At 39.1% G+C, this 138,704-nt stretch overlaps 1 protein-coding gene across 1 annotated transcript; it reads left to right on the top strand.

Annotated features, from left to right (window-relative positions):
- Window positions 1–39,001: 39,001 nt before the first annotated feature.
- LOC109915296 (cadherin-23-like) lies at window positions 39,002–102,023 on the top strand. The gene is made up of 29 exons (XM_048609959.1): window positions 39,002–39,115; window positions 40,337–40,446; window positions 40,548–40,693; window positions 41,478–41,666; window positions 44,103–44,191; window positions 53,790–53,912; window positions 57,922–58,037; window positions 58,248–58,393; window positions 59,004–59,189; window positions 59,913–60,001; window positions 60,296–60,418; window positions 62,404–62,519; window positions 63,996–64,141; window positions 65,756–65,941; window positions 68,051–68,142; window positions 71,731–71,844; window positions 72,720–72,832; window positions 75,374–75,519; window positions 77,921–78,101; window positions 81,538–81,694; window positions 83,642–83,747; window positions 83,855–84,070; window positions 84,970–85,115; window positions 88,909–89,050; window positions 92,513–92,757; window positions 93,842–93,972; window positions 99,911–99,980; window positions 101,750–101,780; window positions 101,914–102,023. The coding sequence occupies exons 1-29, from the start codon at window positions 39,002–39,004 to the stop codon at window positions 101,976–101,978; spliced, it is 3,834 nt and encodes a 1,277-aa protein (XP_048465916.1). The 3' UTR covers window positions 101,979–102,023.
- The last annotated feature ends 36,681 nt before the right edge of the window (window positions 102,024–138,704 follow it).

Below are 138,704 nucleotides of genomic sequence, written 5' to 3'. Positions count from 1 at the left end.
GGAGCTGGTGAAGGGGGCAGCCGGTGGTGTGGAGAGGAGCTGGTGAAAGGGCACTCAAGTAATAAGCAAGCAGCCCAGCCCTGGACACAAACGTGGGAATTAATCTAGAGCACTAATCATTCCTGATGCCCACCTGTAAAAGAACTGGTGTGGGCAGATTATGAATGTGACTCAACACTCCAAAAGCAGTATCTATGTATTTTAATCCACATTGTAGAACTTCATTAGCTTTTGCAATGAAATCTGTCCGACTTTTCTAATACACAACATGTGTATTTTTATATTTATTAATATAAAAGTGCCAGCCATTGTATTTTTTTACACTGACTATCACTTTCTATTTATTTAAAACAGTAGTGGTTGCACCTTTTACAGCTGCTTGTGTATTCTTTTTAAATTTATTTTAACAGTATACTATTCTCCCAAGCTCCACATCTGGTACACTTACTCTGTTTGCTATTAATACAATTGGTGACATTTCTACAATACGTTCATTGGATTATGAAGCTGTTGATCAGGTATGACTATGATAAGCTGTTCACTTATTCAGCACATTATATGTAAGGGTGTCCCAGTTTGCTGGACAGCCATAATTTGCATGGTTACAAGGGCTAATTCTGAAATGAGCATGAAAACAGAAAGGAAGATTAATTTCAGCAGTATCATACTTTTTAAAATCAATTACAGATCATCTGCGGGCAGATGGGATTAATTTAGAATAGCATTTAATAGCATTAATTTAGAAGGGCCTGTTCCTGTGCTGCACTGCTGTATGTTCTATGTCCTAGTTGTTCAGGTTTCTATACATCCACTCTTCTTCCCAAGATAAGTTCTTCAGCAGAGATTTAATTAGACAAAATGCTTACTCACTGAAATGAAACAGTTATAATAGTTTTATCTGGTAATGAAAATGCAATTGTATTTTGTCCCTGTGTAGCTCTCGCGGTATCATGCAGTGGTTTCTGTTGCTGACTCAGGAGGAAATACCTGTACTGGCATTGTAACTATCCACATCACTGATGTCAATGATGAAACTCCAGTGATAAGGTTCGTTATTGAGCTTTTTTATACACAGTTTCAACTATTACCATGTTTAAGAAAAAGAATTCGCTTTGTTACTGCATATGTATATGTTCTGAGATTCAGCCATTCTGAATTCAAATGTATATGTACCCTCAGTAATTATAGAATATTTCTTTTTAATATGTTTTTTGTAAAAAAGAATCTGATCAGACATGTCACACTCACATGATTTATTTGTAGCTTTGTCTCTCTGGTTTTAAAATTTAGCCTTGGTTAAAATATAGGCAAGAGACTATGGATAGTAATCGAGGATACAACCAAGCTTAAAGAATAAGAGGGAAAAAGGAAGTGGATCAAGAGAACAATAATGAGGATACATCAAACCTCATTCTGAAACTCTATAGTTTTGTAGACTCAGGGATGTATGGAGTTCTCAGGTGTAGCAAACAATGAATGAAAAAGAATTTGATATAATGAGTTTTATGTTTAGTAAGGGTGCTTAGGGGAAGACATACAAGTATGAGAATGCATTCTAAGTTTCAGACAATAAGAGAAGAAAGCACATTACACCCTAATATAACAACTCACGATTGTGATAACAAGGTGTGGAGCTAGAGGAACACAGCAGGACAGGCAGCATTAGAGGAGCAGGAAAGCTGATGTTTCGGGTCTGGACCCTTCTTCAGAAACGAGGGAGGGGAAGGGGGTCTGAAGTAAATAGAGAGGGGGGGACGGTGATAGAAGGTGGATAGTGGAGCAGATAGGTGGGAGAGAAGACGGACAGGTCAAGGAGGTGGGGATGAAGCTAGTGAAGGGAAGTGTAGGTAAGAAGTTGGGATGGGGGTTGGTCACTGAGGATGGAGGGGCGGATAGGTGGGAGGGAAGACGGATAGGTCAGAAAAGTCAGCTTTCCTGCTCCTCTGAAGCTGCCTGGCCTGCTGTGTTCCTCCAGCTCCACACCTTGTTATCCCAGACTCCAGCATCGGCATTTCCTACTATCCCTCATGATTATTGTGACTGTGGAAAGTAATTAGAAACATTCTTGTTCTGTGTAATTGGCTTCAGATTCGGGTAAACGTTGCGAATTATAGTCTCATTTTGGATCACATATCCTTTTTCCTGAATCGTAGAACAACACTCAACAATAACATAATGAAATATCCCAAAGTGCTCAGAAGATGTTATTAATTAAAGTACAGTATTACATTAAGGAAATAGCAGGTCAAATGATTAAAAGTTTCGTTCTCAGTCTTTGAACAATTATAATTGGGAATGATAGAGGTCAGAAGTAGAGGAGTGCAGGTACTGCAGAGGGTTATATGCTGGAGGAGATTACAGAGAAAGGAAGAAGAAAGGCATTGGAGGGATTTGAAAAGAAGGATGAGAATTTCTAAGTCAATATATCACGTGAGAGCCAATTTGGGTGATCAACTGCAAGGAGAGTAGGGGAATAGGGCCTACTGTTCAGTTAAGGCATCGCAGCAGAGCTTTGGATCACCTCAAATTTAAAAAGCATAGTATGTAAATGCGCCAATACCAGAACACATAAGAAGTGGCAAATAGGTTATGAGCAACAGATAGACTGCAATTCATGCCATTTCACATAATAATACTTTGCTACTTGGATTGAGCTGTACTTTCATTCTGCATTTCTGCAGTTTATTATATTTAAAAGTTTTATTAAACATACATTTGTTCAAAACAACTGAAAAGTTAGACCAAGATCAAAAGATACCATATTGCAACTTAACAATGAATTATTTTCTAGTTTATGCCCTTCGAGCGCAGTCTCAGTGGATGAAGAAGTAAATGTTGGCACAAATGTCGCATTTTTATCAGCCTTTGACAATGACAGCACTGACACTTTGACTTTCTCATTTGCAATCCCTGTATCTAATTTTGAAATTCATCAAGGTAAGGAGATTAACATCTCTTCTTGTAATCATTTCTGAATAAGTATTTGAAATGCTATTTCCTTTTTTTGCTCTATTTTACTTCTTCTTTTCTACCAATGATTTGTTGATATTGCTATATGCATTATATAATGAAAGATCAGAGTATGAATGTGCTGAGAACAGATAAAATAAAATGACCAACTGACTGTCCCAAGCCAAAATTGGGAGGCAGAAACCCTATTCTAATTATTCATGGTGACTCACTTCCTTTCAAAATACATCTTATGCCAAGGACACTGCAGCAACAGTTGTATCCTGTCTGGAATTTAAAATAAAAGCTACTATTAAAAAATTAAACATAAGCAAGGCATTCTCTTGCATTAATATATTAAGGAGAGTAAATTGAGAACATTAACACTTTTAGTAGAATGGTAAAAATGAACTTAAGTTAATTATATTGTCGTGATTCCACTGTAGGTTGCTTTCAATTTAAACAAAAACACTTCAGTAAAGTAATATCTTATTAGAAGCATAGTTCAATATGAAAAAGAAACACATTTTGTTAGTTTACTGGGGAGATCTTTTTGATACTTTACATCCAAAATAACTGGTATAAAGCACTATTACGAATACAACAGTGACAAAGCAATTTCTACCAGAGGAGGGAAGGTAGCTGAGTTTGTAAACTATTCTGAAAACAAATTAAGACAGAGAGAATAAAAAAGGTATGGAGTGACAGATCCCATTTATTTGCTGAGAAGTTCTTTTTAGTAATTCATGTGATCTGGGTTTTGTTGGCAAGGCCTGTATTCATTGTCCATTCCTAATTGTCCTTGAAAATATGGTGGTGTGTTGCTTTCTTGAATCACAGCATCCCTTTGGTGAAGGTACGCTCATTAGGGAGTGAGTTCCAGGATTTTGGCCCAGCGACAGGGAAGAAATGGTGATATAGTTCCAAGACAGGATTATGAGTGGCTAGGAGAGGAACTTGCAAATGGTGATGTTCCCATGTATCTGCTTACTTTGTACTTCTAAATGGTAGTCGTTGTAAGTCAAGAAGGTGCTGCCTAAGGAGTCTTGGTGATTGCATCACACAGATGGTACACACTGCCACTATTGAACATCAGTGTTGAAGGGAGTGAATGTTTGTGGATGTGGTGAAAATCAAGCAAGTTGCTTTGTCCTGTCTGGTGTCAAGTTTCTTGCGTGGTTTTGGAGTAGCACCCATCCTGATAAGTGGGGAGTATTTCATCACACTCCTGACATGTGCCTTGTCGATGGTGGACAGGCTTTGGGAAGTCAGGAGGTGAGTTATTCATCGCAAGGTTCTTAACCTGTGACTTGGTCCTGCAGCCACAGTATTTATGTGGCTAGTCTGTGGCAATCTGTGATCGATGGTAACCCTAGGATGTTGAAACTGGGGAATTCAGCAATGGTAATGCCATTGAATGTCAAGGGAAATGGTTAGATTCTGCCTTGTTAGACATAGTCATTATCTGACACTTGTTTGTTGCGAACGTTACTTGCCAATTTCCGGAGATAACAGTGTGGAGCTGGAGGAACACAGCAGGCCAGGCAGCATCAGAAGAGCAGGAAAGTTGACATTTCAGATCAGGACCCTTCTTCCCAACCCGAAAAATCAGCTTTCCTGTTCCTCTGATGCTGCCTGGCCTGCTGTGTTCCTCCAGCTCCACACTGCGTTATCTCTGACTCCAGCATTGGCAGTTCTTACTATCTCTGCCACTTTCCAAATCCTTGTACATTCGGACATCGCCCTCTTCAGTATCTGAGGAGTTGAAATGATTTGAACATTATGAAATCATCAGCGAACATCCCCACTTTTGACCTTAGAATGGAGGGAAGGTCACTAATGAAACAGTTGAAGATGGTTGGGTCCATGACGCTACCCTGAAGAACTCCTGAAGCTGATATGACTGACCTCCAACAACCCTGATTCCCATTGACTGTAAATTTACCCCAGTTCATTGATGACATACTCAGTTAAACACTATGTTGATGTCAATGGCAGTCACTCTCGCCTCATCACTGGAGGTCAGCCCTTTTGTCCATGTTTGAATGAAGGCTGTAATGAGGTCAGGGACTAAGTGACCCTACTGAAACTCAAATCGATCAGCATCAATGCACAGGTTATTGCTAAGCAACTGATGCTTAATAGCACTATTGATGACTTCTTTCTTTACTGATGATTGAGAGTAGACTGATGGGCCCGTAATTCACCGGGCTGGATTTATCCTGCTTCTTCTCTACAGGACATTCCTGGGCAATTTTCCACATTGGAAGAGCTTGGATAGGATACGGCAAGTTCAGGAGCACCAGCATACAGTAATCTTTCTGGAATGCTGTCAAGGCTCACAGTGTGTGCAATATTCAGTGCCTTCAGCCATTTCTTGATATCATATGGAATGAATCAAATTGGGTGAAGCCTGGTATCTATGATGCTGGAGACCTCAGGAAGAGGCTGACATGGATCATCCACTTGGCACTTATTTTTACTGTGAATGCTTCAACTTTAGTTTTTGCACCAATATTGTGGTCTCCCCCATCATTGAGGATGAAGATATTTGTGAAGTTTTCCCTCCAGTGAGTTGTTGAACTGCTCATCCCATTCATGACTGGATGTGGCAGGGCTGCAGAGCTTAGATCTGATCTGTTGGTTCTGGAATCACTTAGCTCTGTCTGTCTCTCGCTACTTCTGTTCGACATGCAAGTCCTGTGTTGTAGTTTTACAAAATTGACACCTCATTTTTAGGTATGCCTGGTGCTTTTCCTGGCATGTCCTCCTGCACTCTCCATTGAACCAGGATTGATCTTTTGATAATGAAAGAGCTGGGATTACACTGGGCCATGAGGTTGCAGATCATGTTTGAGTACAATTCTGTTGCTGCTGATAGGCCACAGCGCCTCAATGATGTCCAGACTTGAGTTGCCAGATCTGTTCAAAATCTTTCTACTTCGCATGGTGATCTGCCATAAAACACAACACAGGGAATCCTCAACGTGAAGATGGGATTTTGTTGGTGATCTCTCCTACCTAAACTGTTATGGACATGTGCATTTGGGGCAAGCACACTGTTGAAGATGAGATCAAGTCTGTTTCTCCCTCTAAATGGTTCTTTCAGTCCCTGTTGCAGACCCAGCTCTGTCCTTTAGGACCAAACCAATTTGGCCAGTAGTGGTGTTGCCAAGACACTCTTGGTGAAGTAAGGCTAATAGTTGGGACCTGAGGGGCAACCCTTCCATACAGAGAGGGTGCACGTATGGAATGAGCTGCCGGAGGAAGTGGTACAGGAGAGTACAATTACAACATTTAAAAGACATTTGAGAAAAAGTACATGAATGGGAAAGATTTCAAGGGATATGGTCCAAATGCAGGCAACTGGGCTTAGTTAAGTCTGGGATACCTGGTCAGCATGGATGAGTTTGACCAAAGGTCTGTTTCTGTGCTGTATAGCGCTCTGACCCTATGACTAGCACAGGTTAAAAGACAAAGGTTCTAGAAAGGCTATACAATTGGAATTCTGTAAATTAATTGCCTTCTGTATCTTCCACTGATTTTTCGTCAGCTTTATCCAGAGTCACTGCAGCCTTAACAATAACATTTCAGTGAAGATAAGACTGAAGTGATGACAAACATGAAGGATCACTGCACTTGAAACGTTAATGCAGTCTTTTTTCTCTCCCTTGTTGCCAGACCTGTTGAGTTTCTCCAGACTTCCTGTTTTTGTGTTATGGCAAGCCATTTTCATGTTGCATGTTAAACTTCAGCAGTTTCATAATCTATTTTATTTGAGAAGTATTAAAACTCTAACCTTTCCCAAAGGAAGTGCTGCTTTTTCAGTATGAAGCAGCATTGGCGCAATAGATATGGTCACAGTGGAACTTATTAACATTTCCAACAATCTAACCAAATGCAACATGAAAGTGCAAGAAACTAATTTCACAAAATATGTAGAGCTACTAGACCAAAATAACTTTAATAAACAGTCAATGTAAAAATAAAATGCATATTTTACTAAAGTCAGAAATATCATAAAGAAATTTTTTAATGAACAATATGAGCCAACTTATTTTTCACTTTCAGTTGGAAATGATGCATGGATTGTTACCAATTCCACACTGGATTATGACACGGCTGGTTTTACGGACTACCAACTAAATATTGTTGTCACTGACATGGCATCTCATACCACTACCTGTAACCTGACTGTGTCTTTAAAACCTGTAAATGAAGCTCCTGTTTGTGATCCTCTGCTTGTAGCTGGTGAGTGCCACTCAATTGTGACAAATGGAGTAACAATCAATACATTGACCAACAGTGTGTTATATGCCAGAGTAAATTTGTCTCTTTCGGACATTTTTGGCTCATATCTATGGTGTATCTACTATACAGTGGAAGGGCAAGTCTCAATTGCTCTAAGATGCTGTTGAGTGAAGAGGCGAATCCTGACACAAATATATGCTTTTTTATATTCATCCATATAGGCATTGCTAGCTGGGCCAGCATTTATTGACCCTCCCTAGGTTCCTTTGAGACGGTGGTGTTTAGCTGCTCTCTTGAACCACTGCAGTCCTTTTGATGTAGTTAGACCAACTATGCTGTTATAGAGGGGGTTCAAGGATTTTGATTCAGTGACACTAAAGGAACAGCAATATATTTTCAAGTCAGGATGGTGAGTTGTTTGAAAGCGAACTTGTAGATAGAGGTGTTCCCATATATCTGCTGCCCTTGTCCTTCGAGATGAAAGTGGTCAAGGATTTCAAACATACTGTTTAACGAGCCTTAAGGAAATTCTGCATTGCATTTTATAGATGGTACACATTGCTATTATTGAGTATTGGTGGTGGAGGGTGTGAACGTTTGTGGATGTGGTGCCAATCAAGCGGGCTGCTTTCTCCTGAATGGTGTCAAGGTTTTTGAGTGTTGATGAAGCTGCACCCATCCAGGCAAGTGGGGAATATTCCATTACGCTCCTGACTTGTGCCTTGTAGATGATGGACAGGCTTTGGGAAATCTGGAGGGGAGTTACTTGCTGGAGGATTCCTAGTCTCTGATCTGTTCCTGTAGCCATTGTGTTTATATGGATAGTCCAGTTCAGCTTGCCCTACACATCATCCATTTTAAAACCAGGTGAAGCTGGTAGCTGTGTTCATTCCGTAATGAATATTTGACAAATAGATACTACAGCTTCATCTTCATTCAAAGTGATCTGATCTTTACGAAGGCACAATGGTTTCTTGAAGGTAGGGCCTTGCCAGGTATTGGAGTTAAGTTTGCAACATTTAATTTGTTTTTAATTGTTTGAGATAGCTGCATCCATTATAATATCTAGATATTTTTGGGAATTCTATAATCAGCCATATGACAGAATTTTAACCGACTGCCTGTGGTTAAAAATATGAAACCTAGCAAAATCCCACATACTTGTGCCTCTTTTTAGTTTAAGGATGCTTATTTTAGGGATGCTTAAGTAGACTGTTTCTGAAAGTTGTGCCAGTGATTATAATTTTTGAATGAATAGGTTTTCTGCAGATTCTGGGAATCATTTCAATGTAATGGTTGTGGGGCCAATTTCAAATGCTTTGGGAAAACTGGAAATGGAAGGGAAGTAGGAGATAGCAGATCCAGCAGGGTACATGCATGTGTGTTGTGGTTTCTGGATCAAGAAGAACAGGAGGTCTTCTCCCGATCTCCCCAAAACCTCGGGGAACTTTTCTTCCAATCTCTCCTGCCCTGCATAACCTTTAAACCCATCTATATTATCTCTCTCAGCTTTGATCTTTCCTGTCTTCTCTCCTCACTTCCACCATCCAAAGCCTCCGGCTCCCACCAACCCTGAACATTTCTAGTTTCCAGGGACTGTTGCTGGTCGTCCTTGGTTACAGCCTGCTGTCACCTTTAGCAACCAGAGCTGACCAGCGTTTAGAAATAAACACAGCTTTACTGCCTCACAACTAAAACTTGGCTTCTCAAACCAATTCTCACAGAAGTCATCGCCTTTTGATTTTGAGAAAAATGTACTTAGGCCATAAAATTGTTTGTGCTCAGTCATTGAAGCAGATGCAACACATTGACTTGTTTCATAATGATTTTTAAAAATTCTTTCCTGGAACTTGTGCTTTGCTGACAAGGAATTTGTTATCTAAATATAGGTAATCTCAATGTCAATGGTAAAGTGACAATTTCCACACATTACTGAAATACTTCATCACTGGTCCATCTCAAACATAAACTATTGTATGGCCATTAATACCCTCATTTGTACATTAATACAGTATAATAATCATATTTCCTTTGGTACAGGACCATCTGTCACCGTTCTGGAGACTATTGCTAGTGGTACCTTTGTCTATAAATTAACTGCATCTGATCCTGACGGAAATACTTTACAAGTAAGTCATTACCAATGAATCAGCATTTCTGGCTTGGCTAAGCTTAAGGCGTGTAATCAAAGTTTTCACTTCACGTTAACTACTTTAGCCCTTGTGACAATTGCTTGTAAATGTAGGGAATTGCAGGATAGTGACAGGTGGTCCAATAATTACAGAGCATCCAGCCTCTGTGCTGCTTGTAGCCATGGTGATAATATGATTGATCCGATTTCCAGTCCGGCTATGGAGACTCCCAAAATGTTGGGGATTTGGTAGTTAGCACAGCTGCTTGCTCCTCCTCTTTTTGGAGATATCTATTGTCTGCACTCTTATCCTTTTCTCCGTTCTAAAAGGTCTTCCCTTTACTCTAAGGCTGTGTCCTTGGGTCCTACTCTCTCCTACCAATGGAAACATCTTCCCAACATCCACTCTGTCCAGCAGTATTTTGTCAGTTTCAATTAGATCCCCCCTCACCTTTCTAAACTCCATCAAGTATAGACACAGAGTCCTCAAACGTTCTTCATATTTTAAGCTTTTCATTCCTGGGACCATTCTCATTAACCTCCTCTGAACCAGCTCCAGGGCCAGTACATCTTTCCTGGGATATGGGGTCCAAAACTGCACACAATACTCCAAATGTGGTCTGACCAGAGCCTTATAGAGACTCAGAAGTACATCCCTGTTTTTATATTCAAGTCCTCCCAAAATAAATGCCAAAGTTGCATTTGCCTTCCTAACTACTGACTCAGTCAGCAAGTTTACCTTGAGAGAATCTTGGACTAGAACTCCCAAGTCTCTTTGCACTTCAGACTTCTGAATTTTCTCCCCATTTAGAAAATAGTCCATGTTTCTATTCTTCTTACCAAAGTGCATGACCTCACATTTTCCCACGTTGTACTCCATCTGCCACTTCTTTGCCCACTCTCCTAACCTGTCCAAATCCTTCTGCAGCCTCTCCACCTCCTCAACACTACTTGTCCCTCCACCTATCTTTGTATCATCTGCAAAAGTAGCCAGAATGCCCTCAGTTCCTTCATCCAGATCATTTTTCCTTCTCTCATTCTCAGTTTTAGGTTCTGAAATCTAATTTCACTTGATTCATAGAGTCAGATTTTGACTAAGTATCTCACCATTGTTGGTATAAAAGCGTTTAGACAATATTTAGCAATGTATTAAGTTATCAAAACAAGGACAACAAAAATTACACTTAGACAGGAATACTGACCTTCAGTTGGCTGGAGTGCTTCACTATTTTGTTTTCTTATTTCTGCACACACAACTGTTGAAAAGTAAGCCTTTTTACCCCTTTCCAAACGACAACCTATAACAAGATCAGAGATATTTATGAACTGTGATTGGTTTAGGCATTGCATGAACAGATTCTTAATTGGATAGGTGATGTATGCACAGTGAATGAACAGTTCATGGTCAGTCTTTGATTGGCTAGGGCATGCATGCCCAATTTCTGATTCCTTTACTTTTAAAGAAAACAATCTATTAAACATAACTTGCCATTACCTACTGCTTGATCTTTTAAGAGAACATTCACTGGCAGTGTTGTATTAATTCATTGCATTTTTACCTGTCATTTCATAAAATTTTAAAGCTTACCACTGGGATAAATAAACATTTTATGATACCTTCTTTGTCTATTTGTTCAGATTATAGGTTGTATACTATCTTGTCTGACCTCACTGTCTCAGTTTGGAATTTACATTTCATCAAATATAAATGTTTCTTTTCTAAATTACTACAAATTAAAACAAAGCTGACATATAGCACAGTTCTTAAATTTTCTATAGTCCTCCTTTCCCACTGTAACAAAATTCTAGCCTCCCTTTATTGATGATGCCAGAGAATTTTGGTAAAGATTCAATGAATCAGGAGAATGTGAGCTCATTCAACCTTGAGGGTTGAAATTAATTGAAATGTAGCTGTGTGAAATCCCATGGTGCAATTCTTTGTCAAACGAGGCTAAGCAGAGTCACATGATATTAAAGAAGTAAAGTCTACTTCGGTAACAGTGAGGCAGAATAAAGTCAGGTTAATCAACAAATATATTTTAATTGTGTGACCATATGTAAACTAATCATGAAGCATCCATCTCTGACTAATCCCAAACTATCACCAATCCCATTTCTCCACAGTTCCCTATCCTCCACACTATCTTGACCTTATCTGCTTCTTTCTTCCTCTTCTCTCCCCTTTCACCTCCAATTTTCTTTAACTTTCAGTTTTTCTTCTGTAATGTCGCCTTGTCTCTAGTCTCTTATTACTCTCTCAGCAACTCCTCTGAATTTGTTCTGCTCTCCTAACGTTGTCCCATCTCCAGTTATTTCCCATGCACTAATCTTGTCGGATCTAAACAATGCACAAGGTTATGCATTCTCTATACAACAGCAGCTACAGTAGATCATCACTTCTGAATTTCTTACTTGAGATTTGGTAGGCAACTCACAGTTAAATACATCCAGTTCTAAATCTGGAATAAACTTTAATTTGTGCTCCTTCTGTTTGCTTGCAACAAGTAAAAATTGCAACTGATAAGTTTACCTCACCAAAAGAATTAAATATTAGCTGATGGAAATATAACTTCCTGTTTTTTCTTCCAAGTATTCTTTTCTGCCGAGCTCCTCCACCAATACCACCACACGATTTAACCTGGGCAATTCGGGTCAAATTACCACAGCATCTGCTTTGGATTTTGAAACTGGCGACATGGTATGAAATATAATTTTTATTACTGAATATTGAAAATATCTTCCGCACAGATACTTTATTCCATTCAATGTACAGACCTGTGACATAGATCTCCTTAATTGATTTAATCCTGAGTTTGGTGCTTTGCCTTCAGCTTTTCTACGCTGTGGTATCTATTAATGACACTGGATCTCCAAGCCTCGCTTGCACAGGCACAGTAACTATCACAATTACTGATGTAAATGATGAAGTTCCCATTATCAGGTACATTAAACATTATTACCATGTTGACAAGATCAGTTCTTGTTTGCACTGATGGTTCTTTGATTTGCTAAATAAGAATATATCTCATGTTTTCAGCCCCTGTCCATCAAGTACCTTAACCCCTTATGAAGAAGTGGCTGCTGGGACAACACTGATCACTTTATCTGCCTCAGATGGTGATAGCAACGATAGCCTGACCTTCAGCTTTGCAGTAAATGAGCCTTCTTTTCAAATGACTCAAGGTAGGTCTTATAATTGTTGTACTGAGTATAAAGAGCAATGAACCATTTATCCAGGAATCAATTGTAAATGTAAGTGTTCCACTGATGAACATTCGTGGCTGCGCTGGAGAGTCTTTGATCGTTTATTCTGATAACATCCTAGGAAGATTTAACATAATGAATTAGAATTAAAGAAAGAGATTAAATTTTCACAAGCTTAAAGTGAGTTTATTCCAAATATCTGGGAACCAAAAGACAAGTTGAAAAACAAAATGTGTACAAACATAAAATATTTAAAATTAATGTAATGTTGTTTTGGAAAATCACCCTACATTTGTGAAGGAGAAAATTTGAATCAATGATGAAAAAATGAAAACAACATGTCAACTGATGCAACATGAAAGCATATCTCTAGTTAGTAACACGTTGGGATACTGGTGATGTTATAGAGGCATTTGAGAAGATTAAAGCAAAGTGCTGATTGACAAATAGTAGTTTCCTTATAGGCTCTGGCAATGAAGAGTGGACTATTTATATTATTCTGCGGGTTGGAGATGAAGAATTAAATGTATTTAACATAAGGGAATTCATTGAAGAAAACAACAGAAATCTAGCCAAATGTCTATGATTCAGCTCCCATCTCCAGCTAAAATAAAATCTTTAGATCCATCATTATGAATTTCTAGCCCTCAGACAGGAATTAGTTGAGCTTATTGGTAACTTCATATCAAGACTGAAAATTACATGCAGAAAATTCGAGTTTAAGGCTAAGAATCCAAGTTAGTTGTTCTCTATGAGGTACAGAAAGTGTAAATCTGAAAGGACAAGTTTATGATTTCACAAGCTGTAAACAGATCCAGAAGATATGAAACCACATGCAGATAGACGACAATGTTGACTATCCAACAGTTAGCCTTTAGTGAAGGCAACAGGCTCGATGCAGTGAAACAGCGCCAATGGAATATACACCTTGCAGAGAGAAAGATATGCAGGATCTGTGAACGGTGACATGAATTCATAGATTGAAGGAAATGTCTCACATATAGTCAAACTGCAAAACTTATGAAAAGGCCAATCATTGGGAAAACATATGCATAAGCATGGAAGAAGGTTGTTGATGAGTTTCCAGAGATAGGTCAATAGAGTGAATGGTGGAAAATAAATCATAACCTGAAAGATGCTCATGACTTTGAATAGGCATAGGAGCCATACAAATGCATGGAAGATCTGGATACAACAGTTTATAGAAAAGAAATTTACGCAACTTTTCTAAGCAGAAGAAGGTAAGAAATAAGCCATAATGATAAATCCGAAGGAGATGGTTGATACTAGAGCACAGAGTAACAACATCCCACTCAGACTGTACTAGAAGATCTTCCCTGAAAATTTAGAAGAAAATGGTTATCCAGGGAAAGGTGTTCTAAAACTGAAGGATTTCATGCCGACAGTATATAGGAACCGAGATTGAACAAATAAGAACAATCTAAATCAGGGGAACACAAAGGAAAAAAAGGTAACTACATGTTCCACATCACTGAAACAGATGATGTTGCTATATTGAGCTTGAATACTTGTGAAGAGCTGCAGATTCTTTCAGTAAACCAAGAGGTGAAGAAGGCAGTACTAAAGATTAAACAGAATACACCCATTGAGAAGCACCTTCCAAACAGATGCAAAAAAGATTTGATGCAAATCCACTGGTTTGATGAAACAGTTAGATGCTTTGAAGATTGTGTATTATATCAACATTAACCCAGTGATGAAATCAATCCTGCATCCGCCAAGTAAAGTCTCAATAGATCAAAAAAGAAAGATTGAAAAAGATCTCCAAGAGATGGAAGAAGCTAGGGTATTGCAGAGTCACAAAGCCTCAAAGCCTACACATTGGGCAAATTCAATCACAGTGAGAGAGAATCCAAACAGACAGCCAAGAATTTGCCTGAATCCCAAAGATCTAAACCAAGTCAGAAAGCAGGGTCATTACCCTATTTCAACACTGGAAGAGATCACACCAGCACTGGCAGGGGACAAAGGTTTTCAGCAAATCTGTTACTTGCAATGGCTAGTAGAATGTAACATTAGATGATGAATCTTCATTGTTGATATCGTTCAACACGCTCTGAATGATTCAAATTCCTACATCTACCTTTTGGCCTTTAAGTGATCCAGGATGCAGTCCAACAGAAAAAAGTACAAGTCATAAAGGGGATGCATAGCAGCAATCAGAAAAGCAGGTGATTTCTAGATGCAAGATGTAGATGGAAAAGATCATGACAGCCAATTACAGGAAATCTTGGTGGAAACATCTACAATAAGAATCTGAGATCAAGTCAAATACTGACAATTGCATTATGAAAGTGATGAAGTGCAAGTTGTTCGGAATAGTATACGCACTTGACAGAGTTCTGAAAGAATTGTGGCTATTTCTAGGATGGACGCTTGGATACAAAAAAATAGAGACATTCCTTGACTCCTTTTATACAAAAAGTATCAGGACACAAAGCAAACATGCAGGAGCTTTGAGAAAAGATCTACAGTACCAATCATTAGAGTTATATGACAGGAATTTCAAAAACTAAAAATGATAACCTACAAGGCCACAAGTCTGTCACACTACTGTTATGACAGCTACCTGTTTAATGATTTTTGTGGACTTGAGTTTGAAGGATTGTGGAGATACAAGGGCCTTTTTAAGAGGGCGATTGAAGAACTTTGTTTTTAAACAAGGCATTTCTTCAAAACCTCATGGTTTCAGGCAATTGTTCATCTTTGTTGTTTGACTATATTTTAGGAAAATCATCTGACGTTTTAATGATTGAATTTTGTGGCTGTTCTGTTTGAATAGTGTTTTGCAGTGTGGAGATGGTTTTTTTGATTTCAGTTAGGGAAACTTGCTGAAAGAAAGTAACTGCTCAGTTTGTGTTTCCTGTTTCAGGAGCACCTTTGTGGTGAATGCAGCCCAAAACCTGATTATTTTCTTAAAGACTTCTTGATATGTTTCATGAGCAAACTGCATCTGCCAAGATTCTAGGGACAACGGACTTTGTTGGTAATGTCCATCTACACAAGCCAGGATGCCAGACTGATTGTTACCTGAACATTGCACACCTTGTCTTTTTTAGCCTTTTAGCATTGAAGTGCAGAAGCATCCCATAAGTGGATTGGAGAAGTGCCATGAGGGTTCATAGAGGCTTGCACACGTCAGAGGCCAATGTCCTTGAACATGGGGTGTGTGCAGTTAGTGTCCCTGGTGGGTGCCTTGAGATATTGGTGACTGGTGCCCAACATGGAGACTCTTCAGAGCAAACAGTGAGCTGTACCTATTCTGATTTCCATGTCAAGTTTTCTTAACGTCAAGCTTGTTTAGTGAGTTTGATAAAATAGAAAGCTGAATATTAATGAGGCAATTCAGGGCATCAAAAAGGCATTTAACAAGTAATGATACCTCTTAATTGGCACCTCACTGCTTCCTAGCGAGAATCTTGTCATGCAGTTTCGTGAAAAAAGGTAGAGACACTCCCAGTGTTGAAACGTGCTTTGTCAGACTACTTGCCAGATTCTGCCACAAATCTCACCATAGCATGTTAGTCAGAACCTGTAAGATCCTGCCTATGGTGTCTATAACTAATATATGCCAGGAATGAAACACGGGACAGAAAGAGGATATAATAGCTACTAAACACAGACCATGCAATGTTATGGGAGTTGATTTATTCACAAAATTAAGAACAGTGTCTCATAGTCACAAACAACTATTCAAAGTTCTTTTTATCTAGAAGATAAAAGACTTGAGAGCAACAACAATCGTTTCAACCGTATGAGTTCATTTGCCAAGCAAGAGTTTCCTGGAAGATTAATATGTGACAATGGAACCCAGTTTACATCCAGCAAATTTAAGGAATTCACTGAACAAGGCAGTTAAACTTCATCATCTCATCACTGCATCACCCTTGGAGACAAAGGTTTTTAGAATGACATGTCCAAATTGCCAAAAGAGTCCTTGTGAAATGCTCATGCCAAGGAAGACCCAAGCCTTGCCTTATTGTCACTCCAATTCATACCTCTCGAGGCTAACATGAAATCACCAGTTGAATGAAAACAAATATCAGACTATTATACCAATCAAAATGCATCTTCCAAGTGATTAGGAGAAATTGAGACAACAATTCACTGAAGACAGGAATGAAGAAGTGAGCACTTCAAACTTGCTAAATCACCACTTGAGCTGCTGTAAGAGCAATATGCACAGTTACAGATATCAATCATAGAAACCTGGATCTCAGCAAATTTTGTTGCTAAAGCTGAGGACCCAAAGTAATACATAATTAAGACAAAAACCAAGAAGGAAATGAGAAGAAACAATAGAGTCCACATCTAACCTACACATGAGCTGGAAAATAAGAAAAGACTATCGACAAAGCACAGGAAACATCAGTGTCCATGGTCATAACATTAACAACAGAAAGCATGCCTCCTGCAACACTAGGAGCAACACACATACATCACCTAATACAGCATGCCAAAACATCACTGAGAACAGTGAATACCAAATCTCCAAGATGGAAGACTAGTATCTTACCACACAAACAATTCCATGAATAATACCTTCAGAGGAGAATATAGAATATGTGCTAACAGGACTATAAACGGGATTCTGTTTATTTTGAAACAAAAGTTAATTGTTGACCTTTTTAATCTTAGAAAAGTAAATAACTGGAACAGTCTTAGTGAGAAGGAGTATTATGTTTTAAAGGAAGAAGGATATTATATATTGGTGAATAGTCTTTTAAGAGTGAGGAACTAATTAACCAGGTACCAAATGTCTGTGTATTTGTTTCCAATGGGCAACATTCATGGTTGCACTTGAGAGTCAGCTATTGTGTAATCCAATACCAGCTTTTGGTAGTCATCTACCAAGTATGGAAATTTACAATTTAACAAAGTGATCTAATCTTTCCGATTCAACTTACTGTCTGATATTTTTAACATTTGGAATTCAAAAGACAACAGAACACATAACAGTAGGAACACAATGTTCTCGTCTGCACTCTAATGTCTGCCTCAATAATTGGATTTGTGGTTCTGATGTTTTCTTATACTAATTTTTGGTATTTGTATGTATCCAATTTTTCTTTTTGTCTATCAAGATATGGTTTCTGTAAATCTAACTCATTATGAGAACTGTTTTAATTCCTGTGTTCTCATATGTTATTTCAGTGCCATATGAACTATTTTTGTGTTTTTTTTCCACTTTGATTTGCTTTTCTGTATTGCAATATATGTTATTAATGTCTTGTGATTATTTGTTTGCCACTACTTCGCCATTTTATGTGTTGGTTTCTGTTCTTTTGAACTGTTATGTGATGGTGAGTGATCCAGATTAATATGTTACATGCTGCACAACACAAACTTTAATGGGCAGCTCCATAGAAAAGCATATCTGGGCAATAGTAATGTAAAACGTGGAAGTTCAAGCTATGGAAGTCAGATGTGTTTGTTTTCATGAGAGAGATTCGTATATCCCAAGTAAGGAGCAATGCATTTCACTTTCATGTTTGAGATGTAAATAGTAAATAGCTAAATGGTTAATCACTAACTGTTGGTCTTGCTATTAATATATTGCAGTTAATGTTTAAAACGGATGTGAAAAAAATGTGGCATAATGCTGATTTTACTAATGCTTTTCCAAAGATAATGGTTGAGGATATTATGGAAGATATTACTACAGTTGTTCCTGTAGTTTTAGCCATTGCTTTTTTCAACTTGGGCGAGTATATGCAGAGCTGAAAGAAATGTATCGATATTTTATCTTTACTAAACACATCTGTTAATATGTAAAGAATTAACCATTAGACAGTCGGTTGTGATATACGTGATTGCACGAGAACTGAACTATCTCGTGTTAAAAGAAAATTGTACAATAGCAGCACCATTTAAACAAATGGGGCCAGAATCGTGTTATAGCCAAGGAAAGTTGGCATTCTACAATAGCGGTCTAAATTCTTTAGTCGCAATACAGCCAATTCGTGTTGAGGAAACACGTGTTATAGCAGAACCAACTGTAATTTTGATAGTGAAAATGGGTACTTCTTTGAATGGTATTTACATTCCTGGTCCATGGTAGACTTTACTCCTCCCACACTATCTATCCATTGCTCTTTAGTGCTCATTGATTAGATCTATTAGCTGTTTCAAACTACAAAATGATAATGTCCAGTGATAAAGTATTATTTGCTTGAGCCACATTTCAATTAAATAGACGACTGTTTTGTCTTTCAGTTGGAAACACTGCAATAATCAGCAATACGTTAACACTGGACTACGACAATGTGTCTGCTGCTACATTCTATACATTATATGTGGTAATTACAGACCTGGGAGGTAACCAAGCAATATGCAACCTGAATGTTTCATTGATTCCGGTCAATGAAGATCCGATATGTGATGCTGTATTTACAGCAGGGACAGGTGAAGATATTTCAATTATTAACCTTGTCCTAAATTGAATTGCAATTGCAAAAAAAAAAAATTCTTCTCTCGTAACAAATTCTTTTCACTCAATGTCACTCCTCATTCACCAATTGTCAAATTACAATGCAAGTAGATCTTTTCCATTGGTGTTGTGGTAATGTGGCAGCCATTTTTACACGTATCAGGTCAAAAAGAGTAAAGAATCTGCTCCTTTGGAGCAAATGCAGTTTCTTCCTTGGTATGTTGCTAAATAGGTAGAGTTCTATCCAATTAAAACTACGAGTCATCCTCAAGAGCAACTAGGAAAGGACAACATGCTGCCCTAGCTTGGAATGCCCACACCCTAAAATGACCTGTTGGTGGCTATGAGGAAGAGTCCTTATAGAAAGTAGTACCAGCAAACTAAGATTAAAAAAAATACAAATTAAACATTTCAGCAATGATTGGTAATCAAAAGGAACTTGAGTCACAGATATATTTGAAAGGCTGTCATATTAATGATCCAATCCAGTGCCATTTCATGGGAGTGCGCAATAACAAATTAAACATTAATGACTGTGTGTTCCTAGGAATCAGTATATCTGCAAACAAAAAGGCAGAGTGCCTGACAGAGCAGGTAATTGGTTTTTCAGCATGGTTCACAGGCCCAAAAGAGCAGGAGCTCTTCCCCTTGGGTTTCCAGCAAACCTGTTGGTTCAAACTCTCCTTCTCCCTTCACAGCTGCTCCAACCTCTGACAAACTATACCAGCCTCTTCACATCCATGTTAAGAGCCTGCTCTATCAGAACCAACTCTAGATCTTCACTAACTGCCAGCTGCTATTCCCTACAGTTCTCTGTAATGTGTGGCACAGGTGATCATGAACAGCAGTTGACCAGTCTTCAAAATCCACAGCAGCAAAATAATGCAGGTGCTAAATCTCTGAAGTAGAAACAAACTCTGAACCTGCCATGTATTTCTAGCACTTTTTGTTTTTACTTCAAAATGATGTACAGTTCTTCAGCTTCCCCAACAAAATTATGGATTTCATGATGCCATTAGTTCTTTAATTATTGAAAAGAAATACAATTATGCATCATATTTTCAACTTTCCATATTCACAACAATTGCAATACGATTACTTTTTATATGTCAGGATTAATGCCGACACCAAAGTGAAATACAGCACTTAAACTTCTGAAACTTCATTAATGTGTCTGAAATATGAACTAATTGATTTTCAATGCTATGGTACTCTATACACCAATAAAACGCTGTTTACATTAAACAAATTTTTCCTTTGGTACAGGACCATCTGTCACTATTCCGGAGACTGTTTCTATTGGTGCTTCTATCTATAAGTTAACTGCATCAGATCCTGATGGAAATACATTAGAAGTAAGTCTTTTTTTTCCATGAAACGGCATTTCTGACCTTGGTTACATTTAATACATGCAAGCAACATTTTCACCCTTAGTTAGAATAATTTTAGTCCTTATAACAATTGCATGTGTATGATGGGTTTTGCAGGGAATTGCAGAATATTGTCAAGTCACAGCTGAAACACTGATGAGATATCTAGGCCCCTGCCTTGTTCAAAGACACAGTGTTCACATAGTTGATCCAATTTACATTCTGGTTAATTGATTCCTAAACAGTTACTGGTGGAGTTTTGTCAATCAGAGGAGCCGAGTCCACTTTTTCTTTTGGAGTTGATGAACCTCTGTGCACTCTTCTTCCCAATCTTCCTTCTTCCCGCTCCTTTATGGATCCATTGCCAGTTCACTGTTTCCATGTTCTTTATTCTCCATCAGCTTCCTTCCCATTCCTCAGCTTAAACTTTTCATTTCATTCTTCATTCTCCTTCCCTCATTATCCCCTATCTCACTCACTGCACACCTCCTCACATCATCGCCTTCCTTCTTCCTGATTTAACTGTATTCACTTTCTTACTAACCACCTCATTCACACCATTCCTTTACTCATCTCCTTACTCTTTACCCCCTTCTCTCCCCTTCCTCTCTCCCACCTGGCTTCACCACTCTAACTCCTTTTACCTCACTCTCTCAGTTCTGACTTTTCCCAGTTACCACCCATACATAACCTTGCTAAAGTAAAACAGTGCATAAGGTCTTGGTTCTCCCTGTACATCAGTATATTAGCATCAGCATCACTTTGGAGATTATTATAAAGTATCCAAGTCAGGGACTCTGATATATGGATCAAATCTGAATCCAGAAGAAATGACATTCAAATTCCTTTTATTCCATTGCAACAAGTTATAATACAAACATGAAAAAAGTGAGGCTTATCTCAAGCATTGACTATTGGACTGACAATAATATAATATTTCTCTTTTTCTAAGTATTCTTTTCTGCCAAGCTCCTCCACCAATACCACCGCACTATTTAACCTGGACAACTTGGGTCTAATTACCACAGCATCTGCTTTGGATTTTGAAAATGGTCACATGGTATGAAATGTATTTTTATTATTGATTAATCAGAGTATCTTCAGCACAGATACCTTATTCCATTCAATGTACAGACCTGTGACATAGATCTCATTAATTGATTTAATCCTGAGTTTTGTTCTTTGCCTTTAGCTTTTCTATGCTGTGGTATCTATTAATGACACTGGATCTCCAAGCCTCTCTTGCACAGGCACAGTAACTATCACAATTACTGATGTAAGTGATGAAGTTCCCATCATCAGGTACGTTAAACATTATCACCGTGTTGACAAGTCAAAGCTAGTTCGCATTTGCACTGATGGTTCTTTGTTTAGTAAATAGGAATATTTTGTACCTTTTCAGCCCCTGTCCATCAAGTACCTTAACCCCTTCTGAAGAAATGGCTATTGGGACAACACTGATCACTTTATCTGCTTCAGATGGTGATAGCAATGATAGCCTGACTTTCAGCTTTGCAGTAAATGAGCCTTCTTTTCAAATTTCCCAAGGTAGGAACACCATAACCTATTGCAAATTACACAGGGCATTGTCACCACGAGATTTTGTGCTTTTGTGTTATTTTGGTGTCAATATTTTTCTCCATTTTCTTCCTGGACCATAGGTGTTTCCATTTATTATGATTTAATGCCCGTTTTCTTACATTCGTTTCTTTACTTGGATCTAAGAATACCACGTCCACTTAAACAAAAGCTTGAGGCTTATGTATCTACGCAATCTGCTTTTCTGTCAACTGGGTTGTGAAAATCTAGCTCAGGGTTTCTGTGGAGTATAAAATTGTAACATTCATTCAATGAAGTCTTAAGTTATAGGTTATTAAGATCAGCATAGAATGAGAAAAGCCATAAAATATCAGGTGAGCTCACTTAGCTGGAGAATGATGTCTGCATTCCTTGCTATAATGACAGTTTGGAGACAGATTGCAATTTTGTTTTAATCAACCTGCTCAGAGATCTTATTACGCTCCTCTGAAGCAGGTAGGACTTGGACCTGGACCTTCTGACTCAGAGATAAGTTCACCACCAATGCACCACAAAAGCTGCAATGTCTTGTTTTGAAAGCTAGAGTTAAACCTTGAGCATCTGCTAAAAAAAAATTATTTCATCAGATCAAAGATGAAATTGTGAATGAGGGATAATTAATAAAATGTTGATTTGGGGATAATCCAGAGCAGTCTATGTCACCATGGAGATGGGCGGATCTTAGTAAGGCTCTCCACATTCTATTTATCTTGGTATTTGCTGGCAGCTGATTTTAGTTATAGTTTGGTCCGAATGTGGTTTGCAGTTCACCGAGAGAAGTTAGAAAAATTAAATGACAATTAGACAGACTTATCCTATTAAAATCAGTATCACATTAGCTTCATTGTGTGAAAGGCATGTGATACTTAATCTCAGTCTGAATCTTGAAGAACAAATGCTGGAAGATTTCTTGGTTTGAATTAAGTGGAAGAATCTAAAGAATGCCTCTGTTGGTATTCACTTCAGTGGCAGATAATTTTGTGTAGTTACTGGGATCTAAAATTGCCATATAGAACTGTGTATATGTTTACTGTATGAAAAGTTTTAAACTGCACGAGTCTTTAAAAGGATAAGTGGAGTTGCGGTTCAGAAGGAGCAAGACCAGTTGGTATTCCAGGACAATCTTTTCCAGATACAGTTGAAGCAGTAAGAAGGGACACAAGCTGATTGGCTCAATGGAAGTGCTCCAAGCAGCAAATTGTTGTGAAAGTCTATTAACACCTTTTCTGGTTGATGGAGAATTGTAATTATCAATTATGAGTTAAAAGGAACTCATAATCAGGAGTAACAGGAAGGAAGAAACAGACAGACACAGGAAGGCAGCAGCAAACAGTACAAGCCTAGTGAGACAAAGAGAAAGAAAGATTGCAGGAAGTGCGGAGAGTATAGCCCCAGCAGTAAATGTGGCTGGGAATTCCAGCTGTTGAGGTGGACTGTAAAATTAAACATGATTTTTCTTAAAGTTGTAGAGAAGATTGTTAAGTGAAGATACCAAAGGAGCAGCCTGAGTGTCCAAGAAAAGCTAGAAATTCTGAAACTCATAGGAGAGATAGAGCAATGTGCATTGAACTTCTGCATTATCTCATACCTCAACTGACAGGATATTAAGTATAGATAACAAGGTGTGGAGCTGGATTAACACAGCAGGCCAAGCAGCATCAGAGGAGCAGGAAAGCTGACGTTTCGGGTCTGGACCCTTCTTCAGAAGTTTTTCTGATGCTGCCTGGCCTGCTGTATTCATCCAGCTCTACACCTTGTTATCTCAGATTCTCCAACATCTGCAGTTCCTACTATCTCTGAGGATATTAAGAAACTCTTTTTCTACTCTGTGATAATTTACCCTTTGAGTTAGTGAATTGCCCTTTTTACAAGAATGGCAATTCCCCTAAAATAATTCTTGAGTTTAATATTATACCCAAAAATAAATCCCAATAGTATCAGCGTGTCATATCGGAAAAAGAAACTAACTGGCAGAGTACCTTGGAGATTTTGGTAAAATAACGACAAGGATTGAGACCTTCACATTCAGGAGAAGGCAAATGAAATCTTTGTCTCTGAGAATAGCTGTAGAGAAGGACAATTCTCTAGGCTGCTGTGACTTATGAATAAAAAAATAGTCCCTGTAGACGTAAATATCATTGTATTTTCTGAGGACATTTTTGAGCCAAGTAGGAAGTAAACCTGATGCATCATATATACAGGATTAATCTGTATTGTTACCTTAATAATGTTTGTTGTTTTTTTTTGTATACAATAGTTTTTTTTGTTTAAAAAGTGAAATTTTGTTCTGTTGGCTGAAACGAGGTGCTACAATTTCATTTTTAAATATTTACAGTCACTAACTGGATTGTAACAAAAATGACATGGTTACCTCACAGATCTCTTTCAATGGGAACTCTGCGTACACCACAATATAACTTTCTTCAATTTGAGTTTTTTTTTAGTTTTCTTTATTTATTGTTTGTATGCACTGCTTTTTTATTGTATTTTTGTGTTTGTTAATGCACGTTAGTACCGAGGACAGCTGTTTGTCACTATTTTTATAATTTAATGTTCGGCTCTGTTACTTTGCTTACGAATGAGTAAGAGATGAAACCTGATTGATTGATTATGAGACGTTACACATTTCAAAGCAAAAACCTTTATCAGGGGGGACCACCTATGAACAATTACAGGCCATTAGAAGGGGAACTTCAACTGCTTTCCCCGGATTGGCAAGTGTGTTCACCTTGCCAACAAAAAACAGTACCTCTTTAATAAATAACATTGCATTTCTCTGTTAAGCTTTATTCTCCCCTGCACATTGTTCTGCACTGTTCATCGCTTCAGGCCATGGCTATCAGCAATTTCAAACCCTCATGCAGTACTGTCTGGCAAGGAAATATTGTACATCTGTGACATATTTAGTAAAAATAAATGTTTATTTTATCTTTCAGTCGGAAACACTGCAATAATCAGCAATACGTTAACACTGGACTACGACAATGTGTCTGCAGTTACATTCTATACATTAAATGTGGTCGTTACAGACCTGGGAGGTAACCAAGCAATATGCAACCTGAATGTTTCATTGATTCCGGTCAACGAAGATCCGGTATGTGATGCTGTATTTACAGCAGGGACAGGTGATGATATTTAGATTATGAATCTGTATTGAAGTATTTGCAATGGAATAGATTTCTCTTACTTTACAAATCCTATCAACTCCTGTTTTAATTCATGAGTCAGTTATCAATGCATTTTAATCTATCACTGGGGATGTGGTGATGTGGCAATTATTTTTGCACACAGCACCAGTAGGTAGAACGCAGTGAAAAATCTGCCACATTGGAATACATGGTATGTTTGTCGCAGTCATTGTGCTATGTTGATTTTTGCTCGAGTTCTAGCCAAATCAAGGCATTATTCACTCATGTTGAAAAGGCTGAGACATGAGAAAAATGTTGGCAATAGTTGAGGGTACATTTAGGAGTTAATTACCTTCTGCAATTATCTGCACTCAAAGGAACTCAGGTCTAAGGCCAGACTGCAAAATTCTCATGCTGGCTATCCAGCTGAGTGCCATTTTCCTGGGAACATGAAATAATAAATTTAATGATTGCCTGTCTGATGCCCTAGGGCTCAGAAAGACTGGCAGCCACCAGGAACGTGGAACAAGCAGCTAAGTCCATTTCCAGCATTGACTGACGGCGAAATATAGGCCGTGTCCACCAAGCCACAATTTGTTTTTCAGGGCAATCCCCTAGTGGTGCCAGCTGAAGCCATCTGCCGAGGCTCTCTCAAGCCAAAAGACCAACTTTCAAAAACGATGCATGCTCCTCTGCCTCCTCATCCAATACTTAGTTTTTCAAAGAGATTTTTATGGAGGTAGTCATTTACTAGTAACCAGGAATGAAAAAAAAGTAACAACATAAAAACTTTAGCTCTCAGTGAGTATATACACATTGGGATTCCTACAGATCCACGGTCTATAAAATTGGCCATATTGACAACTCATAGGGGCCCAGCTATTTGCACAAGCTGAAATAGGGCATATCAAAGCCATCTTGCAGGGTAATGGTTACCTGATCAGATCATTTCTCACTAAATATTGTGCGAACTCATGAACAGGAGTAACTAAGACATCTCATTAATCTAAACAACCAATGAAACTAACCATTCCCCACACTAGTAAGCAGTAACAAGACGAGTGACATTTACCACTAACATGATTGTTGCTGTCAAGCCAAAAAGACATTCTGCCTATCACACAAATGAAGAATGTGGGACGTGAAATTGTATGCTGGTATGATGTCAGGTACATAGGCCACACTTCCGAAACACTGGTAGATGAATTAAATAGAATATTATTTGAGTTCTTCACAATACCCAAACAGCCTGTGCTTGCAAGATTTGAAACGTGGCCAACAGTAGATGTGATTCCATATTTGGAGCATTATTTCTGTTAATAGTCCTGAATGAGCTAGGAATTATGCTGATGACCAATTTAAGATTGTCAGTTAAGTTTGCAGTGTGGCACAGTTGTGTACATTGAAGTTATACCTATTAATACGCAGGGTCCTGTTCGATGCAGAGGACAAGACACGTACACAAATTTTGCCTGTTTTAACTTAACAAAACAGGTAACAACCAATGTCTGGTTCATTTATCAGGGCAACACAAAGGACAATCATAGTCAACCTGTCTGGTTTAAATTTTAAATAAAATTTGGCAGTTAACTGTAAGTCATCAACAACGTTGTTCATACTCCATGGCAATGTCTCTATCAGAGTCTACTTGCCAACCAATCAGTGCTCTCTTCTCATACAATGGAAACCGTTTATTTTGTATTACATCGGTAATTCTTACAAATTGTTCCGATGAGTGAAAGATGAAAAGTTTCAACAGGTTGCAATTTTTCAGCAATACTTAAGCTCTATATTTGTGAAAGATTACATTGATGTGATGAGGGCAATTGTCACGCATCTAATATTTGCATTGAGATTAACACTTGTGTGAAAATCTCTGACTAAACCATTAAAATACTTAAACATTGGTATTTTTGAAACATGATCTAATTTACTACCATTGGCATTTATAGATCATTTTAATATATTTACATGAAACAGGACCATCTGTCACAATCGCAGAGAACATTGTTGTTGGTACTTCTGTTCATAAGTTAACTGCATCTGATCCTGATGGAGATACATTACAAGTAAGTTCTATTTTTCCAATGACAAGTTGTTTTTGATCTTGGTTGAGCTTAACACATGCAATCAAAGTTTTCAACCACAGTTATACATTTTAGTTCTTGTGATAATGGTAAGCATGTGATGGTTTTATGTAGAGATATCCAGATAGAGAGGTCAAAGGTGAAGCAGTGATCATATAGAATCAAACTACTGTCCATGTTTATATCTACAGTATTAATATGGTTCATTCAACAATGATCTGTTGAAAGGTGATTTGCAATTTAATGATGGAGTCTTGATTGTTGGTGCAGTTGATTGTAACATCTCCTTTTGGAGATGGCTGTTCTGTGCACATTTCTGACCTTTCCTTTCACCTTCCCTCTCCCATTTCCATTTCTAAAGGCCTCACTACTATCCCTAGTCATCTGCCTTCATTGTCCTTATTATTCCATCTCTATTTCTTCTCTAATGAGCATAATCACTTAACCTCTTTCCTTCATCCTCTTTCTCCGATTTCCCATTGTCCCTTTGATTTCTTCACAGCTCCCTAGCCTTGACTGCTTAGTTAGCTCACTTCCTTTTTTATGTAACTCTCCACCTTCACTTTGGCATTAGCTTCTATCAATCAGGTTTACTCCTCACCCACTGTGTCTGCCTTTACTCCCTGTCCATTCTCCAAACTTCCTTCTCTCTTTAACACCTCTCTCTCTTTCACAGATTTACTCTAACCCATTTGACTTCAACGAATTCTTTATATAGCAATCCAACAACTTAAATACTACAAACAATCTTCACTTTCCATGTGAAATAACACAAGGGACGATGTTGTAGATAGTTGATCTTTACTTTGGAATCCATTAAAAAAGATCTAGGTAGGGGACTCACCAAATAACAGGAATCAAATCTGGAATAGGGAAGAAACTGGAATTCCAACTCCTGGTTTTGAACTCAAAAATTCAGATTCAAATCGGGCAGAGAGTAGAATTTATCTAAACATCACCTTAAGAATTGATTATTGCCTGACGGAAATTCTTTTCTGTTTTAAGTATTCTTTTCTGCCAAGCTCCTCCACCAATACCACCGCACTATTTAACCTGGACAACTTGGGTCTAATTACCACAGCATCTGCTTTGGATTTTGAAAATGGTCACATGGTATGAAATGTATTTTTATTATTGATTAATCAGAGTATCTTCAGCACAGATACCTTATTCCATTCAATGTACAGACCTGTGACATAGATCTCATTAATTGATTTAATCCTGAGTTTTGTTCTTTGCCTTTAGCTTTTCTACGCTGTGATATCTATTAATGACACTGGATCTCCAAGCCTCGCTTGTACAGGCACAGTAACTATCACAATTACTGACATAAATGATGAAGTTCCTATCATTAGGTACGTTAAACATTATCACCGTGTTGACAAGTCAAGGCTAGTTCACATTTGCACTGATGGTTCTTTGTTTAGTAAATAGGAATATTTTGTACCTTTTCAGCCCCTGTCCATCAAGTACCTTAACCCCTTCTGAAGAAATGGCTGTTGGGACAACACTGATCACTTTATCTGCTTCAGATGGTGATAGCAACGATAGCCTGACGTTCAGCTTTGCAGTAAATGAGCCTTCCTTTCAAATTAATCAAGGTAGGAGCGCAATAAACTATTGCAAATCGTGCAGGACACTTGTAACACATTAAAATTTTGGATATCATTTTTGTGCCTTTTGTGTTAGTCTTCCTGGTTGCTACTTGTTAGTGGTTTTTTTGAGTCTGATGATCGTTTCTGTATTTGGATGTATGAATTCTCTTACATTAGATCACTATATACACAATTGAATATCTATGCCATGTCTCATTTTGGTTTTTATGTAATGCCGCTTATATCATGTGATTCAGTGCACCCGATGTTTATCAGTGTACAAAATGCATGAGGATGGCGCGTGAATTCACCCAGAAAATCCCCAGAATACCCGGAAAAATTCAATCACAGGTAGGGTCAGAGAAAATTTCTACAATGGGATGAACTGAACTGGGAAGAAGTTGTTCCTGCAATCACAGAGCCATTTCTTTACCACTTTTGCAATAAATGCAGGACCAACACAGCCTGTGACTGGAGGAACAGCAAGTGGGTAAGTAAGAAAGAAAGAGAAGGAAATGACTTGCTGACCAGTCCTTTCACTGTGGGGCCAATGTCGGGGATGTGTAGACTGAATAACTGTCTGTTAGGAATTCCATCTGCTAGGTCTGTTTGAGAGTGGGCATTTACCAGGGTGGGAAGGAGAAAGAGGAGTTAGAAAGAAGCAGTGAGGATTGGTGGGGGTGATGGTAGAAGAAACTGCAAGAGGGTTAAGGAGAAGAGAAGGCTGCAACGTAATAAATAAGGTAGAGGGAGGTTGGAAGTTGAGGAGCTTCAAGTGGAATGGTGGGAGGGGGGAGCAGAAAGAGACCGTAAAGTTGAGGTGCAGAGACTGCAAGTAAGGTAAGGGGAGAGAGAAACACTGAAAGAGGAAGACAGTGGGGCTGCAAGTTGGCATATAGGAGGCTACAAGTGTGCTGGTGAGAGAGGAGAGTGCTGCTTGACAGGAGGAGACTACAAAGGAGAGAGAACAGTTTTAAATGTGACAACAAAAGAATAATGAGAAAACGTCAGATCAGTGAGGCCATTAATTCACTTAAAATGATCGTGGAATCTCTAGTTCAAGTCTGCATGTGTTCAAAAGGTACTGTATGAAAACAAAAGTGATGTGGATTCTACAGTAATGAAGACTTTGTCAATTGTTAACTTTAAATCCGAGGTTGTAATCTGAGAGGCAGTAAAAATGGTAATAACTACCTGGTTAAAATATTAAAGCTTTATGAATATGAAATAGTAGCCAATTAGCTTCAACCTCACTGTGAAGGTATGTTTAAGTTGATTGCTCTTCTGTGCAGATGTATGTCATTTATTTTGAAAAAACAAAAGTTACTAACTTAGATAACAAGGTGTAGAGCTGGATGAACACAGCAGGCCAAGCAGCATCACAGGAGCAGGAAGGCTGACGTTTCGGGCCTAGACCCTTCATCAGAAATGAGGGAGGGGAAGGGGGTTCTGAAATAAATAGGGAGAGAGGGGGAGGCGGATAGAAGATGGATAGAGGTGAGGATAGGTGGAGAGGAAACAGACAGGTCAAAGGGGCGGGGATGGCGCCAGTAAAGGTGAGTGTAGGTGGGGAGGTAGGGAGGAGATAGGTCAGTCCAGGGAGGACGGACAGGTCAAGGGGGCGGGATGAGGTTAGTAGGTAGGAAATGGGGGTGTGGCTTGAGGTGGGAGGAGGGGATAGGTGGGAGGAAGAACAGGTTAGGGAGGCAGGGACGAGCTGGGCTGGTTTTGGGATGCGGTAGGGGGAGGGGAGATTTTGAAGCTTGTGAAATCCACATTGATACCATTGGGCTGCAGGGTTCCCAAGTGGAATATGAGTTGCTGTTCCTGCAACCTTCAGGTAGCATCGTTGTGGCACTGCAGGAGGCCCAGGATGGACATGTCATTTGAGGAATGTGAGGGGGAGTTGAAATGGTTCGCGACTGGGAGGTGCAGTTGTTTATTGCAAACTGAGTGTAGGTGTTCTGCAAAGCGGTCCCCAAGCCTCCGCTTGGTTTCCCCGATGTAGAGGAGGCCACAACGGGTACAGCAGATGCAGTATACCACATTAGCAGATGTGCAGGTGAACATCTGCTTGATGTGGAAAGTCCCTCGCCTGTTGAAATTTTCAATTTGAATAAGCATTGATATCCTGTGATTGTTTGGATGTGTTATTTTTTTCATTTGAAATGCTATGTTTTCTTTGAATTCAATGAGTAAGAAAGTAATACACATTAATCGTGTTGGCCTAAATGTTGTCCGTTGGAGGTTCCACACAGATACACATCCAGGCAATGGTGAATTAAAAAGAGAAACTTCAGTTGCCTGTATTGGTACTTAGATGTATCCACCTTGATAAGAGAGTTTGGTGTATCCTAATTGAAGGACGTTCTATTTTCTTTCATGGTAAAGGTATACCCGTACACCATCTGCTCCTCTCTGCTTTTAACTTATAGATCTAATGTATCAGCAGTTCCAACCACACATGATAATGTCCAGCAAGAAATTAATATTTGCCTGAACAACATTTGGTCAAAATAAATGTTTATTTTGTCTTTCAGTTGGAGACACTGCAATAATCAGCAATACGTTAACACTGGATTACGACAATGTGTCTGCAGTTACATTCTATACATTAAATGTGGTAATTACAGACCTGGGAGGTAACCAAGCAATATGCAACCTGAATGTTTCATTGATTCCGGTCAACGAAGGTCCAATATGTGATGCTGTATTTACAGCAGGGACAGGTGAAGATATTTAGATTATTAATCTTGATTCACATTACAATTAGTTAGATTTTTCTTGATTTAATAAATTCTGTCTATTCCTAGCTTTGTCTTTGTGTGTCACTTAACAGCACCTGTAAATCCACCATTTTGAGCGTGTGATGCTGTCACAGCCATTTTTGTACATGACACCAGCAGATACCAAATCAGCGGAAAATTGCTATACTGGAATAAGTGCAAACCGAAAGAACGGCGGATGCTGTAAATCAGAAACAAAAACAGAATTTGCTGGAAAAGCTCAGCAGGTCTGGTAGCATCTGCAAACTTTTTTTTATTCATTCATGGGATGAGGGTGTTGCTGGCTCAGCAGCATTTATTGCCCATCCCTAATTGCCCAGAGGGCAGTTCAGAGTCAACCACGTTGCTGTGGGTCTGGAGTCACATGTAGGCCAGACCAGGTAAGGATGACAGTTTCCTTCCCTAAAGGACATGAGTGAACCAGGTGAGTTTTTCCCCTGACTCTTGATCCTAGATATTTTATTGAATTCAAATTCCAAGTTCTGCCATGGCAGGAATTGAACCCAGGTCCCCAGAATGTTATCCAGGTCTCTAGATTAACAATCCAGCGATTATATCACTCGGCCATTGCCTTCCCTGAGGGTCTGAGGAAGAGTCACCTGACCTGAAACGTTATCTCTGATTTTTTCTTCACAGGTGCTGCCAGATCTGCAGAACTTTTCCAGCAACTTCTGTTTTGGAATAAATACAGTCGATATGTTGCAATTTTTACATTGTGTTAATGTATCTCTAAGGCCTTGTACAAATGGGAATATGAAATCAGTCATGTCCAACAGGCAGCATTGTTCGTAGAAAAGATGTCAGTATGTTACGGTGAGGTTTCAAATCAGGTTTACAGGAGGAGCAAGATCTTTTCCCTCAGGTTCTCAAGCATAACCTCTGCTAGAATCACTCCCTGTCCCCATGATCTCTCTGCTTTCACCTGAAAGCCCTCACTCCTGCCATCTCTTCCTGCCTCCTCACTTCCACGTAGACCAACACACTGTCCCCAGCAACTCTGATTTTATCAGCTTGACAGACAGCAACCCCAGAATTCCTAGTTTAGATCTGAACAACTTTTAAATTTTTAAATGTAATGCTTTTCTTCCTTCCCAATCCACTATATGACTTACCAAACAGCTTTCCAATGACAAAAGCAGTTCATTTGTTGTCAAGAAGGAATAGAATAGGGCACAAAGCCCTTCACTGTTTAATTATAAATCATTTATGGTATATATTGGTATTAAAATCAATGTGAATGTCAAATTCCCTATTTAATCTGTTGAAATACTTGATCATTTGTACGCCTGAAAAATCAACTAATTTATTTCTATTAATACCACCATTTATACTTTGACATAATACATTTTAGATTAACCACATCTCTTTTGGTGTAGGACCTTCTGTCACAATACCTGAAACTGCTGCTATCGGTACCTCTGTCTATAAGTTAACTGCATCGGATCCTGAAAGAAATGATTTACAAGTAAGTCCTTTCCAATTAGAAGGTGTTTTAATCTTGATTAAACTTAAGGCATTGCCATCAAAGCCTTCACTCTCATTTGGAATTACTTTAATCCTTGTGACTACAGTATGTGTACGATGGATTATGTGGGGAATTGTAAAATATTGAGAAATTGGAACTGAAACACTCATCATAATATAGCCAGGCACTTGTCCTGCTTGTATCAATAGTATTAACAGGGACAATCCAATTTATGTTCTAGTTAACGGAGATTCCCAAGATATTCATGGTGAGATCTTTTCCATCAGTGCAGCTGATTGTCTGTCCTTTTTTTAACAGAACTCCATTTTCAGCGCAGTGCTCTTCCTCACCTTTCCCCTTATATTTCTTCTGGTTCCCTTCCTCTCCCACACTGAACTTTCTCTATTCTCCCAGCAGAGGTCAAACCATTTCTTTTCAAACGTTCTTCTTCAGAGTTGCATAAGTGCTGCCTTTTGATTTATGGGGATTGCTTTTTTTGATTTTTCAGGGCTTCTTTCTCATTCTCACTAACACATTCGGGGCGGCATGGTGGCTCAGCGGTTAGCACTGCTGCCTCACAGTGCCAGGGACCCAGGTTCAATTCCACCCTCAGGTGACTGTCTGTGTGGAGTTTGCACATTCTCCCCATGTCTGTGTGGGTTTCCTCCGGGTGCTCTGGTTTCTTCCCACAGTCCAAAGATGTGCAGGCGAGGTGGATTGGCCATGCTAAATTGCCCATAGTGTTCAGGGATATGTAGCTTAGGTGGGTTATAGAGGGATGGATCTGGGTGGGATTCTCTGAGGGTCAGTGTGGTCTTGTTGGGCCAAAGGACCTGTTTCCACACTGTAGGGATTCTATGATACTTATTAGGTAATATAGTATTGAAGTAACAAACATAGTGTTTACATGTGGCTTATCTGGACTCAAGCAGAAGCAGAATTAGAATCCGAAGAATTTATCAGCATCCTCAGTTGTCATCCCTTCTACAAATGTGAGGCCATGACAGGCAAGGGAAGCATTAATTGCCCAGATGCCACAGTATTTAAATTGGCACAAGAAAATAGGCATAATTTGCCACAGAAGTTTATCAAAACAGTTGAAGTGCACTTCCTCACAAAAACTCACATCACGCAAGACATGTTAGCTGTGACTTCACTAATATGTTCCCACCACAAATGCACAAAGCGAAAACATTTTAACCAGATTCTCTTTTTACTAGATCTCAAATCTCGGTCTCCAATTTAAACATTACAATTGACACAGTGTTTGTTGCCACATTGTCTAGCACGTTCTTTCCCTCATCAAAGCTCTTGAACCTATGCAGCGTTAAGCTACAGATTCCATATTCATTTTGAAGGAATTCATCACCCTCGTGATTTCCAGGTTTCCTTGCTTCCAGTTAGGTGATGAGTCATTTACTGATAGGTTTAAAGCTGTTCTCTCTCTTTTGCCATCTTCTCTGACTGCTTCTTGCACTTGCAGTCTCCTTCTCCAGCCTCACCTGCAGTTGTAGCTTTCCTCTTTTTGTAACCCATGGAGTTAACAGCATATGATGTTAGCTAGACTACGTTATTAGTGACAATAGATTATAAAGAGTTAGGACCAGAGTGGAGAATGTTCTAATGAAGACCTGCTGAATCATGCTTCCATTAATTCCTAAAACTAAGCACAAAGGTTTGCACGACATGCATCCTGTACTTATTTGTCTAAGTCTTTCAAAACTTGGCCTGTGATATATCTACACTCTAAGTTAAGTGGTTGATGCTTACCTGCCCTCTGGGCAATCAGGGATGGGCAATAAATGCTGCCTAGCCAGTGATGCTCTCATCCCATGAATGAATAAAGAAAAAAAACTCTGCAGGTCCCATCCTTGCATTTGCTGCTTCCTGCTACCCCAGCTCTGCCCTTACAGTCATTTCTATCTTACTCTGCTGCTTTCTTCCTCTCTTCCTCTCTCCAGCAAACTCCAACTACCCTCCTACCCAGCTGCCTCCTCCTTTCACCTTCTTACCATAACACCCAGCAGACAGCACCTCCAAACCCATCGCACGGCAATCTCAGCAACATGCCCCCAGCAGCCAAACTACCTTCCAGCTACTCAAATCAGTAGCCGAGTGGTTCTCTCCTGTATCTGCTGCTGCTAAGGTCACTGCTTAGCCTATCAGCTGCAAATGAGTGAGATATAATCTGAGTTTGAAGGAGGAGCAGCTCCTCACTGAAGCTGTCTTTCCCTCTCTGTCTCTCTCATATGGGCTGACTTTTCTCTGGTTACCCTTGTGATATGATTTTCCTCAGCATTTTCAGGCCTTTTGGTGGTGAATTCATTCACTGACCCCTATATTTTGAGCTCTGCTTTCCAGTTAAATTTTTACCGTCCTTCCTTCATTCTCTTTGTTTCATTTCCCATTCTATTTCAAAAAAGGTGCTCCTTTTCTCCACCTTCCCTTTCTCATTCCCCTTTATTCTTCTGTTTTTCTCCTCTGCTAATTTCTTCTTTTTTCTAATCCTTCTCTGACCTTTCCTCATCTTTCCAAATCCTCTGCCTTTCCTTCCACCAACACATTTCCCATCTTCATTTCACTTCACTCATCTTTTCATGGAGTGCAGTTAGCTCATTTGGCTAGATGGTCAACAGATTAAAACCAACAGCATGGTGTTCAATCATGGATCTGACTCTGATGTTCAATGGGAGCCTAATTCCTTGTCATACTCTTGGCTCAAAACAAAATAATGGATCTTACCCTGTGGTTCTCTGAACATTTGAATTGCCTCTAGAGAACTGAATAGAAGCAACACAATTCTCCCTCTGGAGTTATCTTGCTGGGTTTAGACTTTCCAAATACACCAGCACAAGGGATGGTCTAGAGCAGACAGTTGATCTTCACTATGGAGTTTGTTAACGAAGATTGAGGTGGAGTCAATCACTGGACATTAAAATCGGAATCTGAATCTGGAAGAAATCTGAATTCCAATAGGTCGTGTTAGATCTAATAAACAAAAAGATTGAAATAGAACAAAGAGTGAAGTTTATCTAAATGCTTATCTCAATAATTGAACATTGGACTGACAGAAATATAACTTCCACTTTTCTTTCCCCCAAGTATTCTTTTCTACAGAGCTCCTCCACCAATACCACCGCACTATTTAACCTGGACAACTTGGGTCTAATTACCACAGCATCTACTTTGGATTTTGAAAATGGTCACATGGTATGAAATATAATTTTACTATTGATTAGTAAGAGCATCTTTAGCACAGATGCCTTCTTTTACTCAATGTACAGATCTGTGACATACATCTCATTAATTGATTTAATCCTGAGTTTTGTTCTTTGCCTTTAGCTTTTCTACGCTGTGATATCTATTAATGACACTGGATCTCCAAGCCTCGCTTGTACAGGCACAGTAACTATCACAATTACTGATATAAAGGATGAAGTTCCCATCATTAGGTACGTTAAACATTATGACCATGTTGACAAGATAGAAACAGTTCTCACTTGCACTGATGGTTCTTTCATTTACTAAATAGGAATCTATCTTATGTTTTCAGCCCCTGTCCATCAAGTACGTTAACCCCTTATGAAGAAATGGCTGCTGGGACAACACTGATCACTTTTTCTGCCTCAGATGACGATAGCAATGATAGCCTGACCTTCAGCTTTGCAGTAAATGAGCCTTCTTTTCAAATTAATCAAGGTAGGAACACTATTAACTATTGCAAATTACATAGGACATTTGGTACAATGAAATCTGGTGTATAATATTTCTCTCTGTGGTGTCAGTTTTCACGCTTTTTTTTGTCTGTTCACTGATGTTTCTTTGTTCAAAGTCATGTTTCTCATTTCTCTGATATTTGTGTGCTTGATTCTGTGAATATGATGTTTTCTTACTTCAAGTCTCATTGTTTTGTGCGTGGATAAAATCATTCTTACTATTGTTAGGATATGGCTCCTGTGGCCATATCTGTCTTTCTCTCCCTATGACCAGTGCTAATCAATCTGAGCTTTAGTGTTGTTTGATCTCTGCAATGAGTATGTGTCATACAGCTCAGATTTGTCAGTTTTTGCATTAGTTTTATGGTTTCTTGCAATGCTTTTTCTTCGTGCAACTCTTTTATTTGGTTAATGTATATTTGTATAATAAATTGTGGTAATTTGTGTGCCATTATTTTGCCATTTTACCTATTGATTAGTTTATTTTCTTGTAATGAGTTAGAGAGCTATCAAAATTAATTATAATGTGCATGTGTTGTACAAGGCAGACCTTTTCAGGAGCGTGCTCAGAGAAACATATCTGAGTCAGAGTGATGTAAAAGAAGCAATTCAGTCATTTGTTCTGAAGGGCAAATGTGGTTACCTTGACAACAGTGATCGTTGCAAACATTTTGACAAGCAGTTCATTTCTCTTTGATGGAAAACCTCATTCCCCCGACACAATCTGACCATTGCTTTCCATTGCTCATGACTTATTGACAGAATCTACCAGTAGTTTCAAATCCTCACACAATAATGTCCAATAATACCTGAAACTGATGCTTCTTTGTCTTTCAGTTGGAGATACTGCAATAATCACTAGTGCTTTCACACTGGACTATGACAATGGGTCTGTGGCCACATTCTATACATTAAATGTGGTAGCTACAGACTTGGGAGGGAACCAAGCAATATGCAACCTGAATGTTTCATTGATTCCCATCAATGAAGATCCAATATGTGATGCTGTATTTACAACAGGGACAGGTGAAGATATTTCCATTATTACTATTGAGAGATATTAAATAGTGATTGTAATTAATTAGATTTACATTCACTCATAAATTCTGTCTAATCCAGGTTTTGTTTCTCAAGAATCAATTATTGATTTAGAATGCATGCAAATCTATTCATTTCTTCCGTGCCATTCTTACATACAACAGAAAGAAGATAGAAATCTGTCACATTGAACTGCACTCATATTGTTGTAATTCTTGTGCTATGTCACTGCATAGCAGGAGTTCCCTGTCATAATGGGAACAAGAGTCTGATTGTGCATAAGAGAGAATGACCTTGAAAAAGATATTGCTGCCAGTATATTAGGAGAAGTTTACAACTTAAACATTTTCAGCAAATATCTGCACTCAAAAGAAAATCAAATCAAAGATACAGCTGAAAGACTCTTGTATCAATTATCCAGGCCAATGCAAATATATATGTTTAATTTAATGGCTGGTGTTCTAGTGTTGGGGCAGCATGGCAACTAAAGGGTAGCGCAAGGTGCCATTTTGAGAAAGGAGATAATACCATGTGGAGATGGAGGAGCAAATTGGGCCAGGCAGGATCAGAGGATCAGGAACGTTGACATTTCGGGTCGGGACCCTTCTTCAGAATGGGTCCTGATCAGAAACGTCAACTTTCCTGCTCCTCTGATGCTGCCTGGCCCGCTGTGCTCCTCCAGCTCCACACTGCGTTATCTCCAACTCTAGCATCGGTAGTTCTTACTATCTCATTTTGAGAAAGAAAGTGTTTTTCCAGTATTAAAGGTGCGGACCAAGAGAAAGCAGCAGTTCCTCCCTCCAGCCTGTCAAAAAAAATTGGCTGTTGTAATATTTCCACCACGCTGTCCTCTCCACAAACACTCCTCCTTCAAGGATCCTTACTTCTGAGCTCTGAGCTACACACTAACTGCACACCTTGAATTTCTCTCATTGCAAGTGCCATCCCTGAACCCAGCCCTCTGCTGTAGATATTTCTGAACAGCAGGCCACCCAAGTTCAAAACTAATACATTTCCCTCTGATCTACATGGTGGCTATTCATGAAGGCAGTCATCAAGAAATATTAAATCAGGCCACAAAATCTTCAATCCTCAATTATTATGGCAAATACTTTTTCCACTGGGATAAATGCTAGCAAGAAAGTGAAGACCTCTGTGAGGTTATTAAAATATTTCATCATTGAAAATCAGAAAAATAATCAATTTTACTGCTATTAACATATAACTTAAATATCAATATAACACTGTTTACATGAAGTGTATTTCGTTTGGTACAGGACCATCTGTTACTATTCCAGAGACCATTGCTATTGGTGCTTCTGTTTATAAGTTAACTGCATCTGATCCTGATGAAGATCCTTTACAGGTAAGTCTTTTCCTTTTAAATAAGTAGTGTTTCTGATCTTGAATAAGCTTAAGATATGCAAGTTAACTTTGGAACCCTTTTGGGGCTTGTTACAATAAGATGTATGTGATGGTTTATGGAGGATAGTCAGAGATTAGAGGAGAATCAGGGGTATACACTCTCACAGTACTGGTGTTCATGTTGTTTAACATTAAATTAAAATTCTGTTGAATGGAGATCTCAAACATTTGATTGTAGGGGCACTGGTTGAGAGAAACTGATGTCCTCCTCTTCTTGGAAATGACCATTACTCATTAGTTCTTTTTCCTTGTCTTCTTCCTCCTCTATCTCTTCTGCTTGTCTTCCTGCCCTGATAGCCCGTTAATTCTAAACTTCGACTTCCATCTTCTTCACTCTCTTTCTCTTCCGCATATCTTCCCAATTTAATCTTTGAACAGCCCTCCCTCATTCCCTTATTGTCCAATGCCCTCTCCATTCACCCGTAGCCCCCTCTCTACTGCACCACCTTGAGAAGTCATTTCCTTTCTTCTCCTTGTTCTTTTCACATTTACCTTAAACTTTGCCTGTTTATTTACTTTTATCTGTCCCAGTTTGCCCCATCACTTCTTCCGTCTTCCTTTCTCCCGCATTATATACTTTCCCCAATTCTTGTCCCGCTGTCTCTATCCTCACTTTTCAATTACACCTTTGTTAGCTTCTCAAACATTGTGAAAACCTTGACATTCCTTAAACATTGGCATAAGAGATCACCTCATAGACAGTCGACTTTCACTTTGGAATTGATTTTCTGAGATCTTGGTGGGAGACTTGCAGATAACATGGTGCAAATCCAAATCTGGAAGAAACTAGAATTCCAATTCTGTTTGATTTGAACAAATCTGAACAAGAGTCAAACAGGGCAGAAAATGAAGTTAATCTAAATGCTCATCAAAGAATTGAATATTAACCGACAGAAATATAACTTTCTCTTATTTTTCAAGTATTTTTTCCTACCAAGCTCCTCCACCAATACCACCGCACTATTTAACCTGGACAACTTGGGTCTAATTACTACAGCATCTACTTTGGATTTTGAAAATGGTCACATGGTATGAAATATACATTTTACTATTGATTAATCAGAGTATCTTCAGCACAGATACCTTATTCTACTTGATGTACAAACCTGTGACATAGATCTCATTAATTGATTTAATCCTGAGTTTTGTTCTTTGCCTTTAGCTTTTCTACGCTGTGGTATCTATTAATGACACTGGATCTCCAAGCCTCTCTTGCACAGGCACAGTAACTATCACAATTACTGACGTAAATGATGAAGTTCCCATCATCAGGTATGTTAAACATTATTACCATGTTGACAAGATAGAAACAGTTCTCATTTGGCGTGATGGTTCTATGATTTACTAAATAGTAATCCAGCTTATGTTTTCAGCCCCTGTCCATCAAATACTTTAACCCCTTATGAAGAAGTGGCTGCTGGGACAACACTGATCACTTTATCTGCTTCAGATGGTGATAGCAATGATAGCCTGACTTTCAGCTTTGCAGTAAATGAACCTTCCTTTCAAATTTCCCAAGGTAGGAACACCATAACCTATTGCAAATCACACAGGACAGTGATAATGATGAGGTCTTCATGCGATGTTTCTGCCTCTTGCATTATTGCATGTTATTATTTTTCCAGGAATTATGCATCTCTTTACTAGGCTGTTTGTGTTTGGAAGTTTTCTTATATTATACATTTTTGTTTGTATGTGCGCATGTCAACGCACATGATCACTCTTTATCATGATATGTCTGATATTTGCATGCTATACCATTTCATTTGATACTTCAGTTTTGTTTGACTCTGGATTGTTCTTGCAAATCTATGACGTTGCTCTTTATATATGAGGTTTTTTGCAATCATTTTCCTTTATGAAACTATTCTGTGTCATGATGAGAATTTATGCAGATCATGCAGCTATTTTTATACCTTTATATTGCACTTTAACATATTGGTTGTATAAGTTTGCTCCAATATGGGTCAGAGAGGGAACCAGATGAATTTAAATAGGCTACATGCTGCAGAAACCTACGGGAGGGTTCACAGATTAACAAAACCAGGCCATTAATGAGAGCTGTATAGAATCTTCAAGTGCTTCTTCTAGAGGAACATGCATCCCTCTTTTGTAACATTTCATTTCTCATTCAAGATAATCCTTTGGCTTGCTCACACTCTGTCTATTGTTCTTCACTACTCATAATTTGCAGACCAGCTCAACCAGCAGTATCAAACTGTCATGTGGTTATGTTTAATAGGAAATACCATTTTCCTGAGCTTTTACTGGCTGAAATACATCTTTTTGTTTTGGTCTTTCAGTTGGAGACACTGCAATAATCACCAATACATTCACGTTGGACTATGACAATGTGTCTGTGGCCACATTCTATACATTAAATGTGGTGGTTACAGACCTGGGAGGGAACCAAGCAATGTGCAACCTGAATGTTTCATTGATTCCGGTCAATGAAGATCCAATATGCGATGCTGTATTTACAGCAGGGACAGGTGAAGATACTTAAATTATTAATCTTGGTTTTTAATTGAATAATGATTGCAATGAATTGGAATCTGTTCTGATAACATCGAGTCAATATTTTCCAGCAACAGTCTGTCCTCAACATGGCTTCCAGGAAAAATACAGTATAAGATTGTGAAGTTCAGAATCTGCCCTAGTGGAGTTATTTGGTAAAATGTGGCATGAGTATATATTTTTTTCCTGCTAAGCTAAATGGTACTCATTTATATTTTTCAGTTTTGGGAAATCAAAATGAACATGAATTCTGTCACACCATAAATATTCACTTTGTTTAATCCTGATGCTAAAACATTTAATTATGCGTTTGAGAGGAATATGTGCAAAGCTCAAGGAACAGATCTTTATCTTCCATTGTGACACTCTCCAGTCTTCTAGGCTTAGATTCAACAACTTTCATAATCACTGTCTTCATTTGTTTGTGTGTTTTTCACATTACAACCATATGGCTGTTTTTTATGTTCACGTCCTTGTTAAAGACAGAACCTGAATATGTTTGGAAACTCATCACCATTCTCTTTTCTTTCATATCACAAAATGTTTTGTTGATTAATGACCCTTGACCTCCCTCCCCCCACCCCCCCACAATATAGTCATTCCCTTTTGTTCTTTCTGCTCCTCTCCCTCCAACACACATCCCACAAACTGGCTTCAAAACTGTTGTGATTCTATCTAACAGCTGTTCTGATGAAAGGTCATGGACAAAAAATCCTAATACTGCTTCTTTCCACAGATGCCTGATCTGCTGAGTGCCAGCATTTTTTTTTTGTATTTAGGGAAGAAAAGCATCTGGCTTAACCATTACACTATTAGGTACATATTGATCAAAATATTCCAACCCCTGAAACTAAAATCCAGGCCGGAGGATCTTTGAAAGCAGAGGTCTGGTGTTTAAGGTGATGTTTTGACTCATTAAGATGACACGACAAAGAAAAAAAATTGCACCTGAAATAATTATCCAAGGAGCACCGAAGCCTATCTACAACTAAAATGCACACAATGGATATTATTTGAGATGAATGGAAACACTGTTTCTAATATTAATGTTGAGACAAATTACTTTTGTACACTATTTTACCAGATATTAATGCATTCACAGCATGAACAGTTATAATTGTAGGATAAATAATTTTCTTTTTATTAGCTGTTGATTGCAGTCTTACATTGATAACCCACATTTCAGAAACTATATTATTTCTTCATTATGGCAAACAATTGAAGAAAAGTGAAAAGAAAATCATCATAGAATCCCTACAGTGTGGAAACAGGCCCTTCAGCCCAACAAGTCTACACTGACCCTCAGAGCATCCCACCCAGACCCATCCCCCTATAACCCACCTAATCTACACATCCCTGAACACTACGGGCAATTTAGTATGGCCAATCCACCTCGCCTGCACATCTTTGGACTGTGGGAGGAAACCGGAGCACCCGGAGGAAACCCATGCAGACACTGGGAGAATATGCAAACTCCACACAGACAGTCGCCTGAGGCTGGAATTGAACCTGCGTTCCTGGCGCTGTGAGGCAGTAGTGCTAATCACTGAGCCATTGTGCCACCATAGTTGTTATACAGTCTCTACTTGACTCAATGGAATTCCCAGGGCTCAAGGAGAAATAACAATGAATGGTGTTGCATGATGAATGCTGGATCAAACATTCTCTACCCATACTGTCTAAAGATGTGCAGGTCAGGTGGATTGGCCATGCTAAATTGTCCTATGGTGTCCAGGAATGTGTGGGCTAGGTGGTTTAGCCATGGTAAATGTGAGGTTACGGAGATAGGGAAGGGGTCTGCGTCTGGGCAGGACACTGTTCAGAGAATTGGTGCAGATTCAATGGGCTGAATGACCTCTCTATGCACTGTAGAGATTCTATGGATTAGTTATCTCCCAGACTGGGATTATATTGAGTTCTTCTGGCATAATCAGTGTCCAGAACTACAAACATCAGCAACTGAAACTATATCCAGTTCACAGAGTTGAAGCATTTCAAGGTCTGTATGCAATCCAAGCCAAGAGGCCTTGGACCAGACCCAGAAATGTTCACCAAGATTCTCTGGTTAAATCGACAAATACACAGCCCTGGTGTTTTGTCCACAGTCTTCAAGGGAGCAGATAATAATCAAAAGGGCATTTGTTCAGAACCCTGATAATAGTATCACTGTTCCAATGTACAATACTCTTTATTGATGAAGTGTACCAGAATGGCACTGGGGGGATGTAATTACTGAAATTCTTGAACCAGATCAGATGTGGACCAAAAAAAAATTCCTCTTCTGTCACCATTAAAATAGCAAGCAAATTAACATTGCATCCGAAATTATACTATAGGATTGTGAACATATGTTAAATGCAGAAGCATCAAGAGTGAGCAGAATGCTAATCTTGTTTGTTCTTCAATTGCAGCATCAGTAGATATTAATGAGACACATGATGTCCTAACAGCCATCTACCAGGTTTCTGCAACAGATCCCGATTTTGAGGACTCTTTAACAGTAAGGTTTTCCTTCTGTGATATTTGCTACAGTATTAAATTAATTGCTATATACTTGAAAACAATGATCTATAGGAATTAGTGGTGATTGTGTCAATTAATGAAGACTGTTCAGGATAACAACATGAAGGGAACCAAACTTATGTCACTAACTTGATTTCAGCACCTTCTTTGTGGAATAGCTACGCTCCCAGTAAGATAACCAACCATAGATGTCAGAAAGGATTCTGATCCAGTGGGACATAGAAAAGGAATAAGATGTTCTATACATCGAGCCTGCTCTGCCTTTTAATACAAGACGAGTGAGGAAATCAAAGAAAAGTAAAAAGCAAAACTGGAAGGCGGAGGAAATGACAGTGAACAGTTATCAGGGCCTTTGGACACAAGAAATGTAAAAATGTCAAGAAGATTAGTCTAAAAGGTACTATGTCTGACTTCATGGAGCATTCTCAATAAGGTAGATGAATTAATGGTATCTACAGTTGTAACCAGGTATGGTATGATTTTGAAAATGGAGAAATGCTAATGGGGCAACCAAAGCTGGGAATTTACCATCCAAAGTGATTCAAACTCCAGGAAGGACACGCAAAAAGGACAAGGTGAGGTGGCATGGCTGGTAAAAATATAATCAGTGCAACAATGAGAAAGGGTTTTGGCTGAGGAAATTATCAGCCTTGTAGGAGTGTGTATGAGATATCTTTATAGACCAGTATGTTGTGGAACAAATCAGGACACATGCTATCCTAGGTTTGATTTTGAGCAATGAGAAGAGCCTATTAAATGATCCAGTTGTGAAAGAGCCTCTGGGGAAAAAGTGACCCTAACACATTAGAATTCTTCTTTGGGATGGAAAGTAAAATAGTTCAATTCAAAATTAGGGTCCAAAATTTTTTTTAAAAAAGGATACTATAAAGGTATGAGTAGTGAGTTGGAGATAGTAGGAACTGCCGATGCTGGAGAATCTGAGATAACAAGGTATAGAGCTGGATGAGCACAGCAGGCCAAGCAGCATCAGAGGAGCGGGAAAGCTGACGTTTCGGGTCTGGACCCTTCTTCAGACCCTTTTTCTGAAGAAGGGTCCAGGCCCGAAACATCAGCTTTCCCGCTCCTCTGATGCTGCTAGGCCTGCTGTGTTCATCCCGCTGTACACCCTGTTATCTGAGTAGTGAGTTGACTGTGATAAATTATGTAATTTCATGAAAAACCATGATATTTGATTTGCAAAGTCTAACATTTAGGGAACAAATTCAGGCATTGCAGTTACCCATTCCTTTCAGTTGAAACAATAAAATTGGAAAATGATCCGACCATGGCTAAGTTAAGGATTGTACTGTATTCAAAGAGGAGGTATATAAAGTTACGAATCAGTTAGCTGGACAGCTGGTTTGCAATGTAGAGCAATGCCAACAGCATGGGTTCAGAACCCACACCAACTTGAGGTTACCATGAAGGATTCTCCTTCTCAACCTCTGCCCTCACCTGTGGCGTGGTGACCCTCAGGTTAAACCACCTCCAGTCATCTCTGTCTAATGAGAGAGCATCCCTATAGTCTGCTAAGACTACAGTGACTTCACTTATGGTGATTTTATATCAAATTTGTAGAAAAAATATCAAGTCTGAAGATTGGGAGCAGTTTAGAATTCAAAGGAGGACAAAGAAGTTGACTAAGAGAAAAATAAAGTATGAGAATAAACTTGTGACGAACAGAAGAGTGGACTGGAAGAATGTAAAAAAGAAAAGTTGGTGCAGACAAATTACAATCTGAAATGGGAGACTTGATCATGAAGAACACCAAAATGGTAGCGCAATTAAACAATTACTTTAGTTCTGACTTCACGGAAGAAGAGACCAATAACTTTTCAGAAATGCTATGGAAGGGAGGCTCTATTAAGAAGGAGGAATTGATGGAAACTAGTATATAAAGAGAAAGTACAGGACAAATTAATGACATTGAAAGCTGATAAATATTGCGGGTCTGATATTCTATGCCTCAGGCTACTGAAGTAAATTCCTCAGGCTGTGGAAAAAGGGGATGCATGGGTTGTCATCTTTCAAAATTCTGTAGTTTCTGGAATAGTACCGGCACATTGGAATGTAACAAATGTAACCTCAATTTTTTTTTAAATGGAGAAAACCAGAAATTACAGATCAGTTAGCCAAGTGTCAGTAGTATGAAAACTGCTGCTCAATTGTAAAGGATGTAATAACAGGACACTCAGAAAATACCAATGGGGATTACATAAAGTCAACATGGATTTATGGAAGAAAAATCATGTTTGATAAATCTATTGGAGTTTTTTTTTGAGTTGAATAGATAAGGGGAACCACTCCATGCAACATATTTGGATTTACAAAAAGCTTTTGATAAAGTCCCACATAACATGAGATTGTTGGTAATATGGTCAAATAAATTGAAAATTGGTTTCCAGACAAGCAAAAAGAGTAGAAATAAATGGCTCAGTTTCTGAGTGGAAGTTGGTGACAAATGGAGTCCTCCAGGGATTACTATTACAGTTACCTCTACTCATAATATAAATCAACAATTTGGATGAGGATATAAAATGTAATATTTCTAATTTTGCTGATTACAAAAATCTAGATGGAATTGTGAATGGTATGAAATGATGTAAACAGGCTTCAGAGCAATTTAAACAAATTAGCTGAGTGGACAAATGCATGCCAGATGCAGTTTAACATGAATAAGTGTAAGATTGTCCACTTCAGTAAGAAAAACAGAATGGGCAGAGTGTAATTTAAATGGTCATAGATTGGAAAATGTCGATGTACAAAAGATCTTGGATGTTACACAGGTCATTGTAAGCTATTGTTAGGATGGCAAATGTTACATTGGCCTCTATTGCAAGAGACTTTGAGTACAGGAATAAGAAAATCTTACTGCAGCTGCGCAGAACCTTGATGAGACCACATTTGGAATATTGTGTGCGATTTTGGTCTCCTTACCCAAAATATAATAGGGAGATTGCAGCAGAGGTTCACCAGTCTGATTCCTGGGATTGGACGTTTATCGCAAAATAAGGCATGAGTTGACTGGGTCTGTATTCATTGGAGTTTGGAAAAATGAGAGGTGATCACACTGAAACATCTAAATCTCTGTCGGGGATGGGCAGACTGCATATAGAGTTGATGTTTCCTCTGGCCAAGGTATTTAGCAGATGGGAGGATTGTCTCAAGATGTGCAGTAAGCAAAAGGATATACAAATTAATGACAGAAACTAAGGTAAATTCAAGGTCATGTGGACTTTAAAGTAGTTTGGGGAGTGTGTGGCAAGGGATGGGGATCAAGGGGGTAGCAGGGCTCAGGAGAGGTAATTAAAGTTTCCAGAATAAAGACTCGGACATAAAGCATGGAAAGAGTCAGGAATCTAACTTCAGGCACAGCAGATAAGGGGTCAACTATAATGGGGGAGTGGGATGGTGGTAAATCCATAATATGAAACAAAGTTAATGAGCTTGTAGTACAGATTGAAACTGGTGGGTATAATGTTGTGGGCATGGCAGATATGTGGATGCAAGGGAATCAGGGTTGGGAACTAAATATTCAAGGATATGGTCCTATCTAAGGACAGACAGATGAGCAGAGGGGACAGTTGTCTTGTTAGTAAGAAACATAATTGAACTGATAGCAAGAAGCGATTATAGGATTGGAGGCATAGAATCTGTGTGGGTAAAGTTGATGAACAGCAAAGGAAGAAAAGACCCAGACAGGAGTTACATACAGGTCTTCTAGCAGCAGTCAGCATGTAGGGAAGAAAATAAAAGGCACTAAAAAATAATCGTAGGGAACTTCAATATGCAGGTGGACTTGGAAAATCGGGTTAATAGCAATTCGTGAATTTTATACGAAATTTTTTTTTTGGGAGTAACTTGTGGTAGCACCCACTTAGGGGACAGGCAATTCTGGATTTGGTGATGTGTAATGAGGCAGACTTGATTAGGGAGCTTATGGTGAAGGAATCTATAGGGAGCAGTGACCATAATGTGAGAGTATTGGATGCAGTTTGAGAGAAAAGCTGGAATCAGATGTAAACAGTATTACAACTGGGTAAAAAGCAGTTACAAAGACATGAGAGGGAAGCTAGCCAGAGTTGATTGGAAGTGGAGCCTAGCAGGGAAGAATGTGGAGCAGAAATGGCAGGAGTTTCTGGGGGTAATTTGGGAGGCACAGCAGAAATTCATTAAAGGAAGTTGAAACACACTGTGCAAAGGGGAGGAAGAGATAGCCATTGCTGACAATGGAAGTCAGGGACAGCATAAAAGCAAAAGAAAAAGCATACAATGTGGAGAAGATTAGTGGGAAGCCACAGGAGTGGAAAGCCTTTAAAAACCAGCAGAGGAGACTAAAAAAAGAGTAATATGGGAGAGATGACAAAATATGAGGCTACCCTAGCTAGTAATATAAAAGAAGGTTGCCAGAGTTTTTTTAGATATCTAAAAAGGTAAAAGGAAGGAAAGAGTGGACATTGGACCACTGGAAAATAGCTAAGGAAGTAGTAATAGGGACAAATAAAAAGCAGAGGAAATTAACAGGTACTCTGTATCAGTCTTCATAGTGGAAGACATTGGTAGTAGACCAGAAATTCAACAGAGTCAGGGGGCAGAAGTGAGTGTAGTAGCCACTACTTAGGAGAAGGTGCCGCGAAAGCTAAAAAGTCTGAGAGTGGATAAATCACCCAGTCTGAATGGACTACACCCCAGAGTTCTGAATGACCTAGCTGAGGAGATTGTGCAGGTATTGGTGGTGATCTTTCAGGAATTACTAAAGTCGAGGAGGGTCCTTGATAAGATTTTAGAGCCCATTACTAAGCATGAGATTGTAGAGTACTTAGATGTGCATAGTAAAATAGGACAGAGTCAGCATGGCTTTGTCAAGGATAGGACTGACAAATCTGTTAGAATTCTTTGAGGAGATAATGTGCAAGTTAGACAAAGGAGAGCTAATGGAAGTGATCTATTTGGATTTTCAAAAGGCCTTTGACAAGGTGCTGCACAGGAAGCTACTAAATAAGGTAAGAGCCCATGGCATTGGGGCAAGGTACTGGCATGGATAAAGAATTGGCAGACTGGCAAAAAGCTGAGAGTGGGAATAAATTATTCTTTTTCAAGATGGCAGTCAGTGACACGTGGAATTCTACAGGAGTCAGTGTTGGGACTGCAACTATTCATGCTATATATTAATGACCTGGACAAAGGAACTGAGGGCATTGTTGCTGGGTTTGCAGATGACACAAACATAAGTGGAGGGACAGGTAGTGCTGAGGAAATGAGGAGACTGCAGAAGGATTTGGACAGGCTAGGAGAGTAAGCAAAGAAGTTGCAGGTTGAATACAATGTGGGAAAGTGTGAGGTTACACTTTGGTAGTAAGAATAGAAATGTAGACTATTGTCTAAATGGAGAAAGGCTTCAGAAATCTGAAGAACAAAGAGACATAGGAGTGCCAATTCAGGATTCTCTTAACGTTAACATGCAGGTTCAGCTGGCAGTTGGGAAATCAAATGCAATGTTGGCTTTCAGTCCGAGAGGGCTAGTTATACAAGAGCAGGGACGTACTATTGAGGTTGTAGAAGGCTCTGGTCAGACCACATTTGGAACATTGTGAGCAGTTTTGGGCCACGTACCTAAGGAAGGATGTGCTGGTGTTGGATGGGGTCCGGAGGAGGTTTACAAGAATGATCCCAGGGATAAAGAGCTTGTCATATCAGGAGCAAGTGGAGACTCTAAGTTTGTGGTTGATAGAATGTAGAAGGATGTGAAGGGCAATCCAAATGAAACTTACAGAATTGTTATGACACGGAGGTCAATCCTCCTCTGATAACTAAAACTGAAACACCCAGAGAGGCTCACCTCGCCTCATAATCTGTTAAAAGAAGTGTGAAAAGTGGTATAACCTGCCTCTCGCTCTACAATCTTATAAAGGAGTGGTTAAATATAGTAAAATACTTTCACTCACTTAATAACCAACAAGTAACAATTAATTTATCTAACTCTAACAGTGAACAAATTAGCAAAACTACTCATAAACTGAACAATTCCTCCTTAACTTCTAATGAATCCTGAATAAAACAAAATTCTAATGCTATGATGTTCCAATAAATGCAAGTCGGACTTTTATAAATAATAATAATAAAATAAATTAAAACTTAATCTCTCAAAATTACAGCCAGGTCTCCACACCCTGTCCTCTGATCTTCAGCCCAGAACACCTTTCTCTGTCAAATTTGTGTGTCAGGAACGCCTCTGTCCCTTGAATTCTTACATCACGAATACTAGCTAAGAGTACCGCTTTACCTTTAGTTAGATGATGGTTACTCTGAGAGTTCAGAGAATTCTGTGAAAGCCAGTGGTTTTCTCTTTAGAGGTGCCAGTGTTAACTCTAACAGATGGCAATTGCTCTCACAAAGATTTGCAAATGCCATCTTCTTTTATACCCTTGATGACCTATTAATTTCTTACAATAGGTTTGGTCCTCGGTTATGAAAATCATCAGATTTAAACTTAATCAGTTTTTAGTCTCTAAGTGCCTGGTGTAAATTAATTGGCTGATTTTCAAACTGGTTGCCTTAATAACAAAACAAATTTACTGCCTGGGTTGTTAACTACACAGCCTTTTGATACAATGTTTCAATTTCAGGAGCTCTCTGCGTACATTTTTAAAATCTCCAAACCTAGAGTAAACATCATCTTTTAAAGGGACCATGCACTCTTCCCCCCCTCATTTTACAAACATAAAATACTCTACCCAACTTCACAACAGAATACTGAGAGGCTTTTATAAAAGTGGACGTTGAGATGATGTTTCCAGTTAAAGGAAAGACTAGGACTCACGAACACAGCCTCAGATTAAAGGGATGATCCTTTAGAACTGAGATGAGGAGAAATATTTTCAGCCAGAAGGTGGTGAATTTCACAAGATCATAGAATCTGTGGAATTCATTGCAAATCAGAGTGTATTTAAGGCAGAGACGGACAAGTTCTTGATTAGTCATGGATCAAAGGTTATGGGAAAAAGGCAGGAGAATGGGGTTAACAAACATATCAGCCATGTTCAAATGACAGAGCAGACTTCGTGGGTCGAACGGCCTAATTTTGTTCCCATGTCTAATGGTCTGAGAGGAGGATATTTTATCGCTCAGAAGTTGGTAATCCTGTGGAATTCTCTAAGACAGGAGGCTGAGGAGGCCAACTTACTGAACAAGTCTAGGAAATAAGTAAAAAGATCTCTAGAAGTTAAAGTTGTCAAGATAAATGGGAAGAGATAGGTTAATGGCATTGAGAGAGAGGATAAACCTTCATCATGTTGAATGGCAGAAATGGCTTAAAGGATTGAATGGTCTTCTCCTGCTCCTATTTTTCTTAAATAATGACTGGTGCCATAATGTAAGAAAAATGGTAAGGAAAACCGAGGCAACTATGGACTAGTGAGCCTTACACTTGTAGTGGGTAAGTTGTTGGAGGGGATTTACATGCATTTCGAAAGGTAAGGACTGATCTGGGATAATCAACATGGCTTTGTGCATGGGAAATTGTGTCTCACTAATTTGTTTGAGTTTTTTGAAGAGGTGACAAAGAAGATTGATGAAGGCAGAGCAGTAGACATTGTCCCTATGGACTTCAGCAAAGTATTCAATAAGGTTCCACGTGGTAGACTGGTTAGCAAGTTTAGATCACATGGAATCCGGGGGATCTAGCCAATTAGATACAAAGTTGGCTAGAAGGTAGGAGACAGAGGGTGGTGATAGAGGGTAGTTTTTCAGACTGGACCCCTATGACCAGCATTATGCCACAAGGACACTGGTGCTGGATCTGCTGCTTTTCGTCATTTATATAAATGATTTGAATGCGACCATAGGAGGTATGGTTAGTAAGTTTGCAGATGACACCAAAATTGGTGGTGTAGTGGACAGTGAAGTAGGTTAATTCAGAGTACAAGGGGATGTTGATCAGATGGGCCAATGGGTTGGCGGGGGAGGGGGGGGGAGGTGGGGGTGCTGCAGGTCGAGTTTAATTTAGATAAATGTGAGGTGTTGCACTTTGGAAGGCAAACAGGGCAGATCTTATCCAGTTAGTGTTAGGGCCCTTGGGAGTGTTGCTGAACAAAGAGACCTAGGGGTACAGGTGCATAGTTCCCTGAAAGTAGAGTCGCAGGTAGGCAGGATGGTGAAGGTGGCGTTTGGCATACTTGGTCAGTGCCTTCATTGGTCAGTGCATTGAGTATAGGAGTTGGGACATCATATTGTGACTGTACAGGACATTGGTTAGTGCATTTTTATAGTACTGTGTTCAATTCTGGTTTCCCTTCTATAGGAAAGATTTTGCTAAACTTGAAAGGGTTCAGAAAAGACTTACAAGGATGTTGCCAGGATTGGAGGATTTGAGATATATAAACAGGCTGAATAGACTGGGGCTTTTTATCCCTGGAGCATCGGAGGCTGAGGGGTGAACTTAGAGATTTATGAAATGATGAGGGGCATGGATTGGGTGAACAGCCAAGGTCTTTTTCCCAGAGTAGGGGAATCCAAAAGTCAAGGACATAGGTTTAAAGGTGGAGGATTCAATAGGGATCTGAGGGGCAATTTTTCACTCAGAAGATGGTGCATGTGTGAAACGAGCTGCCAGGGGAGCTGGTGGAGTTGGGTATAATTATAATTTTTAAGGCATCTGTATATGTACATGGATAGGAAGGTTTTAAAGGGATATGGGCCAAATCCTGGCAAATCAGACCAGATCAGTTTAGGATATCTGGCTGGTGCAGACAAGTCGGACCAAAGGGTTTGTTTCCGTGCTGTATAATCTGCGACTCTAAGTGACCAATTAAGGACCGCTTACCATGACCACTGGTGTTTTGAAAGTGGCAGGTGGGTCTTCTGCCATGTGCTCAGACCTCTTGGTGAAACATGGTTCCGTGCCTGTGAGATCGGTTGGGAGGACCCATGTATTCAGACAAGATGTGGCCCTCTGGTAATGCAGGCTAATTCAGTGGTAACACCTCCCTTGTCCTCAGTAAACCCAACTCGTCCATCTGACTTCCATCAACTCCCCAGAGCCCTCTGATGAGAGTGGCCTATTTCCATAGGGTCCTTACCTTCCAGGTGCAGCTCCAGCAGTGACCACCACCCTAGATGGAGCTACTGTGACTGTTGATCTACTGGTCATCCAATTGGTCAGCAGCTCCCGTGGGGTGGGTGCCTGTCTTTTAAAGGGACTGTGTCCTGATGGGAACTAATTAATGACCAAAATGAGCCGAGGGTCCCACAAATGGCCAAGGGTAGGGTTGCCCCTGGCTGTCAAGGTCATCGTCAAAGTTACTGCCACATTGGTCACATTACTCAATGTGCACTCTCATTGGATAGGAGCAGGATCAGGCTTCACTGGAAATGTTAATACTTACATTTCCACTCCAACATGAAGAGCGACTGTTGGGGAGAGTCTCATGTGACTGCTGTCATCCAAACAAAAGTTGCTGCCTTCAATTGGGAAAGGGAGAAAATGTGGGTGTGAGAAGTGAATGCATCCAATAACATAAGTGTCCTTTTGAAATTTGCAGGAAAGAAAATAATTCTCTCCTTCTGTTTCTTTTCAGTTTGATATTAAATCCCTGACATCAGGCCCAGTTACAGGAGGAAATTTCTTCATTATTAATTCAGCAACTGGAATTGTCTACCGAAATTCTTCAACATCACTGGATTATGAATCTGGATATCACGTAAATTTCCTCAACAGTTAAAGTGACCATGTTTGCTGACCACAATGACATCCTAAACTAATCCCACCTCCTGCACATGGTCTGTGTCCCTCTATTCTCTGCCTATTCATGTGTCTATCTAAATGCCTCTTAAATTTGCAACGTATCTGCTTCTCCCACTTCTCCTGGCATCACGTTATAGGCACCTACCACCCTCTGTGTAAAAAAGAAAACTTTCCTCACACATGTCCTTTCAATTTTCTATGACCTATGACCCCTGGTGTGTGACGTGTCCACTCTGAGAAAAAGACTCTGACTATCCACTGTATTCATGCCTCTCAATTTTATACACTTTTCAGGTTGCCACTCAGCCTCCAATGTTCTAGAGAAATCAATCCAAGTTTGTCCAACCTCCCCTTGTATTTAACACACTCCAATCCAAGCAACATCCTGGTAAACGTCTTTTGCACCCTGTCCAACGCATCCACTTTCTTCCCACGTTGTGGGGAGAGAACTGCAACAGTACTCCAACTCTGGCCCAATTAAAGTTTTATAAAACTGCAACATGACTGACCAGCTTTTATATCCAATGCACAGACCAGTAAAGGCAAGCATGCTGGATGCCTTCTTTACCACCTTATCCACTTCTTATCCCTTTTAGGGAGCTATGGACATGCATCCCAAGATACCCCTACATATCAATGCTTTTAAGGGTCCTGCCATTAACGGTGTACTTGTCTGTTGCGTTTGACCTCCCAAAATGCATTATCCCACACTTGTCCAGATTTAACTCCCATCTGCCAATTCTCTGCCCAATTTCCAACTATCTATATCTTGCTGTATCCTTTGAAAACTTTCCTCATTATCCACAATTCCATCAATTTTTATGTCAACTGCAAACTTATAATTAGACCATCAAGCTTTTCATCCAAATCATTTATATATAGTGCAAACAGCAGAGGTCTGAGCATTGATCATTGTAGAACACCACACTTCACAGACCATCAACCAGACAAACACTCTTCCACATCTCTGATCAACGCATAGTGTGGAGCTGGAGGAACACAGCAGGCCAGGCAGCATCAGAGGAGCAGGAAAGCTGACATTTTGGGTCAGGACCCTTCTTCAGAAGTGGGCTGCCTGGCCTGCTGTGTTCCTCCAGCTCCACACTGTGTTATCTCTGACTCCGGCATCGGCAGTTCTTACTATCTCTGATCAACCCAATTTTGTATCCAACTTGCCAACTCACCATGGATCCCATGTGACTTAATCTCCTGGACCAGCTTTCCATGAGGAATCTTGTCAAATGCTTCAGTAAAATCCATGTAGACAACATCCACTGCCCTACCCTCAATCATCTTTGTCACTTCCTCAAAAAACTCAATCAAGTTTGTGAGACAAGACCTCCCCTGCATAAAACTATGCTGAATATCCCAAATAAGTCCATTCTTCTCCAGATGTGAGAAAATCCTGTTCCTAAAAATCTTCTCCAATAATTTCCTTACCACTGTTGTAAGGCTCACCTGCCTATAATTCCCTGGATTATCTCTGTTGCCCTTCTTAAACAAAGGAACAATATTGTCTATTCTCCCGTCTCTGGGATCTTCCATGTACCGAAAAAAGATACAAAGATTTCTGTCAAAGTCCCAGCAATCCCTTCCCTTGCCTCCTCAGTAACCTGGGATAGATTCCATCAGACCTTGGTGACTACTTATCTATCTTAATGTTTTTGAAGACTCCCAGCACCTTCTCCTTCTTAATATTAACATGTCCTAGAAAAATCAATATCCCCCTCTCTAATCTACCATCATCCGTGTCCTTCTCCTTGTTGAATACTGATGCAAAGTACTCTTTAAGGACCTCACCCACTTCCTCTGGCTTCATGCATAAATTTACTTCTTTGTCCTTGTGTGAACTTACCCTTTCCTTAGTTATCCTCTTGCTCCTTATACATGTATAACATGCCTTATTCTCCTTAAATCCTACTTGCCAAGGGTATTCCGTGGCTGCTCCTATCGTCCCTAATTCCTCGTTTGAGTTCTTTCCTGTTTTCTTTATATTCCTCAAGGGAATTGATTGATTTCAGGATTTTTTTATAGTTATTTGTTCATGGGATATGGCTAGGCTGGCATTTATAACCATCTTTAGCTGCCTTCTGGGCAATTAAGATCAACCACATTTGCTGTAGCTAGTCTAATTAAGTATGGTAGATCTTCTTTTCCCTAAGGGACATTTGGATAAATTGCTTCAACAACATTGCTTACCTCAATGCAAAACGAACACCTGCTGAGTTATTTCATGAAGGGTAAATGGAACGATTCTGAATGGATTTGTTGAACTTTTCTTAAATAGACACACCGTAGCAACAAATGAACTGAGTATTTTTCTTTCCCTTCTCAATCTATTGTTTCATTTATGTTAGAAATCAGGAATTCTGCGAACATTGAAGGCAAGAGTGAACAAACACCGAATTAGTGAGAAACTAGAGCTTTGAGAAAAGCATTGATGGAATGATTGTTTAGGAAAATATCAGAGCAAGTACAATACTATCGCGAGTAACGATAATGGCCTGGATACTTCAGTGGTAAAAAAACAGCACTTGTCATTCATCATTTTTAGAGCTATCCATCGACTTTTATACATTTACAAAAATAACTAAAGAACTGCAGATACTGGAAATCAGAAATGCAAACAGAAATTGCTGGAAAAACTCAGCAGGTCTGGCAGTGTTCCGAAGAAGGGTCACTGGACCCAAAACTTTAACTCTGCTTTTTGTCCACTGATGCTAGAGTTTTTCCAGCAATTTCTGTTTGTTCTAAAATTCTAAAATTGTTTACACCAATTAGACTGAATGCACCAGCCCTAACATTTCTGGCACGCTTAGTGGGTGATTAGTAGGTGATTAACGAGTGAGTACCACAACATAAAACCATGGATTTTAGTGTGGCATCTGTCAGCCAGATATCAGTGTACCACAAAGTGGAGGAGCAAAACAAATGTGACAACAATGTCCGGATTCCAACATTTAGTAATCCATTTTAGACCCTTTAAATTATCGTCAAATTTACTCTATAAGAATGTTGAATGTTGATAGCCTCAGCATTATTTTGATGCAAAATCCAGGCTATTAACTACTAGTCAGGTCTAACTGTCTGTAATAACATAAAAATCTACCACTGGGAAAGACTGTTAAAAAGAACGATTGGGTTAAGAGCCTGATGGAAGTGATGCTGGTGGTGTGACCACTGCACAACATGACATTCAAGAATCCCAAAACACTGTTGTTTACACTGTATTGTTGGTCTACTTACATTTCCTCAATAAACTACCTGAAACTGTCTGTTAGTCCACTGAGGAGAAACATTGGCTGCCCATTGATTACAGCTGGCTGGCAAATAAGGATGTAGCAGGAGTCAGGGACAGGGTGTTGATAGCAGTTTGATGCCATGCTAGAAGATATTTATGCAATGTCCACAAACAAAAAGACTCTTTGAGGTAGGTGTCCAACAGTTTTGCAGGAGTTCTGCTTATACCTTTCAAATTTTGGAGAACTTGAATTTAGTGAGCCACTGAGGTTTCCCATTTTTCCTAAAGTCACAATTGGGATCATCAACTGGATATGGACACTGATTTGCATAATTAAACATTCTTTGCCTAATTTGTCTGCCAATCAGTTTAGCAACTTCATACAGAAAGAACTGTATTAGAACAAAAGCAGCAGATATTTATGCAAGCAAGAAAAATAATTTGCTTTCGCACCCATTTCTTTAGCTATCTCCAGGCTTTTAATCTTCTCCTCCTAGCAAGTGATTCTCCAAAACATAATTAGTGTTTGAAGTTTTCTAAACAACATGAAGCAAATTTTGTCTCTTAGCACAGTGTGAAGGCTGGGGTAAACTCACAATATATTCCATTACATGGACAGTTAATATGAGGCAGAGACTTAGAAGTTGTCGAATTTGTTAAGTTGAATTTGAGTTCAACAGGTAAGGTTGGATTGTTTAGCAGCTGTTTTGCTGATCACATGTAGGTCTTCAAGTTGGAAATTACAGTGAAAGACAAAGGAATCCCAGCTCCACAAAAGTCCTGTGAAGGAACTCTGACCATTAACATCATTGACGAGAATGATGAACTCCCTGTTGTGAGGTAAGGTCGATATTGAAAGGCTTGAGTGCACTAGCTTCTTAGGAACACAGTCATTTATAGCTGAAATTATACCTTAAGTATTAGAATAAATTACTTGCACTGTCAAGTTATTCTTTAAAAATAAAAATGTTGTTGAAACTCTGATCTAGCAAAACAATGTGTATTGTTAATCTCAATGAGTGAATGTAAGAATCAATCCTTAATCTTAAGTTTCAGCCCTGAAAATCCAGTCAATGTCACAGATGATATTCTGAATGGAACAGTGGTACTGCAGATGAATGCCAGTGATAAGGATGCTGGTGACATTGTGTCTTTTAAGTTTGCTAGTCCTTCTGACGAGTTTTCCATTGATCCAGGTAAATATGTAATAAACATATACATGCACATAAGTATATTTATTTAATTTGTAACAGTCAAATGATGGGTGGGCCAGGCGAGGAGTTGTTCCACTATATTCCAGCCTGATTCCCTATGTGTACTCTCATTCATCTCCCCAAGGCTATCCCCATTCAGTTACTTCCTGTCACCGTGGCTCTCCTCTTCTAGTTTTATCCTATCACTTGCAAGGATGAGACAGCATTTTTTATCAGCACCTCATTGTTGCTGCTGTTGTATGAGCAATCTTCACTTCTGACCATTGTTTTGTATGATGCTGTTTACAACATTGCTCACTGTGGGAAGGTTTGTTGCCACTTTCCTCCTTTATGGTTGGGACCTTTATGGCTCACTTGGCCTGGTGTGAGAGAGAAATAAAGCACTTGCTGGTCTACCGAGTCGCAAATTCTGTCATAAATAAGATGATTTTTCCTTGCGATAATAACAAGTATAAGGTACACAGATATGATGGACATAGCTACAGAGACTATAAGGAGGGCTTAAACATTGGGTCTTAATCCTTTGAGATCCTAAGCTGTTATCTCACAGGTCTGTATGCTGAAAATTAATATTTTCTTTTCTTGTCTTTAGTCACAGGGATCTTGACTACAATAAAAGTATTAGATTATGATAGCAGCACTACCCTAAGATCCTATCCACTCCATGTGTTTGCCATTGACAAGGGTTTCAACACTGTCACTGTGACACTGACTATATTACTACAACCTGTTAATGAACCTCCAGTGTGCATCTCTCCACAGTTTGTGCAGGGAACAGGTGAGCAGAAAGATAACTTGTATAAATTTTTGGTTTTAAGGGGGAGAAAGATGTTGCCACCATTCCTCTTTCCATGACTGCGTGGAAGGACCTAGCTGCTTTACAGTGATAGGGGAACAACCATTAGTAAATCTTTAGAAGAGGGTCTCATCTTAACAAGATATGTTTTATTGTATGGTAACAATAAAATACAAGTTTCATTAGAATTATAGAATCCCAACAACGTGGCAGCAGACGTTTGGCCCATTGAATCCACACTGACCCTCAGAAAAGCATCCTACCCTATCCCTGTAACCCTGCATTTCCCATGACTAATCCACCCAGCAAGCATATCTCTGGACACTATGGGCTATTTGCCATGGCCAATCCACCTAACCTGCTCAACCTTTGGACTGTGGGAGGAAACAGGAGCACCAGGAGGAAAACCACAGAGAATACAGACAGTTGCCCGAGAATGGAATCAAACCCAAACTGGCACTGTGAGGCAGCAGAGCTTACCACTGAGCCATTCGAAGCAAAGTCCATGAAGGATCCCCTTGATAAAGGTGACACAAGAAGGCCAGCAAGATGAAATTCACTATGACAGTTCAGGCCAAAGGGAGATGATGGTGATGAGAGGAATGAGATGATGACCACTTTGTGTCCTGTAAAAATAACCATTCCACATATAATTCCACAATGTTATATGCATTTAAGTTGTCAAAAATTGTGGTTATTTTGCAGCCACAGTGGATATTGATGAGAACTACTCAAATCTGAAATCCATCTACCAAGTTAATGCTACAGACCCTGATATGGACGATTCAATGACAGTAAGTTTTTCCTGATATCTGAATCTTATAAATAGATATCCACACAGGACAATTTTAGAAATGTAGCCCACGCGCCTTCCGAAAATCATACCAAAAGTTTGCATCTAAAGCAGTAGTTTACACAGTTTCAAACAGAACTTTGAGCTTAAAAGCTCATTGCTCAAACCTCAGGTGTGCATGCTGGTGTGTGCGTGTGCGTCACACACATATAAAATACACTGCATCTGGACTAACGCAAGTAACATGATTTATTCTGAATAACAACTAATGAGTTTTTTTTTGTTTTTCTATCAGTTTAGCATTGAGTCCCAGGAGTCTAGCCCTGTTACAGGAGGGTACTTATTCAGCATTGATCCTGATACTGGAATTGTGTTCAGAAACTCTACTACAGTATTAGACTATGACAACACATATCATGTAAGGAAACATTAATGGAGCAGTGACAATAATTAATTGTTGTATTATTTACTGAATGAGAAGATCGAATCCTGAAATAAACCATGGATTCTTAATTTTTGCACATTAATCAAAACTAAACGACAGTAATGAGCAATCAGATTTATCACTTCAACTTCAGGACTATACATAACTAACTAGAACTGTTTACATTAACATTTTTTTTAAAAAATGCAATTTAAAACAACTGCACACTTCTGACAGAGGTCACAACCAGCCTTTGTTTTATAAATTATGAGTGAATATAAAAGGTCAGAGATGCTGGTAGAAGTTTTAAGGTGGCACTGCTCCTCTGGCTGGAATGACAGGGGCAACCTCAACTGAATTTATTCTGAAAGTCCCTTCTAGATTTGACATTGACCACCCAATGCCTACCATTGTAATTTCTGTTCCTCTAATAAAGGATGTCCCTTTCCCAAGAGCTGTAAGGCAGAGGGTCAACAACTCTCTGGTCTCAACTGCAACACTGAGAGTGGTGGCCACAGCTGGAATGGCAGCAGGTCATGTAGATCAGCCAAAGGAGACCCAGGGACCTGTTAAATGGAATTGGGGCATCAGTGGGAGTAAACATACAGGCCCCAGTGAGGGACAGGGCATTGATAGTGAAGGCAGAGGTGGTCTTCCCTGAGAACAGCCCTTGTTGCTGGAGGCATAAGTCCCTTGGTAGGGCACAGGCTGCCCACTCAGGAGCCTTGTTCCCTATCTGAGCCCTCAACAAGGTCCAGGGTATAGTTGGCAGCCTCCCCAGGTGGTAATGCCTGTCCAGTGCACCCCCATTATCACACCTGATTTTATGCTCTCCTCAATTTCCAGTCCACTCCCAATGTTGGGTGAAGAACATAAATGTAATGTTAATATTTTGTTTGGGACATCATCAAATGCTTTCTGAAAGTCCAGGTAAACCACATCCACTGGCTCTCCCTGATCAACTCTACCAGCTGTATCCTCACTAAAATTCGAATAGATTTGCCAGAGATAGTGGATTTCCCTTTTGGAAGTCCATGCTGACTCTGTATAATCCTGTCACTATTTTCTAAGTGTTATGCTATTAAATCTTTTATAATTGGGTCTGTACTTGATGGAGTTTAGAAGGAGGAAGGAGTATCTGGTTAAAACATACAGAATACTGAGAGGCCTGGACAGAGTGGGCGTGGATAAGACGTTTCCATGAATAGGAGAGACTAGGATCCAAGGGCACAACCTCAGAATGAAGGGATGACCCTTTAGAACTGAGATGAGGAAGAATTTCTTCAGCCAGAGGGTTGTGTATCTGTAGAACACATTGCTACAGAGGGCTGGGGAGGCTAAGTCATTTTGTGTATTTAAGACAGCAACTGATAGGTTCTTTATTGGTAACCGGATCAAGGGTTACAGGGAGAAGGCAGGAGAGTGGGGTTGAGAAACATGTCAGCCCTGATCGAATGATCCAAATTCTGCTCCTATATTTTGTGGTCTTATTACTGGTAGACCAATAAAACTGTAAGGACACAGCACCACATATTTCATAATCCACTGAACAACAGCGACAAGACAGCTGTGCAGTGTCACAGTGCTGCTGCATTTCACAAAACACAGAGAGACACGAGGCATAATTTAATGCCATTCCCCATGGCAGGTTTGAAGGCTGGGTGGGCACCTAATCGGGTAAGACAGCAGCCATTTTGTTGGCAGTCTCAGCAACCGTTTTGCCTCAAAAGCAAATGAGCAAGATGTTGAAACTGGAAACTGCAAAGTGTTAAAAGCAGCATATAGCAATGATTCATTGTCAAACAGCAATATCTTTTGCATCATCTAGCCTCAAATGCAACTAGATTTGACTGGTATCAGTTTAACAGCTGTAAACTTTAAATAAGTCTGATTGATAGAACAGATATATGGAATAAAGCCACAAAGCAGAATGTTTAAAAAATGCATATTGCTTATTCTTTTACTATTGGCTTGCGTAGCTTTTCACACTAAAGATTGTGGTAAATGATGAAGGAAGTCCAGCTCCGCAGATGTCATGCAAAGGAATTCTGACTATAATAGTTAATAATTTGAATGATGAGGCACCCATATTTACGTAAGTAAAACAAATGTAATCTTAATGTTGCTTACTTACCAATTGAAAGAAATGACTACACCAGCCATAATGCTACACTTAAATGTACAGAGTATGATCTGCTTATTGAATGTTATGGTGTCTACAGGAATTAACATCACAGTAACAAGTACTGAACATGAAAGAGGCGAATTTTCTACAGAAAAGCTGAATTGAATTATTTAATGAAGCTTTGAAATGTTAACACTAGAAATTGTATGAGATTGAAGATTCGATTGTACAGAGGATAGCTCTCAACTGATCAACTGTTTATTATTGTATATCATAGAAAATTTACAATACATAAAGTGACCTTGTGGTCCATCATGTCCGTGCCTGTCATTAAGAACCTATGCAGCCTCACCCCACCTTCCAGCAATGGGTTTGCAGCCATGCAAGTTACAATTTTTCAAGTAAATATCCAGAGTACTTTTAAATATAGCAAGAGTTTCTGCTTCTACCAATGTTTTAATCAGAGAGATTTTAATGCAAAGAGACCTTAGTTAAGCAAAGGCTGATTTCAAAAAAAGTTTGTTTACTCTTCTTTGACTCACTCTGGGGTCTCAGGATGAGCAGAAAGACAGTAATTCTACAAGCATATGACTGAAACTTGCTGAGATCCAAGTCTGTTTCACCAATACACCATTACAAAGGAAAACAGCTATTGAGAGCTAAATTGTAGTGATTGCAGAGAGTTTACAGCCTTGTCCGTTCTTGCTTAAATGTAAAGCTATTCAAACAGGAGACATAAGTGCCTCAGTGATCAGTTACGTAATGTGTAGCCTAATTGCACCAGATTTTCCTGTGGCCTGAAATGAATCATTAACTAAAAATACATCTACATTACAACACTGCAATTAATAATGTTTCAAGTTGTTAGAATGGTCTGGCTTGTCAGCAGATTTCACCCAGTAGTCTTTAACTCCTTTAGGAGGTGCTTTTTCAGAGCTTCCACAACCTGCAACTGTACATGAAAGTTGTGTGCAGATGCAAATACAATTTTCTGGTGGTCCTCAGAAGAGATGTATTTGCATTTTGCACCCATTTTCCTTCCCAATCTACAGAAAGGTCACACAAAAATGGTACTGGGTTGGAAGGTGAAGGAAAATGATTTCCCAGCAAATGTAAGTTCGGCTTTTTAACATTAAATTGTGTCTCCAGTAGAAGATAAAAATCTGGTTCACTATTGCAAACTAGACAAAATAGATTGCATTTCACTTTCTAAAAGCTGCTTACTCTGACACTTGAATTCTATTAGGCTGCTTGTAGCAATGTAAAACTGCTTTACATTGCTAAGTCTTGCTGTAGGGCTATCATGTCTACTACAGACAGAAATGTTACAAAATGAGGTATTGATAAATCAGCAATACGTTTGTTGAGGGCTTAATGTTAACTGTACAAAGTTTAATTTTATTAAATGTTTACTTTTGGAATGCTTGAAGCTTTTTCTTATAACAGTCCAGTCCCCTCAGATACAATTCGTACAAAAGAGGAAGTGATTATTGGAACTCTGTTGGTGAAGATGGAAGCTTCTGACTTGGATGAAAGTGATAATGTTTTCTTTGAGTTTATTGATCCTCAGCCACTTTTCTCCATAGATGTTGGTAAGTCTCTCTGAGCTTGCAGCAGAAACATGAACACCAACAAATCAATCCCACATGGAAAGGAGCTGAAACATTGCTAAATAGAAACACAAAGTCAAAGCTTTTTTGTCTTGCACTCATTTGGACTTATATGCAAGAAACTAAACTTGGTAAGGCAACACCAATTTAAAACAGCATGACAAAAGCATTACAAAAACAACCACAAATTGTTGCACCATTATTGGCATTGATATACAACAGGAACTGTCATTCATAATTCACTAGAAAAATTCAAATCAAGGCAAGTAAACTCTGAATGAGAAATGCAGCAGAGATTGCCAGTCTCTTTGAACCTTTCCTCACTAAAAATACATGTGGACAAATTCCTTTTGCTTACGCAGTGATATACCTTTCCATTTGTGATTATGAAACCAATTTTAAATGAGTTTTCCACACTTTTCCTTCATTTTTTGTTTAAAAGACTGTACAAGGCAAACAGCTGAGAGCAATGCTGGGTCCATGTGTTTTTACATCACTTACATTTGCACTATACTACTACAAGCGGTCCCTGATTTACCAATGTCCAACACTGGAGTCCTCATACTTAACGAATGAGATCCTAATACAGGGGTAAATTAAGATTAAAGATCTGATATGTGAACATTTGCTTGTATTTAAACATTAGTTTATATTGTTCTGTAGTGTTCTGACTTGTGTACAAATCAACTTACAAACATACTCAAGAACTGAACCCTTTTGCAACCTGGGGATTACTTGTATAACATAACAATATAGATGAGTTAGGATGTGTAAATCTGTTTTCATTTTACTTAATAATTCATTCAGTTAATTTCAGTTTCAATGGCAGCATTTACACTCAAATGGTGTTGCCATGGGATCCCCTCTAGATCCAACTCGTGCTAACATCTTCGTTAGTCACTATAAGAAATGCATCTTCAATAAAATGACCACTGACCTTCTATCCCTAACATACTTCTGGTGTGTCAATGACACATTTGAGAAATTTGATTTTCTAACCATCATTCACTATACATAACACATACTATTGAAACTCATCAAACACCCACTTTGTCCATGACCAAGTCAACCTTAGATTATCCAGGAAAAAGAAGGTATCTCAACAATTTGAAGAACAGGTGAAGCTAGCCATCTCACACTATTACTTTGCAGTAAAAACATTTTGCCTAGTAAATAATTGCGTAATGTGATTCATAAGTATCAGTGACCATTTGATGCCAGGTAATTACAAAGTTAAGGGAACTATACAGTCAACCACACCTCCATCTGCCTGCTGAGGTGTGTGCAGAAAGATTCCATAGGATAATTTTGCTAGAGTACAGGGTAAGTCTCCCTGTGTCCTGTACATATACATCAACAAAACAGATTCTGTCTGATTTATTTGCTATTTGTAGGATCTTGCTGTGCACCAATTGTGACCCCACCGAAACAAAGTGTTGAGAAATGCTTTAAATTTCACTTTGGGAGGCCTTGAAAAACTGGTCAACAGTAATTCAAATGGGCAGAGTATATGACACACAGTCCATCCAATTTCTACCTAAAGAATCACAAGATTAGCAGTTTGATCTTTAACAAATGTCACTTCTCATTTGTCAGATTCTGGCGATATCGCCTTACAGATGCGGCTAGACTATGACAGCCCTGATGTTGCAAAAGTTCATTTATTACCCATCAGAGCATATGATAACAATCGTACACACTCGTCCACTTACACGCTGACAGTGTCAGTGGATGATGTGGACGAAGCACCTGTCTGTGATCCTGCATTCACCGTGGGAGCAGGTATGTACATCTTAATTGTAAATTTCAGTAATAAAACTATCTGAATTTCAATAACTAATCAAAGAGAAGATCTGGAATTTTAGATTTGGGTCAAAATTCCAGCTGTTGACCTGCAAAATTTAAAATGGGAAAAGAAGCCAGCAGAGATTGTGCTTTTGTGTCACATAGTTGGATTGAAGCCTAAATTAATTACAAATGGAATTCAAGTGATTAAAGGAAAACATTTTCTTCAAGGCAGGAAAATAATGGATTTACTTTTGGTAAAGTAAGTAGAAAATTTTCTGCTTTAGATCAAGATTTTATCTGATTGTGCTTTGTCAATTTAAGTATTTTAATTTAAGCCAAACATCATTTATGTACAGTGTAGTCTGTAGGTCAAGAGTGATTGATCATTGCAGTCCTCATTCAGACTCCATATTAATTACTAGAAGATGAACCAACAATCAAGGATAACTCCAGACTCCTTCCTTTCTGGCAAACCAAATCCTAATTCTACATAAATTCCAACTTGTCCCATATGATATATTGTTCATTTAGCCTCCATGATCTTCATTTACTGTCAGTTTTGACTCCTTGCCGACTTTGCCTCTTTCTAACTCTGCAGCCTTCTCCGTCCCAGTGCTTCCCTCGGGCCCTCACTTGAACACTGGCCTGTTTGCAATCTGACCTTCCTTAGAGCCATCACTGTAGCTGAGATTTCAGCCATTTGGGTTTTGCTCACAGACATACTCTCCTTAAACCTTGCTATTCCTTTTCCTTATTCAAAAATAAAAACACCTTAATGACTGCCACTTCAAGTTTTTGGTAACTGTGCTAATCTTTCTGTTGTCCCAGTTCAACATTTTGGTTCCAGTGTAAATACCTGTGAACCACCCTTGATACAGGACTCAATATGACATGCTTCTACTGAGTATGTTTCAGAGGGTGTGCATGGAAATTAGGTCTGGTTGTTAGCCCACTACCTTCTCACCAACTCCTGAGCTCACATCCCATAACAAAGAGGATGTTGGCTCTGAAGTCAGCTGTCCTACTAACACATGTAATAAATGAAAGGTCCATTGAGCTTGTTAAAAGCTATGCTGCCGATGGTTGAGGATGTGGGGTCAGGGAGCAGCAGCTGACTTATTTCATTTACAGAATTGTAAAAGGGTGGGCAGGAATGAGGTTACCCTCTGCAGGACAGGCACCTCCCCACATCCCCACCCCCTCAGAATCAGGAGCACATCACCTTCCTCCCTACCTGTTCTCCAAATCTTGCTCCTCGATTCATCTTCCTTCACCTGTCCCCACTACTAGTATGCACTTAACTCCACTCAGGATCCATGATTGCCTTCTTCAGGAGTGGCAGGGGTTTTGCTTGCTGAGTTCATGGTGCTGCTGGTGGAGTGATAGCAACCAGATCCAATGGCAGCTCCTATGGGCAGGACTTGTTCCCTTGTGTGGGACAGAGGTGCCACTCTGCCCAACTTGTGTTACTGTCACCAGTTTCTGACTGGCTTTTTTGTTGGGAGGGTGAATAGTCCTTATCTCCCCTCCCCTCACCTTCCCAATGCCATCTAGCCCCATATTGTTTAGCATCTTCTCGTGTTGCTCTAATCAATTTTCTTCTCTTTGTGTCTGTTCAACAATTGGCTGATTGTGAAGTGGGCTTGTGGATAAAATTGATAGTCCATTCATGTTTAAGTGTTTTTGAATACATGTGGATGTAAATGTTTTTTTGATTTAGTTTTGCAGAAAGTTGACATGAATATAACACACAAAATTCCATCTTTGCTAAAAATATCAACAGAAGAATTTAACCATAAAGTGATTAACTGCCTTACTTACAGATTGTATGTTTAAGAATTCAAATTTAATAAATAGAAGTCAATAGCTTATTGACTATAATTTATTAAAATTGATTGACCTGGTGATAACATTTTCCGATTGATTAACTCCTGTAGTAACCTCACTAACCTTATTGAAAAAACTCATTAGAGCAGAGACACATTACTGAAGAAAGAACAGGGTGAACTGCCAGCATATTGCTAAATTAAACTCAAGGTGTCACTGTGGAATGGGGCTCTATTCTGCATTTAGATTATCCGATGGCTTTTCTATTTAAACCAGGTGTTTCTCTTGTTGTTCCTGAGAATTTTCCCACCTCTACATCAATTTATCAGATCCTTGCTGCTGACCCAGATGCCAATGATTCTATTCAAGTAAGTAAGCTCAGATTAATATTCTTACTTGAACAATAAGGAAATATAAATTATGATGAAGAACTGACGCTTATTTATTGGTTATAGAAAAAAAAAATGGAAAAAATCTTGTAATAGTACTTCTGTATATAGATCTCCATGGGCCCTCCATTTAAACACAATTTTCTCTCCCTGGATCCCTCCATCTTTCCTACTTTGACACCCACCTTAAAGCTTAATTCTTTGACCAGGTTTTCAATATCCACTTTAATGTTTTAATTTGTTGTCTATATTTGCCAGATTGCATGTTTGAGGCACCTTGTGACATTTTGCTATGTCACAGGCACAGCATAAATGTAAGTTGTTGCTCATGTTTCAAAATTAGATGCAACCAATTTCAGTGATGCTGCTTGGCCTGCTGTGTCCATCCAGCTCTACACCGTGTTATCTCTAGTTCTATTAGCCAGGTTACTTTAAAATTAACTAACAGATATTTACAGTTAAAAAGTAACTCACTATGAGTATGCTAACAGCATGCTAATTTTCTGACCAAAACCACCAATTATAAATATTACATTACAGTCCACAGAAGCAAGTTGGAAGGATGGTAACATCTAATTATGCTCATGCCTTGCACTGAATCATACTGTACACTCTCAAAACAAAAACTGGCTGTTAGAAGTGAGTTCAAGGGTGGACACAGTAGGAAATTCACAGAATACAGTATTGGGTTGGGATCCCTGCATGTTCCTGTCCTCTCTGGACTTTTCTGTCAGGGGGTTGGGGTGGGTTTTGGATGGAGTGGGGCTGTTGGAAGATTGAAGTTAATCAGGAACTCTCTTGGATACATTAAGTAAGTAATGAAGAATTCCTTGAGATTATGAAGCCAATTATGATGGCCTCCAGCTTTAGACCTTGGTCTTCCAAAATGTAGAAGTTATTTCTTTGCCAATCAACTTCTTGCCAAGGTCACGGAGATGAGAGTGCAGTAGCAAGAGCTGTTTCAGTGAAACTGATCTGCTGGGAAATCTTTGATCAGAGAAATTGAAAGGCTCCAACTTTGGCCAGTGGAGGTTACTGTTCACAACACTTTGTCTTTTAGTAGTGAGTGTTATCACTTGCTCTACAGCTGGTTGCCAATTTGTTGGAAAGCACTTCACTGGCCTGCACCCACTCTTAATCACATCAGCTCCTCTATTGTAGCTTCATCTTCCACCTCTGACGTGAGACAGCGACACAAGCCACACCACTTTCAATATGAGCAACATGCCTTCTTTTTGGCTACCTATCACTCCACAGGGCAGAGGAGATGACCATCAAGGTCCTGCTCAAAGGAAAGAAGATCCCCAACACAGGATGTAATGACAGGGTAATGGTTCACCCAATATGCCAGAGCACCAGTGCCTCTAGTGGATCAGGCTCTCTTTGCAGATCACCTGCATCCTCTGGAACAAGCCCTCCCTCCTTTTGGAGCAGGTGGGAACACATTCCCAATGGCCAACAAGGTGCCTGTCACTGTCAGCAACTTTCTTCCATGTTTTAGTTCGTTGGAGAAGCTCCTGATTTCCTCAGATTTCACAGGACTTAATGGAGATAGCAGAGCAAACATTACTGCACTTGAAGCAGCATCAAAAATCCCAATCATAGTGATCTTTACTGAAACATACCAAATTCCCTTTAATTAGAGATTGACCCCATGACAGAATCATCCCGGTCTTGGACCCTAATTAGTGAGGGAGCTCAGAGGTGAGCTTTTAATTTGTTTATGCTGGTAAAAAGCAAGTTGTCGGTGTTGGGAGTCAGATATAAATTCTGATAGAGGTTTCACCCTAATACCCAGTTCGTAAGATTTCACTTCCTATTGCAGAACAAAAAGCTCTTGAGGCTATAAATCTGAGACAAACGCAAGGTTTTTTTTAAAAAAATTGTATTTGTTAAAAGGGCATGGTTGTACATGGCTAGGTCAGCATTAATTACCATCCCTAATTGCACTGGAGAAGGTGGTGGTCAGTTGCAGTCCCTGAGACGTAGGGATGCCCAAATCACTGTTGGGTATGGAGTTCCAGGACTTTGACCCAGTCACAATGAACAAAAGGCAAATATAGCTTCAAGTCGGGTTGGTGAGTGGCTTGGAGGGGAACTTAAGGTAGCAGTGCGTTTTTATTTCTGCCACCCATGCAGGTGGGAGAGGTTGAGAGTTTGGAAAGTGCTGTTGGAAGAGGCTTTTCAAGTAACTGCAGTGCACTTAAACATTGCTTAAGAAGGAAATAAGTCGATGTTTTTTGTCTTGCACTGATCAAAACTAGGTCACAAGAAACAAACTTGAAAAAGGTGCGTCCAATTTATACAGCATTAGAGGAATGTGCTGTTTTGTTTTTAAGCTGCAAATATATATTTTATTCATAAAAAGTCATGTATAGGCAGAAGGTACTAAAACAGTTCTGTAAACTCTTAGCATTTATAAGAAAAAAAACTAACATTGAAATTTGACATTCCCTGCAGTTGCAAACAGAGGCATTTCCTACTCTTGCAGGATACCACTTATGTACAATTTGAGGCAGAGAAAGAGTCTAATAATTGAATGGCCCTTTGTACTTTTGGCAGAAAAACCTTAGACAGTTCTCTATTCCCATTGCACCTTTACAGCAGCTGCTCCAACCTTTAGTGTATTTATTACCATGTAGTCCTGGACTTTGCAACGTGCCAGTCTGCAACACTCGGTCAAGGTCAACGCTTTCCACGGAAGAACAATACGTTTCAGGCAGACCAAAGGCGCGCGCGCATGCGCGCGCACACACACACGCGCACACACACACACACACACACACACACGCTCTCTTGATGGTCCCCCAGGTGTAGTCAATTTATGTCTCAGTGGATGTTCTGGAAAACAGACTTAGAGCACAGAGTCCAGGAGGATCCTCTTCCTGAAAAAGGCCCAATTGACCAGAGCTCTTTTTTCAAGTTTCTTTACAGTCACCCTGACTGTGTTCTGGTCACCCTGGCTTGAGGTGCAGGCATTTGCAATGGCCATAGCTGTACATGGAATTGACATTAGGACAAAGCCAGTAAAAGATCCACCAATAGCAGCTCAGTTCAAATGACGATCCTCCAACATCCAATCACAATCTGGCAATGAGTCGCAACTTGGAGCTTACACTTGGTCTGAGCTAAAAGGCCAAGAAGAGGAAGGTGTTAATTGGTTGGACCATCATGGGCCTGAAGGCACAACAAAAATTGTTAACTGTCAATCTTTGATCTCAGGCCAGGCAGGTAAAGTCTAATTGGTCAGGGTGATGCTGTGGGAATGCAGTTTGGCATTTACAGATTTTCCATGCAAAAAGTGCATTGCCTCCATGAATTCTGTTATAACAAAGCTAAATATCAGTGTATTCTTTGATTATCTGTGTGAATGGTCATAAGAGATTGTCTAGTATTCTATTTGATAATCATCCACTTCCTGAGGGAAGTCAAATAGCCAAGGAACTTATTATTCCCTTTGTAATTGAACAAAATACCAATAAATTATAACTCTGAAAATTAAGACTGAGATTTTATTCTGAATTTTTGCACCATTTACTTATTCTTTTACTTATACACACGTTCCAGTACAGTATTACCGATGAAACTACCGGAACTGCTCAGTACTTCACACTGGATTCCAACAGTGGATTGATTTCTAGAAGTTCAGTTTCACCCTTAGATTATGAAGATGGTTTGACGGTAAATGACTAGGATTTGACTAATTATTGTGTTGTAAATGTCTTGTTTATTCTAACAATAGTTGTGATTAAACCAGTTCAGTTTTGCTTCACTTCTGGAGCATTTATAGTGTGAAGTTCCATCAGTTTAGGTTCACGGATGATGAGTTGCCTGGAACATTATTGGGGGCATTGAGTAGCCTATTCCTGTTCGTATGTTAGAGATGCTATATAAATGCAAGTTGTTGAGTTTTCCATTGCAATAATTACTTCTGCTGTTCTTGGTTAGGTTGAAATTTCTATAAAAAGATTGTTAATTTCTCTTCGTGGGATTTGGGTGGCGTTGCCAACACCAGTATTTGGTGTCCTACCCTAATTGCTCTTGACCTTGAGTGGTTTGCTTAGCTTTTTCAGAGACAACTATGTTACTGTAGATCTGGAGTCTGTTAGATTGGGTAAGAACAGTAGATTTCCTTCCTTTAAAAAGGACATTAGTAAATCAGATGTTTTTTATGACAGTTGTCATGGAGACCACTAGCTAATTTATATATTCCCAGTTTGTTAACTAAATTTAAATTACATTGTTGCAGTGGGATTTGAACTCATGCCCCCAAGCCGTGAGTCACACACATGTAGGTGTGTAATATTCTGTGTAAGATCTTCACCTGGTCCAGGCTGATGTGGCAGTCACCCACCCCACTGTCCTGCACATACACAACCATATCCTTGAGGAAAGCGAGACTCTCTGAGATCGTCTTGCCTGGTACAGCACAGGATTGGTCAGAGTGAATCACCAAACCCAAAACAAACCCTAATCCAGTGATATGTAACACTGTGTTACCATCTTGAATGATAAGAAGATTAATGCTGTACCTTTTAAAATTCTTTCTACAACAGAGATTTCAGATGAAAGTCGAAGTAACTGAGGTTGGAAAGAGTAGCCCTAAATCTTGCACTGGCTCCATTACAATTAATCTTGAAAATCTCAATGATGAATCACCTCTGTTCAGGTGAGTAATTTTGATTTTGTATAATGGGTATGTCACAATGAATTTGGAGCTAGAGATTGATTGAGTGTGCTTATTTTAAAACTGCTGCAAAGATTGTGCATGCAAATAATTATTTGCAGAAAGATGTCCTTTGTCTTCATGGTGCCTTTGCTTAAAAATCTCTGCCGCTTGAGTAACAGCCACCCAGAAAAACACAGACAGACAACATGACACAACTTTCACCACTCACCAATGTTTCATTCATTTGCATTTACTTTTTATGAACTGCTTTGAACCACTACCATTCACTTTTAAAACTAAATTTTCAGCCACATATTCTTTGCAGTGTCAGAGTCGTAGAGTAGAGTTATACAGCGTGGAAACAGGCCCTTCAGCCCGAACTGGTCCATGCTGACCATGGGTGCCCACTCAGCTAGTTTCAAGTGTCCACATTTGGCGCATATCCCTCTAAACCTTTCCCATCCATGCACCTATCCAAATATTTTTAAAAATGTTGCTCGTGTACCTGCCTCAACTGCTTTCTCTGGCAGCCCATTCCGTATACACACCACTCTCTGTGTGAAGAAGTTGCTCCTCATGTCCTTCTTAAATCTTTATCCTCTCACCTTAAACCTATGCCCTCTAGTTTTCAAGTTCACATCCCTGAGAAAAAGACTATATGTATTTGTCCCATCTACACCCCTTATGATTTTATATACCTCAATAAGTTCACCCCTCATTCTCCTACGTTCCAAGGAATAAAGTGCTATCCTGGCCAACCTCTCCCTATAACTCAGGCCTATTAGTCCTGGCAACATCCTCATCAATCTTCTTTGCATACTTTCCAGTTTAAGTATGTCTTTCCTACAACAGGGTGAACAAAACTGTACAGAATACTCCAAGTGCGGCATTACCAACGAACATATACAACTGTAACAATGTCCCAACTCCTGTAGGCAATGCTTCGACCGATGAAGGCCAACACGCTAAATGCCTCCTGCACCACCCTGTCCACTTGTAACGCCTCTCTCAACGAATTATGTACTTGTAATACTAGGTCCCTCTGTTCTACAATGCTCCTCAGGACCTTCCCATTTACTGTACAAGTCCTACCTTGATTTGACTTGTCAAAGTACAATACTCACGCTTATTTATAGCTTAGTTCCTGACCTCATCATAGATAGCTTTGGTTTAAGCTTGGACAAGAGAGCTGAATTTCAGAGGTAAGGTGAGAGCGATTGACATTGACATAATGGCTGCATTTGACAGAGTGTGGCTTCCGGGAGCCCTCACAAAACTGGAGTGACTAGGAATCTTTGTTGACTCATACCTGTCACAAAGGAAAGTGGTTGTTGATGGTCAGCCACCTCAGCTCAGCTCCAGGACATCTCTGCAGAAGTTCCTCAATAGCATGTCCTAGGCCAAACCAACTTCAGCTGTTTCATTAATGACCTTACCTTCATCATAATGTTAGCAATGGGGATGATTGCTGATGATTTACAGAATGTTCAGCGCCTCAGATAATTAAGCTGTCGACATTCAAATGCAGTAAGTCTTAGACAATTTCCGGGTTTGGGCTCACCGGTGGCAAGTAATATTTGTGCCAAACAAGTGACAGGCAATGACCATGTCCATCAAGTGAGAATCTAATAGTCATCCCTTAACATTCAATGGCACTATCATCACTGAATTCCTCACTATCAACATCCTGGTGTCTACCATTGACCAGAAACTGAACTGGACTCATCATATAAATAAGAATAAGGTAGGTAGGAGTCCTGCAGTGAGTAACACAAATTCTGACTCCAAAAGCCTGTCCACCATCGCCAAAGCACAAATCAGGAGTGTGACCAAACATACTCCAATGGCCTTGAGTACAGTTCCAACAACATTCAAGAAATTTGACACCATCCAGGACAAAGTGGCCCACCTGACTGCTTGTGGGCATGATGCCAGATTCTTCTTCCACCGTTGAAATTCAGTAGCATTAGTTTACCATCTACAAGGTGGATTTTAGAAATTCACCAAGGCTCCTTAGACAGCATCTTCCATACCCATGGCCACGCTCATCTAGAAAGACAAGGGCAGCAGATACATGTGAACACCATCAACTGCATGCTCCCCAATAGGCCACTCACCATATTGACTTGGAAATATAATCGCTGTGTGTTCACACTTCTTTATTTTGATGACATTTCTGCACAAGAATAAAATCAATTGATTTGATGTGATCATAAACTAAATTATCACATCAGTTTAAATTATCACATAAAATGGGCTAATATAGTTGATGAATTGTGCATTCAATCTTACTGTCATCTTCAAGAAAGCTTTTATAACTTATACTGAGCATGCCTAGGTGGTTCACTGTCTTATCTCACTAATAATAAGTGGAAAAACTCTATTTATCCAAAATGTTTTATTTATTTTTGATTGATTCTAATGGTTTGTCCAAAGTATTGTCTCTAAGAGTGTTTAATGATAAAAATTGGTTTAAATCGAAGGTTTAGCTACATCATTCCATGCCCAGGAGAATTAAGCCATTTTGTTGTGTCTTTCAAGTGCAATCTCACCAAATCCATTAACCATTAATGAAAGTCTGCCCAGGGGAACATTGGTAATAAAAGTTAATGCCACAGACAAGGATGCGGATGATGTCATTTACTACGAATTTGTGAAAACTTATACTGGCTTCCTGATTGAAGAAGGTAAGATCAAATACAATTACTTAAAATGCACATCATTAGGACGCTATGATTATTTGAACAAAAATGTATGGCTGAAGGATAAACCTATCATGCTGCACTTTGAATGATGTATGACAGAACCCTAATAAATTTTAATGAGGCATCTGCACCAATAATTCATAAAATTTAAGTTAAGAATTACCAGGTAAATGCAGCAACATCTAAAGCAGAAAGCACTAACGGCTTAGTGAGTTAAGGGCTTGAAATTTGCAGTTAGCAGATGATTGTTGAGAGATGTTCATTAGTTTCATACATGCCTCCAAATACTCAGAGTGTTTACACCAGAAATTGCAGCGATTAGAAATCTCTTTCAGCACAAAGCCCTTCTGGGTGATCCGAGACTCAGAAGAACAGGGCAAGCAACGTCAGGGGTTAGATTTTATGGCTCCCTCTCTCCCCCTCCCCCACACACCCCGACCTCCAACGAGATTAATTTTTGGGGAGGAGCAGTGACAGCATTATTAAAAGAAATCAGTTAAAAGGTCAATTCAGCTTGTTACCAAACCAAGTATTATACTGGTGTTGTCATGAAAGGTTTATTTAAAAATATAAAGCTCCACTAATAATTTAAATTTGAAAAAAAGAGAAAAAGATTACACAAATGTGAAAGTTAATTTAAGGCCAAGGGGGTAGATTGACAGAAATTAAGACCATCATACTGTGAAAAATTCACTTCGCTTAAATGGACAGGTCCTAATTTTGATGGGTATATTCAGTGGTTATTATTTAAGTACAATATCTGCACACTCTTTGAATGCCAAGCCCTTAATGAGCATTGTGCGGCTTCTTTGGCATTGATCACCTTTGGCAACTATGTTCTATTTCCCACGTCATCAGAAATCACTGTTCAATTCACACTTTAACCATGGCAAATGCTGACCAAAGTTACTTGAATCATGTTACTTATTGATGTGTGTTAACATTGCAGGCATCTATAGACATTGAACTACCTAAGTTGAAGTTTAAACCAACTTTATAAGGCAGTTAATTGACCATAAAAGGATAATCAAATAAAGAGAGATTTAATTATCTGATTATTTAAAGACATGCGCAAATCACTAGGCTTCATATATTCAAAGTAATTTTACATTTCTACTTCACATTATGCAGGCCTAAGAATAAATTAACAAGCTTTGAACATTATAATTTGAGATTTCAATTCCTCCTCAATGATTATACCATTAAGGAATGATTTTGAGACTATTTTATAGATAAAAAGTAGTTTTATCACCATTTCTGAATTACTTAAGGCTTTTCACTTTTCATGTAAAGCAATGCATTGATTAGAAATTCGTTTCACTGCAGACCTCATAAGCCTCTTTTGCATATTTTGGGTGCATTTTGTCATGATCCTTTATTGACCCTTGTTTTATGAGCTTATAAATTCTAGTAGGGGGTCTTGTGGTGGCCGTGGGATTTTCTCTATCATTGAGCCAGAAGGTCAGGACTTAAATCTCACCTGCCACAATACACTTGAACAGGTTGGTTAAAATACATATAATTTCTAGCTGATTGCGGTTTTTTGACCAACATGATAGTGTACTTTTTCATGAATTGAGGAATTGTTTTGAAACATATCATTCAAAAGCAATAGTCACTGATCGACCATGGTATTTTAAAGTTCTAGCTGCTTTTAATGCTATCCAGTTTTCTTTTCGATCATTGATGTACATCAAAGCAGAGGTAGCCCCCATAATGACCTTTGCCATGCCCACTGGTCACCATTTTGTGAAAATTATTCTGAATTGCTCATAAATGTGTTGAGGAGAATCGATGATCTCACAAAGGGTATTGTCTTAGAAGAGTTATCAAAGCAGCAATGCAATGAAAATTTGCATTTGTTGATACAAGCATTAAAAACAGACAGTTCAACAACTTACTTCTTTCAGTCATGAATCTCTTGTGCAATTTAGGTTTGCAAAGCAGAAATAGATATTTTAAAAACCATGTTAAATTCAATTGCTTCATTTTATTAAATCGAAGTCTATATTTCTTCATGGAGGTCTGTAGTAGTACATTGTTACTGATGTTAATAACATTCTGCATTATAATTAACGAATAGTTATTTTGTCTTTCATATCAACTCTTCAAACAATGTGCAATTTGAAATGTGCCATTAATCTTATTGATTCACAAATAATCTACTGCTCTATTGATACTGATGCATCAACAATTCAATCACATAATAAAGCAGCTGATGTAAATAATATCCTGAAGAAAGCACTGCATGTGGCAAACAAGATGTCGATATTTATTCTGGATAAATAACCTTAAATGGTTATTTTTATACAAATTTGCCACCAGTTTAACATTTTCTGCTTTTGTTCCATGTTACAATAAAATTTATGCAATTCCTTTACAGACACAGGTGAGATCAAAGTGGCTTACCCCATGGATTATGATGATTCCGACACGCTGACCACTTCAATCCTGGAAATAAGAGCTTATGATTTAGACAGAGTTCATTCCTCCACAGCCACACTTACAGTCCACATTGCAGACATTAATGATAATCCTCCTCAGTGCTCCAGATATCTCTATATGTGAGTACCATTTTAACAATTATTGAATTTGCATTCAGAGGTCTGAATTTTAATTCCAGCATTACTGCCTGTTAGACAATAAGCCTTGTTAGTATGGAAGGAACCATTATGAGATTGAGAGTAAAGAGGAAAATGGGACCTGGCCTGAGAAAGAAGCACAACAAGGTATTATTAGCAAATAACATGACATTACATGACTATGAGGATTTCTACAGGATGAACGGTCGTACTCCTTACAGAAGATACACACCTATGAGTTAATGTGACATATGTGGAGAATGTAGGTAAACCTCCTGATTATTGGTGTGATATCCCTTTCAACTCATCGCAATATTGCCAAATAATGTACTATTATGTTTCTTTTCCGGTCGTAGCAACTCCTACGACGATATTACACAGTATCAGTTCTGCCCACCAATAAATTACCAGCAATGTAATAAAGAAATCAGTTCAAGTCACTTATCTGCAAGATTTTACATGAGACAAGAAATAACTTACTTTATGTTGTTTAATGCAGTATTTTACCAGATAAGTGCTTCACATCTCTGCTTGATTTAGCCCGAAACAAGGCCTATATTGCATTATGAGCAATTAACTTGGCTATATTCAACATGAAACCAAAGATTCCCTATGATGGTGCCTACTTATATAAATCTACTAATATAAATTAATCTTGTAACTTTTTTTCCCATATCATAACAACAGACAGAAATACCAATCGATTCAGTTTTGCATTGAGTGAATCTCGTTCTTTCATGATACAAAGAGTACCAATAGAAAGCTGGCTAATCAAAACTTAACAGCAACGCTGATTACATTCCACTCAAGCTGCTTAAAGCACCTACCAATATTTAACAAGAACACTAATCAAGATTGAGAGTAGGAACTGTAAGACATTTAGTACAGCTACAATTTGTACATTGCAATTCACTGACTATAGTCATTTAACAAAATTTGAAAAGAGCAGATCTGTTAGTTGTTTTTATGCATGTAAGTTATTTCTAAAGATTGAAATCACAGGCATAAACTATAAATTCAAGTTGTGTAAACTGTATGAATCATCATTGTTGTGTAGCTGATATTTAAAATTATATCTTAATTAACTTGCAATTAATTCTAGTTATTCTTTTCCTGGAAATTTATCTGAACATCTAGATTTTAGGACCTTGTAGGGAATACACCTGAGCAGGTGGATTTACTGCTGACTTGATCAAAGTGCTCTCAGCTCAGGAGTGCTCAGCTGATTCTAGTGCACCATGGTAGTTTGTTTTGGAAACTGCTGTAAATTGATGTTCTCTGTGGAATCTTTGTTCTCTAGTGGCAACACTGAAGTAGCTAAAGTGCCAATTATAGCAAATTGTAATAGTATACATGCTACATCATTGAATTAACTCCATATCAGCCAATGTTAGCTACTTATTTTAATTTCCCCCAGCAGAAAAGTACAGTTCCTTTCACTGAACATTTACTAACAATGCTTTAACACAATACGAAAAGGCTTTAACAAGGTATTATTACAGTGTTAAGAGGGAAGCCATTAAAAAATTTTAATTTGGAGTTAACAAGGCATTAACCCATTAAGAAGACATTCAGTGCAAAACAAATCATTAACAAAGAATTAACCAGACATGGACAAGATATTAAAAACCGAAAGAACTGCAGATGCTGTAAATCAGAAAATTGACCCAAAACGTTGACTCTGATTTCTCTTCACAGATGCTGCCAGACCTGCTGAGCTTTTCCAGCAACTTCTGTTTTTGTTCCTGAGTTTCTCGTGCGATTTCTGATTTTGAAGCACAACCAAAATTAAATCTCTGCTATTGTTATTATATCTGAACTGTGTGCTATTCAGTTAAGCTAATGTACCCCATTCCTACAGTATGATGATGGTGATGATTCTGTTATTGTGGCAAACTATTTATCCTGCAATCTTTCAATGGGAGGATGTATGGTGGGGTACATAATCATAGGTCTAATGATTGAAAACTTTGAGGAAACAGTAAACCCAGTAGTAAAAATCCACTTATGGAAGTTAAAAGTTAGTGGTTATTACTTTCAGAATTATATCTTCAAACATGTCATATTATGGCTTTCCATTGAATCAAAATGGTCTGATTCTGTTCCTTTGGGACAAAAGTGGGGACTCTAACACAATACGTGAACCTCCGTTAGTGTACCTTAAAATAGTATAAACTCAAAGCTATAAAGCTTTGAGTTGTAAAGGTAAGAGTCCTGACTGTATTGAAATTGAAAACAGTAGGATGTGTATAAACGAAGGTAACTTCATTATTGTGGTAATCTGTTTATGCTGCAATCATTGGGAAGGGTATACATTTGTTATTCTAATTAGCCCCATGTTTCTGCACACAGCAAATGTCTACATGCTCATCTGAACAAGTGCTAAAGATGAACCTTAATTATTAAAGATATAGATCAGTTTTTACAAGGTACAAAGCTCAGAAAGAGGTCACTTGGTCCAACAGATTTGCTGTGTATTGCATTAAGACAATTATGTGGACACACAACAGGCAGCCTTTATTAACCAATTTGAATAGCATTTCTCTAGCAGTGAGAGTAATATAACAAAACACTCATATCTTGTAATGTACTACCAGATCATACTGGATTTTATATTCCATTGAGCCTCCTCTGCCTACTTCTCTTCGTGCCCCCTTCCCCCTAAACCCAACAGCATATCATCTATTCCTTTCTCCCTCACATTTATTTCCTTTTGATCGTATCAATATTATTCATAACGAACGATGGTGATATAGTGGCGAACATAGCTGCCTTCCAAGCAGTTGACCTAGATTCGATTCCCAGCAATCGCAAGATTCCAATTTGAGGTGGCAAGGTGGCTCAGTGGTTAGCACTGTTGCCTCACAGCACCAGGGACCTGCGTTCAATCCCAGCCTCGGGCAATTGTCTGTGTGAAGTTTGCATGTACTCCTCATGTCTGCATGGGTTTCCTCCAGGTCCACCAGTTTGCTCCCACAACCCAAAGATGTATAGGTTAGGTGGACTGGCCATGTTAAATTGCCCATAATGTCCAGGGATATGCAGGCTAGGTGGATTGGCCATGGGAAATGCAGGATTAATGGAAGGTGGGTGGGTCTGTGGGGGATGCACTGCAGAGGGGCGGTGTAGACTCGATGGGCTGAATGGCCTGCTTCCACACTGTAGGGATTCATGATCTCAATTTTCAAATCACACATTCAAACTACTCTCTGAGTAAAGAGGTTTTTTCCTGAATTCTGTACTGAATTTATTCTGCTTTTGCCTGCAACTAAGCAAGCTTTTTTTCCCATCTGAGCTATTTTTAATTTTCTGATTCTGATATGTGTTTTAGTTAATGTTTGGATTCAAGATAACATTGAACTTATTATAAACACATCTGTTAACTTGTTAAATTCTTTATTCTTATTTCATTTTTCAGCACTGAGCTTGCAGAAACCTCCCCAGAAGGTACACCAGTTGTATCACTTAACTGCTGGGATAATGACCGAACAGCAGCTAATAATATCCTGCAATTCACAATGATTCTGGATACATATTCACCAGGAAGGTTTAATATTACTGACAATGAAATAACTGTAAGTACGATTAAAGTTTACTGAAATGTTATAGAAATAAGCTTAAGTCACCATGAGTGACTCTGTATGAACTGAAAGGTATTTCTGCTCCTTAAGATGATAAAAGGTTAAAAGGTATTATTTTCTGTTGAATAAGATGCATCAAAGCCTTCTAATAAGGTTGGCTGAATACTCGATTTCATTCCATGTCTCATTGACTAATTCTTAAAACTTTACAGGATTTCTGTCAAGCAGAAGCCTTTTGCACTAAAGCAACAAATAATTTCACAACTAATGAGAATAATATGCTTCAATTTTGAATTAAAAATAAATAAATATGGCCAATGTGGACATCAAGTTTGTTTTAAGATCACAAAATTAGCAGTTATTACAAAAATCTAGAGACTGGAAGTATTGTTGCTTCCCCTCCACATAGTAATATATATGTGAAACAGACCCCTAGCACAAATACCTAATGCTGGCTACTACCTAGACGGTCAAAAGCATTAAAAATACAAAAACCTTCACTTACAATTTTTTGTTTGAGTCGCACATGAACTGTCATGAATTAGATCACCACGACATCCCTCCACTTACTGTGACTGTCTCAAGATACCAAAACTCCCAAACTACTTCCATGATAGAAGCATAATCATGGACTGAAATATTCAAAACACATGTTAATACCACTTTCAGAAAACAACAAAGAATGGACAATAAATATACTTTTTAGGGTCACGTCAAACACACATACAAACAAAATAAATATGAATGAGCTTTCACTTTGTCAACGACTTTGCACGGAGAAAATCTTCCCTTAATATGTTAGTCAACCCATTGTACAAAATACTTTAATAAAATATATGAGAAATAATTAATACGAACTTTACTAAGCCAATTAAATCCATTCCTGCTAAACTGTATGATCTGATTCTTCACAGATTTGACCTAATCCAGTTTATCTTCTGAGGAATTGTTTTCCATACAAGACACGAATAGCCTCCTTATGAACCGTAACAACCCAGGACACTGTGGTTCTGTGAATTCTTTTTCACAAAAGTCAATTGTCAGTAGATTATCATGACCTGCTTCTTGCATCCTTGCCTTCTCGGGTTTGACATTTCTAGTACCTCTAAAGATGTTTCAACACCATTAAACAATTAAGTCCTTAAAATAATTGATTTTCAACCCAGCCAAGTTTTGAAGAATGAGTCACTGTGAATAAAATACAAAGAGCAAAGAGTCATGTTTTTTAAAATATTTTGTATAATCTTGAAGTTAATTATGTTCATGTACAATATCAAAGGTTAGAATTTCATCTGTTATTCAAGGAATTCTGTGAAGTAAAGATCTATTTTTAAACTGCTCAATTCTCAAATTCTTGAAGTTTCTTTATTAAAATGCATTTGGGTTGAAAATTAAAATGTTGTTCTGACAGTAAAACCCCTTTCAGTCAGGCTGTATAAAGGAATGTTGCCAGCTCTCACTGTATCTGTGCTTCATTTTATCAGTTTGGAGACTGGTTGTAAATTCACTGCGATAAAATGAAATGAACCCAAATAATCCAAAGTTTGAATTGAAACTGACTCGTCGCTTTTCTAAAATTAAACCTTAGATTAAAAGAAAACTAATACAAGTGTAATCTCTTCCATACGATGTCGATTCACTGACAATGACCCATATGAATAAGTAAACCCAGAGAATGCTGAAGAAACACAACAGGTCTGGCAGCATTTGTAGAGAGAGAAACAATTAATGCTTCAAGTTCAGTATGACTCCTCTTCAGACAGGGTTCTGAGTTCCGAGGAAAAGTCATGCCAAATTTAAAATGTTAATTCTGTATTTCGTCCACAGATGTTGCCAGACCTGCTGAGTTTCTTCAGCTTTCCCTGTGTTTGTTTCAGATTGCCAGCATCTGCAATATTTTGCTGTTAATAACTAAGCATCCCAACATTATTTATTTTACAGATTGGGAGCTCACTTTTGCAATATGATGATAGCTCATTCGGTGCAGTTCATTTTCAACATGTAATATTTGTTAAAGTGGAGGATAATGGCATCCCTCGATTGACAAGTAAGTCTGAATGTACATACACTTTACTTGACAGAAAACCTGGATTACTGATGCAACCATGAGGTTACATGACATTGCACTAACCATTTTACAAACTATTTGTTCAGGTACCTCCACAGTTATAGTGAAGGTCACACGAGTGAATGAGCAGAATCCTTCCTCTGAATCAAGAACATTTAACATCTTTGAAGATAGTCCCATTGGAGCTCTCGTTGGAACAGCTAAATTTACTGATGGTGACCTGCCAAATAGCAATATAAAGTATTCTATTGTCGGAGGCAACAGCGATGTCCCACCCAAGTTTTATATTGAATCAAACTCAGGTATTGTTATAGTTCATTGCAAGGTTTCTGTTCCTATTTCTCATTGAAAAGAAATTTACATCTTTTTTCAGTGTGGATGCCACTTAGTGATCATTTTTGGTCACATGTTAAATATAAAACCAATTGGTAACCCCAATAGAAAGACAAGATGTCTTCGGAAGTTTTATAAACTTTATCGATCTTACTTAGACGTTCTGTCCTGCTGTGATTTTAATATTTTGGTTTCATCAGCAGAATGGATAGTGACAGGTTGAAGACAGACTTCATTGTAAATGGACCTGTCAAATTTTCACCTGAATTTATTCGTAGTTTTAGAGAGATGAGACCAACAGCTAAACAGGGCCGTCCTAAAATTAAAAGACCAATTGTGAGAAGCTTTAGAGACCCATTATCAGCTTTCACAACAACTAACACACAAAAATAGAAACCTATCTTTCAGGATCACTAACTTCCTTAAATCTTGCTTTGATTCCATTGTTTCAAGAAATATTCAACATACAGCAATGAATACAGCATGAGGACTTTGATAAACCTCAACGTGAGCCCAGATTCCAGACTACTTTATAAACAGAGTGGGGCATCTACTGATATATTTTGTAATATGTTGGATGCATGGCTGTGATACAAAAGCTGCACAGTCATTATCAGCCACAACATTACTCCATTAAGGTATTTCATCCAGTAGATCAATGGATTGCAATCATTGCCAAATAAGTCAACATTATATTTCTCAAGGTTCAGTTCTGAAATAACCAATCATCATTCTCTTCAGAAACATTCACTCATATTTATTTGTATTTTATTTTTATCTTTTTGCTGCGTGTCGAGGGGAGGACTACTATGGAGAACCTGACCTTTTAAACTTTTATCATTTCAGTGGTGGTCTTATACTCTTTCAGGTCGGATAAGGCTTTTAAATGCACTGGATAGAGAAACTCAAGATATTTACATACTCACTGTGAAAGCGGAGGACATGAATAATGATCTACAAACTGATCCACTGAGGCAGAGAAGGAGCTCAGCTACAGTAACTGTTAATGTCATGGTAAGACATCATACTTTGAAAACTCAACTTTAGGTATAGTTTCCGAGGCATTTCAAGCAAAACATTTAAACTGAAAGGATTCATTGTATTGTTTCTTGTTACATAGTTCAATCCATTTTGTTCTTTAGTGACAAGAGTTTGTTATAAAGATTTTGTGAGACCCTTTTGAATATTTTTCTCAGTATGCTTCCAACATATAAAGTGAGTATTATAGAATATCACACCAAGAGGCACAAACCAATTGTGACCTTACATCAACAGTATTGAATCTAGTTCAGAATGCAGGAGTTTACTGGGGCTTCTAAAGGATCTGAGAGCATTCTTCTAACATATATGTCACCTCTACGTGAGACTGTTTCTACAAAGACAAAATAATTAAGAGGGTTAATATTCACCTAGTGACAGCTAAGTATATCATTGCCTTAATAGGGACAAATACGCAATCGCATTATTCTGCACATAAAAAATTGATTTCTGAAAGAGAAAATACATTAAGGCATCTGTCAATTCACTCAGATGTGGTGTGGTTGTAAATTATGTAATTACAACAAATACATGAAGCTTAGTTCCTGGATCTAAGGGTTTGATTAAAGATAACAACATCAATAAATTACAATATCTGCTGCTGAACCACGGATATGAATAAGGATAAAGGTAGAGGTGAAGGCCTCTTAAGAGGAGTGGTTTCCCAACACATACCCCGCAATCTATTTTACATTCACAGACCTTGAAGATGTACAAGCATCCAATTGCTCAACTTTTCAATTCTGTACCATCGCATACTTACAGTGCCATCTAGTGATAACTCAGCACACCAACATGCCAATTGCTCCGTTAAGCATTCTTTCAATGTCAACAGTTCACAGAGCAGGGGTGTAATATGTTGCAAAATGAAAATAAATAATAATCAGATTCATTCAAATGAGACCCAGGCCTCAAACTGGCACTGGCTGCTTTATCAGAGAAGATACGGACTGCCATCTTCACAGACTAACTGCCAGAAGTGAACCTTTTGGATTTAAGGAACTGTTTTACGTACAATGATAGTGTTTTTGTGAATGAGACTCCCTCATTCCACAGCTAAAGCATCCTGAGAAGAAAACTTGTATTCTAATACCAAATCAAAGGGAATTTCTCTTAATTCTAAAAGGACTTCAAAGTAAAATTCAAATATTATTTATTCTGATAGGTAAATCACTAGCAAGGGCACATGAACCCATGTGTGGAGATCATGTATTCAAAACCATGTATAAAATTACCAAATTTTAGAAATCATTATAGGAGGCAGAAACTGGAAGTTAAAGTTGCATGTCAATAAATTTGCCTGGCATGTCCTCTACTTTCTTCTCTCCATTGATAGCTGTCTGTCCTGCTGAACATGTCTGATATTTATTTAATTTCAGATTTCCAGCCTTTTGGACCTTCTTGTGGCAATTCATGGAACTGACTTCAGTGAAATTGTTCAGTTCTGACGGGTGCAGTAAAAAAGAACAGATAAAAAGCATGCTTTCTTTTAAAAAAGAGTATTGCTTTGTTAGGAAAGACTCGACTTGTCCACTGACATCTTTCAGGACTGGGACCTGCCTTTTCTGGTCTGGTCTATAATATTGATTGATTCTTGGTTCTGCCATGGAAACTAGGGATGAACATTAAAGTCATAAAAACCAAAAGAACTGCACATACTGTAAATCAGGAAGGAAAACAGCGTTGCTGGAAAAGCTCAGCAGGTCTGGCAGCATCTGTGAAGAAAAATCAGAGTTAACGTTTCGGGTCAGGTGATCCCTTGTGAGGAAGGTCACCAGACCCGAAACATTAACTCTACTTTTTCTTCACAGATGCTGCCAGACCTGGTGTGCTTTTTCCAGCAACTTCTGCTTTTGTTCCAGCATTAACGTAATACCGTGCTATTGTCACCCACAGCCCAAGGGCAAATATAAAAATACACAGAAGCATAAAAATTACAATACGGAATGTGCCTCATCATTGCTAATCAAACGTAACTTTTTCAAGGATACTAAACATACCTTTGAAGAAGAAAACTAACAAAGGGAATAAGAACTACAATGGGGAACTAGAACTGGTATTGTGGGCCAAAGAGCTTCCTGCTGAAGTTTTCTAAGCTTGATTCTGCAGCCACTTAGCTCACTGGTGAGTTAATGAACTCAGTTATGGCATCATTGGGAAACACTGAATTAAAGGCAGGAGCTCCTGATTGTTGGAAAGTGAAGATAATTGGGATTTTACTCTGCTACCACACTGAAAATTGGGCAGGACAGTGTCAGAAATGGCAATAAAATAGACAATGGGCAGTCTATTGCTGCCTAGCTGGAAAACTGTCCTCATGCACCTGTTGGAAGTGCGATCTGAACCTGTTTGACATTTAGTCTCCTTGCTGAACAACAGAAATCCTGACAGGAGCACAGCGTGCACTGGAAACCATGCTCAACGCAGGAAAATGGGTTAAGGTTACAGTGGAAGTTCGAGGGCCAGATGATATCCTTGAGAACCAGTCACTAAGAGAAGAATCTCAGCCAGTGTGCCCAGCACTTATGAATTATAACAGGTCGACAAAAGCCAGCTGTCACTTCCTCATCTGGACTTTATATGATGCGGAGAAAGACGTGAAAAGAAAGGAAAATAACAGAAAGCAGTGTTATCCATCCCAAAAATAATCTTTTCCCTTCTCAAAAGGAGAAAGACTTGCATTCATGCCTTTTATAACCTCAAGACATTGCTGAAACTCTTTCTTTGTTCATGACCTACAGTCACTGATGTCATGTAAAATACAGCAACCACATTTGTTGTAATTTCCATTCAGAAGTCCACACCGAGATTCTATAAAATCATGTTTACATGACGAGAGTGGGACTTTCTCCTAAGTTTCCATCCCTGCTGTTCTAAATCTGTTTACATAGGGGTGGCCTGTTGTGGTTAACTGATCCGGTTATTTGTACATTTTCCTTGTGAAGGTATATTTGACTTTGTTTCTGCACCTTTTAACTATTTGTACAATTGGCATGCACCAAACTGGGGACTCTACAATCTCACCTTCTAAAATTATTCCGTTTTTATTCTAAATCAAGAGATGTTTTAAGGTTGTGAGCAGAAGTGAATGCTTCTGTTGCAAATTCTTACGAACATGATCCAGTTTCCCTCAGTAGTAAATGCAAAAATTCTAAATGTTAGATAGTGTCTGAATAGAAAACATATGAAATCTATTTGTACTGACCTCAAATACTTAAATGTGCACTCTTAAAGAAATTATTATATAAATAGCAGTTACATCATCTAGCATATTTAAAACAATTCTAATAACAATCAAAAATATCTCATAAGTATTCCAAAACACAAATTTTTACTCTTATGAGGAAGTTTAGGGATTTGAACTGGCAGTTCGTGGTATATTGTAAGATAAATTACATTTTGAAAACCCATTATATCTTTACTTCAGGGCTATAGAATAGAATGGGGAAGGGATGTGTCTGGAATAGTCCATGGAGAGCTGGCACAAACTGGATAGGCCAAATAACCTGCAGCTGTGCCATTATAACTCTCAAAGTATCACTCTTTAGCCTATGAGATTAGTTATGTAATATGTATTAATGAGCTGCTCTTTGCTTGATGAAATTATTGCAGGTGAATGATTTGAAGCTGCTTAATTTATAAAGAGAAACTTTGCTTTTGATTTATTTGTCTTCACTCATGTTGAAAGACAATTCTGTTCCGTACGTAATTCATCAATTCTTACACCTCCATCGTAGCTGCTTTTGCTAATTAGCATTTTGAATTTCAGAATGTGAATGATGAGCCTCCAGTGTGTGACCCAGAATATTACGAGCAAACCATCTACTCTACTATCACCTCCCCCTTTATCCAGCTGCAATGTTCTGACAAAGACTCGCCAGATCATGAACTTTCCTACTCAATTGTGGGAGGTAAGCCTGAACTTTATTTCATTTTAGAGATGCTGTTTTGAGATTGAGGTTCCTTGTTTTACTAAAAGTATACATCTACAAAAACAAAAATTGTAGTTTAAAGGCAAAGGACTTACTTGAAGAAATAGTGTGGATTTTTTTCTTATTCCCTTTGCAGCAAAATATAATTGAAAAGGTTTATCAATATTCATCCAGTTGATGGGAACATCTTGCCAATTTTCCCAATGAACTCGGTGGCTGCAATAGAATATAAAACACCATAAAGCAAGGGACAAACGTATATTTTCTACCAATAGGGATGATTATGAATGTACACCCACCTTTGCAGTGATACTTTGAGAATCTTAGGCCAAACTTTTATCAAGGAAATGGATATCAGGAGGTGGCTATTTTCCCAACTCTGCAATCGAAACTCTGTTCTGGAGGAGCCCCATTCTTATTCAGGAAAGTGGGAATAGACTGGAAACAGGATCAAGGCAGCAATGGAGTTCAATGGATGGTGAGGCAGACAAGTTAGAAAACCCATCACCATTAATTGATGCATTGCTCCAGATATTTCCATTAGTGTTAGGCACTCTCACCCCGACCCCTTAACCCTCATGAAAAGCTCAGTTCCCTGGCTCTTCCAATGTCCCTCAATGCTCACTCATATCCATCATGCCTTCTTAAATCCCATATCTTTTCAGATCATCCATGCCCTTTTGTAACTCCCCTAACTCCTCCATACCACATTTCTCATCCACCCTCCATGGTCCCTCATATCTCCCATATCCCTTTCATGTTACTTCCATGCCTATTCACTCAATCACCCTGTTGGGACTAGGTACAGAACCAATGAAACATACAATAACACTGGCAAGTCACGAAATTTCATGAAATAGAACTTTTTTGTGACTTAAACAAGAATTATCAAAAAAATGCCTTTGCAAAACATTTCCACTCTGACCATCTCATAAGATTGTCAGACAATCACAGGCAGTGAAAATTGCATTGGAAAAAAAGCATTTAATCATATCCAAATAAACACCCAGTCATTGAAAAACCATTTCAAATGAAGTTCAAATTATTATAAGGTAAAAAGGTTGCAATCAAACAAAGATAACTCTTCTCTTTGCAATTGTATCAATAAACCTCTACTGGGCTGATGATATTAGTCCCTCTTGGAGTACAGCCAAGCATTCATAATGAGATCATCTGGCAGCTGTAGCAACAAAATAAGCTGAACAAATGGCTGGACATCTGTTTTCCCAGATATTCTTATAATGAATATATTAAAAAGATGCTTATTATGGAACTCATTATAGAAGCTTAGATCTTCAAAGGTAGGTAAGCAGGTTTTGAGAACAATGAAACCAACAGAACTTTGGTTAAATATAGTTCAGGTTTTGCCCACAAAATTATGCAGGAAATTACAATCAAACTTCAGACATCAATCATTTTGTTACTAAGTCACTGTACATTCCAAAGCACCTTCATTTTTGGGCATAATCTGTGCTAATGTGTTACTGATGTTAATATAGGAAACCTTCCAAGGCAGATCTTTTGTATTCATGACTGAAGCTATTTAATTTCTCTGGTGAACTTATCTCGGAAACATTCAAGCAAACATGTATATTGAGGTTTTGATGTAAAACTGGCATGAACCAACTTTACAAAATCTTGACATTAAAATGACAAATACCACAAAATGTCAGATCAATGTGTCTTTGACTATAGAAAAGTGTACAATTTTGGGCATCATTTAAATATTAATTTCTGTCAAGTTCAAATAAGATTTCAAAACAAAACTGATAAGAAATAAATCACTTTTCAGGAGCATTAACTTATTAAAACTCTGGCAACATTAAAAAAGAAAGATTTTAGTGTGTCATTTTTGATGACTGGAATTCTCGAAGTTCTTTACAGCCAATGAAGTACTTTGTGAAGTATAACCACAGGCATAATGTAGGAAACGCCGCAGTCCAATTGAGTGGAGCAAACTCACAAAAATGACAAACTGATACTGATTGGATAAACTGTTTTTTTGTGGTCATTAATTGGCCTTGGACATTGAAGATTTCACTCTTCTCAAAATGATGCTATATGATCTTTTACAAATGAGCAAGTTATGAACCCTGGGTTTGACTCATCCAAAAGATGACACTTCTGACAGAGCAACACTCTTACACTGGAGTGCCAGCCCTGATTCTGGTGGAGAAGTTCCAGAGTGAGACTTGAACCTAGTGACCATATTACAAATAAAGTCATTTGTTTTGTCATCTCCAACAAAATCCTTTTTAGAATCATGGAATCACTACAGCACAACAAGAGGCCATTCAGGCCATTGAGTCTGTATCGACTCTCTGAAGAGCAGCCCAACCAGACCCTATAATTCAAACCCGCATTTGGGTTTTTTTTACCATGGCCAATCCATTTAACCTGCGTATCTTTGGACTGTGGAAATGAGTTTCATAATAAGCATGTTTTTAATATATTCATTACAAGAATATCTGGGAAAACAGATGTCCAGCCATTTTTTCAGCTTATTTTGTTGCTACTGCTGCCAGATTTCTCATTATGAATGAGATATGGGGAGAATATGAAGACTTCACACAGGCAGTCACCTGGGGCTGGAATTGATCCCAAGTCACTGGCACTGTGAGGCACCATGTGGCAATGAGTGTGAAATGCAGAAACAGGATGAGGATGACTGACAATGGCCATTGGCAAGTAGATGTCAACTGGAGAATGGATCAAAGGCACAAAAGGCACTGTGCTGAGATGGCAAATAGAAGACTAAGGAGTAGTGGATGGGGTAGGACCATTAATCAACAGATGGAACTGAGGGTGATGCAGAACAGCTGGAAGTAGGACTCTAATTACATCTTGTCATTGTGGAATCAGGGCAGCACAGTGGCTCAGTGGTTAGCACTGCTACTTCAATGCCAGGGTCCCAGGTTCAATTCTACCCTGGGGTAACTGTCTGTGTGGAGTTTGCAAATTCTCCCTGTCTCCGTGGGTTTCTGTCGGGTGCTCCGGTTTCCTCCCACAATCCAAAGATGTGCAGGTTAGGTGGATTGGCCATGCTAAATTACCTACAGTGTCCTGGGATGTGCAGGCTAGGTGGATCCATCATGTGAATGCAGGATTCAGGGGATACAGTAGGGGGAGTCTGAGTGGGATGTTCTTCGAAAGGCCAATGTGGGCTCATTGTTTGCTTCTGCGCTGTATGGATTCTATGATTAGGAATCTAATTACATCCTGGCCAGTGGAGTCAATTTTCAATTTGCCAAACTGTAATGTGGATCAACCACCCAAATGCAAAGTGCCAATTTACATTCCACTGATTTCAGTGGAAATTGAGAGATTTCTATAATGGAAGGTCTGGTTTTACAAATTGGCAGCAAATAGAAAATCTATCCAAAAAAAATTCTAAATCCATGTCTCTTGAACCTCTGTGATGTTTTGGTAAATATTCTGCAGAAAACACACAAAATTTGTTTGAGCTTCAGAGGCCAGACAACAATCCTGCAAAGGTGGCCTCCACGCAAAGATTTCAGTTTGACATCATTCAAGGAATTGAACATCCCAGGGAATACACACTGCTGATCCAAGTGACTGATGAGTTTGGTCAGGATAAACATCAACAACTGACTTCTACAGCAACTGTGGTGATACATGTAGTGCCATGGACAACCACTCAACCTACAACGTCCACTACTACAGAGGTAACATTTCCTTCTTGTAATCATTTTCAAACTACTCTTTCAGGTAAACAGAGATAACAAGGATTATTGTACAGTTACCAAGTTCCTGTACGGAGTTCAAATCTAGTTTTTTTCTGTGACCTTGACAGAGAGATGTTGCAACTACTTTGCACCATAATTTTATTCTGATACTATACAGATTACCATAGTGACATGTAGGATTAGACCTGGATAGGAAGACCTTATTCCACTTAATTCGGGGTCTACAATCAGGGAACATAAGATTAAAGATAACAGGTAGGAAGTTAGGAGGAGAATTGGGGGCATTTCTTTTACCCAGAGGATGGTGGGAATCTGGTACTCACTCCCTAAAAGGATTGAAGAGGCAGAATACCTCGCAACATTTAAAAAGTACTTGGATATGCATTTGAAGTGCCGTAATTAACAACACTATAAACCAAAGTCTGGAAAATCAGATGAGGTTGGATGGCTCCTTGTTGGCTATTGCAGATTCAATGGCTGTGTTGCAAATTTCTATGATTCAAGGGTGACCTGTGCACTAGTACTTTGCTCTATCATTGATTTAATTTAACTAGCTGTTCATCTGGCAAATCATTTCTTGTATGTTTCTGAAATTCCCACATTTTCCATTTATAAAAATCAAATTTATTCAATGGTTATAGATAATACTGCACATCAAGACAATTTTGCAAGACCGCTTTAGATGACATTAATCTGGGAATAATTTTTGTACTTTAAATACCTGAATATAATGCAATAATCTAAATGGATTCCGCAGTGGAGGTAGGAACTGAGTGATGTACAAATTTATTTATTACTGCATATCAGGAATATTGTAAAAGTTAATTGAGCTGAGATGCATTCACTGCGTTAGCAAACTTTCTAAAAGTTAGAACTTTGGGTATTTTATAAGTTTGCATGTTCCCTCAGTCTGAAAGCAAAGGATTCAGATTTTATTTCTCAATTTAGTTCTATCTTGACATTACAGACTGAAACTTTTGGACAGATTGGTCCACTTTGCTTTGCTGAAGGATTTTTACCAGTGAGCCCTAATAGGATATTTGTCCTCTTCATTTTTCCTCAGTTCACCACCAGTGTGTTAACATTAACTTCATTTTACTGGAGTCCAGAGCGATGGTTTGTTGCAGTGCTGACTCTTGCTGGAGCCCTGACAGTGCTCGCTGTTTCTGGTATAGCCTGGGTGTGCTATCAAAAGTAGGTATTACACTATTACATTTTTTTTCCAGGTCTGCAACATTTCTGGAGATGCACAGCATCTAAGGGCAAACATAGGTTAAGTTTTGGTGTAATCATTTGTCCAAACTGTTAAATTTTACAGAAATGTTGCAGCTATCAAGCCAGCCCCAATCATTAGACAGTCATGTGTTAATCAATACTGTATGGTACTAATGACAAGATTAACTTAACATAGTTGTTTGTGATGGAAGTTGTCTCTTCTGTACCTGGCATGGAATGACTTCTGCATATTAGGATCCATGTTCTTTCTTCACTGGAAGGTAGTTAGACTGTGGCTAGCCAAATTGTGTTCCATCTAGCATGACCTGAACTCATCTAAATTTTGATAGAGCTTGACATGGTAGGTATGGTTGTTTTCCTTTGCTGCAGTATCTAGAACATGGGGGCACAACCTCTGGATCAGTGATCAATCATTTGGATGGGAAATGGGGAGAGCCTCCTTCACTAGAGTATTATAAATCTTAGGAAATCTGTAACCCAGAGAGTATCAGTGTTCCACTGTCAAACAGATTCAAGATTGAAATTGCAGGATTATTGATTTCCCATGAAAACAAGGGATGTGGAGAATGGGCAGAATATCAGAGTTGGTATAGAAGAAATGCCATGATCGTATTGGGTGGTAGAGCAGGCTTGAAGGGCTAAAAGGCTTATTTGTGTTGCCATTTCTTATCATCATCTGATCGGGTCACCAATTCGATATTCTCCCAGCACTGACCAACCTATTGAAAAACCTTCAAACAGGTGATCCAAGTCAACCTCCTTTATCAGTTAGAGAGCCCAAGAGGATTGATAATACCTTCCTAGCTGGTATCCAGAAATCGTGGCCAAAATAACTAGCTGTGGTGTTGCATTGGAGAAGCTGTTCGAATATATTAAATGGGGACCAACCTTTGGGTCCTGCATATCTTTTTGCTGCATGTCTATTTCACATCTAATAATATAAGTGGAGCAAGGTGAAAGAAAGGCCTAAGATCTACTTCTTCATGGTTCATCTGACCTATCACGTGTTGAGAGAAAAGTGAGCTGGAAGATGCTGTATATTCCTCCTGCCTCTCTTCCATGGTTACATCTGCGAGAGGACTAAGCACTCCTTAACACTTGTGAGATCCCAGAAAATTGTAACACACTGCAAAGAAACTCAAGAGCTAGAATCCACGATTTCAATCAATTTTCCTTTGTTTTAACTCGGGAATTAAGGATTGCTCAGCAACAAAGCAGAGAAAATGTGGCCACTCTGTGTTTCATTCTCTTAGTGAGCATTCCCTTCTCCCCAGCTACATGACTGCACTATTCTTGTGAATTAATAAGTGAGAAGGAAATTCCAAAATGCTATTATTTAATCAGAGCAGGTTCCATGGAATATTATCTTATATTAAAAAAGTCCTTACATATGTCGCCACTTGCATCTGCAAAACATTACTTCATTCTTTTCTGTTCCACCCATCACTGCAATTCAAAGCTCTGGTCACCTTGTTGCTTTTACTCACAAATTTTCGAAAATGGAACATTTTCAGAACGTTTGTTTGAGAGTCACCAATTTATTCTCAGTACTTGAAATTCAGTCCTGGAATGTTCTCTCCAAATCTGTCCCACTTCAGGTACTGCTACCTTTCTTAAAAATACCTGTTAGGAATTCAGTTACCTGCTAGACTGTCGTTGTCTGCCTTGCTGAATGTCAATGAAAGTAGGTGGATGTGGTCTTGCACTTACCAGAATCTTCCTTCATTCCAACCCCAGGAAATTCTCACTTTATAAAAGTGGTGATGTTGATTTCTATATTGCAGCTTAGGAACCAAAGTGGACAATGTAATGTGAGCATTTCTGTGAATCAGGACGGTGTTTTTAAAGGTGTGAACGATTGAGTATAATTTATAAATAGATTTGTTGGTATCTATGTTTTCAGAATGAACAGGATTCTGGGCAAACAGATTGGATGATTTGTGAAGATGCTATGCTTCCCATTAGTTACAGTAAGGAAGTCACTCTTGACTATAGCCAATTGGTCTCCATCAGGGCCATTATCTTGTCAGTAGATGATTAGGTATCAAATGAGCTGAATTTATTTTTCTCCTCAAACTTCCTGGGGAAAAAAAATAAATCGACCCAAAATGTCAACTTTCCTGCTCCTCTGATGCTGCCTGGCCTGCTGTGCTCTTCCAGCTCCACACTGTGTTATGTCTGAAATCAACTATAAGTGTTTTGTTCAATGCTTCAGGAGGGAAGTCAATCATTCCCTTCTGCATCTGTATGCACATCACCGCAGAAGCTGCCATGTTTCTTTTTGCTCTCCACCAATCAAAGATGGTGCATTTTTCAACCAGAGCATTTGGATGGGATGGTTGTCTGGATGCATTAGGGGTTGCAGGGTGAGATCTATTTGCTTCAACCCTGAGTAATGACTTCATCCTATATACCAAGAACAGATGTGAACCATTTGTTTTACTCCCATTTCACAATGGCACTCCACCACAAGCATCTTTCTCCTGAGGAATTAATCTTCAGCAGCAGACTCAGCTTCCTTGCTATTAACTAAGAGTGACTTTTAGTACTTAAGAAAAGTGAAAATTTTTAAAGATATTTGGTATGCTAAAAGCTTCACCTGTTCTATTATGTTTCAGTGATGTGTGCCAGTACCAAAATGTGCTTTGGTTGTTCTTTAAAATAATAGTTTGTTGCTACTGTGGTTGGTTTCTTCTGATTCTAATTGCTCATTAGCAAATCAAGAAGTTGAACTGGCACAGTTTTCCCCTTCTCAAATACTCTGTGCTGTCGACACTAACAATCAGTAGCACCAAAAAATTGTTCTCCATCTTCTTAGACAAAGGGCAGTTCCAAACCCATATTAAAAAATGGAAAGAAAAAAAAATACATTCCCACACTATAAAAATCACTAAACACACCAATAGGCCAAATTATCCAACATTTACTTTCACTTCATTGTGTCCTGCCATAATTTGTTCTCACTATGTCTATTAAGCATGAAGAATCACCTGTAAATGTAGTCATTTACTCCTTCATGTACTTGGACTTGATTATTTTTTCACAGACCATAACATTGTGAGCCCAGTTTGACCTTTGCAGTCTGTGCATGTGAGACAAGTCTAATTTCCTCTGAAATAGTTGTATCAGTCATGCAGCCATGGCAGCAGAATATTTGCTTCTATTAGCAATCTGTGTTCTTCCAAATTATTTGAAGGAAGTTTTATTGATGTACATTTTATTTTGAGTCTATTTAAATTAACAATATTTAGGTTATGTGCTTGTATCCATTAGAACAAACATGCATTTAATGGAAACTTGTTTGGAAAGTTGTAGTATTGCATTGTCTCCATCAATAGAATAAAACCCTTTAAGCCTTTTAAAAAACAGCTCCAAATCAAATTGGTTAAGCAGACAGATCTTAATGCATGAGTTTATTGGGCTGAATCTTGCTGCAAGGCCTAATGTGTTTTCTCACTGTATCTAACAAAACGGACATCACTGACTACCTACTCCACACCATGACATTCCTCATATCTGATTCCAGTCCCACCTTAACACACACTTTCCTGGATGACTGGCCACTGCCAGGATATCCTAGAAGTAACTGAAATCCTCTTGTACCTAAGCCTTTTTTAAAACCCTGTAGTGCACCCTGACAAAAACTGCCATCCCAGAGCCCTGCACTGTTCCTGACATTTGCCGCAGACATGCCAGACAGGGCAAGTTGGTACACGTTGTTGTGGGCAGGGAACTGGAAGTCCCACTGCTGCTGGAGCACAGACTCTCTTCCTCTTCCCCGAGGACCAGGAACAGAGGCCATGACACCAGACCCTGTCAGCCTGGCTGCCACCCAGGTCAGTGCAGTTTCAATTGTCTAGAGGAATGCTGTGAACTGCAGGAAGAAGGTCAATGATGGCCTTAGTGCCATCTTCTCTCTGAAACCTCACTGGTCTACCCACATTTCTTCAAGGCACAGGCTCTACCACACTCCTTAATGCCTGCAGCATCTTCCCTCACTCACCCTCACCCACCCTAAACCCCGACACCAATAATCCTGCATGTCCTCTGTTTTGCCTACTCAATCTCTCCAGACACGTCCTCAACTATACCATGAGTAATAACTGTGCTACCCATTTTCATCTCCCTTAATCCCTGTCTCTGTCTCATTCCAGTAGAAGACAATTTTTTAAGTAGGACAGAATGAGCCAAGACTTTTGTTGGGCTGTCCAATATTCTGCTCCTCATCCTTTATGATGATAGAATCCTAACTCTGACTGTGCTGAGTAGCTGACAGACCATGTCCAAGCCCCTGGTCTGGTATAGGTGGCTGTCCTTGACTTACTGTGCCAAGAATACCCATCTCCTTTGATTTGACTAAGGACTGCTGGCAACAATGACAAGCTTCCTGGCTTTGTGTCTGCACTAAATAGCAAAGCAAGACAGGAGTAATATAAGCCTGGTATCTCAGGCTCAGGCAGCAGAATGCACAAAGACAATGAAAGGCAGGAATGCTGTGCGCATCAGGATAGGCGCAGAATGAGTGAACACTGTAACAGTGAGTGATGCAACCTGGTCCAGTCCATGAGCTGGGTGTGTTCCTGAGCACACTGTTCTTGCTGCACATTATAATGATACTTGCTGGTACAGCCCAAGGTGCACCATTGAAATGCAGAGGCACACTGCAAATGGATCAGAGATGTGCTGTTAGAGTTCTTTGAAGCTGGCATGTGTCAGATGCCAATGTTAATGGATTTAGGGTGGGTGTGGTAAATGTCCAAGGTACATGTCCTGAAATGTTGGTGTCCGATATCCGACATGGAAGTTCTTTGGAGCAAGCGGTGAGTTATGTTTACCTGGTGCCTGCTCCGATTTCCATGTCACGTTTTGTTGACATCTAACTTCTTTAGTGCATTTGGTAAGATAGGAATCTGAATATTAATGAAGAAAGTTGTGCTGTTACCTAGGTGTTTTTAACAGACACCAATGGCCTTCATTGGTAACTCACTGCTGTATAGTGTGAAACATGCCATGTCCCTTGTCAAAAATACAAACCATGCAGCTCAATGCTCTGGACATTGAAATAGGTTGATTCTACCACAAATCATATCACAACCCACATCACCCAGCTGCCCGTAAGATTCTGACCATTGTACAACTATAGATATGATTGAGTAAAGAGTTCAACTGTAACAAAAAAAAGAGCAATACTCAATGCCTAGGTTTCTACTCAGGTCACCCGACATCCTCTTCAATATTTTTGTTCTGTGACCCTTCTACTGAACTTAATTTGATGATTAACCTCAGTTTAACAGAATTCATTGATTCAAGCATGGTGGCTCAGCGGTTAGCACTGCTGCCTCACAGCGCCAGGGACCCAGATTCGATTCCACCCTCAGGCGACTGTCTGTGTGGAGTTTGCACATTCTCCCCGTGTCTGCGTGGGTTTCCTCTCACAGTCCAAAGATGTGTGGGCTAGGTGGATTGGCAATGATAAATTACCCGTACTGTTCAAGGATGTGTGGATTAGGCGGGTTATAGGGGGAATGGGTTTGGGTGGCTGCTCTGAGGGTCAGTGTGGACTTGTTAGGCCGAAGGACCTGTTTCCACACTGTAAGGATTCTATGATCAATTGTCCAGACGATGCCTAATCAATAATTTATAAAGAAGTAGCATGACTTCCCGCTTTGTATTTCCTGTTTCTCTTGATAAAGTGTACGTTTTTGAACAGCTTTTTTAAACATAGCAGATGTTTTCAAAGATTTATGTAAGTAGTGTGTGATGTTACAGATGTTCAGTCTGTGATAAAATATTGGATGCTGAAAGACATTTAACTACCCTCCTTCATGTCTTCCCTGAAAGATTTACTCTGACCTATGAAACACTCGTGAATGCTCAGTGAGGTTTTGTATTTCAGGGCTCAATCAGTCACAAACCAACAAAGACCTATCCTAAAACAGTCTCAACTTTCAGAAGAACAAGACAAGGTAATGTTATAAGTGCAGTATCATTAAGCAAATTCACTCATTTCTGTACGATAAAGGAAGATGTCTTCTGCATGTGTGTATAAAAGAAAGAATGTCTGACTTTGCATTTCTTAGTCCACAGACATCTCAATGTTGATTCCTGTATTAAGCATATTAAATATTAATTCAGCAATTTACAATAGATTTCTATCAAAAGCAAATAATAATGCAATGTTTTCTCTGAAAGAGTAGTGCTTCTAGACTCAGTTGAAGATTGCTATTGTTATATATTCTGGTTCTGTGCTCAGACTTCAAGTAACCTATTTACATCACCATATCTTTCCTTGCTGAATTTTGTTCAGATCTTCCTCTATTATCTCATAAATTCTGTATTCTCTCAAACACATTCCAATTTTAGGGCCTTGGGACATTGACAGTAATAAAATCTGGGTTGGCAGAGCAGAATTTGTAGCAGGATCTATTTGCATTTCTGTCCTGCTCTTTTTTTTAAGCTTGGCAAAAATTGAAATCAGAATGGGAGCAGCTCCATAATGCACCTCCCCACGAATAGGCTGACAGATGAGGGGGGGACAGCACTGGATACAATCAGTGTGTCCCAGTAAAGCTGGATGTAGAGAAAATGCATTGTAGAACAGCAAATGACCTGTAGGAAAATTGGATTCATTTATAAGCATCTATAATCTCTTTGAGGCCTGTTAATGTACTTAGGATTTGGAAAGACACTGGACTAGATATTTTGGTCCTTTGCTTTTATGAATAAAAGGATCTCTGCATTTCTGAGAGGAGGTTCTGCTCAGGGTTCACTCAATAATATGAAATTGTACTTCCACTGGTAGCACAGAGCAGTTAGAGGAAGGTGAGCCATGCTCCTTTTTTACAGCAGTCAGCTACAGCATTCTCACATATAAGGCCCTGACAGCTGCTGTCAAACTGTAAATACATGAGGGAAGTGAGATGGTGGGGTGCCAACGGGAAGGGGGTAGTGTGCTACGTTAGTAGGATAGCAAGGTGTGTGGTAGTAAAGTGAGGAGGTGCAGGTAAGTGGTGCAGTGTTTGGGGTGGGTCAAAGATATTCGGTCCAGCAGGGAGGGTGGGTTTCGGGTCTGAGGGTTCTGCTCCCACAGTGGGAGGGAGAATGGGGTCCTGTGCAATGGTAGAGGGGACATGGGAGGATCAGGTTTGCTCAACTAAGGCAGGGGTTTTGGCTGCAGAGTGGGGGCAGGGAGAAACATGTCGGGCAGCAGAGGCAGGGTTGGGCCTTGAGACAGGTCAGGTCAGGGACGGATGAGGGGATGGGGGTGGTTGGGTCATAGGGTGGTGTTGATCAGGTCTGGGGGGCGCGGGGATAGTTGGTGATGTGTGCGGTAAGTGTGGTGTCAGTTACCCTAGAGTTGACTATGTATTTAATAGTCTAACCTTTGCTGAGTAACTATTTTACTCAATTTCATTGGATCTCTCAGAATTTTCCAATTTACATGGAGACTTTTCTGGGGGTCAAGATATAGAGGAATTGCCCAGTGGGATCTTCAATATTCTGGGCAATACTGACCAAGTCACTCTGTCTGGGCAGGAGATCTCCCCACCAGATCCTTATTTAAATTATAGAGACAGTTCAATAAGAAATGATTCACACAGGATTGGTGTGAGAAGATCGTTCTTTAATTTTGATAGTATGCATCATCAGATGTAAATATCCAGAGAAATGACGGTGAGTCAAAAAGCGTATAGATCAGTTAGTTTAGTAATTAATCTTTTGCTTTTCATTGCAGGTATTGTTTGATGGACAAGCAAGAGACCCAGGTAATTACATCATGTTATGCAAACTGTCAATGACAACAGATGATTTTCTGTAACTTTGTACACTAGTAACAATTCTATTTATCAATTTGCTTAAAGATTAAATACAGGAGTACATTTGACTTGTATGTCTTAGTTTCAGGAAACTGGTACGTGTACAACAGTGAGACAGGGCAGCGTAAATGGATGAACAATGCATAAACACCATTGGGATTTACTGGGTGATGAGATCATTTTCTCTCGTGAGCATTAAAATGAATTTACATATTTATGATGGATTATTGTTTCATTCAGACTTTCAAGATATGATGTAATTGCATATACAATAAAAATTGCATGTTCACTTATACTTTGCTGATGGAACAGAATTATTGGTGTTTAATTTGGCAGCCTTCTCAAAGTTTTCAGAACGTTCAATCTTATCTGGACATCTGATCAGTCTTGTATAAACCTCTTCCACCTATTTATTTAGATCTATTATTTCTCTGCTGCTATAATCCATCACAGAATGGTTGCCAACAAAGTATAGCTTGTACATGTGAGGATAGCGCAAGGTGGATGAACATGGTATACCATGACAGCAGACTTTCTGGCAGGACTACTTGCAAGCAACAATACAATTCATCAGTGAGGACAAATGAAATTAGATCTCCTATATTAAAAGATTCCAACTGGTACTGTGTTTTTGTCCTCTAATCCACTGGAGGAAATGCTCTGATCTGAAATTACATCCATTGTATAACAGGCACCTGATCCCAAATTTTCAGGTTGACAGCCCAACCACAGTTAATTTGCCTCACCGTTCACCACCTATAGGGAAGGTCTCTGGCCAATGGAGCCTTGTGTTGCTTTTCGTCTTTAATATTTTTTAATGTAAATGTTTACTATTGTTCTAGAAAAACACTGACTTTAAAAAGCACCTCTTCAAAGAACATGTTCTAAAGATGGTTAAACACAAATTATTTTCCACAAGTAGTCTTATCTCATAGCTTGTCAGTAACAAGGCAATTCTTGGTTCAATGCTTCCAGCATTTAGAATGCAGGTCTGAATTTTACTAAAAATTCAGAAAGTATCAATTTTGGGCTGTTTCAAGCAGGGTTTCTCTCAGTGAGCGCTCATGAGTATTCCTGCAATTCTTCTGTGCTGACCTTGTCCTGTATGCAGCATGCATCTGCGGTATTGGAGAGAGTGCAAAAGCAGTTTGTAGGAATGGTTCCAGGGATGAGGAACTTTGATTACAAGGATAGATTAAAGACTGTTCTGCTTGGAGCAAAGAAGGCTGAGAGGAGATCTGATAGAGGTTTTCAAAATTATGAGTGGACTGGATAGAGTAGAGAGGGGGAAACTATCCCCACTCAAGAAAGGAACAAGAATAAGAGGGAACAAGTTTAAAGTGATCTGCGAATGAAACAAAGTTGAAGTGAGGAGAAACGCTTTCACTCTGAGTAGTTAGGGCATGGAATGCACTGCCTGGAGGGTATGGTGAAGGCAACTTCAATTGAAGCATTCAAGAGGGTATTGATTGATTATCTGGATAAAAATAATGTGCAAAGCATGGGGAGAAAGTAAGAGATTGGAGCTCGGTAATAATGCTCATTTAATGAGCCAAGACAGACACAATTATCCAAATGGCTTCCTTCTGCTCCGTAACAATTCTGTGATTCCGCGAGTATCAAAAATGAAGAAAAAGCAAACAAGAAAAGCTGCATATGCTACTGGAAATGAACAGCAGCTATTTGCCCTCAATCAACAACAAATTTACAGTAAATTAATGATGAACTCACCTAACTCTCCTCTATTGGAACCCAGTGTCAGTGTCTGGCTTGTCATGCCTGATACTGCACTGCTGTATTCAGGTGAAGGAGACGTTCCTCCTCCATTACCTTATCTTTCTCTTCACGACTGCTCCCAGTCTCCCAGTTCATCAGCCTCCAGCAGATTCCCTCCTTTGCCTGCTCCAGTTGTGCAGCCCGCAGCATTCATGAATGATGTGACACACTCTGTCTGGACTGTACTGCATGACCTACCCAGACTGACCTCCACTTCAGCGGGCCTATCGCCTGATCCACCAAGCCCATAGTGCGAGAATGAGATATCTAGGTCCGGGTTCATTCAGGGGGTTGCTAAATTGAGTATTTAGCCATGGTTGCATGTTATTTCTAAACCAATTTGAGATTTTTGTGCCTTCAATAATAAAAATAAGTTAATGGGGCCTTAAATTGCAGCCTTGATTGGTTTCCTCTCAGGACATGACCTCTCTGCCACAAGATGTACCAGCTTAGGGTGACAATTGAGTAGGGAGTCTACCTCTGCTTGGCCATCGTCCTGCCCCTCATGCACTAATTAGCCATCCAACATTTGATTAGGCAAAAGGGGAGGACCCATTGATTTCCATTTTGTCTCCCTCATTCTGCAATAGCTAAAATCCAGTCTCCAGAATCAAACCTGGTTCCTTCCTGGCTTATATAATTCTGAATCACACTGACACGGTATTTAATAACCAAGTGGATCTAGCTAATAGAGTGCACATCTTACTTTAAAATGTAGATGCTGAATCTCACGTGAACCTGTCTCAGAGCGCCCTTAAATTGTAATACATATGCCTACTGAGCAAGAAGCAATTGAGAACACAATGTCAAAATCAGGCCAGGATTCCTTTCAAGATCTTGGGCTGATGTAGTTTTAAATTCATTGACATCAGCAGTGAATCCCTCCATACTTTGGCTGACTTCTTATAGAATATGTTTTAATACATTAGTGTTTTTATTATGTGAATTAACGTGAGGTCTTTGAGCTTAGTGGGAGGACAGATGACTTAAAGAAGTCTTATTGAAGACAGATGGAAATGATGGTAATAGTTATTCCTGGAAATGTCATTTCTTGTCAACTTGATCTAATTTAACCCATCTCCTTTGTCCAGTCTGGCTGTTGAATAAATATGCTTTTCCCAACTCCAAACAAAAGGGAAGGAATGAACTTAAACACTCATTATTTATTATAGATAGTAGGAACTGCAGATGCTGGAGAATCCGAGACAAGGTGCAGGGCTGGATGAACACAGCAGGCCAAGCAGCATCATAGGAGCAGAGGCTTTACCTAATAACATGACTATTTTAGAGCATTCTCTAAGAGTTGAGAAAAATGAAAGTTTGAATTTATTCAAAATCCAAATGTTTACAGAGCTCAATAGGTTGGATGCTGGAAAACATTTCCTCTGACTGAGATGTCCAGCAACAAGGGATTCAGTCTCAGAAGAATTGATAGGCTGTTGAGGTCTGAGACAGGAACAAATTTCATCATTCAGAGGGTGGGGAGTCTTTGAGAATTCTCGACAGCGGTGTGGTTCAGTCTTTCAGTATATTCAAAGACTGAAATCAATAGACTTCTAAATATTAAAAAAAATATATCAAGGGATTCAGGAATAGTGCAGGAAATGCCACTAAAGTAGAACAGGGCTGGCCAACCTTTTCACGTGGAATAGGTGAGGAGCTCCATTTCAACTTTTCTTCTCCTTGGGGTCTGAAGAGCAAATTTCAGAAAGTGCCACAACATTAAACATGAACTTCATCAAAAGCAACAAATTGATCATTTAAATCAGTAATTAATAGAAGTGACTATTTAAAAAGTGCCAAGTGGCAAAGCCTAATAATAAAGCCAATTTTGCCTTTTTTTGGTTAAGAAGCAGAGCTAGAAAAGGAAGAAAAAGAGTCAGCTCTAGTCCATGGTCACCAGGGAAGTAGAATAGTGATTGGGCCCAAGTTAAGGAGTTGGGTTTCACTAACACTGACCTTGTGTCACCTCTGATGGGAAACATTCCAAGCTGGCCTTGGTGAGAATTCACGAGATTGGAGCTTGGAAGTGAGCTGACTTTCAGCTTGGGGGAATCCCTCTCTCACAAGTAGCTCTCTCTCCCACACATTCATCTTTTTCATTTTTTTATCTCTCTCTTTCTCAATCCTTGCTCTTTCTCTATACCCTCACCCCACACCACTTCATTCTGTTGGTCTTATTCTTCCCCCTATAACTTCAAGAAAATTATCCACAGAACTTTGCACTCAAGTTTCCACCACTAAACATTTTGCTTAAAAATGAAAATGGTCAAGTATTCTCTGGAGACTTCAATGTAACTTATTAAAAAAACAACTAGAAGCCCAACTATCATTCCCTGTCCCCTCACTGTAATAGCCCAGGTTGCAGTTCCCCTTTGCCATCTGAGTCTCCCTGAAAGCCCCCTATTCCCAGAGTCATCACCATAACTCCAGTCCTGGGGCTGCTCACTGCTCCTCCAATCACAGACTGCTTCTCTCCCATGGTTGCTGATGGTAGGCTCATCTGTGAACCTATAGCAATGCACAAGGGAAAGAAAGGACATCTTCGTTTGTACTTAACATGGTACCCTAAACAATGAGGTGTCCATCTGTCTACCATTAAAGCAGATGTGGGTGGTTAATGGGCTGCAGTTTGGGCACCAATAAAGTAGAAGATTAGCAAGACTTAATGGTGGAGTGGCCTTTAACAGCTGAATGGCTGCTACTTTTATGATAACAGAAGTTGTAGGAAGTAAGGAAGGAAGGAAATTGCAAGACCACTTGCAGAAATATTTGCATCATCTATAACTACAGGTGAGGTTCCTGATGACTGGGGAGTGGCTACCATTGAAACCTTGTTTAAGAAGGGTTGTAACAAGAAACTGGGGAACTATAGACCTGTGAGTCTGACTTTGGTTGTGAGTAAATTGTTGGAGGTGATTTTAAAAGATTGGATTTATGGATGTTTAGAGCAGCAAAATTTGATCAGGGATAGTCAGCATGGTTTTGTGAGAAAGCTACCAAAAACGTTGAGGGCAGAGCAATTGATATTGTTTAGTTGGACTTTAGTAAAGTGTTTGACAAGGTTCTGCATGGTAGGCTAATTAATAAAGTTAGGTCACATGGGAGATTCAGGGTGAGCTTGCAATTTGGATATGTAATTGGATTAATGGCAGGAGACAGAATGTGTTGGTGGGGGGGTGTTTTTCAGACTGGATGCCTTTTGCCAGTGGTGTTCCACAGGGATTTTTTTGACATTTTATATAAATGATTTGGATGAGAAGGCACGGTTAGTAATTTTGAAGACAATACCAAAATTGGTGGTATAGTAGTCAGTGAAGAATGTTTTCTAAGATTCCAAAGGGATCTTGATCAAATGTGTCAATGAGCTGAAAAATGGCAGATGGAGTTCAATTTAGATAATGCAAGGTATTGCATTTTGGTACAGTAAACAGGGTAGGTTTTCTACAATTAATGGTAGGACCTAGGGTTGTGTTGTAGTGCAGAGGGACCTAGGGTTCAGGTACCTAATTCTTTGAAGTTTGCATCACACATAGACAGGGGTGGTTTTAAAAAAAAAGGTGTTTAGCATGCTTGCCTTCATTGCTGAGTCCTTTTGAGTGTAGGAGTTGGGAAGTCATGTTGAGGTTGTACAGGACATCGATGAGGCCTGTACTGGAGTAATATGTCCAGTTCTGGGTGCCCAGTTATGGGAAGATTATTATTAAGCTGGACAAGGTTCAGAAGAGATTTACCAGATATTGCTGGGCATGGAAGGTTTGACTTATAACGAAAGGCTGGATAGGCTGGGACTTTTTTCACTGGAGTGTAGGAGGTTGAATGGTAACCTTTATAGAAGTTTATAAAATCATGAGGGTTATAGATAGGGTTAATGGTAGTTGTCTTTTCCCTGGGATGGGGCAGTTCAAGACTAGGGGCCACATTTTTAAGGTGAGAGGAGAAAGATTTAGAAAAGACATGGGGACAAATTTATTATACAAAGGGTGGTTCGTATGTGGAATAAACTTCCTGAGAAAATGGTGGATATGGGCACAATTACAACTTTTAAAAGACATTTGGATAAGTACGTGAATAGGAAAGGTTTGGAGGGATACGGGCCAAATGCAGGCAGATGGGACTAATTTATGTTTATGTTTGGCATGGACTGTTTGGACTGAAGGGTCTTTTCCCATGCTGTATGGCTCTATTACTCAATAAAAGTTTACTAAATTGCATTGATTCTTTATGGAAGCTGGATAATCTCATGAGGGATAAAAGAATACAAGAGTTTATTGATACTATTTAATGAATAAGGGAGAGAACAGGCTTATGAGAACTAGGTGATCTGTTTGGCCAACTAAATGGCCTGCTTTTATGTTGTATGTTCTATGCAATTAAATAGAAGAAAAAGGAATTACTAAGTGAGGAGTGAGCAGAGAGGATTTTATGTAGCATTCTAGTTAATGCCAAAGCTATTACGTCACTGATACAAATAGTTTGCTTCTTTAAAGGCTTAAATACAGCATTTTATGTCTAATTTTCCATCAGCTAGTAAATGCAGAATTTTGTTTCTTACTTTATTTCTTCTTCTGCACTGTCAAGTGGCCCTTTAAAAATTTAGAAATTGTTGAATTCAAATGGTTTTATCAAGAACTGTTGGATAACCAGTTGAAATTTGGGGTTTATATTTCTTACAGTCTGAGACTAGGGTCTGATTTGGATGTCCTCTTACTATTGTAAGAATAGTAATGCATTTCACTGTGATTCATAGCAAATTGCTTCTTCAAACTTGTCAATTTTAGTGACAGTTTAACTATCTCTGTTTAATTATTTGGAATACACAAAATCTTGTGACTGCTAATTTTGTCCAGCAGGGACAGAGTAACATTAATCAGATGTCAAAGATAATTATTAGCATAAAAACTGTATTTAGTCATTATATAATTACAACCAATACTTCTTCCTTTGTATGAAGTACTATTAACCATTACATTTCCCAGCGCACTTTTTTTAGCTCATTGATATGTCACAAGGTCACCTTCTGTACTCAACTTGTTCTGACAGCCATTAAAAATAAATCCTTTCATTAAAAGCAAGAAGAACCATGCAAAATGTATTACTATCCAAATCTATGAATTATCCAAAACAAAGATTATAAGGAACAATTAAATGAAGCATTCATGGCACCCCTTTTAATACTAGAACATACTTGAATTGGCAACACGCAATTTGCGAGTCAAATGAACAATGGTAAAATAATTTTCATTGTGAAAGCGTGCCAAATAAAAACATGTATTAATAAAGCAGTCTCAATGTGATTGTCTGTTCTTCATACCTTAGGCTATTTGATGACTTTCTATGGTGATGACATTGACGATACACATCATTAGTCAACACAACTTTTGTATCCACAAACAATATCAATACTTCTCATCAATCTGTTCAGATAAAAGTCTTGAACTGGTGGGATGTGTACACAGGGCTCCTGGCTCAGAGCTAGGGACCAATACTAGTGCACTACAAGAGCCCCTCACACAATCAATATCCATTAGCAAACTTGCATTAACTGTTTTTCCAGTTAGCTCAATTGCTGCAAAGCATGTTCTCCACAATGTCATTATGATTGTGTTCAAACAAACACATTTTAAAAATCAACTATCACTGTATAAGAACAGTATAGTTAAGATCCACAAGATAGACTTCATGTTCAGTGTTCTGAAATAGCACCTTAATGAAGTGGGAGTTAAGTATTCCACATGTCTTCATTCATGCTCTGTTTACACCAGATGTTAAGAGTTAGATAAATAATCAAGTTCAGATGTAAAGAAAGATGTGTTTACATGGGATATTTTATCCCTTGGTGGTTAGGTCCCAACAGAGGAAGCATGAATGGTAATTAGTCTATTGCTCTGTGATGTGGGTTTGGACTATTTTCACTTTGAACTTGCCCTTCAAATGAATTTTATTTCTCTAAACTTTGAATGATTAGTGATGTAAAAAGTCGTTTAGGGGAAACTTCTGTGTCACATGAGGGATGATTTGAAGTTAATCAGTCCTTGTAACAACTTGATTTTTGAAAAGGTTGTGAATGGAAGGCAAAATCTCCTCCTGGACTAAGATCCAGTGAAATTGTAAACCAGTACTTGAAGCACAAATTTTGCTATGCTGGGCACATTGAAGATAGATTCACCTATAATGAGAGTTACTTTTTTAATTCTATCATGGTGATTCAGTTTTTAGCAGGGCAGCATGAAATATTAAACAGTAACCAATGTTTACCTCCTATAAAACTGAACAGTAGATTTTTGACCACAGCATCTGGGTTTGTATTGATATGGCCACAGGTGCACAGTTGTAGACTTGAAGCCCAAAACTGAAGGAGGTTCATTAAGTGTCTGTTCTTCAGCAAGTCTGTTAGCAACAATGGAGAGAAAGCAGAGTCAACGTTTTGGGTCCAGTGACCCTCAGCAGGAAGAATGGATCCTTCCTGAGGAAGGGTCACTTGACCTGAAACATCTCTGTTTTCTTATCAAATGTGATCAGAATTGTTGATAATAAGTGATTAAACTGAGTGTTTTGTAAGGTTGGTGAAAACTTAATGTAGCTAGCTCATTGAAAAATTGGCCAGATCACACATAACATGAATTTTGCAGACTAAATAATTTTGCATTCCATTGGATGTTAACAGGCGGTGAATGTTTTAAATCAACATTTCACATGATACAGTAGACTCAAAGCCCAAGCGGCTGGGTTAAAATCTCCCTGCCCAGCACCACCTGCCCTGATTTCAAGATGGTTTCCCATTTGGCATAATATCCCATTTTAAATACAAGGTTAAATTTGTCATTCTGGCAAAGGTTTAAAAAAATAATAGAAAATTACCAAGGTCAAACACATCCTAACACTAAATCTAATTTTCAGCAATGAGGTCATAACTTCTGCCAATTCTAAAACCAGTATTAGAAAGCTGTTCCAGTTCAGGAATGATGAGAGCCAAGAAATGTATGGCAAAATTGACAATAACAATTTCAAGCATGGAGTGTAAACCAGTTCTATTGACCTGATATAACAGAAGAACAATGACTTGAGACTTAAACTTTGAAACAAAAAGCTTGTCCTGTGCATAATTCTGCTTTCATTTCATGGATATTTTCATCCATTTGCTAGAATTCAGAAAACATTGTTCCAGATGTTTAACAATCATTACAAATATTGCTCATATTGATGGAAGACATTTGCTTTGTTAATTATCTTACCAAAAGATTTTTTTTTGAAACCCCTAACAACATGAGCATATAGCATGAATTCCCCTCTGTTCTTTATATGTATATATCTTTTGGTGATAAATCTTAGTTGATGTTTAAAATTATGTGCAGTATAACAGTACTGCATTAATATCCAACAGTAAGGACAAGGATGACATGGAAATCTCTCCCCAAGGCTTTGCATGTTAGGACAGTGGGCAATATGAAACCCTATGGCAGAAAGAGGTCAATGGGCGGTGAAATTCTTCTTGGATTTTAGGGCAGAACAAGCAGACAGTCAGCAGCTTGTTTTATGTTCTGCCAAATTTACTCTTCCATTGAAATAAAACAGAACTAAATGGATAAAAGCAACTTACCACAGATTCTGGAAATCTGAAGTATGCACAGAGCATGCTGGAGAAACTCATTTGTTCTGGCAGCATCTGTGGAGAGAGAAAGTTAACGTTTTGAGTCTGGAATGACCTTTCTTATTTATCTTCGTCTTCATAACATGGAATCAGAATGTAAAATAGCTACAGACTTGCCACCTCTCAATGTGTACAATTGCCCCCTAGTTGAATTTTACTCCTACATGTTCTGGAGTTGGGAAGTTTGCATAAGAGGAGGAAATGGGAAACGTAATGTCATGACTTGGATTTCTATTTATTTTCAGCAATTAGTGGCTCTTAGCAGATAACAACACGTCCCTGTTGTTTGCTTTTTTTCGCTGCGACAAGGGATAGATTTTATCCCTTACTACCTAAGTGTTGAACATTGGAGTGAATAGTATTGAGTAGTTGGACTCCACCGCACCTGCCCCACCCCAAACCATTAACTTCAGTAAGAGGGAATGCAGGTGGATTCAGTTAGCATTGTGCAATCTGCTGTATCAGCTTTTACCTTTCTAGACTCTTTCCTGACAATGTTCATTGGCCCGTCATAGCACTGCAGTTGTGTGTCAAGCCCATGTGGATATCCTGACGCAGCTGACCCCTGGGGAATTGCCCAGGACGTTTAAACTACCCAGCATCTGGAACCATCTGAAAGATTGTGGAGGGTGGCACTCACTCACTTGAATTGTTAGCCAGAAAAACCAGATGGATCCAAAGCCGGTCTAACTCTCTTGGTGAATTATAAAACTGAGGTCCATCTCCCAACAATGCCCCCACCTGACCCAACATAGACACCTGGCTCCCCCATAAACTAAGCCCCTAAACCTCCATAGGCCTATTCCATAATACATCCCCACCATCATCAATTCCCCCCCCACCCCGACTCCCCCCATACCCCACCCCACTGATGTTGAAAATTAGTCCACTCCAGCCCCTGCCTCACTGAACAACACACTCTGACATCCCCAGACCTCCCGCAAGCCCTCATCCATACTTGCCACCTTAAATTTTGCAGTGAAAATATCCTCCTCTTGGAACGACATTCCTTCTGCAAGGTTCTCACAAGTAACAAATGCAAACCATGGTGCTGCTTCACTTTCATGACATTTGCCTGATTTAAGTATTGCCCATGCACTTAACATCATTTCAAGATGATGAATACAGAACAGCAGTGTGCAGAGGGTAGCAGAGAGTTTTGTAATGTTGACCAGCTTCCTGTCATCAGAAGTTTCATAAAATAGATTAAAATGGCTTTGCTGAAAGAGATCCAAATTCCAAAAAGGGACAATTAATCTGGCAGGAATTTTTCCAAGCATCTCCCTAATCAGAAAGATCGACACTGATTACAGGCTGCAGATAGGCTAATCAAAAATGTACTGCCAAATAGGTCACAAAAAGAGAGAGAAATTGATCTCGTATGTATGGATAGTGTTTTCATCAGCAAGATAGCCACAGACTCACACCCCTCTGAATTCAGTAGTGTACAAATTGGCAATAATCTTTACTGTAAATGCGAAAAGAAAAACTCCAAAACAATGCAAATATAACATAACTGGAATCTAATTACATTCATTGAATTGCCAGGGAGCAGTGTTGAGTTGCTTTTCATTTTTGATTCCTTAGTAACTGGTGCTGAATTGCTCAGCCAGAATAACAAATATGTCATTCATTATGTGATTCTAGCATTTATTACTTTCAAAGATCAATTAAGAATAAGCATTACCTTAGCTGGTTTTGGCCAGCCTCAATGACATTAATTAAATGTGTTTTTTCAGCTTTCTTACATTTGGGATGGCTGTCAGAAAACAAAACATATGCTGAAAGATGGTGATAAGCTGCATTTTATCCTAAATATATTTTCACAGAATGTAGAACACGAAGCTAAATTTGATGCATGTAAAAATTAGCTCTTACTTTCTGAAGATAACCTAAGCTAGTCCACAGAGTGCTGCCATTGCCAACAGTCCAGTTAAAACCAAGAAACCATCCCTCTGGATTCCAGGACTGTTGTCCATATTAGCACATCAGTAGTAAACTATCCTGCACTTTCAGGTTTCACAAAAATAAATGAAGACTTAACAGCTCATCTCTTATTCTGTCAAATTTCTATCTCATGCTGGGCAGATGATGCACTACATACTATTCACCTCATACTGTTCTAAAGTGACACCTATGAAAACCATAGGGTCAGACTGCTGTACTTAGCTGGGCTCACTTGCCACCCAGCAGTGTGTCCCACTCCTTGGGAATCTTAAACAAGTGGGAAAGCAGTTGTTTCTCACCATTCTCAGGACATTGATGCCCATTTCCACTTAAAATTGCCTCATACCATTACTGTTTTAAGATTAATACCCACTGAACTTTTCCAGCGTTACATATGCATGTTGCAACCAAACTTCAGCTCTTATTGCAGAATTCGCTCCATTCTTCTATTGTTATCAGAATACATCTCTTCAGTATGAATTGTTTTAATCAAAGAACTGATTTTTATACATTACAAATTGAAGTTCAAATTCTACTGTGAACAATAGTTTATGAAAAATGAAGGATGTTGGTTTTATTTTTATGCATACCATTGCACTGTCTTTCTGAATAATTAGTTTTTGTTTATTTAAGATACACGAATAATCATCTCATATTGATACATATTTGAGCAGTCAAGGTCTCTGACAGTGTAGCACACCTTCAATACTCCATCCCAGTGTCAATATAGATTTTAAGCTAAATATTTCCTGAGTGGGATCTGAACCCACAGCGTTCTAACTCAGAAGCAGGAGTGACGCAAGTTGAGCCTGAAATTCCTTCAAGAAACCTGTATTCAGTGTAAGAACTCTCTAACAATGAAATCCATGACTGTTCTTTATGGTAACAAACAGATTGAGCACAAGGATATACCTTAAATTGGCTGCACTGCATTCAGGAAGCTAAACAAAGTTTCCTGGAAAGAAATTATTGGGACTGCACACCAATTCCTTGTAACATTAGACTTTTAAAAGCTAGCTAATGTATTTGTTCTCTTCTAAACTGTCTTATCATTTAAACCTCAAACTTTCTTCTTTTTATGAATTGTTCTATTTTGATGTAAGAAGGCCTATGTTTGTTACAGTTGAATTAATCATTTTTGATTCAAGTTCAAAAAAAGTGATTTAAACAGCAGGAAGTCTAATGTTAAATTTGACTTCAAACTGTCAAAATAGTGTCACACTGATATATCATAATGCACAATAATGTTACTGTAGAAAAAAATCAATGACATATTGTGGTAAGCTATTGACTGGCGTGGCTGACTCTATTCGTGTAATCCCACAGAGAACTAACAACTGTAGCTGTGGCAGTCAGCTGGTGTGCTTTGATTCTACCAAGCTCATCGCTGACTTAAACTAACAGTCGATAGTCTTTCGGATCCTGTATGTCTCTCAAGATGTCAAACTGGAACTCCTGAGTTCTAGTCGCAGATGGTAGAATGAAATTTATTCTCTGGAGCATAAAATGATCGTTCGTATTGCCAAAGAATAAGAACCATTGAAAGTAAAATTAACAGAATGCAAAATAAAATGCCTGATATTCTAGTTCAGACAGTTTCCATCTTTAGTTCATGTTAATGGTGCAAGTGTTTGGCAATATAACTTGTTGTGTAAAAATGCAGTTCTGTTCCTAGTCTATATTTTCAAAGATGACATATTTGAAAATACCATAAAGGCACAAAGTGTATACTGTCCATAAGCACCAAAAACTTAATTTTACACAGTAGACCAGTCCAGTCCAAACATCAGTAAGGCAAAGTCTAGGCGACTTAGTGCTTTCCTGACATGCAAGGAGATATTAAAACACTGAAGGTGATCAACAGTGAAGTCAGAAGAACTTTACCAAGCATCAGATATCTTAGTTATCAGGTTTCAGAAAAAAGAAGAAACATTGCAATTTTAAGAATATAATTTGTAGCTTTAAAATTAGAAGGTCATAGATTTAGTCAGAGAAATCATTTTAGTAATTTGTTTTCAAAACTTTGTTCACAGGATGTGAGAATCACTGGCAAGGCCAGTCTTTATTGTACATAGGGTCACAGAGATGAGGTTGTAGACTTTCTCACCTAGCCGGTGTGTTTAATTGCAGATGTTTCATCACCCTGCTAGGTAACATCGTCAGTGCGCCTCCGGTGAAGCGTTGATGTTCTGTCCCGTTTGTTATTTATATGCCTTGGTTTGCTGGGGTGGTTGGCATCACTTCCGGTTCTGTTTTCAGTGGTTTGCATATTGGGCCCAATTCAATCTATTTGTTGATGGAGTTCCAGTTGGAATACCAGGTCTCCAGGAATTCCCTGGCACGTCTCTGTTTGGCTTGTGCTATTATGGATGTGTTGTCCGAGTCGAATTAGTGTCTTTCTTTGTCCGTGTGTATTGAGGCCAGTGAGAATGGGTCATGTCTCTTTGTGCCTAGTTGGTGTTTGTGTATCGTTATCGTCAGTTTTCTTCCAGTTTGGCCTATGTAATGTTTCTCACTGTCCGTGCATTGTATTTTGTATATTATGTTAGTTTAATTAGTTTTGGGTATGGGATCCTTTAAGTTCGTGAGTAGCTGTTGCAGGGTGGTTGTTGGTTTGTGGGCTACCTTGATACTTAGGGGTCTGAGCAGTCTCGTGGTCATCTCTAATATGTCTCTGATGTGCAGTAGGGTGACTAGTGTGTCTGGCCATGTTGTGTGTTCTTGTTGTGGTCTGTTGCGGAGGCAACAGCAGATTGTGCTTTTTGGGTATCCATTCTTTTTAAATACTCTGTATAAGTGCTCCTGTTCTGCTTTGTGCAATTCCAGGTTGCTGCAGTGTGCTGTGGCTCATTTGAATAATGTCCTGATACATATAAATAACAAGCAGGACAGAAAACCAACACTTCACCGGAGGCGCACTGACGATGTTACCTAGCAGGGTGACGAAACGTCTGCAACCAAACACACCGGCTCATCGAGAAAGTCTACAACCTCATCCACAACCCGAGCTACAAATCTTCTCAAACTTTAAAGTCATACAGATATACAGCACAGAAATGGACCCTTCGGTCCAACTTGTCCATGCTGACCAGATTTCCTAAATAAATCTAGTCCCATTTGCCAGCATTTGGCCCATATCCCTCTTAAACCCTTCCTATTCATATACCCATCCAGATGCCTTTTTAAATGTAATTGTAACCCTCTGGTTGCCCTTGAGAAGGTAGTGGTGAACCACTGCAGTCCATGTTGTGATGATACTATGGCTTTAAGAAGTGTATTTTGTCCCTTCTTTTAATGAAGAAAGATTGAGACAGAGGCGTAAGGTGTTCTACTGGGCCACTAGAGTAAACAGTTTGAGAGGCATTGGGTTTTCTGTTTTTTGACAGTTGGAACAATATAGAAACAGCCTGAACAGATGGGATCAAGGTCCCACAGAACCAGCATTTTTAGTTTTAGTTTTCATGTAGCAGTTTCTGGGATCTTGAAGCTAGATTTGGAAGCTACAGTACATCTCTCGCTGCTAATCTCTGTGTTTTCATTTGATGTTTTTCCTGCTGGACTATAGAATTGCATGTGAGGCAATCTGATTTATTGAATTTGCCTTTTACCAATGCTGTGTTTACAGGATGTTACTATATTTAACTACTAAACAGTAAATGTTCCAATAATCTATTATTCTGTTAAGTTTTCCAGTAGAGTTAAGTTTTCCCAATTTCTTCTTTTTTTTGTTGTATTTTAATTACAGTGTATGAATAAAGTGTGTTTTGCTTCAAGACTGGTAGTTTGACCAATCGATTTGCATCCAGAATGCAACACCTGGCACTTACCTTCAAAATAAGAAAAGGTTAGGGTCTAGGCTACCTTCTTAATATATTTTTGAAGGGATTTGGCCTGGTCCATAACAATGTGATAGGAAGGCAGTTGTAGGTTTTAACTTCCTTCTTCAGTGACAATGAACGAAAGATGACATAGCTAGACGCCATGACAGTGTGTGGTTGGAGGGTTCAGAGTGTCTGCTGCCTTTTTTCTTTAAAAGGTAGTAGGGTTTTCCAGTTTGGAAAGTTCTGTTGAAGAGGCCTTGATGAATTGCTAAAGTGCATCATGTAGAAGGAAAGTACTGCTGCCGCTGCGCACCAGTGGTGGAGGGAATGACCATTTAAGATGGTGGATGGATTACTCATCCTATTGGCAGGTTTTGTTCTGAAGAGCGTTGAGCTTCTTGATTGTTGTTGGGGCTGCACCCATCCAGGCAAACGATGACATTGCATCATAGCCCTCACCAGTTCCTTATAGACAGTGAACATATTTTGCTAAACTAGCTTTGCTAATATATGATACATGCATAAGTACACTATGTGCTAATATACCAACCTCGCACATGTTATGTAATTAACAATTTATAAATGGTATTACACATTGAAACTATTTAACAACTAAGTAGCCTTGATCAGAGTATTTTGAGTGATCAGAGGTTCCCTTCATCTTTTAAGCTTCTCCTCAGGAATGGTTAATTCAAAAAAAAACAATGAGTTTGTTGTTTGAGAATATTTTACACTGATGTTATAAATAATGCATTGAGTGGTCTGTAATTTTGACTTTAAAGAAAATTAATCATATGTCTACCTTGAATCTACAAGTCTGAATAAAAATGATGGATTTTTAGGATAGAAATGCAATACTATTCTAACATACCTCATGTGACCTCTAGCAAAAGGCACTATTTGGAGACATCCACATTACAGCCAGTCCAATCAAGGCACTGCAAGAACTAGCCCCTGCGCACTGCAAGTTTGTAGGATGGTGTCAGAGTGGAGCTAAGATTGAATGTTGAAGAGCTGTATAGAAGTACAACTATTAAAAGGCAGATGCAGGAATTTTAAGAGCCATGAAGTCTGCTAAAAATCTGCTGAAATAACTGAAATGGAGCAAGGAAATAGGCCAAAGTTGAAACTGATTTGCAAGTTTCTACATTCTTGCATTAATCAAAATGAAAGATCGTATGAAACAGAAATGGCAGTTTTCTTTCCCACTTGCAATAGCAAAACTACAGAATAGCAACAGATTTAATTAACAATTTAAGAGCTACACTTTTATTCATGTTGGGAAGAAACTGTTTCAAAGTGTATTCCACCCTAAGTTTCTCCTAGGAACTGAAATTTAAAAAAAAACCTGGAGAAATTTTGAAAACCTTGAAGACATTCTTAGAACACCAACTGAATGTAACTTGTGAATGGAATTTGTTCAATATTAGGGCCCAAGACGAAATAGAATCTGTCAATAAATGTGTGACTGTATCAAACACCTTGCAGAATCCAATGAAGTCTGAAGTAGTAAATAACAAAAGTGAGTAACAAAATCAAGGTTTTAAAAAAAAAAGGCAGAAAGCCAAATGTCATTTTGACAAGACTATAGATCATTGCCAGAGTTGAGCACAGGATCTTCAACACTCTCTCAACAAAAGCCAGCACAAGTGGCAACTTGGGGGTTGCATGGAGCAGTTGTCATCTTGAACTGAATGACCAGATATATTATCACAATTTCAGGCACACATGCACAATTAGAGAAGCTGTTCCTCATCTGCAAGTGGCTAATCAGGAAGATATTAACTAACCTTCCAAACAGACCACAGACTAACAATCAGTCCCAAAGGCCCACAGCACTTTAACAATAGAAATGAAACAACAGTTAGTGAAACAACAACAAATGACATGGGAATGACACAATCTAAGGAAGGAACATCACAGAGATGAACAGCCAACAATCATACATGCACATACCATTAAGAGACTGGCATGGTTTAAAGACTGTGTGCAATGCCTGTACAGAGACAAATAAGGATAATAAACTGATAATATCTGAGTTGTGCAGTGAGTAAGGTGGGCAACTTCCAATGTAAAGCGTACAATTTTTTTCTGTTCTCTGTATAAAAAGATGTTTAAAATAGAAACACAATACCATACTGAAGTGCCTCCTGACTTCCTGCAGTCATATGACCTGTATAATAAAGCACCCGCTAGAGGCATCCATCTTACAGCTAGTTCAATAAAACAGTAGAATCTGGACCATGTGTAATAAAGAATTTTCCTGTAGTTATGGTGAATAAAGGATACATTATATCTTGGATGGATCTGGTTTAATAGACTGTCTATCTGGATTCAAGCAGTACTAAAAGACATCTGGCAAAAAGTGAACAACAAATAAAATTTGAACCATTGAATCCATTCTTACATCCCACAATCACAATGAAGTTGGTCACTTGTAGAATCTTTGTCTGAACAGTAAAGCTGCAGAAACGGAGATTTAATTGTGGAGTATGTGATAATTTCATACGCTGGATTGCAGATTAGAGGCACCTTTACATTCTACATAGAAGCATAAATAGAAGAATGTGACCATTCTAAGCTGGACAATTATCTGTGACATGATGACGTATAAAATTCTTTTGACTATGGTTTTGTTATGAAGATGCAGTGCTGGATCCACTGCTTTTTGTCATTTATACAAATGATTTGGATGTGAATCTAGGAGGTATGGTGAGTAATTTGGCAGATGACACCAAAATAGATGGTGTAGCATACAGTTAAAAACGTTACCTGAATACAATGGGACCTCGGTCCATCTGTTCAATGGGCCAAGGGTGGCAGATGGAGTTTAATTAAGATAAATGTAAGGTGTTGCATTTTGGTAAGGCAAATCAGAGCAGGACTCATTCAGTTAATTTTAATGTTGCTGTAAAAAGGGACCTAGGAATGCAGGTGCATAGTTCCTTGAAGGTGGACAGGTAGACGGGGCGGTAAAGAAGGTGTTTGGTATGTTTGTCTTTATTGGTCAGTGCATTGAGTATAGGAGATGGGATGTCATGTTGCGGCTGCACAGGACATTAGTTAGGCCACCTTCAAATATTGCATTCAATTCTGATCTCCCTGCTATAGGTAAAACATTGTTAAATTTGAAAGGGTTTAGAAAAGATTTACAAGTATATTGCTGGGGTTGGAGATTTTGAGTTATGGGGAGAGGCTGAACAGGCTGGGCTTTTCTCCCTGGAGCATCGGAGGCTGAGTGCTGACCTTTATAGAGGCTTCTAAAATCATGCAGAGTCATGGATGAATAGCCAAGGTTGTTTTTACCAGGGTAGGGTCAAAACATTAGACAGCATAGGTTTAAGGTGCAAGGACAAAGATTCAAAAGGGACCTGAGGGGTAACATTTTCATGAAGTGGTTGGTGAGTGTATGGAATGAGCCACCAGAGGAAATAGTGGAGTACGGTATAATTACAACATTTAATAAGCATCTGGATGAGTACATGAATAGGAAGGGTTTAGAGGGATGTGGGCCAAATGCTGGCAAATCGGACTTGATCAGTTTAGGATATTTGGATGGGTTGGACTGAAGAGTCTATTTCTGTGGTTGTACAACTCTATGACTCCATATAGTATTAGATTTCAATGCGCCCCTTTTCCACAAAGTTGTGTTTCATTCTCAGTTTTCTTTTTGCAAAATAATGATTCTTTTGATTTAAATCAACGCTCAATTTAAACCGTACTATTCATTTGTAGAAATAGATATTAATATTAGCATAATGTAAGATAGAGTCGTCATTGCCTGACTGGACCATAGGACTGCTCTCTCATTAGAGAAAGACAGACAACTGGTGATGGTTTACCTTGCCTCAGGCAAGAGGAAAAGTTGACAAGGTGAGTCCTTCACGATAACCTCGGTCAGTGCAAGAACTGAACCCACACTGCATCACAACGTCATAAACCAGCCATTCAGGTTAACCAACCCCCATTCATAATGTACAGATTAGTACTTAAAATAATACATTCTAATTTTTGTATAAAAGGGGTGCTTTGATTAGCTTTCTGTCCTCTGTAAATGTATTATAAATGTATACATTAAATAGGAAGTTACAGAAAAAGAAATTAGTATGACTCATACCTGAACTTGGGTAAGAGAAAAACATTGCTTTTATAGAACACTTAATCACAGATTGCAAAACATCCCAAGCTGGTTCACAGCCAATGAAGTAAAGTTACTACATGGTTCAATGTAGCTGCCAATCCTTCATTTTTTTTTTTAAAAAATGTGTTTATTCTTCTATAGAATATGGTGTCGCTGAATTTCAGATGTTTTACCAGAATTCTCTCTTTCCTAGTTGCCTCTGAACAGTGTGGCTTGCTTGGTCATATCAGAGAGCAGTTAAGAGAAAATCCCATTGCTGTGCATCTGAAGTCATATGTAGGTCAGACTAGGCAGGGACTGCAGATTTCCTTCCCTAAAGGACATGCGAGAACCACATGAGTTTTTAATGATTAATGAGAATTGTTAAGCCATTGTGGGATTCCAGGGCATTTGGCTGGGCTGGTGGAATACTGACCAAGTGACATTATCATTATTGTGCACATGTTGCACAAAGAAGTTGAATGACCTTTTTGTTTTAGAAAAGAGGTGTTTGTCTGTTGGAAAAATGTTGACCTGAACTACATTTTAGAATAGTGCCATGGCATCTTTAAAATCCTTTGTTTACTGCTTCACTCAAATTATATCATACTGCTATTAGCTGATTTTATATTGGTATGGAAATAAATGTGGTTTCAAAGATAATTCAATGATTTTGTTGATATCACACCAGTGCATTTTAAAATAATCTATTGAATGAAAAATGTTTCAGCATAAATCTTCATTTAAAAACAGGAGTAAGTTGATCAGCCCCTCAGATTTGTTCTATCATTTAACCTTATCAGGATAATATGTGTCTGATATCATTTTATTCACCTTGGACTCAAACCTTTACTTTAGCATAATGGAATTCTATCATCTTGTTCTTGAAAATTTCAATTGAGCCAGGAAACCCAGTGTTTTGGGAAAGCGATTTCAGTTTTGAAGACCTAACTCTAACTTAATGATTGTATCCCTTACTAGGGAAAGTAGTTTCGCTGCATAGTCAATTTGATTAAAACATCCGTCAATGTCCTAAACTGAACAGAATGCAAACCAAATTTATGGAATTTTTCCTCCTCGTTCAACTACTTAAGATTTACCTAAAACTGTACTTTTGTCCCTCAGGAAGATCAAAATCTGTCAATGTCCAGAACTGAATGCAGTTCCCACACTCTCCCTATTTATTTCAGAACCCCCTTCCCCTCCCCCTTTTCTGATGAAGGGTCTAGGCCCGAAACGTCAGCCTCTCTGCTCCTATGATGCTGCTTGGCCTGCTGTGTTCATCCAGCTCTACACCTTGTTGTCTCGCAGTTCCCATGATGGTGTTTTAACTAAAGGCTGTTTGCAACTGAATCATCAATTCTTCTTTCTTTTGTGCTTGTAAGTCCTCAGAGACCATAGTTGAAGTTTGTAGTTACTGAATGTAATAGATATAGTCCATTCAATCTCAATGCAAAAATTGGTTGTGGCAACAAGATGTTTTGGCAGGAATTGAATTTCAGATGCTTTACCAGAATGTTCACAGTGACAGTGGTGAAACTGGTTTTCTGCTTTGATAGATCAGACTCAAGGTCATTATTTAGATCAACTGCCTAGATGATCAGTGAATAGTGGCCCATAGTTTCTGTATATCCAATAAATTCAAAAACTTAAGTTGTCCTGGAAAACTGAAAGTTTAAAAAAAAATCAATTAATTGTGTTAAAAATGGAAAACAAGTTACATGTTAGTACCTAAATGATTCTTGATATTAATTAAAATGAATGTGAATAACTTAAAGATTAGGTTAAACACTGCTGCATTAGGAAAATAATATGCCCAAATTTTCTGAGAAGTGCCAATTACCATTGGATTGTCATTCCACTCCAGCCTTTTTTTCACAGTACAACCAATTCCTCAGAATGTGAAGTGTAACTGAGATGTAACTGTTCTCTCGTAGCACAGGATAGTCAGGCTAAACCAAGACACACACCTCTTTTTACAGAACAGGGTGTTCTGGTAAGAGTTTAAGTATTTGAAAGGTTGAGTCAAGGTGCTATTTCCAGATCTGTTTTGCAGTTAAAAATATTTCCAAAAATTAATGTCTACAATTACTAATTTCATTTAGTTGTTATTTATTTGTTTGGCATTTTGCCCCTTCCTCAATCCCTGAAAATGTTCTCCTTCATCCCCCAAAAATATACCCCCCCAATATCGCAACCCCCACAGTGACAATGGCAACTCCTCTGACATTGGTCAGACAGGATTGCACTTCCCCAAATTAAAAGATTTGTGCCATTTCTTTAAAAAAAAATTCCAGGTGTTCAATGCTAATTACTTACATAAATGGTCTTGGATTCATGTCGTCATGGTTTTTACATACAAAAAAAACACTTTGAGATTGGAGAATTTGTTGGTTGTAACTGATTTCAGGAGTCATTTTGAAGAGACATTCACTGATTAAAAATGAGGACCTCCAATAAAAATGAACCAGTCATTTCTCAGAAATTAAAAAGTCTGCTTTCCAAGCCAGTTCTGAGGAAGACTCCCATCTGAAAATTCTTTCTAAACAAGCTATTGTGCGTAAGGAGCATTTTTTTTATTTTAGTTTCATTATCCCAGTAAGGTTAGGCCAAACATTTTGTTTATTTAATGGGCTCAAAGAGCTTTTGGCAGAAATGTGGAATCATTTCAGTGAACTCGTGGGCCCCATGACTTTTTCATAAATAACAATTCCTTCAGTAATTAGGAAATATTTTCTAAAAGCAATAGAAAATCTCTACTGGATGCCATGTAAAACTTAGGAGAGAGATCATCATTTTCATCAGCAATGCTACACTTAATATGCACTTCAGCATTGGAACAAAAAGTACACATTTCTCATCTCGCACTCATCCTGCTGATAGTGCAGCAACACCCTTTCAGGATTATCCAGACAACCACATTGGGATAGCCAGTTGTGCTCACAGCTTACATGTATGTATACTGGAAGCTAAATATAATATGCCACATGGCTCTGTTCTTTGCAGACAAAAATATCATATGTACATGCATTGCACCTATGTCAACTCAACAAAATAAGTGTCAGCTATTCTCTAGTTCATTTCTCAGAGCCATTCCCTGAGCAGTCAGAGTCAGCCTAGCTGTTTTATTCTTTTTATTTCTTTCTTTCTATCCCAAAGTGTTCTTACACACAACTGAATGTTTGTTTATGTTCCCATTACGAAAATATCTGTGGCTGTTTTAAATTTTAAATGAAACCTACCAGTTAACTGTCAGTCAGCATTAATGGGTGCATAATAGTGCCTCTACCTGAGTACATTTGCCGACCAATCAGCACTCTCTTCTTCTGTAGGTATAAATTTTAGTTTTCCCTTTGAATTGGCATTCTTGCAAATTGTCCTGATGAGATGAAAAGATTCAATAACATTTTTTTCAGCGAGAGAATGGTTTTCAATTTAATCACAATAGATTCCTAATACCTAAAAGGATTATCAATTTGCCATGCATGGTGTTAGATCATAGCAAGATAATGGCTATTAAATAAATGTCAGACAAAAGTTATAAATGGAAAATCTTTGCTTAGCTTTCCTGTTAAAATTGGAGATGTTCATGCTTATTATTATCTGCATGATATTTCAAGAGTGTGCAACAGGAGATCATCACAAGTTATAGATTCAGTATAGCACAGAAGGAGTCAATTCTATCTTTGAGCCCATGATAATTCTGTAATCAGTCAGTTCAATTCACCCATACTGTTCTTAGAGCCTTACAAGTATATTTCCTTCCGATTTCCTATTCAATTTTCTTTTTGAAATAGCTGATCATTTCCAATTCCAACACACATAGGCCACAACTTGTAAATCATTACCATTCACCGTGGAAAAAAGTTCTTCAAATCCTTCTGTACTTATTTACTTAAATATCAAATTGGCCTTGTACTAGATGGTCAGCTAATGGAAACTGCTTTCCTTTTCTTCTACATAATCTAAACCAATCATAATCTAAATTTATCATACCAAATCATACTTGAATCTAATTTTCTCCAAGGAGAACAACCCTTACTTCTCTAACCTAACATTGGAGATAAAATCCCTTATCACTGGAACTATTCTGATAAATTCCTTCTGGGGTTTCTCGGATCTTCATGCTTCCACAATTAGTGCCTAAATCTGAACATAATACTGTAGCTAATCAAAACTTTAAAGATTCAGTATAACCTGCTGGATAATACAATGACATATGAAGCCCAGAATCCCATTTGCTTTACTAACCACTCTCTCAAGGTCCCAATACCATCAAAGATCTGTGCACATGCCATTTATTGCCGGAAGTCCAGCCTGCAGATTACCACTGGAGCCATGGAGGAAAGATGAGAGAAGGACGACAGAGATCACTCAGGCAAGACAGGGAGGCTCCAGTAATACAATTGTGAATGTCAGTTTAATGAGAGGGTTGGATCTTGTTGCTGGAAGGTGTCTCTGTTAGGCACAGGCTTCTATATTGTAGTGACAGCTATCCCTCCCACCCTTCAGCCAATATCAGATAACAGGCATATCTTTATGTTTTCCAATAGGGTGTGGATACTGCCATATCCGTGGCAGCAGGATGAACTGCTTAAAACACTAAGGTGGACAATTAAGAGGCTCAATTGACTGCTGTCAATACCCAGATAGGAATGTGAGTATACACACCCACCATCCGCCCCCCGCCCCCACCAATCCACTGCCAATAGCTTTGTTTCAATGAAATTTATGGGATGGAATTTAATGTTAAGATTTATTCTGGCCCTCAAGATTCATAAATGCCTCTTTAAAATCTTTATTTTCTGTCTCCATATTTGCAATGATTCAGTCAAAGAATGACTTTAGGATCCAGAAACCACTGGTGTCTGGCTAGCAGCCTCACAGCATTTAACATTGTCTATACCTAAATTAGATCTCCTCTCCTTAAATCTTCAAGATCATCAGAGGTTCTGTTAAGATACATGGAAAAAGATTGGTTCCATTGTTACTGAGATGGCAAAATTTCACAAGAAAGAATTAAAGTTTATAAAATAAAAAGTGAATCCTTTATGGGGAGACATTCAAAGCTTCAACAACAAAAATGGCTATTTACACCATTTCTTCAAGGGTTCTATCAATTGTCTGAAACTCTGGTGGGAGATCGAGAGATTGCCTCATATTTTGCTGATATGGAGTTCATGAATTCTTCCAAAAGGGGCACTAGATGTTTGTTTGCAAATACATTGCGAGTTCCCAGGGTAGTGACATTACACTGGGTATCTTTTTGTAGGAAGACACCACTATAGCAACAGTTAATCAGCAGAAATGGCTGAAACCATTCTTGTTTAGATATTAAAAAATAATGATTGTAGGTCCAAATTCTGGATCTAAAAATATAAAAAGTAATATTCCTCTTCATCAAGGGTGAAACCTTGTGGTTGCTGGCAAACTCAAAAATCTTTGATATCTGCATCATGGTCAGTTGCTTATGAACTTTGCAACAAGAATTCCCACAGCCTGGCTATCAGGTGCATTTATAACATCAGGAGGATTTCTTATGAAAACAAATCAAATGGGCTGAAGTATATTTGATGATTTTAATTATTATTATCTAATTTATATAATTAAGAATAGCCATAGGTGCATGATTTAGCAACAATAGATATTTAGCTATACTGTTTCACAGAAAAGATACATGTAATTCAAGAGATTGATTTGAAATTAGTAATATGCTAAAGAAACAAGCAAATCATCACAAGTAATGAAGCAATGTCATATTGTTAGTTTGTTCCTTCTTAGCAAGTTTCATAGCAAGAAGAAGCTACAGCAAGATGTCACTTAATTAAGTTAATGTTTTCATTACCTCAGGAGTGGGTAAATATTCTGGGCCAGATTTCCTGGAGGAGTGCACTCTCATGCAGAAGTGAGAAGTGAGATTCAATATGCCAAATGGCCTCCTGCTGTGCATTACATACTTTATAACTCGGCTATCATATCCACTATGTTTATTGCCTCACTCTACCTTAATCATGGTACATTAAATCCAGAATTGAAAGGCAGTCTCAGTAATGGTGAACGTGAAACTATCATCAATTGTTGTAAATAACTTATCTCGTTCATTAATGTACCTTAAATGAAGGACATCTTTACCTGGTCTGCCCTAAATGTGATTCCAGATCCATAGTACTGTGATTGGCTTGCTAGGGCTGTTAAGAGTCATTCAGTTTGATAACAGTCAGGGATGGGCAACAATGGGTCCACATCCCATTTTTAAAAAAATACAAGAAAGCTGATGCAGTCTGTCATGCACTACTTCCTTTGTTCTTTGATTGTTGCTGGTACAAAATACCTAGAACACGTTATCAAAGAGTACTGTGAGAATAATGGATCAAGTAGTTCAACTTCTTCTGAAGAGGCTCAAAGTTGGGCAAGAAGTTTGGATATTGCCAGCACTGCCATATATTGGGCATTAATTTAAAAAAAGGAAAATTGTGTTGAGGCACATTGACCACAAAGTAGGAACAGAGGACCGGTGGTCTTTATTTTGGCATAACACAGTGGCGTAGTTACACCTTGTTATAAACATTTGCTCATTATTATGGTCTAATGTGCTCTTTCAAGAACAGTGAAGCTACAACTGAAACCAGACCGTAAAAATAGCAAATATAGCAATATAACAAGATCCAACTGCAGAGGTTTAAGGAAAAACTTGCTATTCAAGTCAGATATATGAACTTTATCTGAACAAAGTGTGGATGTGGGCAAATTGTTTCCAATTGTGAGTGATTTCAAAACAAGGAGGGCATACATCTAAGACAGCCACTGTGGGGTGGAAAAACACCTTTAAGCTTGTGAAACTAACACTTGGAGTGGTCAAAGCCAATAGAATTCATATTTAAGAGTAGACTTGATGAGTATACAAAGGGGGTATTGAATAGAGAGACTAAAAAGTCAGAGCAGAAAGAGATTATGAAAATGAGAAAAGACACAAAACAATTGGGTTTGAATGGTCTGTTGCTGTGCTGTGGCTATAAGTAAGTGACAGGAGACAGTTAGTTATTAAAATACTTTCGTTTTGTCTCGGGGCTACATTTTTGTTGGTTGTAAAAAACCAAACTACAAGCTGAGGCAAGTTCTGTCATCTCTTTGAACTAACCAAAATGTAACTGAATAAATGTTATGAGCTTCTAAATGGTGAAATGTTACTCACTGTATACTGGTGATTCATCATTGATGTTCCGAATATTTGTGGTGATACCTGTGCAGGACTTTGGAGCCATCTTTCCCAGTTTAGTGACAGAAACTATCATTTTGCATTGCTACTACAAAGAAAATTCACAGTTGTTTACGCTGAGAATAGATACATTTGTGATCAGGTTATTCATCTTCAAACCTCTTTAACATCTCTTTATACCTACATTCCATCGTCATAGTCAATCGGTCCTGGAGATGACACCACTATTAGCATCGAATTGAAAGTACTTCACATCTTCTTTTTGATCACATATTACAGGAAACTGCATACAACATGACTGCTAATGAACTCAACTGTGACTTAATTTGGTTCATATGTACAACCAACATGTGGTAACACAAGCATTTATTCGCCACGCCTCTCTTTACCCACATTTCTATGATCTTCTAATGTGTAGTTTAAAAATAGAATGTAGAAAATTTATACACACTGACATTTTCATCTATAGCACACAATTTCAGGTGACACAAACTTTGAAAATTTTGAGGAAAGAAGGGTGATAATCTTCACATCCAGGATGTGTAGTCAGCTCAAGCAGCGTAATAAGTCTCGGCTGAGGGAATGCAAAGCAGGTATGACGAGAGAAGGACTGAGTAATGAAATGGACACAATAAATAGGGGTGCGTGAGATGAGGAACAGTTGGAGATGGCATTTTCCTTTTCAGTGTCATTTTACAGATTTCTTTCTCGACAGATCATGAGGTACATCATAGGGATTATGGCTTCCACCCATTTCACAATTCCCAGAAGTCTTTCTCAATGTGGGCCATGAAGGGATTTGGGAGATGGGGATTGAGAGAAGGGGTCACCGATTGGTGGTCAGGGATCAATAAGCCTTTCCCTCCAACTCGACATTAAACTTGCTCACAGCAGTAATTGGGTGGATTGACATGTGAGCCAACCTCAAACTGACATTTAACCACCTGAAAGAAGCAAGGTGATGAAGCAGTGACTGATGGGCATGGGGTGAGGGAAAAGGGGTGGAAATATCCAGCACAGTGAAACATGTCCTCAATGAAGGACCCAGTGGAAAGAGAAATGCTTTTGGCAGTTGGTGTAAGGTACTGGTCAAAAGGCCTAATATGTTGACAAGGGCCATCAAACACCTTCAGGAAGGAAACACAGTTAGGACGGTCTCTCAGGTGTGGAATAAATGGAAAGGATAGCGCACAGGGGAACATGGGTGTTCTGGTTAAACACTGGAGAGCGTGTTGGGAAAAGATGACAAACAGCACTGTGGGATTGTTGAGGGTATGTTATGGAATAAAATTAGAAAAAAAATGAATCAATCTTCAAGATAAACTCCCCTGTGGGAATGCACAGTCACAGAAGAACAGCCTTTTAAGTATTACTTTAAATAACTTCTGGTAACTACTTTTGCTCCATTTTATTTAGCAATTTCAGTGCTGCTTTTAGCAGGCTGCATAGTTAAACTGGTGACAGATAGGAATCAAGCAGGAATGGGGACATAAACCTATAAATGTAATCCAAGCACAGTTCCCATTTAGTTTGCAGTGGTCAGGGAGAGAAAATCAGTCTCTATTGATTCTCGGTGTCACTAGGAAGCCACTTGGATTCTTGTTGGGTCACAGGCTGCAGGTGATTGGATTTAGTGGGTTCATGGGTGGGTGAATGTCAAAATCAATATCAGGTTGGTGTCTCTAAGCAAGCCCAGGCCCTATTGATATCAGGGTCCCTCAATCTAGCAATGTGTACCTCTGAAGGAGGAACCGCCCCTCAAATCGCTCTTCACAAGGAATCCTGGATGGGTTTACTTCACATGCTACCTGCATAAACGGTGAACACCCCATCCACTGTTGAGCTCATACCAGGATTCATGAGGTGATGCTGTTAAGTAAGTTATAATGGGGCATTTCAAGGTCTCACTTGGTAGCAGAATGGGAAGACTGTTCATGAGCAAAGTCCCCATCTGTCACCCTCCTGACTAGTGAAGGTAAGGTTAACCCTTTACTGCACAATGATAGCTATTGAGCAATTAGCTAGGCTGTGGTGACATTCGATCGTATGGAACTGGGACCTAGGTCTGTAAAAATTCAGACACATCCTTTCTTTATATTTCCTTAACTTATAATATGTCCAATAAAGGCAGCTAATGTTCCTGCACCTGAATGCAGACCTGATCTTACTACATGGGGACAACAGTGACCAGACACAAGGAACTAAAGGCAGAAAAGAAAGGTGCTAACAATGAAAGTGACTAGCCAGAAGAGGGCATTCTTGTGCTTAGTTTGTTCCTTCTAGGCAGCGGGCCAAAGAATGAACCTATCAGTTTCTTGTTGATTCGTGGAATTCCTGAATCCTTCTGTACATTTGGATTCAGGATGTGCTGTTTATGAAGTTTCTGCTGTCTGGTTTTGAGATGAATCATTCTTTTGATCAAGGGAGGTAACAAAGAGTCCCATCTGTCCACTTAATTCCATTGACTCCATCAATGACATGCCCCATAAGCAACACAGCAGCCACAGTTAGATAAGTTTATCCTCCCTATGATCCAGAGGACGACAGAGAAACAGAAATTACTCGGTACCCTGATGTCTCAGCAGCTGTCAGCAACACCTCCACATCAGTTAGAGAAGAACTGGACCTTGGTAAGGTTTCTGGCAATTCAGCTGAAGCGAAAGGACCTTCTAGAGCTGCAGGTATATCACAAACTGCTGCATCACAAACAGGCACAAATGGTTGATGCTGTTTGATTTGAAGTTGAAGGGCCAACAGCTAAAGAAGAGCTTATAATGCTTCAATCACAAACAAACTTAAGCAGAATTTCAAAATATACTATAGCCATCAAAAAAATGGCCACAATATTGGAGAAGGCTCAGGTTACAGAGTTAGAAATGGATCATCAGTCATGCATAAAGGATGTCTCAGGGCTCTGACACAGATTAATGGGCATAGGAGTTTGGGGCAGGATGGAGTATTGTGGAAAAGTGAAATTTTGTTGATGACGGAGATCACCTACAGGATGCCAAGAACCTTTTGAAGGAAAGTTTAGAAATAAATGAGAAAAAAGGGGGAACCTGAACCTCCTGGTTGGTCTGCATATTTAGTGGAGATTGAGACTGGTAGCAAATGATGCATTCTGAATGTTTTGCTTTGTCTAACTTTCCATCCAGCTTACAGACCACATTTCTACACAGGAACATCTTACAGATCCTCGCCCAGGTATCTCTTTCCATCTTGTTGATGATACAGTTGCACAGATGTCCTTTTTTACTGGAAGCTTTACCTACAGAAAGTGAAATTCCTGCTGTCGGGATAGTCCTCATTCTCTTATCTCCAGACTTGTCTTTGTACTGCTCTTTGGTCTTCCTTTTGTTCAAATGATTTATCCCTGGCCCAGTATGTACCATCGATGGACATGAGAGGGTAAAATTCAGGTTGCCATCTCCCTCTTCAAGGGCTTGTGGTAATTTAGGTATTGGAGCTTTGCCTCATCAATCAGTTTTTCCTTCACTGCTGTGCAAACTAGGAACTGACTATTGGGAGAAGATTCCACCCCCATCTCCTACCTACTAACCTCATCCTGCCCCCTTGACCTGTCCGTCCTCCCTGGACTGACCTATCTCCTCCCTACCTCCCCATCTACACACTCACCTTTATTGGCTCCATCCCCGCCTCTTTAACCGGTCTGTCTCCTCTCCACCTATCTTCTCCTCTATCCATCTTCTATTCGCCTCCCCCTCTCTCCCTATTTGTTTCAGAACCCCCTTCCCCTCCCCAATTTCTGAAGAAGGGTTTAGGCCTGAAACGTCAGCCTTCCTGCTCCTCTGATGCTGCTTGGCCTGCTGTGTTCATCCAGCTAGTTTTGGGTTACATGGAATGTACCTTACTTGTTTTTTTAAAAAAAGCAAACCTCCTGTATTTGCGATTGCTGCAACTAAAACATTGTTTTTTCAAAACAGTAAAATAGAAGCTATATTTCACCACAACATGCTTAGAAGATTTTTGAAGAACTTTGAAGAGTTGCAAATGTAGACAACTTGTCAACTACTCTCTAGTCAAAATGTAATTCCAGACTGCTAGCTTCAGTTTTGTTCTTTTGGGCTCCATCTTTAAAAAAGCAAGGCCATTGTTAAAGAAATATTCTTGGTTTGTTCGATACTTAAACTGGTACTAACTGAATAATTTATTTATTCTTTCTGATTGCATCCTCATTGTTTAAGAATAAGGGGAAGTATTAAATCACAAGCTGATTATGGATATTGGTGAAACTAGGGAGGGAGACTAATTTTTCAATTTGTAAACTGTCCATGATAACTCAAATGAAACAATATTTAATAATGGTTCAATATTGTGCTAATAGCCACTATGAGCTGGAACCCATTCTGGGCTAAGAGCTTTTCTAAATAGTTTTCTACACTACATCTGGTGTTGCAATATTAAGCATCTGGTTCTAAAATAGCAAACAATACGTATTGGAAAGTGGAGTTGATTCGGTAAGTTACAGTTGGGAAATAGTCATGTTTAGTGTAAAAAGTTAACATTATTTTCTCTCCTCTGGAAGCATAAGAATGAGGTTGAATGTAAAAACTACAATGATAAAGGAAGTCTGTCCAAGTAGTGATGACTTAGACCTCATATCAAACTCTTGAGAATAGATTTGTTGTGGAAATTAACTGGACATGTTTTCTTATCTGCTCTGGACTATAAATTATCTAGGCAAAAGGTTGACTAAATTACAGCCAACACACAAAGACTTCTGAGTGATCCTTTAGGCCATAGTTTGTTTACAGTGCATAATTCAAAATGATTCCCTAAGGTTTTTGAAGAAGAGGTTTTGAAACAAATTTAATGATACAATTTAATCCTATGTTAGTTGGTTCCAGCGGGGCTGGACAAAGTGGGACTGGGTGTTTGTTAGGTATTTTGAATTTATGCTTTAATTATCACTAGAAAACATTCAGTAATTTTAAGAAATGTGAATACCAGTTCATACTGTATTTACTATTTTAAAGAGAATTAACTCTGCCTTTCTAATTCTTCTGTATTTCTATTTTGACATTTTGATTACACAACATGCATCAATTTAGTATACAAATATTATGTAAAAATATAGTACACAAAAATGCTTTCTATAAATCCCAATTCTAATTTTATACTTGCTGTATATTGACATTAGTGTTCCCTGCTACCGTTAACCATAACATCTGCACATTATAAACAGGTGCCTCAACAACTATTCCAGAAAACTTTCCTGCTTCTGAGATAGTCTATAGAATTACTGCAAAATATTCTGACCTTAATGACATCATTAAAAAGTGAGGAAAAAAACATCAATTCTTCAGCTAATTTATACTTTAAGTTTGTAGCTTCAGTTGAGATAATGGACAGAATTTGCTTTCTCCCATGGTGAGTTTCATGGGGATGAGTGTTTCATTAGGTGGTGCAGTAAGATCAGGTCTACACTTTGGTTAGTGAACATTAACAGGATTGAGTCTATATTCAAGGGATGGTCAGAGAGGGCATCTCTGGTACCCTACAGACTAGGATCCTGGTTGTTGTCAATAGGACATAACTTCTAACGCTTTTGAATTTTCATTGGTGAACAACTGTCAGCCCTGTAGGGAACCGCGTACCATCAGTGCGGTGCCAATGGTGTCCACCATGAGCTACATTTCCTGCCTTTATTTTCTGTTTTCTCAATGTGAATTGCTACCATAAAATGGCAGGGATAATGCCCAGGGTGAGCATTGGCAGTGTCACTTTGGGCGGGAGGTGGGGGATCCATGCTGACTGGACATGAGAGCCAAATAAACTCAAGATTTGCAGAGGTTTACCTGCTTCCTGTGTAATTGCAGGATCACAGACTGATGCTTCATCCACATTGTCCACTGAGACTGTCAGAGTGTAGGTGGTTGTGTGTATGCAATCTTCCTCAGATGGCAGTCCAGGTAACAGGTAAACATTCCACAAATCAGGATTGGCATAATCTAAAGGTTGGTGAAGCCTTATGTCACCAGCATCTGAGTGGGAAAGATAAAGAAAAATTCATTATGTAGACATTTCTGTCAATTCTTCTTCAACATGAAAAAAGCTCTTGTCACAAGAGCTGTCTGATGTGTTTCGTAATTTAGGGATGCTCTGTGTCATCATTCATCAGTAGTTGGGAAGCGACAGTATAATGATAATATCCAGCTGCTAGAACAGAACTGGGTTTAATCTTTCTGTTCCTTTTAGAGTAGCTCCTCAAATATTGCATGTGGAGAAAGAAGCATGGCTGTTTGTTGTAACTATTTGATAAGTCTCAATTAAATAGAATCACAGAATCCCTACAGTGCAGAAGCAGACCATTTGGCCCATCAAGTGCTCACTGACCCGTTCTCCAACCCTATCCCTGTAACCCTGCATTTATCATGGCTATTGCACCTAGCCCGCTCAACCCTGGACAATACAGGTAATTTTTAGTATGGCCAAGCCACCTAACCGGCACAAATGCAGTGACATATAAATTTCTGACTCTCAATTAAAGGAAGGTAGGCTCACGACAACAAAAAACAGAAAGGTAGCGAGAACAATGGAGGGAACTAAATCAGAATTGTGTTGGTGGGGGAAAACAATGCACCTCAGCCTCCACGATGTCCAGCTCTGTCTAAAGGCCTCAAGGCACACTACCTGTTACCTCTCCAAGGACATCTGGATACAAACATAGCCACAGAAGAGGCAACCAGTCAGGAATGAGGATCTTCTCCACAGCCCCCTACCTCAACCAAGAAACCAGCTCCTTTTTGATTTTATACACCCACTACCAAGTTAACCAATCCCCCCATTTAATCAAGTTACAAACAAGAACAAAGTAGCACCAATGAAAATTCAAAAGCAAGGGTAAGAACCGAGCTTGATATGTTTAAAGCATAAAATGCGTTCTGACACATAGCCAGGGCAGGTGGAGCTGGAAATTGGATTTTCTGGCCCAGAGACAGGGACAATACCAGTCTGCCACAAGTCCATTAAGAACTCAACTTTTCTTTTGAAATACATACCAATCACCTGTTTGACAGATTAAACAAATAATTAGTAACAAGCAACATCCACTAGGGGCAGTGCAACAAGGTAGGAAGAGAGGGAGGGAAATAAAATTGGAGGGATGAAAAACTCAGGTCTTTTCTTTAAATCCAGAAGTGCTCTTACACACAACTGAACATTTCTTCTTCCCCATCACCAAATCACCTGTGGTGCATTTTTCTTCTTCGATTAACCATGACCAATCACATATTTTACGTGCAAACCCCATTAAAAGCAATGGAAACCGTCAGAAGGTGAGAGAGAGGTGTGAAAAGGGGCTAAATCGAAATGGAGTTGGGGGATGGAGGTAAATCACTCTACCCCTTGTGATGCCCACTTCTCCCCAAAGACAAAGAGTATTGGTGGACATGGCATGCTCCTTCTGCAAGGACACCCAGGCACAAGGAGCGTGGCAGAGTGACCCCCTCCCCAGCCCACTGCCGCACTGTTTCAGTGAGACATGACCCCCTCCCCAGCCCACTGCCTGGACCTGTTAATAGCTAACCAGGCCAGCCCAGGAACAAACCCATGAGGAGGTCCTCAAGAACACCACTGTTTGTTTTTCTTCTTCTTTTCTTGATACTCAGAAGTGTTAGCACACGCAACTGAGTGACTTTCCCCATGACCAAAACAGTCGTCACTGTGATTTGTTTTTTCATTTTTCCTTCTAGCTACCACCAGGAATCACCTGTGTAGCACATCACATATTTATGGGATCCAATTCTTACATAGATAGTCCAATGAGCATCATCTGCTCTCCATCTACTCAAGCTATTCTGTTTGACCCTTGAAAGGCACCTGCATTTCTAACTCTGAAAAATGGACTAGGAATGGACCAATTAACCCCTCAAGCCTGTTCTGTAATGGGCTCCTTGTGAATGCCAGTCCTCCCAGAATCACTTCTATTTAAATGAACTGTGACCTTTGTCATAAACCTACTCAATACCTGGACCTCAAAAACAAATGAGGGAATGGTACAATGGCTACCACAGAAAGGCTTGATCTTAATATCACCTGAAATCCACAAACATAAAAATTTCCACAACTTATCAGTGCTTCGCTATCAGGAATAGTGCAAATGTTAAACTTTTCTCTTGTGGAACTCAGGGTATAGCAACCGACAATAATGGTTTTACCACTTTTTTCAGCGGGATCAGCTCACTTAATGCAAACCTCCAAGTGCACATAGTTCAGGTTTTTGCTGGCTCAATTGACTAAGTTTGTGAGGATGTAACTCCAGATGTACCCTAAATACTTAACTCTCCCAGGCAGGACTATTCAGTGATCTTCATTTTCAATCTAATCTTTCTCAAATAGTGCATCAACCTGATTACATGCAAAGATGTCGAGTATACATTTCTTGGTAACCCCTCGAAAATTGAAGGTTGCTTCTTCGTGTTCGAAAAGAAATAAGAAGGAAATGAAATAATGCAGGAAGCATTTTACAGCTAAGATAACAGGGTGTAGAGCTGGATGAACACAGCAGGCCAAGCAGCATCAGAAGAGCAGGAAGATTGATGTTTCGGGCCTAGACCCTTCTTCAGAAATGGGGGAGGCGAAGGGGGATCTGAAATAAATGGGGAGAGAGGGGGAGGCGGATAGAAGATGGATAGAGGAGAAGATAGGTGGAGAGGAGACAGACCGGTCAAAGAGGCGGGGATGGAGCCAGTAAAGGTGAGTGTAGGTGGGGAGGTAGGGAGGAGATAGGTCAGTCCAGGGAGGACGGACAGGTCAAGGGGGCGGGATGAGGTTAGTAGGTAGGAGATGGGGGTGCGGCTTGAGGTGGGAGGAGGGGATAGGTGGGAGGAAGGACAGGTTAGGGAGGCGGGGACGAGCTGGGCTGGTTTTGGGATGCGGTAGGGGGAGGGGAGATTTTGAAGCTTGTGAAGTCCACATTGATACCATTGGGCTGCAGGGTTCCCAAGCGGAATATGAATTGCTGTTCCTGCAACCTTTGGGTAGCATCGTTGTGGCACTGCAGGAGGCCCAGGATGGACATGTCATCTGCGGAATGGGAGAGGGAGTTGAAATGGTTCGCCACTGGGAGGTGCAGTTGTTTAGTGCGAACTGAGCGTAGGTGTTCGGCAAAGTGGTCCCCAAGCCTCCGCTTGGTTTCCCCAATGTAGAGGAGGCCACAACAGGAACAGTGGATGCAGTATACCACATTAGCAGATGTGCAGGTGAACATCTGCTTGATGTGGAAAGTCTTCTTGGGGCCTGGGATGGGGGTGAGGGGGGAGGTGTAGGGGCAGGTGTAGCACTTCCTGCGGTTGCAGGGAAAAGTGCCGCGTGTGGTGGGGCTGCAGGGGAGTGTGGAGCGGACAAGGGAGTCACGGAGAGAGTGGTCTCTCCGGAAAGCAGATAAAGGGTGGGGAGGGAAAAATGTCTTGGGTGGTGGGGTAAGATTGCAGATGGCGGAAGTGTCGGAGGATGATGCGTTGGATCCGGAGGTTGGTGCAGTGGTACGTGAGGACGAGGGGGATTCTGTTTTGGTTGTTACTGCGGGTAGGGGGTGTGAGGGATGAGTTGTGGGAAATGCGGGAGACACGGTCGAGGGTGTTCTCGACCACTGAGGGGGGATGTTGCAGTCCTTGAAAAACGAGGACATCTGAGAGGTACGGGAGTGGATTACCTCATCCTGGGAGCAGATGTGGTGGAGGTGAAGGAATTGGGAATAGGGGATGGCATTTTTGCAGGAAGGTGGGTGGGAGGAGGTGTATTCTAGGTATCTGTGTGAGTCAGTGGGCTTGAAATGGATATCGGTTTCCAGGTGGTTGCCGGAGATGGAGACAGAGAGGTCCAGGAAGGAGAGAGAGGTATTAGATATGGTCCAGGTGAACTTAAGGTTGGGGTGGAAGGTGTTGGTGAGGTGGATGAACTGTTCGAGCTCCTCGTGGGAGCATGAAGCGGCGCCGATACAGTCATCAATGTAACGGAAGAAGAGATGGGGTTTAGAGCCAGTGTAGCTACGGAAGAGGGATTGTTCCACGTAACCTACAAAGAGGCAGGCATAGCTTGGGCCCATGCAGGTACCCATGGCCACCCCCCTTGTCTGTAGGAAGTGGGAGGAATTGAAAGAGAAGTTGTTGAGGGTGAGAACGAGTTCGGCTAAGCGGATGAGGGTGTCAATGGAGGGGGACTGGTCGGGCCTGTGGGACAGGAAGAAGCAGAGGGCCTTTAGGCCATCTGTATGGGGAATGCAGGTGTACAGGGACTGGATGTCCATGGTAAAGATGAGGTGTTGGGGACTGGGGAATTGGAAGTTCTGGAGGAGGTGGAGGGCGTGGGTGGTGTCACG

Source organism: Rhincodon typus, chromosome 22 (genome assembly GCF_021869965.1).
Source record: "Rhincodon typus isolate 14 chromosome 22, sRhiTyp1.1, whole genome shotgun sequence".
NCBI classification, from domain to species: Eukaryota; Metazoa; Chordata; class Chondrichthyes; order Orectolobiformes; family Rhincodontidae; genus Rhincodon; species Rhincodon typus.
Note: the sequence above shows the minus strand (reverse complement) of the source record. Positions and strands in the feature narration are given on the sequence as shown.

Excerpts from the sequence above, each read along its gene's own strand:
- LOC109915296 (XM_048609959.1), top strand. The coding sequence starts at position 39,002 with ATGAAGTGTATTTCGTTTGGTACAGGACCATCTGTTACTATTCCAGAG. Across the intron at positions 58,394-59,003 it reads CGAGTTTTCCATTGATCCAG|TCACAGGGATCTTGACTACA; the intron begins GTAAATATGTAA and ends TCTTGTCTTTAG. Across the intron at positions 64,142-65,755 it reads ACTTTTCTCCATAGATGTTG|ATTCTGGCGATATCGCCTTA; the intron begins GTAAGTCTCTCT and ends CTCATTTGTCAG.